This window comes from Nelumbo lutea, chromosome 1 (assembly GCF_056320005.1).
Source record: "Nelumbo lutea isolate HS-2025 chromosome 1, American lotus-T2T, whole genome shotgun sequence".
Lineage (NCBI taxonomy): Eukaryota > Viridiplantae > Streptophyta > Magnoliopsida > Proteales > Nelumbonaceae > Nelumbo > Nelumbo lutea.
The window spans coordinates 166,841,016-166,985,194 of record NC_142684.1 but is presented as its reverse complement, the minus strand read 5'-3'; the positions used below and the strand labels follow the sequence as shown (position 1 = coordinate 166,985,194).

Below are 144,179 nucleotides of genomic sequence, written 5' to 3'. Positions count from 1 at the left end.
CCAAACAACATGGTTTGCTGATATAAGCATGACATGGCAAATTAAATGATGTCCTTCACACACCAATAATAGTGAAAGTACACATACGCTGATACGCATGATCATACATGAATCACGCAATCAATACTCCCTATGAATGAGAGGGAGCCACTTTGTTTTTTTTTTTTTTAATTACTTAACTAACCCTGTGGTTCTAAAATTACTGAGTTGCCTTAAAAGAATACCACCACCACCGGATCACCGGGAGTAATTTTCCATATATCCATGTGTGTTACTATTGTTTTTTTTTTTTATTTTTGGTAAAACATATATCCATATGTGTTAATTCACCCACTGTTGTGTTGTTGTGTGACCTATTTGTTATTTTGTAATCTCAGTCCAGATATCAGAAGTCCAAGTTGATAGACCCAACCTAATTTAAAAAAAAATGTTTATGTATCTATTAGGGTCCATTTCGGAGGACTGAGTTGAAGATTCAGCTAAACTGTTTCAGCTGCTTTTAAGTGTCTCAGACAAATCATTTAAAGAGGCGGAAGCAGATAGCCCACCCATCAAATGACTGATTCACAGGCCGATTTGGGACCTCTGGATTTTTCATCACATATAAACAACCGATAGGCTATCTGTGTAAGACCTGCCTTGGAAAGCCAAAAGCTGCTGCACTTCAGCCCTCCCAAACGGATACTTAATTTATTTCTGTGGGGTGAAGAGGATATGAGAAGGGGTCAAGGAATTATTCACTTGCTTTGACTTGAACTCAGACCTAATGCATTGGGAATGCGTACTGCAAAGGTGGATTGCCGGGCCGAGGGAATTCAACAGTTGAAGTTGAACCCCAAGGCCCAAACAATCCTACAGTCTAGCTCTGGCCCTGGATTTTGAGTGGCATCACATAAACTAGTTAAAATATTTTCAAATTTGGACTACCAAAGTGAGCAACTGAATGTGAACCGTAGCGGGTGTACCCAACTCGGCCCAATGCATGCATCCATTTGTTACTTAGTCCAGCTAAAGCCCAAGACATAAGCTTCACCAACTCCCATCAGTTCCAATAAGCTTTTGGAGGCGTTCTAAATAGTTTTTATTGTTTTGAGGTCCTAAAACAAATCAAAAGCACTCTTGGTTTATATATGTTTATTCCCCTGCCCTTCAAGTCTCCATAGTAAGGCTTACAGTTCAAACAGTTGTCTATGCTGAAGGGCTTAGAGGAATAGACGGATGTTCTCACACACTGACACCACATTCATTTCTTTGAGACCAAATCAAAATCACTATGGTTTTGAGAATTATGTCATTATTTGATTGACTTAATCTGCAATTCTGAGTTTCACCCCCATCTCACAATGGCGAGAAAAGTAGAAAAAATATGTTTGGATGACCTCTGAATTCTCCTGGGTTTGTGCAAGCTATTATAAGATCATTTCCTAAAACATTTGTGTACATATTTTTCATATCACATGCTGTGTAATCTGTATATCTCCATGAACTGTTTTTTGTAATCACTGATATTTCCCTACCTTCTACTTGTGAACTAGAAATGCATATCTGTGTCCAAATATGCTTCCTGGGTGGGTGACATGTACAATTGAATTGGAATAATCTTGATTCTTCTCATGTAAATTACTAAATGTGATTTAAAAGGGACAATATTAGGCTCTCCCACTTTACAAGCTCAAATCCATTGTGCAGATTAGAACTTTTGGAACCGCTTTTTTTTTCTTTCCTCTTCGAGGGGGCCGTTCCTTTTTTTAGATTTTGAGAGGGGTGGAAACTTAGTCAATGAGATTTTGGTTCTCATTGACCAAGATACCCATATTCTTTTTGTAGGTACATAGTGGTCATTAAGACCATTAGAGTACAGAGGGTGTCAAACCAACACCATACGGATGTCTGCAATGAATCCATAACCCATCGCACGTTTGCAATGAGTTCATAAGTCATCGCAAATCTGCATTGAACTCATACTCAAAACAGCTCGCGATGAACCTTAGACATACATAAACTTGCGATAAAGCTTAGACACGTGTGAATCTGCGATGATCCATATGACACACACGGATTTGCGGTGAACTTTGGACGTGTGTAGAGTTGCAATAAACCCGAGATCATTACAGAACCACAGAATCACAAAATACCAGGAATAAATGCCGGTTACACGTCTGCCTTTAAATTATGCGTGTGATAAGACACCACGTGGGTTTAATAAAAGCGCGCCCGTCGAACAATGACATCATACATGCCACGTCAGTATAAAATGGTCACATATAGAGAGAATCCGAAAGGAAAATGATTCTCTAATAATGCTCCCTTAATAGTCAAACAAAAGGAAATATCTCCTTTCCTAACAGAAGATCTTCTTTCCTAATAGGAAAGAACTACTTTCTTTATAACCTTGATTTTCTCTCTATAAAAGGGGAGAGCAATTCTTCCTTACCGGGGGACAACACAATAATAATTTTGGCCTAGGGTTTCTCACAATGAAGCAACTCCCTTCTCTCCTCTCTTCTCCCACTACCCTCAGCAGCCATCATCCTCTCCCTTCCTCTCTCTCTTCTCCCACTATGTACCTACACTTTTTTTTTTTTTTACATTTATGTGTGGTCATTGAAAAATTTGTTTCCCTGTGTATCACTTAGAAAGTTGCTAACACTTGGATGAGACAAAATTGTCCCTTTTAATAATGGATTTTATGGCCAAAACAGTCATTATCTTATTTAACTGGAAAATAAAAGAACATGAATAGATTTACTTACCCAGGTGAAAATACTTACCCGGGTTACTGCATTTACTTGGATAAGTAACTAACTTCCTGAAAAATGAATGAGTCCTAAAGAATTTTGTTGCAACATTTTTTTTCTTCCTAATGAGGTTTTGATTGCTAATGCATCTATCGTGATAAAAAGGAGAGAACCAGAGATGCTGGAATAAATGCAAAGTGAACTTGGAAAAAAAACTATGACATGGATGACTGAACCAGAAAGATCATGACATGGAAGAAGGAAACCTGTTGCCCACAGTTACAGGTGGTATCTCTTCATCCCTAAAAATATTTCATTAATCTGTCTTCTTCTTCATTCATCTTTCACTGGGTTTGATATGGGTGCAGGATGAGTGTGGTGAGGAGGAGCATCTCTAGATGAATTTTATCGAGTGTAACTGATGGGGCTGATTTTTTGAATTCTTCAAATACCATTTCTTGGGAATTTCAACTTCTGCAGAAAAATTTGCAACAATCTGATAAAAGTGCATTCCATATTGAACCAAACAGTTTTCTTCTTCAAGATCATTCTTTATGGTCATCTCTGTATCTTATTAACTTCAGGCTGTGTTTTGATAAAAAAAAATGAGAGAAACAGAAAGTTGAGTTAAGAATTTATTTATTTTTCCTCAACTTTCTGTTTGTCTCTTATTTTCTATCAAACCAAACATAGCCTTCAAGTCTTCCAAGGACTAAGGGTTTAAGGTCATCTCTCTAAACATCCGGCTTCTTTTCTTCGGGAGTAACCATCCAATTAATCTGATTACAATTAATTTAGATAAGTTTCTAGTTTGGATAAGGCTTAGATGACGATGATGATGTTTTCTGTGAGGATGCCAGTTGAATACTTTATTTGAAAAGTTTACACTGCATCAGGCCCAGGCTTTCTGGCCACATCCGTCATTGATACAAGAGAGTAGAATGCTCTCTAATTTGAGCAAACCCAAAAAACACGCACTCAGACCTACCAAACCTCCAAGGCTGCAGACAATTGAATCAAATCGAATGCACCTATATCCAAATTTGATTTGAATCTCATATTCAAGTCTTGTCCATTTGAAATTGATTATAATCAAAGCGGGTTTGAGCATTAGATCTCCAGGCAATGAAGAAAGCATGGTTTTTGAATTGACCTGGATGGTTGGACTGTTCGGCCCGGTAACTGTTTACGCAATTAGTTCTGTTTTACCCAAATCTCAGTTCCTGTCCAAAAACCATTGAATCAGTCAATGACCCATTGATTCTGGCAGTCGATCCATTGATCCGTTCAACGGTTTTTGGTTGTTTTTTATTTTTAATTATTTTTTTTTTTAATTTTTTTGTTAGAACGGGCCATCCATTTGAACCAGACAGTTGAACCATCAACCCAAAAACTGGTGGCCAGAGCGATTCCATTTTCAAATCATTTTTTAAAATCATGAAAGAAAGTCATGTTTATTTGCAATTTTTTCTTGTAATCCTTCATGTTTCAATAGATTACTTGTTTGGGTGCTCAAAGTGCAAGAATACACTGATCTCTTATCAAAACTATCAAGACTTTACCTGTATATCTATTGATTTTCCCAAACAAGAAAAAACATAGAAAAGACCAAAAATTGTAAAAATAATTAATTTTTCGTATATTCCATATGCCATCAATGGCAGGAAAAAACTGCAAATAGGTAGGCTCTCTACATTGTTCTAGTAGGTCTCTTGTGCACCTTTTCACTAACCCCACTTAACTCATTCCTCTAGAAAAAAATGGCAGTTTAAGGCTCAGTTTGATAGGGGTATAAATAGAAATATGTAGAGTATAACACCTTATATTTTGTATTATTTTGTATACGTTTGTATTCGTGCTCTTACCAAATTAAGCCTTAGGCTGCATTTGGAAACGATGCAAATGGAGTGTAAATCCCGATTCAGGGTAAATTTGCACTCTGGTTCACTTTTGTCTGTGTTTGGTTGTTACGAGCCGCTGTAACTGTATGTGTGACTAGTCTCTACAGGAGAGCAGATTGTCTGAAATAGGTTACCGGAGAGTCTACAAGAGGATACTCTCGGTTCGTCTTCCCTATCTTGGCAAGAAGATAAACAATATTTTCTGGGTTAGTTTGAGGCAACTTAGAAAAGCCTCACAAATTAAGATAAGTTAAATGCTGGATAATGATGATGTTCATTCAAAGAAAATAAGGGTATTTAACGAGTTACACCCCACAACTGAAAACAGCTCCACATATAAAAACTAGCTCCTACTAACAAGAGATAATGGCGAGAAAGTCGCCTTAGGCATCTACAATTTGAAAGCTAACGTAAAAAAGATAACAATGGGCCTAACAGCTTTGACTGGCCTTCCCTTGGAGCCGTTAGAATGTTCGTGGGCCCATGCAAGGCTTGCATATTATGCACGTTCATAGTATGCTCGTAACAACTCTCCCCTCCTAAGGATTTCCCTTGTCCTCAAAGGAAAATTCAGGAAATTGTTGCTTCATGTGATCAATTGGTTCCCAAGTAGCCTCAACCGGTGATAATCCACGCCAATGAATAAGAACTTCTTGATTGCCTCGCCTGATCCATCGATAATCATTGTTTGAGGGTATGGATGATATTTCTCTTCCAGGGGTAGATTATGGGGTAATTTCGACTGGGAAGAACTATGGGACCCTAGATGCTTCTTGAGTAGGGACACATGAAATATATTATGGATTCTTGACCCTTCAGGTAGTAGTAATTTGTATGCGACTAGGCCCACTCGGCCTATGATTTGAAAAGGCCCATATAATTTTGATGCCAATTTCATGTTCCTTCTTGTAGTCACTGATTTTTGTCTGTATGGTTGTAACTTCAAGTACACCCACTCTCCCACCTCAAATTGTATACCTCTATGATTACTACCATAGACTTTCTTCATCCTATCATGGGCCTTACGGAGGTGAGTTTTAAGCTCTAGCAACATCTAATCATGTTGGAGCAGGGCCTCTTCAATTGAAGCATGTGCAGTTGTTCCTGGTACATATGGGATCAGTGAGGGAGCCGTCTTACCATATACAACTTCAAATGGTGTGCGCCGATTAGATGAATGATAGCTTGTGTTGTAACAAAACTCAGCCCAAGCTGACCATTTAGCCCATGTGTTAGGTTGAGAGTCTACAAAACACCTTAAGTACATCTCCAAAGTTCTATTGGTTACCTCAGTTTGACCGTCTGACTGGGGACGGTACGCTGAAGTGAAGTTGAAGCTTGTTCCCTACAATTCAAACAACTCCTTCCAGAATGAACTCATGAATGTGGGATCCCGATCACATACTATGGTTTTGGGCATACCGTGAAGTTTGAAAATATGATCAAAATAAAGTCGTGCAACTTTATAAGCTGTGTAAGGATGGCCTAGTGGCACAAAGTGGGCATATTTGGATAAGCGGTCCACTACAACCAGGATAGTACTTTTCCCATTAGACCTGGGTAGACCATCTACAAAGTGCATAGGGACATCGACCCATATATGCTACGAAATTGGTAGGGGTTGGAGAAGCCCCGTTGGTCTGACTTGCTCTTGCTTATTACATTGGTAGATAGTACATTCTCTGATGAACTTTTTCACGTGGGCCTTCATTCCTTTCCAGAAAAAAGTTGTTTTGAGTCTATTAATGGTTTTGAGGTACCTTTCATGAGTAGCATTGTGAAATTGGCCCACTATGAGTGTAATCAGCTCAGAGTCTTCACCCAAGTAAATTCGGCCTTTGAAATATAATACTCCTCCTCTGTAAGCCCGTGGCCCAACAGCTTCATCTTGCTCACATAGCCATATTAGGCATTATGTTTGAGCATGCTCATGCTGGTCGGATTTGACAGCTTCAATCCAATGGGGAATGGGTTGTGTTAGTGCCATTAGAGCAGGCCCATTTAGATTTTTTTTACTGTCGCTTTCATATCTTCTGGATAATGCATATGCCACCTTGTTCTCAGCTCCTTTTTTATATTCAATAGAAAAATCAAACCACGTAAGCTTATATAACCAACGTTGCTGGGCAGGTGTGGTTATATGTTGGTTACACAGGTATTTGATATTCTTCTTATCTGTACGGACAATGAAGCAGTGCCCCAACAAATAATGCCGCCACTTTTGTACAGCTAGTACTAGGGCCAATACCTCATTTTCATAAGTAGAGAGCAAGAGGTTCTTTTCTTGGAGAGCTTGACTAATCTAAGAGATTGGTCATCCATGTTGCATAAGAATTGCTCCTATGCCTACTCCTGAGGTGTCACATTCCACCACAAAGGGTTGAGAAATCTGGGAGGGCCGATACTGAAGAGTGTGCCATTGCTTCTTTGAGTTGACAAAATGCAACCTCAGCTGCTACAGTCCATGTAAAGGAGTTCTTTTTAAGCATCTGAGTCAATGGTCTTGCAATTTTCCCATAGCCTTCCACAAACTTACGGTAGTATCCTGTAAGTCCTAGAAATCCACGAAGGGCTTTTGCATATTTGGACTTGGGCCAGTTTAACATAGCATTCACCTTTTCGGGGTCAACCTCCACTCCTTTGGCGCTAATAATGTGCCTCAAATACTTCACCTGCGTCTGTCCAAACAAACACTTTTCGTTTTTGATAGATAGCTGGTGAGCTCTTAATATAGAGAATACATGCTTCAGATGTCTCATATGTTTACCCCAATCAGAGCTATAAACCAAAATATCATCAAAAAATACAACAAATTTTCGTAAACAATTCTAGAATATTTCGTTCATAAGGGACTAATGTGGAGGGTGCGCTAGTCAGCCAAAGGGCATAACTAAAAATTCATAGTGCCCCTGATGTGTTCTGAAGGCAGTCTTAGCCATATCAGGGGGGTGCATTCTAATTTGATGATATCCAAAGCGAAGGTCTAGCTTAGAAAAATAACATGCACCACGTAACTCATCTAGTAATTCATCAACAGTAGGAATAGGGAATTTATCTTTAATGGTGATCTGATTGAGCGCCCGGTAGTCTACACAGATCCTCTAAGATCCATCATGCTTCTTGACGAGAAGTACAGGAGATGAATATGGGTTGTTGTTGGGCCGAATCATGCTTGTAGCTAGCAGTTCAGTTACTATTTTTTCAATTTCAAATCTTTTACAGTGGGGGTAGTGGTAGGGTCTCATGCGGATTGGCCCCATGCTTGGAAGAAGGCTGATTTTGTGATTGTGGGCTCTAAGTGGGAGCAAGCTTCTGGGCTCTTCAAATAAGTCTCAAAGGTAGCTAGTAGCTCTTGCATCTGAGGAGAGTCGGGCTCAGCTGAAAGGCCTAATGGGCCTTCTAAGGAATGCAGCAAGATGCCTTGATGATTTTTCTTGATAAGTCGATTATGTGTGGCATTTCTAACAAGGGGTGGTATCCTTTGTAACAACACTTCACGTCCATTAACCCAGAATTTCATGCGAAGGTAAAAGAAATCCCACATGATGAGACCAAGAGTAGAGAGCCATTGGGTCCTTAAAATCACCTCATATCCATAGATGGGTAACAAATAAAAGTCAATCTGTAAGGGAACATCTTGTAACATTAAAGAAACAGCAAAACATTTACCCGGGTTGACCAAGGTTTGGCCATTTGCTACTGCAACCTTTGGGTTTTAGGCCCACTCGTTGTGCTAACTTGGTGCTGAGAAAATTATGGGTGCTCCCCGAGTCCACCAACACAGTTACTTCTTCACCTCCCACCTTCCCTTTGACCTTCATGATGCGCCCTGGTGTGTGGCTCATAATAGCATGGAGCGAGACTTCCAGTTCATCATGGGTAGATTCTCTCTCCTCCCCTTCAATTTCCATCTCAATATCACCATCTCCTTGCCATCAACTCTCTATCACAAACTTCTTGCATCTATGACCGGGACTGAATTTCTCATTGCAGTTGAAACAAAGTCCCTTGTCATGCCACTCCTTTAACTCAGCAGGGGTCAATCTTCGGACAGGGAAAGTATAAGGGGTTGATGCTAAACTTTTGGAGGAATGAGATGACTTGGACTCTGGAATCATGGGCCGCCTCCATGAGTTATTTCTAGCTTCATAGAGACGAGCCAAACCAATTGCTTCTAACAGGGTAGTGGGCCTAGCTGCAAGAACATCAAATCTAATAGTCTTTCAATCCACTAATGAAACAACTTACTTGTTGCTCCAGTGTCACTCTCCCCACACCAGTGAGAAGCCTTTCAAATTGTGTTTGGTAATCTCGTACTGAAAACATTTGTCGCAGCTTTGTGAGGTCTCCGAAGAAATCCTGAAATTTGGTTGGACCATATCGTAGATGGAGTTGTTCCTTGAACTGGGGCCATCCCATATCAGCATGATCTTGTTGTAGTAACCGAAACCACAACTGGGCACCACCTTCAAGATGAACTGATGCAGTAAGTACCTTCTCCACTTCGGGTACCCTCTCCCATAAGAAGATTTGTTCAGCCCTACAAAGCCAACTAGTTGGGTCTTCACTACCATTGAACCTTGGGAATTCAAGCTTCAAATTTCAAGCAAGAGGGGCGGGGTTAACCCCCACTCCATTATGCCTATCAGTAACAGATCGGCATGGAGAATTGGAAGCCTCACCAACTTCTGGCGCCTTTGAGTTCTCAAGCTTGTCAAATCTTGTGGCGATTGAAGCAAACATTCCCCGTACCTCCTCCACCATCCGTTCTTGAGTAGCCATCAGGGACCCCATCTCACCTTCAATCTGTGAGAGGCGTCGCTCATGATTAGGATCCATCGTCGGCTCTGATACCACCTTGTTACGAGCCATTGTAACTGAACATGTGACTGGTCTCTGTAGGAGAGCAGACTGTCCGGAATAGGTTACTGGAGAGTCTACAAGAGGATGCTCTCGATTCGTCTTCCCTATCTTGGCAAGAAGATAACCAATATTTTATGGGTTAGTTCGAGGCAACTCAAAAAAACCTCTCAAATTAAGATAAATTAAAAGTTGGATAATTATGATATTCATTCAAAGAAAATAAGGGTATTTAACGAGTTACACCCCCACAACTAAAAACTTCTCCACATAGAAAAACTAGCTCCTACTAACAAACAAGAGATAATGGCGAGAAAGTCACCTTAGGCATCTACAATTTGAAAGTTAACATAAAAAAGATAACAATGGGCCTAACAGCTTTGACTGGCCTTCCCTTTGAGTCGTTAGAATGTTCGTGGGCCCATGCAAGGCTTGCATGTTATCCACATTTATAGTAGGCTCGTAACATTGGCAACATTACATTTATGCATTGATTAAAAAAAAAAAGAACATATGCTTTATTAAAATTCATGTTTGCTTTCATTACAGCTAAAAGCCTGTTTGATAAGAAGGTAAATTTATCACTGCAAAACTAATCCAATTTTATAATCTATATGAACTGTTTTGCACTCTACATATTTATATTCACACTTATTTGCGTTGTTTCCAAACACAACCTTAGGAATAAAAATTTAAAGCTGTTTGGGAGATTTGCAAAAGCATTTTTGCATCCAATCTTTCTTTTGGTGAAAAGGACAAATAAGTCACTTAAGAGAGTAATGTCTGATGGGGATTGGGGAGGAAGCTCCCAGCCCCAGATATCCAATATTGTTTTTCCCAAACAGCCAAAAAGTTTCATCCCGGCCTCCGGTCCCTGTGTGGTCTCTCAAGCGGTTCAAGAATATCAAATATACAGCCCAATACATGTAATAATTTGTGAGAAGTTATTACATTAGTATTATCATCGGGACCAACCACAATGGGACCTTATAAAATATACATTCTTTTGTCCTATAATGCGACTCTAACCCCACAGGCTGGCCCGTTGACAATAACTCAGCGTCCTACAAGATTGACCCCTACAATTATGGTTTTCAAAATCAGATCGGACCGGATGGTTAGATAAAAAAAAATTAAGAATCGGTCATCTGATCTGTTGTATTTTTCTAAAAATCGTTTTTTTTCCCTAAAACTGTTAATTTTGGTGTGCTAAATCGATCAACTAATCGTTTGAATAGTTTTAACCATTTTTCAATTTTTTTATATTTTTATTTTTTTGTTAGAACGGGTCAGTCGTTCAAGTCGAACGGCCTAACCGTTCGAACCGGTAACCAGACCCTGACCAGTTCGGTCACCAGTTTGTTTTGCGACAAAGGCCCCTTGTATAATGATCGTAAGACCAAGAACCCCTTCCATTAGCCTTCTGTTTAAAAACTCCGTTACAATATTTTTTTATCCCCATATTCCTCTTATACATACTGTTCATCTTCCCACACCTTTGTTTCTCTTTTTCCCTCTCTCTGCTCTCTCTCTCCCGATCTCTCTTTTCATCCTTCTCTGCCAATCGGTCGGGGTATCAAGCTGTCGAGCTGCAACAAACATCATAATATAACGATCAGTATCGACTAGATATGTAATCTCTTGTAGAGAGTCAAAGATAACCTTCCCCTCCCCCTTTCAGTTGGGAAGCGAACCATCAACAGTGATTTGAATCACCTTACCATGGAGGAAGGCAGCAAGACTCCCTTTAGACATGAAATCAAAGACGAGAAGCTTAGGTCCCAAATAATATATATGCCCTCAGTGCCAAGAGATCGGGGTGACAAGTCTTGCCCAGGGTGTTAACCTCGACCTCGAACGCCCTCTGAGTCTTGGCAATCTTCTCCCTCAACCTCTTTACGCTACTTGAACGGTGCAAGGAAGTACAGCCCTCGGATTGAAGATGAATAAAAGTGACACCGTTACATGTCTTGTCAATCTTCTACTCCTTAATTCTTATATATTTACAAAGGAAAAGACAAAAAGAAGAAAAATTCATTCAACGTGTCTAATAACAAAGTGTGGGAGATTTCAGATAACCATCTTAAAAAGGGGGGATGGGATGAGGGAGGGGGGAAATACGAAGCTTGCGTTGCACCGACTCTCCACTTTATTCTTCCATTCCATGGCCCCCACCTCAATAGTCTCTGTTTTCATTTTTCCTTGGACTACTCTTCTTCCACTATTTCTAACCCTTCATCTCTTCTTTCTCTCGGAGCATTGTTCCGTTGTTCCGACAACAACTTGTTGATGGCCCTTTCAGAGCTCCAGCTCCCTGCGTAGCAATGGCCACTATTTGTTCGTTCCTTCTTTAGCAAATTCGTCGCTCTGGATCTCCCTTTTGTCCATTTGAGTTGCTTCATTTCACCACCGTAGACGGTCCCTCATCGAAAAAGCGAAAGGGGGAGATTTTCATCACCAGTCGATACTGATCGTTATATTATGATCTCGAGGGCCTGATACCTCCATCGGTTGGCAGACAAGGATGAAAAGCGATATCAAGGGAGAGAGAGAGAGCAGAAAGAAATGTGAAAAAGGTCGGAAAGATGAACAGTATTTATAAGGGTAGAACAACGGTGTTTTTGGATGGAAGGCTAACAGAATAAGATCTTTATCTTACGATCATAATAGAGGGATATCTTTGTCACAAAATAAAGTATAGGGGGTCTTTTCTAGTATCATTAGGAGGGGGGGTGATTTTAACTCTATTAATAACATGGTGACGCTGTCTTCCTCTTTTTGGGCCCGTTAATCATACAAACGTATATAACGGGTTCTACAATGAATTATAGATAAACACATAATACATCAGTGTTTCCTACATATAAAGGTACCTTACAGGCCACGACACTTCCAACAGAAGCCAATTGACAACCCAACACTGTCATTGGCCAAAGTACACATTTAATCTAGTTGGTGCCGGGCTCATCTCAGCCTGGATATTAGATAAGTTAGATGTTTCTACTGTATGGGCCTGTACCACCAACAAGAGCTCGAAACGGGAGAAAGCCCAAGGTTTTGATCCGGAGAGTGGTTGAGGAACGAGGACCAACTCGACTATCATACTTTGTTGGGGCAGAGCCGATCCAACTCGACTGAACTCGGACTCTTATGGAGCAAACAACATTTCAATGCCATTTCTGACTTTTGATTTCTGACAAGGAAAATCAAGTCATGTCTAGCTTTTTATGGCCAGAATCAACCAAAAACATTTACTAATATGTTGCACCAATTCCATAAATACACCAGTTTGGTACTATCGACACTCTGAACGATCTGAACCGTTGGATATTTTCTCTCTCCCTTTGTTGCATCAGATCAAAAGAACGGAGTTGGAATTTCGTTTTCTCTTTCCCTCTCTCAGGAATCAAGCTCTCGCCGATCTTCGCCCCGTGCATAACTACATATGGGTAGTATAGATGTCCATGAGGAGGCGATCATGACATCACATCACATCACATATTTACATCCCCATCCACATACCATCCTGAATCCTCCACCCATTCCGTTTCCATTCCATCCATGCATTTATTCGCTGTGGGGATTACTGACGAGGGTGCGCAATGTGCATACACGAGACGAGACAGTGATCGCACGTGAGTGACTGGACCCACAGAAAGTGATGGTTGGGCAGTGCAACTGTGCAAGTGCTCACAGACGGAAAACGAGATGAGATGAGAGATCAAAGAGAATAGTCGGACGGCCGAAAGTAAAGAAAAAGAAATAAAGAAGGCGCTCTCTTACTTATACTTTACACGTGCAGATTCAACGTGGCTTACCATCGCATGATCTCATCTACAGATCTACTACAAAAACTGACCGCATCTGCTATTGTACGCTTGTAGTATATTATTAAAAGATTAGAGAGAGGAGGAGGAGAGTGTTTGTTCCGACTCCCGAGGCCACTCACCACGTCAACTTCAATGGGGCGTGACCGCCAACCAATCAGGATTCCCACATACTCCGTTGTCGGCAATTTTCCGACGAGTAATTTTCTCGCTATGTCCTTGGGTGGAAATTTCTTGTCAAAATATTTTCCCTTTCTTTTAATTTTTTTAGTTTATAAAAGACTCACTGCACGTACCCTCCCTGCAACTACAACACACACAATGGAGTCCGGACCCAGCAGGTCCGTGGTCCCTGCAACCGAGCTCATACACGTGCATATCCCCTGATCCACAATCTGTACAATCACACTACCATTCAACGGTTGCTATTATTCTATCAGACTGCGTTGGCTCTTGTGGGACCCAACACTTATTTTTTTACATTTACTGGGCAGCATCTAAACCATTGGATGATCTTTGAGATTTGCGAGTGAAAAGACCGAGGAGGAGGATGACGACGACGACGACGACCTCTGATGTAGAACAGAAGGCGTACCTACCGTCGTCGGAAGGCCGCTAGCTCGCACACAGCTCATAATTTGCCTCAGATAAAAATAACTTGAGTATGCTTGTGCTGTTCAGCAGTTCAGGGTTCCAGCTGTAGAGTATCCCCTTCATTATCCCTCGGACTCCAAACCGACCCAAGGTGAAGGCGCTGCTGGTTTGGTTTGGCTCGGTTTGGGTAGACCGAACACCAATCCAGCGGTGGATAGTTTCTGTGGGACCTTCAACACAATCTATAAGCAAATATAAACAAAGTGGGGTTAGCGTGATGGATTGGGCAATTGGACTGGATTCATGTATGCAACCCCACCATAGCTTATCTCTCTCTCTCTTGTTGATTCGGTCCTGTCGTACCAAAATCAGTCAGAGGATCCTTGTCATATTTGCGGCAGCCGGCAGGAGATCGTTTGGGCCGCTTCGCTTTTCCGTTCTTCGTTTGGACTCACAAAAATGAAAGTAGCTTTCTTTTACCCTGTGGATAGATGCAAAAACCAACAATTCAGCCTGCGTCTTAAGGCCCACGAACTAGTATCTAGATGTTAGTCCGGCCCACCTAACCTAAGGGTCTGACCGCAGAACAGCCAGCTAGCCATGTGATCTCTGCATTATATTCGGAGCTTTCTAAAAGTTGTAATTGAACTTGTTTTCCACCCTCCAAATGAATGCGGCAAAAATACACAAATACTTTTCATCATTTCGACTTGATTTTTCTTTCCTCTCCATATTAGGACCCATTTAACAGTGTCTCTGGGCAACCGGATTGTATCTGAAACCGACCCGAGAAGAACTTCCCGCCATGCCACATCCCACGCCATCCCCTGAGCTCACACACGTGTCCATCGTATCTGGCTTGCGTCTTCGCGTCGTGTAAAAATTGAGAAGGGTAAGTAGGGAGACATCAGCAGAGAGAGAGAGAGAGAGAGAGAGAGAGAGAGAGAGAGAGAGAGAGAGAGAGAGGGCGGAGGCGGGGGAGTAAGTAAGACGTTACAGTCAAAGGGTAAACACAAAAAGGAGCGGAGCATCGGCTTTGACCGTGTGGTCTTGGAGGTGGGACCCAAATGCGCCGGTAAAGCAAATGGCCGAAACCCTACGGCTGGTGGGCGCCGCATGTCAGAAACTCACCTCCTCGATTCCTTCTGCCACTTTATGCCGCCACGTTTGGTTCTTTCTCTCACCAACTGTGGGCCCCGCTTTCACCCGGATCTGCAATCACAGTGCGCGCCTCACGCAGACCTCACATGTCCTGGCCGCACATCGGAATCTTCCGTCCCTGAATTTATTATTTATGAGAGATGCTCCCTGATGTGGCTGTGCGGTTGGTGTGAGGCGCGCCTTATAAGGAGCAGATTCCAATTCCCCTCTAATCTTTCTGCTGCCCCACCCTTTCTATTTTTCCGTCCGCGTACGGCGCTTTTGCCGCTCGGCTTTTCTTTTTAGGCACTGGGTTGCCTGCCTGCCTCCCCCTCCCTCCTGCCTCGGATAAGTTTGGCATTTTCTGTCATTCTCGAAAATCTCGGGGCTATTACTGTCATTTGAACCAAACATTCAGATTTAAGAATTAAAGACTGCTCTTGAGACAGTTTCTTTCATGAGCAATTAGTACTCTTAATATTGAACGAAATTAAAATTGATGCTTTGAGATCTTGATAAAGCATGCTAATATTCTAAAGAAAAGAAGCTATTTCGACTCGTCCAATGACCGAACCGACGAGGGATCGTTCAGACCAACCATCAGTGAAGGTACTACTACAATTAGACGCCACTGTACATGACTTTCGTGGACAAACGAGTCAGAGAACATCGATCGAGTGTGGTTAGAGACGTTAGAAAGTAACAAGTAGCAGAAATGCACAACTACAAACGCAAAGATCTTCGGTTAAAATTTTTCTTGCTTCCTCTGATCGCATATCAAGATTCCTTCATCTGTACATAAAAAGGAAATTAGATCCAAATCCCGGAGGGCGAAAGATGAAACAACAAAGGTCAAAAGCTGTAAAAAAGACGGTGCCGGAATCTTCGACGACAATGAGACCTTTCCCGGCGGTAACACGTTAAAATCTCTCCACAGACAATTCAAGCCGTCAGATCAGAAGAGAGGGGGTGGAAGGTTGAGATCGAAGGACAAAGGCTTCTTCTCCCCTTTTATTGCCTTCTTTTCCTGTTCGCTCCTCATCAACACCTCCACAGCCTCAAACTTATAACCGGGAAATTCCGAAACCGACGGCATCCCCGCCGAACCTCCGGCCTGATGAAACACATTCCGTTCACCGGAGGAGACATAGGCACTCCGCCACTGCTGAAGATGCTTCTGGAACGTAGTGGAAGAAGCAGCAGAGGTGGCGACACCTCCGCAGCCAAAGTTAGTCTTAGCCTTCGGCCCTCGGAGATTCCTGGCGGCCTCGTCATAAGCTCTGGCCGCCTCCTCCGCGGTGTCGAAGGTTCCCAGCCATTTCCTAGTCTTCTTCCACGGATCGCGTATCTCCGCAGCGAACCTTCCCCACGGACGCTTACGCACGCCTCTGAAATGAGTCTCCTTAACCGGCACAACTGCCACGGGTTCCTTCTGAACGCCGGCGACGCCCTCCTTACGCAGGTGCAGAGTATCCACCGCCATTCTCCGCCTAAGAAAACGAGGTTTGCCTGAAAGGGAAAAACTACACCCTCGAAGAAGTTGAGAGATAGCGAGAGGGAAAAGAGTGAAAGAGAATGGAGAGAGCCGAGCCGGATGGAGGGTGTGGAAAAGGAGGCAAGTAGGGGATATTTATAGCGGGTTAGATGGTCTTTGTTAAGGCCGACAGGGATTTCTTGTTATTTTGGGTTTTATAAATTTTTTTGAATTTTTATTTTTTAACCGTCGCATGGCAATAAGGGAATGCGTGCATGCATAGGGGCTGCATTAAATCAGGGATGGATTTCGCATGCGGCTTGACGCTTGAGCATCTACATCCCCGTTTTCTCGTGGATTTCTCGGGGCGAACCGGCGATCCCGGTCTTGGTTTTTCTTCTCTTTTTTTATTTGTTCAATGGTAGTGTTGGATGAAATGACATCATAACCCCTGCGGCTGCGGGCACGAGATATCTGAGACTGAGGGATGGGCTCGTCTCGTGGCGGTCCCCGAGTCCCACATAGGAGACCTCTGGGTCCTTGAGGTGGCCGTGATTACTGGTTTGCTTCCTTCAAGGAATGCTAACCTAGTTCCATCTATGTCCTATCACCTATGTTATTGACTCCTACCAAAAGCTATATTAGGCCCAATTTCCCTAGGGTGACGACAAACGGTTTTCTCCTTAATTTTGTGAGATTGATATAAATTATGTTATGGGTACTTTCATAACCTATAATTTTTTTTCAATTTAAATGCTTTTTTTACAACGATTTATCACAATATACTTCACTGTTTCAACCATGTTGTTTCTACATACTCTTTCTTTTGGTGTCAATTTTTTTTTTAACTAATTTAAAATGTGAAATAATCTATTCTCTTTTGGCTGTGTCACAAGTAGATGTGTTTTAGATCATGTTATATCCATTTTACTTGATCCACATTAAAATGGGTGGGTTTGGGTGAGATACAAGTGGGTGAATCGGCTGGGTTTGGATGGATTATAAGTGGGGTGAGTGGGTTTGAGTGTGTCAAGTGAATTGGATCAGAAGTTGCCACCCTACATCTAACTATAAAATAGAAAGAGGTAATCATGATACGTGAGAATTAAAAATGGTCCTACTTGCTTGAGGAGAGAACAGGAAGGAACCACCACTACAATTATTTTACTAAAGCTGTCTTTGGTTGCAATGTAAATAAATTTGCACTGATGTGAAATTATAGTAGTGCAAAGGATTCTTGACCTATTTTTGTTTCGAATGTTAACTTATTTTGTTTGATTGCAATACAAATGAAATAAATTAAGACATGGAGAAGAATAAAGCAAAACCCAAAATAAAATTAAATAAGTATTTGCATTTTTTTCATTTGTACTAATGTAAATAAAATTGCACTGCAACCAAATACAGCCTAAGACTCAATTTGTCTGCAATGTAAACTTCAATTGCACTCGTGTAAATGCATGGAAGTGTAAATAGATATTCTGATTCACTATTTTTGCTTTAGTTTTGGTTTTGTCATATTTGTTTTTGAGAAGTAAAACAGGAAGTAGAATGGTGTAGTCCCCACCATTTGGAAAAGAATAACAAAAGTAGGAAGCAAAATGATGTAGTCCTCATTTTATACAAGAGAATTGAGTTAGAAGGAAGGTGATGCAAGTTTTTCATCAATTTTTGGAATGCAAGATTTGTATTACCAATGGATGCAAATGAAACAATAAATACAGATTTTGAATTAAGCAAGAGTGCAAATCATGATTTCAAAGATGCAAAACTGAATTAAGTGTAATATTTATATCTGATTCAAACTTGCACTACGAACAAATTAATAGAACCTAAGCCTTTTTTTAACTGTTGTCATGCAAATCTCATTTATATTGGTGTAAATGCATAGGTCTGCAAAATGGGTTGAACCTAAGTTCACGTTTACTTTTGCTTCAAGTTTTACTTTGTTTTATTTGCCTATGATGTGTAAAACGGGAAGTAAAATGATAAATGCCCTCTCCATATGAAAGAGAATAAAGATAGGAAGAAGGTTGTTCATTTGAGAATATTGAAACCGTAAGTCAGATCTCAGATAATGTGGTCCCCAGACTCCCCACTCTATAAGAGAGAATTAGGGTAAAAGGAAAGTGGTGAAAATTTAATTTGCATTGATTTTCGTGATGAAAAACTGCTTTATCAATGAATACAAATGAGACAAGAAAAAAAAGTCCAATTTTTCATTAATTAGGAATGCAATTCATAATTACAAATATACAGATGTGCATCTGAAATCCTGAATAAGGTATAAAATTTGTAGTCAATTTGGATTCATGCTGCAAACAAACAGAACCAAGAACCAAAGATAGATGAAAACCAATACGTGAATAGAAAACGATTTTTTTTTTTTGTTGTTAGATTTAAGGATGTCAGTGGTTAGGTTAAAGTGATAAACCCACACAGCCACACTAATTATATCAGCCTTAATTGGATTTACAGCTGAACCTGGCTATAATATTTTTGGCTTAATGTAGGTGTTCTGTACATGGGACGGGTTGGGTTGGGTTCGATGCCCCACAGACCTGATGACATCCTTAGTTAGATGGTTAAATGGACTAAATGATTCAAACATCCGGTCTGATTTAGTTTCAAAAGATTTCATATATCCGTGAACATGTTTACATGTTTATTGTCAATTCATGCACGCTTATTCAAATTGCCCGAAGGAAGATGTGTGCACCATTTTACTTTCTTTCATAAGTTTGGCATTTCTCATTACGGCGAAAAGCTATCATCTGTTTCTCATCTCATAAGTCCATATGAAAATGATTTTGAAATCGCCACGTGGTAAGTTGGGCCACACGCCACTAGAGCTGACTGCTCTGGACCACCACTACCTATAATACTCCAAACCGTTCACTAGCAACTTGGTAGGCCATAGGCCCTACAACGTCCCGTTTCGTAAACTGTTCCGTTCAACCATGCTGCTGAAGATGGCACCAATTTCGAGGTCGATGGTCCACATTGACTCCCTATTCGCACTCTAGCTGAATAATGAGGTTGCCGTAGCTTCAATACGTCCCCTAGTGGAAGTGTTGAACAACGAAATCCTAGGGCTATTATTGTAATTTTACGAATCCCCGATACACTCTCTTCTGTTGCACAACCAATACAAAATCTCGCGATAAATAAAAGCCGCGAGATAATCTTGCAATCTGGTCGGTGGACCCGGAGGATCACAGTAAAACGAAAAACTTTTTTTACTGCGAGTCTTCGACACGTTTTAGCTCTTTGTACTTTTAATTAATTAATAATAAAATAATATAAATTCCAATTTAGAAAACTGATCTTTACATAATAAATGCCGGCTTGTCCGCCTCTTCAATTGTTTATTATTTTTGTTCAATTAAAATAATATTTTAGTTAATATCGTCAGATCAAGTTTTATTCTTTAATCTGGATTCGACGGCGCCGGCAGATCACCGCATGGTTCCATGTCATCATGCATGATGATGATGATGATGTTATGGTGCAGATAAGATGGGAATCATGGGAGGATATATTTCCCTTTCTTTGTTGAGGGAGGGGTGAGTTTGAATGAGAGACATCAAACATGTATCCAGTAGTACAAGCAGGGGTCATGCATACAATTCGGCGTTGGAAATGGTGGTCCCTAACTGTCTCCGTTACTGACACCTGTCCGGGCCCCCTTCCTTTGGAGCTGCTGGTGCTGCTGCCTGCAGACTCGTCCTCTCAACCCGGACGCTGACACCAGCCATACTCCTCCTCGTCTGTACTCTAGACACGTTGAGAAGATAAAGAACAGTTTCTCAATTACTGAAACACCCTCACCTATACCATTTAAATGTCGCTGATAGAGCAGTGGGGCCACGGGTTATTTTGGTAACTTGAGTTTGTCCAACGTTCCAACTTCGTCCTGAAGCGAAATAAGTGTAGAAGAGAAGCGGGAATCACGAGAGGAAAGGAGATAGAAGAGTCGGCTGGGTTCTCGTGGACGATGCGCCGTAATGCGTGGCACGTGACAGAAACAGCTGGAGCAGAGTTCAAGGGCGTAAATGAAGGAACTGGCGCAAACAAACTCGCTGGGGAGGCTGCCCAACCCACTGAGTTGGGCACCCGGGCCAACACGTGCACAGAGCTGGCGGGATTCGAGGACGTGAAATCGCGTGCGTCGGCGGGAAGGGAAAATGCTTTTATGGTCTGGATGTGCTGTTTCACTGTTTGCATACCGGTTTCAATCAGGGCAAATCCATGCCCACACCGTCTAACAGCCTTTTTCAACCTTATATTCGGATTTCGGAATATCTCCCTATGGAATAAAACATTTAAGTATGAAAATATTCTTAAACCAAGGCGGTAAAGACTGTTCCAACAAAATCTGCCCTGACTGAAACCGAACTCATATCAATATGGCAAAATGATAAATTTTATTAAATTAAAATTACATATTAATATTTTTTATAGCCATGCATTGTGACTATTTCTATATTTATATTTTTTTATTCATATAAATATATTCTCAATGTACATTTGTAAGGGGCTTTGAAGACAATATAAGAATGGTTTCGTGATAATGGAAATTGAGATCGTATATGCTATTCATAAGTTGTTCGTACTAAAGATGTCAACGGTATTTGAAAATCTGAATTTAAATTCAAAATACAACATAATTAAATTGGATAATTTGAATATTTAACCATCAAATTCGGATATTCTATTTATATTGAATAGTTAATCGGATTTGAATTCGGATATTCTATTTATATTGAATAGTTAATCGAATTTGAATTCGGATATGACCTGATTCGATTCGATAAATATCCGAATTCAACTAATCGGTTACTTCATTCTTATATATAATATATAAAATTTTTAAATATTTTATATATTAATTAAATTATATAAATAATTTATATCTTTATATAATTTATATAGATAAAATATTTATTTTATATATTTATTAATTACCTAAAATAATTAATTAGTTGAATTCAAATGGAATTGAATATTCGAATATTTAATCGGACTCGAATTCGAATATTGATTTTCAATATCCATCATATATCAAATCGAATTCGAATATCAAAATTTTTTATTCTGATTTGAATTCGATCCGTTTACACCCCCTAGTTCTTACATTTCTAGAAAAACGATTTATATTTGCACATACTAAGTAGATGGTCTAGCATATGGTGGAAAATAGCACTAATAACACTGTTCTGGCTTGGTATCTTTATAGCTACAAGGATTAACAGCTCAATGGAAACAAATGGCAAAGAAGAACAGTAATAGCTCAATGGTTTCAAAGATGGTATTACTAAATATCTAAACCTAAGTCAAAACACCATTCAATAGTAGGGAGAGGAGATAGAGACATCAAATTTTCCTCTTGGTATTTTTGGAGATGAACAAAACAAAAGATTTTGCATAAGCATATGGTACTTGACCTATGGTGCATTGGGGATAAAGGGTTTGATATTCGCATGTTGTAGTTACAAGGATTTGATTTGGTAATGAAAAAGGGAGCAAGAACTTAACTTAAAAAATCATCATAAGATGACCAAAGAGGTAGAACAAGTGGTATGAATGGCAATGGAAAAGGGATTTGGAGGAGAAAGATGAGGTCATTGTTTTCAATTTGCCACTGACTTGGATGATAGGACTGTTTGGCATTGGAACCATCCAAACAATCTGTTTGTTTTACCCCAAACTTTGTCCTTGACCAAAAACCATTGAATTAGTCAGTGATATATTGGTCTCGACAATTGAATTGTTGATCCATTCAACTATTTCTTGTTGTTTTTTAATTTTTTATTTTTTTAGTTGGAATGGACTGTGCATTCAAATTGTATGGTTGAACTATCGACCTAGTAATTGATGACCAAAACGGTTTCATTTTCAGATCGATTTTTAAGACCTTGGTTGAGGGTTAATATTTTTTTTTCACGTTTAATAAAAGAATTTATGAAAGAAATAGTCTTAAAGATCTAACATGTTTGGTACCAAAACTAACCTAGCTTATTGAGATGGCGGGAAATGTCGAGTCATCGTCCAATCAGCAGGTTGCTTCCATGTGTCCGAGTGTTAATAGGTCAGGCCAAATTACCCATCATCAATTGCCCCCCACTCCCCGTGCCAGGAGTCCTGACATGGTGCGGGAGTTCATGACAAGCCTGGGAAAATTTGGCTCGGTCTTCGTCTTGGTCAAGGTCCGGTCTAGAGATTAGACCGTAATGACCCAACCAACTCAACCATAAAGCCAAATCGCGCATCGAGGACGCGTAGACATCACTCAGAATTATAAATTCCGTAGGTGTCAAAATGCACGTTCAACCAATTTCGACCTCGAGAGTCATGTGACCACTCTAATGGGAGTCATTGGATCAAGTTGATCTAAGTCGTTCGTGATCAACTATAGAGACTATAAATACTTAAATAAGGGCCTTGGGGACCCATTCACTTTGTCTTAATCTGAATTCCCGCTTTCCGGTGGTCGCGTGCCAGTTTCAAGGTTAGCGGTTCATCTTTAGGTGGGAGTGCAACTGAAAAAAAAAATGCAAATTTCGGTTTAATTTTGTTTTGGATTTTACTTTATTCTTCTTTAGGTTTTGTTTTACTTCATTTGTACTGCAACCAAACAAACTAAGGTGAAATTTGAAACAAAAATAAATCAAAATTTACACCCAAAACATTTATATTGCCATAGTTTTGCATCAGAGCAAAGAAGTTTGCACTACAACCAAACACAACCTTAGGAAAAAAATAGTTTGTTAGTATTGAATTGCATGTGAAATATAAACAAAAAATTATTTATGCAACCTTTTAATGAGCCCGGGTTTCTTGAAAGAAAAAAAATGTGCAAACACCCTACGAGAATAGGCATTCATCTACACATCGAAAATATTTTCCACCCTTTTTATGTATGTATTTGAAACTGTGGGCGTTTATTCATAACATTTTGTACTTGATTTGTTTGCAAAACCAAGAAAAGTAATAATAGACCCGCTTATTAACACTTAGGAACCATTAGGCACCACATTAGCAAAACAATGAAGTTTTCCCCAATGGTAGGTGTGCACATAAATTAAGGCATGCTTTTGCAATTCTCTATGTGTACGGATCCACATAATGGGGAAATGCTGAAGTGGTGCCTATGTGGCAGTGTTTATTTAATAAACACCCACTGTTCCAAATACTGCCTATATTTAATTTGATGTGGCACAATCCGGCTGCTCCCTACTGGATATGATCTGGTTGCCAGCAATGATGAGAACTGGGTTCCTAAAAGAAATGAGTCAGAGATCCCGGGGTGGCCCACCTAGCGAGGATACTCTGATGGCTAAGTTAGAGCACAGTGATAATAGAGAGCTTGAAGATGATAACAGTGAGAGAGCTATAGAGTGAAGATTACACACACAACAATAATAATCGAATGTCCCTCGCCCCTGGGAGGCGGAGTCTTTATATACTGGGGTCCATGCGGGTTGGTGGAATAGTTACCGGATCCAAACTATGATAGGACTTGCTTGCGTGTTAGGTGGGCGAAACGCCGTCAAATGGTAATATTGTCCCATTCTGTCAAACGGTAATACTATCACATGCCGTCAAACGGTAATATTGTCCCTTCCTATTAGAACCGGGGAGTTGGTGAACTAATGTGACCGTTACGAGGTACGGCCTAGTAGGATACAGAGTATTATGGTGTGCTCCTCGAGGTTGCCATTTCGGAGGTCTGAACGGTAGACAAGTCACCTATAGGATATCGGGTTGTTTGATGGCGAGCTGACTAGTAGCGAGCTCCTCGAGCTTGTGCTCCTTAGGCCTACCCTGACACGAAGGCCGAAGTGCACTTGGACCGAGGTGATCCATCGGTCCGGGTATGATCTGTAACGAACTTGGTTTTGTTGTGTCGCGATCTGGTACCGAGACATTCTTAGCTCGAAGTGACTTTAGTTCGGGGTACTAGCTTACCCGAGCTCGCTTTGTAGCGAACTGATTTATGCTGAGTTGTCACTCGTATTGAGTCACGTCCACGTGCCAATCTGATCACGTCAAGTTGTCGCTTATGCGGGGTCACTTCCACGTGTCTCCCTATCATGAGGTCGGGCCAAATTTTTCTTCATCAATTGCTCCCACTCCTCGAGTTAGGGGTCTTGACCTTGTTCGGGGAGTTCACGATACGCCAAGTGGATTTGGCTCAAAGTCTAGGTGCTCTATTAGATGGATCGCATGCAGTTCACGCGCAGACGCCAAGCGACCTATAGGTTCTTGTGCATGGCCTGCACGTGGTCCATGATGCTCTCTTTCACGATCAGAAGATAACCCTCTGGTGCAATATCCGCTCCCATGGGCGTAGATGAACTTTCTGGCTCCTAGGGGCGAGCTCCCTCGTGATGAACCTCGTCCATGACCGCCTTGGGGGCAGCAAATCGGTCCTCTTCCTGGGGAGGCAAGGTGCAGACTGGCTCCACGATTACAACTTCAGGAGAGAGATCGACCTCCTGGCGCGGTCTCTTCGAAGTCCTCTTCCTTCCCTTCTGGGAGCTCCTCATAAGGCTTTCTGCTTTGACCGGCATGGTAGCTGCAAAAATGAAAAGTAAGATTAGCCACGAACTCATCAGAACCTTAAAAAAACAAAAAACTCAAGGCGACCTACCAGGACTCAAGCCGGCCTGCATAAGCTTGTCTTCAGACGACACCAATTGATGTGGCGTAATCTGGTTGCTCCCTGCTGGATATGATATGGCTGCCAGCAACGATGAGAACTAGATTCCTGAAAGAAATGAGTCAGAGATCCCGGGGTGGCTCACCCGGTGAGGATACTCCGATGGCTAAATTAGAGCACAGTGATAATAGAGAGCTTGAAGACGATAACAATGAGAGAGCTAGAGAATGAAGATTACACACACAACAATAATAATCAAACATACCTCGCCCCTGGGGGGGGGGGGCGGAGTCTTTATATACTGGGGTCCATGTGGGTTGGTGGAATAGTTACCGGATCCCAACTATGATGGGACTTGCTTGCGTGTTATGTGAACGAAATGCCGTCAAACGGTAATACTGTCCCATTCTATCAAACAGTAATACTGTCACACGCCGTCAAATGGTAATATTGTCCATTTCTATCAGAACCGAGGAGTTGGTGAAGTAAAGTGACCGTTATGAGGCACGACCGGGTAGGATACAAAGTATTGTGGTGTGCTCCTCGAGGTTGCCATTTCGGAGGTCTGAACGATAGGCGATTCGCCTGTAGGATATCGGGTTGTTTGATGGTGAGCTGACTGGTAGCGAACTCCTCGAGCTTGTGCTCCTTAGGTATGCCCTGACACGAATGCCGAAGTGCCCTTGAACCGAGGTGATCCATCAGTCCAAGTACGATCTGTAACGAACTTGGTTTCATTTTGTCCCAATCTGGTACCAAGACGATCTTAGCTCGAAGTGACTTATAGTTCGGGGTACCAGCTTACCCGAGCTCGCTTTGTAGCGAGCTAATTTATGTTGAGTTGTCACTCATGTTGAGTCACATCCACGTGCCGATCTGATCATGTTGAGTTGTTGCTTATGCGGGGTCACTTCCACGTGTCTCCCTGTCATGAGGTCAGGCCAAATTCTCCTTCATCATAATTCATGTGATGTTTGCATTTTCACACCGCCTATCTATATATATATATATATATATATATATATATATATATATATATATATATATATGTTGGGGATGTTTGTTTCCACTGGCGTTAGTGCCACATAGGCGTTGGCGTTTATAATAGATGAAGCAAAATGAAACAATTATTTGGTTTCATCGTTTATTAAATAAATGGTAGAAAACTGAAATGCTTTGATTTTTGTGCATATGGTATTTGGGAAAATATCAAATTCTTGTTTCCCCCAATGTCTCAACATTTCTTGAGACCAATTGCTGATGTGACACACTTTAATGAGTATTAATATGAGGTAGAGAGTAAAAACGTTTAAAGTAAAATTCAACCAAACAACAAAAACAAAAATATTAAAAGTGAAAAAGTATAAATAAATGTTTAAAATGAAAACGTACAAATAAACACCCTATCCACAAACGCCCACGGAACCTTATTTATTTGAGTAAAAGATTTAAACCGCCTATGAAGTTTCTCTTAAATACTGAAACATCCCTTTTCTTTTTAAATTGGACTAACATCCCCTATAATGCGATGTCATCAAACAAAAACCTCCCCTCGATCCCTTATGAACATGAGGATATGCATTGGTTAAAATTTTTTGAAACCCATTTTTTCCCTTTACTATTTTACTACTTCTTCACATGCTATAAAAACCAACCTCCTGGAGCTTTCTCTTGGTAGAAGTAAATAATTTGCCCCTCGTTTAATTTTTTTTTTTTAATTAAGACACATGGAAGTAGTATGTTAGAGATTTCCATATATATTATTTAATGGAGATTCTCTTCAATGGCTCAACCCAAAGGTTTTTAAAACCGACCGAATAACGAATTGGTCAGGGGTCCAGTTCTCGGGTTGAACGGTCCAATCATTCGAATCGAACGATTGGCCCATTATGATAAAAAAAAATGGTAAAAACCATCCGAATGATTCAAACAGTTAGCCACTTGAGTCAGCGGCTTGCTAATCAAAACCAATGATTTTTGAAGAAAATTCAGTTTTGGAGAAAAACAAAAACCGATCACCTGACCGGTTTCAGTTTTTCCAGTCCAACCGTCCAATACGATCCAATTTTGAAAACCATGACTCAACCTAAGATCTTCCATACCCATAAGGGGCATACCAATCAAAAACAGGGAGAGTCTTGACTAGCCTCCGCCCCATACACCCTTATACCACTTCCCATAAAGATAATGACAGAAGATTATTCATGACAACAATACCAAACACAACGCATGCTATAGGATTTTCTTAGCGATACCAAAGTCCCAAATACAAACTACGTCATTATAACCTCTCTTCATTGTTTACTGAGACGACAATTTGGAGAGAGTTGGTTGTCATTAAAGGTTTAGGCTCAATTTAGAAAGAGTACAAATATAAATATATACAATATAAATACATACAAAATAATACAAATTACAAGATTTTACGCTCTACATATTTGTATTTATACTCTTTCCAAATCAAAATAGAGTCTTAATATCACAACCATTGGTGGCATGCTTGAGTTCATCGTAGAAAGACGTGGTAACAATGGGAACAAACATGTCAATAAGGTCTTTAGTTTCAGACAGTCAAGTCTCAAAGGAGTCAACAATCATGATATTGGATTCCACTGTTTTGAAAATTTAAAGAATTAACCAGGGTAAAATAGACTTTTTGAGGATTTTGTTAGATATAAATATATAATTTTAAAAGAATAAGTTTTAGTCCAATTTGAAAAGTGAGGGAAGGTCTCAATATCGGTTTCAGCTGCCTGAAAAAAAAAAAGCCGAGAACCATGTGGCTGTACAAATGTGCAAGAAGACAAAAATGTCCCTAATAGGTGACAATTAAAACATTGTCACCTATTGCCATTTTGGGCATTATTGCCTTTTTGGGTATCACTAACACGAGAATAATGCCCACTTATATGTTAGGGGACTTGCCATTCCTAATTCCCCCTCTCACCCTCTCTCTCTCTTTAAGGCCTCAGTTCTAAGTCCAACCTAAGTTTAGATTAAGGCTAAATTTGCTGACCCAGGCCCATTCGGTGCAGGTTGGATGGGCTCAAGTTGGGCTTACTCAAGTTGCATCTCTCTCTTTTTTGATAGATAAGTTGCATCTTTATTTGTGCTCGTCACTTGTCACCTCACAATAAATATGCGTAAACCAACACTTCTAATGAAGTCCCAAGGCTCAGTATGGGAAGAGTGCAAATGCAAATATGTTTGCCAAGCTGAGCAGGAAGAATTTCAACCATTTGGGGAGCGTCTCCCTAATACGGTAATACCTTTCCGGGCCGGGCCTGAACACAAAACTCAGGCCCAAGCCCGGAAAAAGAAGGAAAGCGAGTTTTCTCGTTTTCCCTTCCATCGTGTCGTCATCGAACGGCCGTTTCAGGGCGCTTCTTTCCATCTTCAACCTTCGTCTTCTCAGACAAGCGTTAGCAGAGGACAACTCCAAAGTTTCCTTCTTGTTTCCATGGCTTCCAAGAAGAAGGCGTCCGAAGGTATCGCTCTATTGTCCATGTACAATGACGAAGATGAGGACATGGAGGATCTCGACGAAGAAGAATAAGGAGAAGATGTAGAAAACAAAGAAGACGCGGTTGTTTCTGCATCTGCCCCTGAAGCCGCTGCTACTCCTCAGTATGAAGCTTCCCTTCCCAACGATAATTCGACCCCCCAAAGCGATAGGGCTGCAGCATGGACGCCGCAGCAGCCCCAAACGTCACTTCCACCCTCATCGTTGCATCAGGTTCCACCTCCACAGCATGCCAATCTCTCGGATGGTCAGGGAATAAAAAAGGGTCTTTGGCAATCGTCGATTACGCCCAAGACGAAACCACTATGTCTCCCGAAGCTGAGGTATTTGGTTCCTCAACATTTATAACCACAGATAACTTTTAACTTGATTATTTGTTTAATTGAGAACTGAATCATTGGTAAAGAGATCGTTGAGAAATTTAATTTGTAGAGTAGCGCTGGTGAACAGTGAACTTAGTCCCCGAGATTTTATCTTGTCTCTCTTTAATGTTCATATGATGGAAAGATTTGTCATTGCATCTTTGTTTTCAAATTGCAGGAAGGAGAAATAGTGAGTTCTGGTCGTGTCACGTTAGCGCTAGAGCTTCAAACTGTAAATGGTATGTAACAAAATAGTTGTCAAGGCGACGCCTAGGTGACAAGGCGCCCTTGGAGTCTTGCCTCGCCCAGTCGCCAAGTTTTGTGCACTATCTTATAAAATGCTTTTATATTTTTACTTTTTCGACATTATAATTATAAAATAGGCATTATTAAATTAGAATACTCATTTTATGTGTTTATGTATTAATTTCCTTTTATTATTCTCTTATTTATTAGGGTTTAATCAACACAAACATTGCTAACTGCTGTATTGGACCCATGGTTCAAAGTATCGATACCCCTCTGTATCAGCACTTGTAACGATACTCTCCCTATTTTTTATTTCTTTGATTTTTAATTTCATTTACATATATAATTTTTAAAAAATGGGTTACTAAATACACCTGTAAACATGTGTATTGGGGCGCCAAAGATACAATACAATACACCTGATACGGGGCGTATTGTATCGAAGTTTTGATCCTTGATTGAATTCTCAAAGAATTCAGAACCTAAACCAATAAGCAAGGGAAGAACTTAAAATTTTGTCTAATCAACACATTTTCTTCCTACAGATCTTCTTCTTCTTCTTCTTCCACCTTTTTTTCTTCTTTTCCTATAATAAAAGTAGGGGTTCAGCCCCTATATTTTTTGAATTTTCTTTCCTTTGTTCCTTTTCTTCTCATAAAATGTTGATTTTCTAAACTTAAAACATGAAATTTATACTTCTCTTATGAAAATTATGGATAATTATTAAGGAAAGATAGTTATAGAACTTAGGGAACTATATTTTGTTTTACTTAAAAAAAATCAATCGCCTAGGCGACTAGGCGACAAGGCGCCGCCTGTCGCCTAGCCTTGCCTTGGCGCCTTAAAAACTATTTGGACACATAGCTTGTTTCCTATGATGACTTGTTCTGTTATATTCCCAAATTCCAATATCCTTTCAATTTAAGTGTTGTGTTACCCCACCCTTTTCTTTGGATTAATAACAGAAGTTTTATTAAATTATGAGCTAGGAGTAGGTTTTCTTTTCCTTTGTAGCTTAGTTTTCTTTTTCTTTTTGCTAGAAGGAGAAATTTATAATTACTAAATAGGAAAAGCAGAAGATACTGACATAACCCTTTTTTCACTGGTAAGGTACTGAGATAACCATGTCTCTACCACTCCCTATTACATCCTCCAAGCACAATAACTGAACTTCTAAAGGGACACGGTGCCACTCCATATCCTGTTTACATTAGTCCTTGAGGCCAATTTAGGGGGTTTTGGTACCAACGAAAGCAAGGGTGTTTTGGAAAGTTGGTTTGTTTCATTTGACAAAGTCTTTAATTTTTACACACCATGCTTTGAAAAATGGGAGGAAACTACAAATCTTTATAGAAATATGGGGAAATGGTAGAGCAATTCCTACTACTGCTTACAGGAGTGATTTAATGTTCATCAATTACTTTCTAATTGTTGCTGCAAACACCTCAACAAAGGAAAATAGGATTGTCATTAAACAGAATGGACCGGCAAAATAGGATTCATGTAGCCAACCCCATATAGTTGGGATAAGGCTTGATTGATGGTGATAATGAAGATAAGGAAAGTCTGTGTCTCAACACCCCCAATACATGCATGCACAAAGAGCCTAAAAGTGGGAAGAGAGTATCCATCAAACAAAACTTGATAGGTTGAAGTTGTAATCATCCATAACTAGGTTAACCCATTGAACCACCCCCGTCATTTTTTATAAAACTGTGCCTTACTTTGGCATAGGCCCTATGCCCTAGGAAGGTCAACCTTCAAAGCCTTCCATCTCAGTTATCCTTTCTTTTTTCTTAAAAGAGTGAGTAGCCTCATTAGAACCACCCCCAAAACATTATTCATTCCTTAAATTATACAGTTCTACTATAATTGTATACAATTATACAGTTCTACTGTAATTGTATACATGAGTTCAATAAACGTGATTTACTTGTCTAGGAAGATGAATGGAAGAGAGCACCTGTGAACCCATCAGAACCAGGGACCTTGTCAGAGCAAGCCCCAAAATAGTAGATTTGATTTCTTCCTTAGAGAAAGTCTGTATTAAAGTCTTAAAGGCAAGTTATCTTCATCTGTTAAAAGCAGACTGGATGCAGCTCATCATTCAGAGACAAATAAAAGAGAGATTCTCAGTTTCTCACAAATATGAACTGAGTTAAATGATGAAGTTATGGTTAATTTAGTTAGTTTCCAATATTTCTGTGCTTTTATGATGTGAAGCTTAATATTCTCTCAGAAATGGGTACATGGCTGTGTTTTGATTGCCCTGATGTATCATAGTTCATAGACTGCATAGTTGCTGCAGCAAGACCGAACTCAAGAAGCAAACTTTACACCACCAAGTTCCAGAATAAGGATATCTACATATTGATGTAGTCAAGATTGTTCTACAAATGGCCATAAGAGGGTTTAATCTCGTACTTGCACCAAGCCACTCTTCATTTGGTGCTTTCGTTGGTGTTTGTGCACATGGATAAACCATCTCAGTTGACTCTCCCTCATCTAGTCACTAATTGAAGCTACTCCTAAATCCTCTGGTGCATTTGTTTCTGATTCTGTCTTTTCTAGTCTTGCCACCCACTCATCCATCTTAACATCCTCATCTCAGCCACACTCAATTTTTGAAGACAGTGTTTCTTCACTACATTGCACTATGTCTGAAATAGCAATGCCGGTCTTATAAGTGTCTTATAAAATTTCCTTTTGGTTTGAATCACCTCTGGGCAACACCCTCTTTATTTTCTCCCTCATCATGGATGATTGATCCAAGGTACTAGAAATGATTAGTTTGGGGTCAATAGTTTTTGAAGTTTAACACTATTACCCCCATATTTTCGATGATGAATCGTTGGTTCATCTTCTTGGAAGTGACTTCAACGTTTATGAAACCTTTGATGTCTAGATGAATCTTTTGAATGAACTTATTTAGAGATCTCTTGTTTTTTCCCTATTTTCTTTCATTTTCAATTTTTATTTGCATGTACAGGTAGCTTCCAGGAAAAATCACCTTCTGGAGCAATTCAAATCAAATCACCTCCAGGAACAGTTCAAATTTTAACACCAGGTATTCAAACAGCTCTCCCCCAAACATCAGAACAGCCAGAAACATTACAGTCAGATGATAGTGGCACAATGAATCCTACTATAATGGAGATTGAAGCTGCATCGGTTGAGGAAGCTGTTAGGGTTTCTGTAGAAGTACAGAAAGAAGTTGATCCGTTGGACAAGTTTCTTCCACCACCTCCAAAATCCAAATGCTCTGAGGAGCTGCAAGTCAGTCTTTGTTATCAATGAATATGTTTCATAGTAGCATTTGCTTTGGTAACTGGATGCATCAACCACACTATATATATATATATATATATATATATATATATATATATATATATATATATATATATATATATATATTTGAGAGGAGCTTAATTTTTCACAGGGTTGGAGATTTGAGTGCATGTTTTAGATAAACAGGGGGTACCCTTTATTCATAATGAAGGCTCTTTCAGAAAATAAAAGGCCTAAGGTAATGCATTTTTGTTGTTGTTTTGGGGAGGCTCCACTTTTAAGTATGTTCTTCTAAAAAGGCATGCCTAAATGACTGCTCTTTTCACAAAATAACCATTTTTATTTCAAACCATTCTTGAATTTATGCTGCCATATTAGATTATTGTGATTACCTGATGTGAGTCTGTTAATGTCAAAGTCTACAAAAACATATAGGAACACAAAATTAAGGTCTTTATTATGAGTATACAAAGTTATTCATTAATGGTTAAAATATAGTGAAGGTTTATTAGTTGCTATATGAATATAACATGTCACTTATTGGTTTTGAAGCTAATACCCAACTCCCTTGGCATGCCAATTTTAATATCTAGGTTTTAGCAATTCCCAGGATGTAATTAGAAAATAAAACTTGTTGAAACTGTGGCTGAGAGTGGCTATGTTGGATCTTTTGTTAGGGCAAATATCTTACTTTTCTTCTTCTTCTCAAAGTGGTAGTCAAGATGCAAGGGGTAATTTTTCTAGCTTTTTGATCTTTTAAAACTCCCTGTATTTCTTCTTACTGGCTGCAGGAAAAAATAAACCAATTCCTTGATATAAGAGAGATGGGAAAAGCTTCAATGCAGAAGTTCGCAATAGGAAGGACTATCGTAATCCTGACTTCTTGCTGCATGCAGTGAGGTATCAAGATATAGATCAGATAGGATCTTGCTTCAGTAAAGATGTGTTTGACCCTCATGGATATGACAAAAGCGACTACTATGATGAAATAGGTCATTAACAATTTCTCCTACACTTTTCTTTTCATGTTTATTTTTTCAGACATATCCTACATCTTTTATGCATTTCTTTAGTATTTCTCAGGTGGGCTTTTGACTTAAGTTAACATGTTATTGTCACCAAATAGTGCAAGCTCTCAAACTAAATTCATTAAGGCAAGTGATTTCATCTTAAATAGGTTGTCAATATATCCATGAAATCAAAAAGTGGTATATGTGAGGATCTGGGGGTAGAAGCACTAAGTAGGTGCTTTACAATTATCCCCTGCAGTTGAAATTTCTTAAGAAACCTTACAGTTTTGGATACATCTAAGAAAACCCAATAAATAGTATAGAATGGAATGGGTATATCATGGGTTTAAAGTGTGACTTTTTCTGGGATTATTTTAGTCTTTGGGAGTAGTTTTATTGATATTAGGGATTCTCTTCTAAGTGTACAAATAGGCCTGTCATATTTAGAAAAGAATAGAGTGGATACAGTGATTTAAAAAGCATGCCTAGGTGCATAGGCAAGGTGCATTTTAGGGTATGTGCCTCACCTAGGTCGCAGGCGCAGCACTTTCAAAAGGTATGCGCCTTGCACTTCAGCCTAGGCACGCACCTTTTGAAAATTTGCATGTTTTTCTATTTTTTTATGCCTATCAGCTGGGACTGGAGCGGAGAGAACCCCATCTTTGCTAATATTGTTCATTCATTCATCCTAATAAAAGATATTTTTAAAAGACAATTAAAATTATAAAATTATTTTTATAGGTATAAGAATGTAAGACCCTAATATGGACCTGTTTGGGTTTGCCTATGGGGTTTGGTACAAATGTGGCTTGTAAAATCAGGAATGCATAATGTTTAACATCATATTAGCTATTTGAAGTATTGCAATTGGAGGGAAAATAAAGAGATTGAGAGTTCTACATGCTTGAATATGTTTTATATGCTGTGCTTGATTTTTTTGAATTTTCATTTTAAATATGTTTTACATGTTATGTTTATGTATTTCAATTTGAGATAAAAGGCACATGCCTCTTGCCTCAGGCACAGAATGCCCCTTGTGCTTAATGGATATCTTCTCATAGTAAAGTCAATTGAATTATAAAAGAAAAGCGAAAGTATCAAGAGGTATGGAGGCTCTGTAACCCAGCAAAGCAATAGAAAGTAAGGAAGGGGGAAATCAACAAAGGGAAAATAATGACAGAAAACTATTCACCCATTGGCAGTTGTTTCTGCACATTCTAGCCCCTTCTTGCTAATACAGTCCCAGTGTAACTGTGTATCCTAACCCTGTATAATTCATCTTTTATCAGCTAGAGATTAGAGCACCATATTGACCTGGTATTCGGGTGTTTCTCGATCACATTCCATCTTTGCAATCAGGTTCCAACAGAAGTCCAAAAAATGGAAGGACAATTAGAGAGCTTGGTTTGGTGCCTTTAACCTCATGCTCTGAAACCATTCGAAGTGGCATTTCACATGATTTAGCATCAACTTATGCATAGAGCTTATTCTTATTGATGAGACATCTCACAAAATGAGTTCCACTTGACTTTATATTTGTCTTTCATAAACAGAAGCTGATATGAAATGTGAAATGGAGAGGAAGGAGCAAGAAAGGAAGAGGAGTCAAAAAATTGAATTTGTTGCTGGAGGTACACAACCTGGAACAGTTTCTGTAGCACCAAAAGTTAATATGATTCCAGGTCCTCTCTCCCTCCCCATCCCCCTTTTGTTAGTGTCCTTTTTTCCTCTTTTTGATGTTTATCAATTGTAATTTCTTGAAACCATGGAGCCACAAGTCACTCCTTGGCAAATTGTCATCATTTGCAGGTGTTTCAACTATTGCCTCTAGTGGATTGCATTCACTTCAACCTGCTTCAGATGCCATGACAAAGGACAGCAGGCCTAATAAAAATTCAAAATGGGACAAGGTCTTATATGAAAAAGTACCTAGTTTTTTCCCTAATAAAACCAAAATGGAAATCAATATATCCACACATTCTAATTGGTTTACTTGTGTTTTAGGTTGATGGTGATAGAAGACCAGATCCTGTATCTACAGCTGGGACTCATGCAGCACTGTTATCTGCTGCTAATGTGGGTGCTGGATATACTGCTTTTGCATGAGTTTCTCCTCTTACTATGTCATTCCTAAACCTTCTTTATTTGCTATTCAGAATATATGCATGTATAAAATACTCAAGTCTACGTGATAAATGGTGGTATCTTCACCCTAAACCATGTTAGGGATATAGTTGCTATGTGAGGTGTCTCTGATTTCTGCTTTTAACATGTCTCCTTATCCTTCTTATGGGATTGATCTAAACTCTAGTTTTTGAAGAGAGAATTACAAGTTTTCTCGAGGTTGAATCAATTTTGTAGTCAGGTCTCTTTAGTTTGCTAGAATTGCAGTGTCACCACCAACCTGCATAATTGAGCATTACTAGTATTACTTTTAAGTTCTGCCGGTTGCTGAAAATGAACAAGAGAAAGGGGGAATTTCTACAAATGCCATTTTCCAGTGTTGGTTTTGCAGCAGGGGAGGGGAAATGCTATGATTTCAAATCCCAAAATGAGAGATGCGGGCCCTTACTAAATTAGTCTGAACTCAATGAGAATTAAAAACAAGCAGTTAAGCGAGAGAAAGTATTTTTCTCATTCACATGACCAATGTTTTCAACCCTTTTTCGCTCTGCCAGTCAGACTGGTGACCTGATGATCCAGTTATAACTCTGCATCTGGTTAACATATAACCTGCAAGATTGCAAAAAACTGTTGATTTGGTTAATGACCCATTTACCCAGACGGTTGAACTATTGACTGACCTGTTGGACCTGTTTACTAGGTCATTGGTAGGCATTACCATCAGAGTGGCCAAGCTTTTGGGCCTATGACTTTAAGTATAAAATATTAAATTATATAATATTTTATAGTATATGACATAATAAAAAGACCATTGCCCAATGTTTGGTGCCAGCAATATAGGGTCATGGGAGGGGTATACTGGATACAGACCTAACCTTTGGCTTTTTTTTTTTTTTTTTTTTTGCACAAAGTGGCCAATTTCAGACTTGGACCCACATTCTCATGGACCCTATATCATGTCACATATGATATATCTATAAAATTAATGTTATTCTTTATAATAATATAAAATATCATATACAGTATGTACTACATGTTTCATATTATAATGTTCATATATAAATAATATGGTGTAGTGGCGGAGCCAGGAAATTTTTCTTTTCTAGTGAAGTCACACTTAAAAATGACACTAGAGAGGGAAAACATGAGTTGGGGTTTTTTCTTCTTTCTTTGTCTTCTTTTAGTTATCATTTAATTACCAAAATACCTCTACTCCTTTTATTTATTTGGCATTTCAAAATGTAGAAAAGTTTCTTTTTTTTTTCTTTTTTTTTTTTACATTTTCAACTGCCCAAATCATAGCTTAATTAGTCTAATAGTCTAAGGGTCCATTTGGTTCTCGGGAATAGGGGTCTGGAATCGGAATCAGAATGGTCCATTCCGATTGCAATTGTTTTGGTTTCGGAATCGGGATCTCATTCCCATTCCTGGTGGAATAGCATTCCCCCATTTGAGGAAATGGCCATTCCTTCCCCCTCTGGGAATGAGAATCCATTCCAGTCGATTCTGATTCTGATTCTAATTCCAGCCTGAACCAAACAAGCGGCAGGAATAGACCATTCTTATTCCGATTTCGATTCCAAAGGACTTCAATTCCAATTCCGATTCTGATTGTGAACCAAACAGGCCCTAAATAAAATGTCCAAATTGACACCCCCACCCTCTTATATTTTCTAACCTTACCGGGGTCAATATGGGAAAATGGGCTGAAATCATACATATAGTTCATGCCTTTTGAACTTCAATGGGGTCTGTTGACCCCACTGAAATACACGCAGCTCTGCCCCTGACACAGTATATATGTATATAATATAAATATATTGCAGGTTGGATCAGGCGAGGCCTCTGGGATAGGTTATAAATGATCACCCCTAGTCACCAGGTTTTATATTAATTTTATAAGTACCCTGTACTTTAGGGGTAGTGACACTTAAGGGCCTGAACTTTTAAGTGTAACACTTTAGTATCCTGAACTTTAGCACAGTTAAGAAATGTTTATGTGAGTGCTAAAATTACCAAAATGCTCACCATCTTTCAATTTATTTAAGATCAGTGCCACAGTTTTGGGAAAAAAAAATATATAAACAGATTGGTTAAACAATTTAGGAGGGTGTAATGATTGTACTGAGATTGGAAACACAACTCTAAAGACAATAAAACAGGCTGGCTAATATCAGTTTTCAATAATCTGATTGGATTTGGATGTAACTGGAATTTGGATCAGATCTGAACCGACTCAATTATAGCCCTAGGCATCATGGACTAACCTATTAACTCTAAAGACTGAACCAGTGACCTGTCTACCTAAAGAGAAAGCCGGTTTAACCTCTGGGTTAGTTTTTGAAACATCACACATGACCAAGGCAAAATTGACATGACAGATGACACACGGCTCCTCAATTCTGCCACAGCAGCTGTTTGAAGGGTGCAACTGCCATCTATATGTTATTCAACATACCAATTGATGAATAAAATGTGGGCCAAGTTATATTCCCGATGTAATTTTTTAAGCAACCAAATACCGGAAAATGAAACTTTTCATATATTTATTCTCAGAAACCAAACACAAGAAGGAAAAATGAAAAAAATAATAATAATAAATAAATAAATAAATTTCTCATCCGTTCCTTTCCTGGACCAACCAAGCTGACCCTATTACTTGAGTCAAAAGCAACCAAATACTGGAAAATGAAACTTTTCATATATTTATTCTCAGAAACCAAACACAAGAAGGAAAAATGAAAAAAATAATAATAATAAATAAATAAATTTCTCATCCGTTCCTTTCCTGGACCAACCAAGCTGACCCTATTACTTAAGTCAAAAGCAATAGGTATTTCTAATCATTATCAAAGCCTCATCCCATCTATATGGATACATTAACCCTGTTTTTCCAGTCTGTTCTGTTTAATGCCATGTCCATTGTTAAATAATTGGTGCTTAAAACATTTGTTACTACTTTCACTCATGTCCTTTTTGGTCTACCCCTTACCCTTTGAGTTCATCTCATAACAAATCATTTCTTCTTACAGGTACTGTTGATGATCTTCTATCTACATGACCAGGGGTGGAGCCAAATATATTGGTACTGCTTAAAACCATGATTACTTAGTGGAGGCTGGATTAAAAACATGATCAAGTGGGTTCTTCCCCCCTCCAAAATTTGAACTAAAATTGTGGAGGATCACTTGCTAAGGCTTCTCAAACTCTCAAAATTGAAATAAATATTATTTATTTTTTTTTTTAAAAAATCTGTAATAAACCCAAACCTTCTTAAGCCATTCTTCCTACTTCTTCTCCTCCCTATCTCAATCTCTTGTTTAACTCCCCCCCCCCCCCCCAAAAAAAAAAAAAGAAAAGAAAATTCCTGGCTCCGCCACTGTACATGACCAAACCATTTTAGTCTACTTTCTTTCATTTTATCACCTATTGGAGCTACTCCTAATCTCCTATGAATGAGCTTATTTCTAATCATATCCCTTCTATTTTTTCCACTCATTCATCTCAGCATACGCATTCCTGCTAGTCATTTTTTGGACATGTTGTTTCTTGATTGCCCAACATGGCTGGCCTTACAACTGCTTTATAGAATTTTACTTTTAATCTAAGTGGTATTTGCCTATAGATAAAACTCCATATGCACCTTTGCATTTTGCTCATCCTGCTCTAATTCAACTGGTGACATCCTCCTCAATCTTACTCTTGTTATGAATTATTGAACCATGATACTGAAAAATGTCACATTATGGTATTTCTGATCTTATATAACATTGTTGCCACTGCAGAACAGTTTGTCGACCATCCCTATATACCAAACAAAAAAGTTTTTTGCATTGATACTAACCTTTAGAGTGTTCACTTGGTTGAACTAAGCTGTTGGTTTGAATCTGCAACATTTAATACTTTGAAGATCTTGCTAATGGTTTATCTGTAAAACAGTTGAAAATAGAACTTCAGTTATCCGTTAAAAAAATCCAAAATGCATGTCTATTCAAAACTTCCGGATAGTCAAGAGATGAAATTTGATGTTGCTAATGCGAGAGTAACTGAAGGAGTAAAGAAAATGTAATATAATTATATAGGAGATTAATAGTAACAGTTGCTCTCCATGGCTCTCCTTTATGTAGCTCCCATCCTGTTATTTCTACCAAGGTAACTAGTTCTGCAATTGTAATAATTTTATTAAACTAAATATGTACAATTACAGAAATGCTCTTCATATAAAAGATAATTAATTTACACTAATTCTCTGGAACTCCACCTCAAAACTATCGGTGTAACATCTTTCAGTTAGGGAACAATAACTGGTGCTTTTGCATTGTGAAGGTTTCTGCCATTTGATCACCTGTCTAAAGGAAAATTGGCGGGGAGAAATAAAGCACATGAACATCACTAAGCAATGTTCTTAGGTATAGTGATAATTTCAATTTGCTCCATCAAGTATCAAGCATGAAACATATGATGAGAGTTATATAAGTGGCACAAATGTCATTAGGGGAGTTCTGGAGATAGTGGAAGGAGTGTCAGGCCTGAAGGTTAATTTGGCAGAATGTAGCTTGGTAGGGTTACAAATAGGAGAAAGAGAGCTGGACTGCTGGAGGAGTGTGCTATAGTGTTGGGCTGTGCAATTAGGTGGCCTTTGAAGTACCTTGGTCTCCCCATAGGAGGCAATCCTTGTGATGATTTTTTTTGGGAAGTAATAATTGAGAGATTCTTAAGAAAATTAGATAATTGAAAAAAGAATTACCTCTCAATAGGTGGGAAATTGACGTTGATAAAATCTACTTTACCCAACTTACCTATTTACATCTTGTCAGTTTTTAAACTCCCCATGAAAGTTGTGCAGAAAATTGAAGAATTTATTAGGGATTTTCTTTGGGACCTGGGAAATGAGTAGAGAGATCTCCTCTTAAATTGGGAACAAGTTTGCAAAATTAAAGAGAAGGGAGGCCTAGGTATAGGGAAGTTGAAGGAAAAACCGTAGCAGGAGCAAACTCAACTCAGCCTTAATCCCAACTATTTGGGCAGAAGCAGTGGCATTCGGCATTTGATACCTTATACTTGAGTAAGATTTTTTTTCCATTGTCCAAAAATTGAAATAGGGGTCCAAGTAGATAGACCTGCTGATAGATCACTGACTATCCAGGCAGTAACGTTCATAGTGGAACTGCTAGTACAGGAAAGCCAAGGACCAAGAATGCTTGTTACGCAGTCCACTTTCTGATTACTAGTTTAAGTACCCAGTAGTTGCCCTAGACATAGTGAATTGATGGAATCAATCCACTATGTTGAATTGCAATTCACTGTATTAGCTATATATCAATCCACTATGTTGAATTGCAATTCACTGTATTAGCATATGTAGTTTAGTAATATCAAGGAATTGAAGTGTCCCAAGCTATAGATAAAATAGTTGGATCAAGACACTACTCACCTTGACAAGTGGTTATGGAATCTAGAGTATTAAGAGTGAAGTTTGACAGCTTCAAATGAGTACTTCATTTATGTAATTGAAGAGAATTGGTGTCCTAAACGATGGCAATATACAAACTTGAAATACTCACCGTGGGATTAAATTCATTAGCCGTAGGACAAAACTTTGGGAGTGATTGAGTAAAGGTTACCATATGAAACAAGTATATCAAAAAACCAATTCTATTCACCTGAGAAGTCAATAATGGAATTTTTTTATTGAGACAATTGATAGAAAAAGTTTGGGGGAAGAGAAAAAAGATCTTCACATGGTATTCATTGATTTAAGAAAGCATATAATATGGTGATTTTGGGAAAAAAGAAGGTATTACCAAATAGGTATGTGGACATTAACATTCCTAAGAGCTAGATTTCTTTAGCAGCTATCCCATTCACAAAAGGAGTGGTAATCCGAGTACAATTAGGATTGGGAGGCCCAACTCAAAGTTTTACTTTGGGTCTATTTTTTCTTGGAGGGGAGGAATTTGCAAGGAAACCATTTAGGGAGTTGGAAGAAAAATTCTGTGGGATGACACAGAGTAGGGAAGAAGTTAGAGCAAAGCCAGAACAGGGGAGCTCCACAAGAAAGTTGATGGAAAAACAAGAAGGATTGAGGAGTTCCGTCGATGAAGTAGGTGCCTCTGAAGAAGTTGGAGAGCAGGAGGGAGCTCAAATTTTCAAGAAAAATGTGGTTTTCAAATTAGAAAAATTAAATGATTTCTCCAAGGATGCAGGGATAAGTGAGCAGATGCCTATTGCAGTGAGAAGGTTTAAAAACAAGAAACAACTTTGGGCTGTCCAAGTTTCAAGAGTTTTCAGCAGATTAAGGATGGAACTTCTGGGGTTTGTTCCTTCCAAGAAAATAAAGAAATCTGGGAAACAAAGGCTGCATTATCACAATCAAGAAGGGGGCTTTTGAGTGGGTTCTTGTAGGGGTTTGGGTTGAGTATTGGAGTGTTTTTGTTGGTTGGATCTTAAAGGGTTAGGGGTTGTTTTTTGTTTCATGGGCGTGCTCTGTTGGGGTCTTTTGTTTTGAATGGGATAGTTGTTTTTTCTGCTGAAGGGGATTGTAATAGTTTTGAGTGGGTTTTGGATTTTTGGGTACTGATTTTGGGTGTGATTGGAAAGGCTAATGGTTGACAGAATGTTGGGGTCTGCTTTCTTTCTTTTTGTTGGGTAATGTCTTGTCACCATCTTTAGGGGTGTCAACGGTATTCAAAAATCCGATTTCGATATCAATATTCGACATAATCGAATCGAATTTGGATAATTCGAATATATAATCGGTCGAATTCGGATATCCTATTCTTATCGAATAGTTAATCGGATTCGAATTCAGGTATGACCTGATTCGATTCGATAAAATATATATATATATTTATTTATTTATTTATTTATTTATTTATTTATTTATTTATCTAAAATAATTAATTAATTAATCGAATATTCAAATATTTAGTCCGTTTACACCCCTAACCATCTTTGCTCTCTCTCTCTTTTTTCTTAATATAATTCCTTTTTTATTTATTTTCAAAAAAAAATGGAGGGGATGCAAATAGAATCCAATTTAGGGGTGCAACTTAGGCAGCCCTAATACGAGCTTGAACCAACCTAACCCAAAAATTTACATGGCCTAAACCTGGACTTTTTATCCTTGGGCTGGGCCTAGGCCCAAATCTCAAGTCTTTTTTCATATTTTTAGGCTGGCCCAGGAGTAGCCCTTGGGTAGCCCAGCCCAAACTGGACCCAGCATTCAAAGAGGTTTAGGTTCACTTTTAATGCGTTGGGCCCACTAGGCCTAACTTATCAACCTGAACCCAACCCAAGTGTGTAAAATTCTAGTTTCATCTTGGCCCTGGATTGGGAATATAGGGCTCAGTCTAGGTATGAGCGTTAGGCCCATGTTTCAAGGTTGGGCGTCGATTGACCTTAAAACCAACCTACCACCCAAGTTGCACTTAAGTCGTATGTGATAGGAGGATACCCCTTGGGATAAAAGGAAAATTTAATAAAATGGTTGTAAGGACAGCAGAAATGCAATTGTAGATATGGATGAGTGGGAAAGATAGTAATGGTAGGATCAGAAATAAACATGTATATAATATGTAGGAACTAGGAGTAGCCTCAATAGTCAATGGGTGTATGAGTACTAAGATGGTTTGGTCATTTACAAAGAGGTCATCTATGGCACCTGTGCACCTGTGTGAAGAAGTGAACTATAAGTTGAAGGTCTAAAAATGCGCAGGCCAAAAAGGACATGAATTGAAGTAGTGAGAAATGATTTGAAGGCCTATAATTTGACGATTGATACGTCACTAAACACCATGGAAGGGCGGAACTTGTTTTATGTAGCTTAGTTGAGTTGAGTTGAGGGCCAATTTTTTTTTTTCCTCTTCTCTTTTTTTTTTATTTTTGATCAGCGAGTTGAGGACCAATGTTATCCAACTAGATACCCACCAGCTGCATAAACTTCTGCTAGGATCTCTGTAGTCTTTGCTGTGAGATATAGAATCATAACTTCTTGAATGTTTTTATTGATGTACTTTTTTTTTTTTGATAGAAGTATAGAACTAAACCAGTTGGACTGGCTAGTGATTTATCCACCAAAAAAGACTGGCCAGGGATTAGGAATTGGTCGTTCTCTGACATGGGCTATTATTAATTTATTACTATTATTATGGTTAAATTCATGTACATTTAAACTGGTCTGTATTTAATTTGCAGGCAACAAAAGCGAAGAGAGGCGGAGGAGAAAAGACCCAGTGAACGGAAATTGGAAAAGAAGTCATGAATAGCTCTGTAACTATAGGAAGTTCAGAAGTTTGTGTGCCCTCTTGGTCATTGAGAGGTACATTCACACATCACTAACTTTTATTTGTACAAGTAATCGGAAAATTGGCCATGTTAGTGAAGTTTGGTGTTTCAATGTTAAAGAAAATTGGCCACGTGATGGATCCAGAGAAACTTTTTTTCCTTGTAACTGATACTGGATGAAGCATTGTATGCAGCACAAGAAAATTCATTTCCTCTTCACTTTGACGGTGAGGATTGACCACCTGATTTAAATATCAGAGACCTTAAATGATTAAAATGCAATTCCGTTTTCTTGCGCTTTTTCAGCCTCAAATCTACCTTATTGAGTACGTAAGTTCTACCAGCTACGCTGATAAAAGATATATAAAAACAAGTGTTCTACTCTACCGGTCACTGTTGTACCATTGATGGAGATGCAGTCATGCATCGAGTCTGTGGTACTTTTTCATGCCCATATATTTGGTTCAGCAACCCCAGCCTAGTTTCCTTTTTGGGTCCCATCCTGAGCAATCTTGTATTTGTTCTGCAATAGCAGGCAAATTTATCTTAGGTTCATTCTCGCACTGGCTTGTGGGAACAGTTCGATTCATGTTCTTTCGGGGGCTGGATAACATGGGTTATCATCATCTTCAAGCCTTTCCCCAATTATACTGGACGACATGGGTGATAATATTAATATATACCAATTGTTAATTTGTTACCCGTTAACGTTTCGTGATAAAAGGGGTTCAGTATGGCTGCACCTGTAGAGGTAATCGCTTTATAAACATACGAATGATACAATGTTTAGCCCATTCTCAATTACAGACAACCCGTATGTTGTAAATGTATTTCATGACAAGTGTAACGCAGGAGAGATTCAGATTATCTTCAAAAGAATGAAAAGAATCAACCGATGTTAAGAGAAACTGAACATCTTGAATATTTATTAGGGAAATAGAAGAGATTCAGATTATCTTCAAAAGAATGAAAAGAATCAACCGATGTTAAGAGAAACTGAACATCTTGAATATTTATTAGGGAAATATGATATCAAAGATTGATCCCGAGTAATTTTTCTCCGGGAACCTTGCACAAAATTATTCACTTGCAACTTACCACTCAAGCTTCTACAGCATTTTTCACCTTCATTAGTTATTTAATTCGTTCATTACAAGTATTATGAGACTTAAAAAACGCATCGTTGGATAATATGTGTAGATCATAGACTGAGCTTTATTCAAACAAAAGTCTAAAACCATCCTTTATGCAAGAATACCAAGCTGAAAGAGTAAAAGAAGAAAGGTTAGAATTTGCGATCAAAATCAGAATCGAAATCCATCGAAATAATCGCGCAATCAAAAGGTCCATTCATCCGAGAACCAACGGACCCTAAATCGCTGGAGGTGGCAAAAAACAACCAAAACTTCACCGGGTAACCAATAGACTTCTTACAACGTGAGCAATTTTAAGCCAGAAAACGAAAATGAAACCACCTTTTGAGCAATTTTAATACTAAACACCACGTTCTTCCAGTTGAGGGTTACTGAAAGCTCTGTAATTAGCACCCCAGTACCCACCCAACAATCCTCGGTCACCACAGAAGAGATGCAATAACCAAGGTTAAAAGTATTAACACGTATGGCCGATACATATCATTCAGGGACCCCTATAGCTGGTGTATCAGGAGTCTGACCGATTCAGGGTGTGGAGACCTAAACCGGCCACCCTGAACCTGTTTCAAAAAAAATAATTAAATAAAACATTAAAAAAAGGTATCCATTCACCCAACACACAGGCCCAGTACCCACCCAATAAACAAGGTTCAAAGTATCGACACGTATCGGCCAATACATAATATTCCAAGACTCCTATAGTGGGTGTATCGGGGTCTGACCGGTTCATGGTGTGGAAGAGACCTAAACCACCCCCCCCCCCGAACCTGTTTCAAAATTAAATAAATAAATAATACATAAAAAAGGGTATCGGTTCATACGCCATCGCTATTTTGAACCTTGGCAATAACATTGGGTTAACGACAGCAAATATATTCCGATACTTAAGACTTCATCTTAGGCTGTGTTTGGTTTTAAGGAAAAAGTACGGAAAGGTAGGGAAACCTTTCGGTTTTCCCTTCCTTAACCTACCTTTTCCTTCATACCAAACATAGCCTATGGAAAGAATGCAGGAGATACCGAGATACTCAATATAATAGTGCACAACAGCAAAATGTATATTAGCAATTCACTTCTGATTCATTTCTTTAAGTAATCCAAAATCTAACAGAATGAAGTTGAACTAACATAACCAAAAAAAACCAATATTAATCCAAATAAAGTCCACTCAAAATTCAATCGACAAACAGCAGTCACTGCACCAGTAAGCCCAGAACCACTCTTGCCAGTGCAACTATAAGGAGGATCTCACTTAAGAGGAATGAACCTTGAGGAATGTGTGGCACCAATACCTGGTCTACCATGCTTAACAGGCTTGTAAGAAATGGAGAACTCGGCAAGATAATGGCCAATCATTTCAGGCTTGATTTCAACCTGGTTAAACGTCTTGCCGTTGTATACTCCAATAATGCTTCCAATCATTTCAGGTACTATGATCATGTTACGAAGGTGAGTCCTAACTGGCTCTGGCTTCTCACCAGGTGGAGCTTCCCTTTTCTGTTTCAAAGTTAGAAACATATAACAAATAATCAGAGGATCACATGTTTTTCTTTCTTTATAATTAATAATAATAACCAATAGTTTACATAATACATAACCCAAGACAAACTCCAGAAGGTGTAGAAAACGCTTCTTCCAAAGCTCAACCAACCATGAGTTTCATAGATTTTGAACAGTCTTATGATGATATAAGACTGAAACGATCCATTATAGTTTTTTAAATCATTTCAGATTAGAAACTCTTCTGTTCCGGTTAAAGATCTAGAATAGAATACAATCAGTTTGTGTAATCACTAGCACATCAACAGAGGCATTTTTAAGCATTTTATTAAACATAATCTCTAGACGTACAACAGAGAGAACAAGCCCACCAGTTCAGTTGGCAAGGCATCTGGCTGGTTGTAGGCATGTATGTAGCGAAGACTTGGGATCAAATCCCAACTTCACTAAGGTTGGGGAATCAAGGGTTTGCAAGATGGACTACCCCCCCCCGGTTCTATAGCCCCATAAATAAAAATAGTATAATGGGGGACAAAATATCAAGAAATTTCCTGGTGAAATCAAGAGAGAAGACTATTTTCAAGTATTATAATGTAGACGTACAATGGAGAGAATGTGCCCACTGGTTCAGTTGGTAAGGCATCTGGCTGGTTGTAGGCATGCATGTAGCAAAGACATAAGATCAAATCCCAACTTCAACAAGGTTGGGGAATCAAGGGTTTACAAGATGGACTACCACCCACCCCCCACCCCATGAATAAAAATAGTAAAATAGGGGAAAATATATCAAGAAATTAACTTTCTAAATACAGGGCCTTTCTACCAAAAACTATAATGATCTTTCAACAGGACTATTTGATTTAGCCACTGGGGATCGTTACTTCTATCACATGGACCAACAAAAGAGCAACTGAATGACTTTGCAGATCTCATTGTTGACACCACCCTATTAGATACAGAGAATTAGATTTATCTTGATATTTCATCCTCTTTATAATCGCATCTTTCCTTATTAATATGATTTGCTCAAAGAATGACTTCATTGGTGTTAAAATTTTTTCTAAATGCAGTCAGAGATTTTTAATTAAATTTTTAGGCATAAATGCAACCAAGTTTATCACCATATTTCATCTGTCAGACCTCATATTCTCAAACAGCCAACCCTTCTCTCTTGTCTTCCCCATTTTTCATTGACAGCCAATACCCTCTCTCACATTGTTTGAGTTATATTTAAAACTCCCTTCTCTTCCTCTTCTCTACTGATTTTGACAATTCTTCATTTCTTTCTTATTCAAAAAATAAATATCCACATAAGTCTGCAGCAGAGAATCAAGAATGCTATAACCAATCAAAGAATCCTTTAATTAAAATATTTTTTTTAAAAAAAGCTTTCTAGTTGCTTAGCTTCTTTACCGGATTGTTCTACTATCTTTTCTAAAGGATCAGGAGGCAGGGTTCCAGTTTGGTTTTTCTAAGAGTTTTACAATAGAAGCTTCTCCTGTTGATTGATTTCATTTGGGCTAGATCTGTCTTGACTGTATTCCATTTTACATTTTATATTCATATGAGGCTGACACACCATGTGATTTTGTTTTATAAGACTTGCCAGTTATGGTGAAATTTTTGTGTTGTGATAATTTACAGAACTTTGACACCTTACTCCATTATTATTGGTATTCACAAGGACCCTTTTGATGTTATACAGAAGTTGTTTCAATTAAGATGATGATGTTATAACTAGACCATGAAAACAATATGTAGAAGGATGTGGTTCCATTTATCTTCGACATGAAGAGCTTTGTCCAATATATATAATAGGGACAGCTATAAGATTACAGAAACGAAGAGGATCCATAGGTGTCATCGCTGAAAGATATTGTTGCACATGACTATTTCAAGGTCGGGTCGGGGGTCAAATACATCAGGCATTATACATGTCATTTATACAGAATTTATATGTGTGTGTGTTAAATGTTATTTAATTTTATACTATATTGTATATAATGCCTATATCTGATTTCATACACATTGCATGCCATATAACATATAAAACATCGTATACATTTAGCAATTATGCATAAAAGATATAGGACAATAATCAGGCCCAGCCCAGTCTGGGCCACTGTATACCCAGGCCTAGGTTAAGTGTCTGGCTTGAAACCTGGGCCGGTCTGGTCCAGGGCCTAGGATCATTATCACCCTTTGGGAGACTACCCAGCTGACTAACACAATTATTACATTTCAATAACCACTTACCATTACTTTATTTTTTATAATCACTTTAATATTTTTGATCAACTTCTGTAATGTATTTTCATTTTTTAATAACTTGAAATATTTTTATTACTATCAAAATTTCCAAAACTTTCTATGCCTTTCATTGATTTTTTAACTTTTAAGTATATTATTTACTTTTTTGTAACTTACAATTATTTAACATTTTTAGTAAAATAGATAAACAAATATTAAAATTATTTACTAGTTCATTACCCAAATGATTTATTTGTTATTAATTCTTACATATTCCGACATTTTTAATGAATTTAGTTAAAAGTGCATTAATAAGTATGTGATAAACAAAATATATAATCTCCAGTTGTATCAACATTCAGAAATACTGAATAAACATATTTGGTGGGGTAAAACTATAAAGAATAAAAATGGATCTAACACTCAGATTACTGAACAGCTTGACTTCATTCAGATATCTAAAAAAAGTAACGCAAACTTTCAATTATCAAAACTCAAAGCTTTTGAAATCCTCAGATATAAAAGTTCAGATCCACTGAAGACCAACTTAGGCTTTTACTGAAGAACAAAAGAAAATAATCCTAGGAGCCTACAAATTACAAACAGAATCACTAATCAGTGCCAAAATTAAGAACCTATTTGTTTCGGTGCAGTAAACTATCTAAATGAGGCTTCCAACTTAATAATATTTATGTAATCCAACATAAGTTGAACTTCCACATCAAGAAACAAAGTAACAAACACCATATAGAACTCAATTATATGAAGTTACAAACCAATAAAAAACTAGACAAACATGAACCCTACCTCTTTTATGTTTGAACAAGATTTTGTCCAAAATCATTGAGAACTGAACCTAACCAAAATTAGTTAAACTTCATACAAGCATAACAAAGAACTGCACATTTCACACCCTCCCCCCATAGCTCTCAGCGTAAAACCCCTTAATCATTAACCAACCCTGAGATTTTGCATCCAGAGAATCCTCTCCCATCAATTTTTCATGGAATTTCAATTCTAATGAACTAACTTTAAATAAAATAGGAAGATATAACAATGAAAACTTCTCCAATGTCTTAATGATGTTTCTTTCACGTATGTTGTTAATTATAATTAGAATCACGAAGATACAATTGAATCATTGATAGTTCTTCATTGTCTCAATACTGTACATATTTCTTCACCAACTTCGTAGTGGATTTTCTTTATTGTCTTGATATTTATTCACTGATTGATCTCTCTTTAACTGGTCACAACAAGTGACCAGTGGCATCTCTCTATGGTCCGTTAACAATTAACCAACCAAACCAGGGGACCATTAACTTCCACCAAGAGGTAAAACCTTGTTCCACACTATTTACACTAAGAATGAGTATCAGAAAGCGAATACAAAATTCTAAATAAAATAAGAAGCTATCATTTATCACTTGGACCCCATAAGAATTTCAGTTACAAAATAAAAGCAATGGATAACCAATTATCGTAATCCAACTAGGATTCTGGAATGTATTAACAAACTAGATAGCACAATTGCTCCCTGCGGTATTGGCAAAAAACTATCAAGTGAACTACAACATTTAAAAAAAAAAAAAAAACATTCTAGACTAAATGCCAAGCGACTAAGCCAAGTAATGCTCTTTAATGATAACAAGGTAAATAAAACCAATGGAAAAGGATGTAAGATACATTTCGCTGCCAAATAAAGTATATCACCAAAATACTTCGGCATAACCAAACAGATCCTCGCGATTATGTTTAGGGAAAGGTGCAAACGTGTATATTTTAACGATCAGTGCTCTAAATTATGCAACACGATAGAGAGAACCAGATGCGGTGAGCCATTGACAAAAGAAAAAAAATGTTTTACCGCCTTGCGCAGCTTCTTAATCAAAGCCATGGGCTTCCTCTTCAGACCTCGTTGGAACCTACGAAGTGAAGCAACAAAGATGTGTGAGGGAGAGGGAGAGAGAGAGAGAGAGAGAGAGAACCAATGAAAGCTAATTCAGACAAATAGATACCAAACATGTTACAGATCTCTAACCCCGGTGCCTCACCTTCTGCGAGCCCTAGCATGGAAGAGCTTCACAAGTTCATCGGTGGACATGTCGAGGAGAGCATCCAAATCAACTCCTCTGAAACTGAACTTCTTAAAGGTCCTCTTCTTCGGCTGCCCTGGAGCGACATCTGCTTCGATATCCGCCTGAGAAAACGAATTAAGCGATGTTAATGAACAAATCAAGGTGTTTGTACATGTATGAATGGCTCTGAATAGTAAAGAAGATGCAGAATGAGCTTCGAACTCACCATGACTACAAACGACGAGAAGGAAGCTGTAAGCGGCAAATGTGTATCACGGCTAGGGTTGCAGAGAACTTAGTCCGTAAGCGTGTGTGTATATATATATATATATATATATATATATATGGTATCGCACCGGATTAGGGCAGTGGGTGATCATGGGTCGGATCAGGCTTTAAACCTATGATAGATTTATTTACGGACCGGACCGGGTTTGGGCCGAATTTTGCCGCTTTATTAAAAAAAAGAAAAAAAAAAAAAAGGCTCCAGTCAAGCCCGAGACTGGCCCTTATGTGGAAATCGAAGCGCAGGCCCGCGCGGAAAACTCCGTTTGGACATAAAAACCCATACCTATGTTGTAATTTAATAAATTTAGCATAGGCCATGATCTAACATCAACAATCCTAATCAGTGAATAAAACCACACCAGGAGGAAATGTTTATCGCTTTAAAATAAATTATCTAACATCAACAAAAGCATGATACAACACAGTAGAGAGAAGAAAAAGAATGGTAATGATCATTTGAAATTAGTAGGAAATAATGATGAGCAAAAATAAACATGTAAAAAAATAATAAAAAACAGCTACAAAACCATCACCAAATACTAAAATACTAAAAATTATCACCAAATCATAAAATGGTTGGAAAATAGGTAGGACTAGACCCTTAACAGCATCCTTTACATTAACAAGCAACTAAGCACAAAATGCTAAATCTGTGAAGATGTGGATTATTATAAATCATAATATGTAATTAAGTAAAACTAAATGACAAATTTCAGTCAGCAGAATTTTCCACTTGCTAATATTCTCATTATTCTAAGAAAAAAAAAAAACACCATCAACAACAACACAACAGTCTCAAGTTATACATTGCTGGACTTCTTTCAAAAGAAACATATGTTGATATGATAGTGAAGCAGACCCGTGACATCAGTAAGTTATGAGTTATGACTTGTTAAAGTACGTCTCTTATTTAGAATCAATTCTTATATATTAGCCCATCATTAACTTTCTTTGAACCGACCAACTCCAACAATATTATTTATCAAGAGAAGTGAATGGATTTTGTTAGCATTTTTTTCTCAGTTGGCATGCATATTTTTTCACAATGTGACAAGTGAAAAAACCAAACTTGACAATCCTAATCAGTGAATAAAACCACAGCGAGAGGAAATGCTTATCATTTTTATAGTAGATGATCTAACATCAACAAAAGCATGATACAATACATTAGAGAGAAGAGAGAGAGAAAGCTAAAGATCATTTGAAATTAGTAGCAAATAATGATGAGCAAAAATAAAAAAGACCCCAAACAACATACTGAGATAAAAAGGATAAAGTAGTTATTGTTTGTAGGTTGGAGTCTGAGAGAGGCTACTTGGTGCTAAAATGCCTGAAGCTAGGATGTATCCAGTAATCCCTCCCGATACCCTGAATAGTTGGGAAGGATGCACGATGGAATCCAATAGAATTCAGCATTTAGGTATACAACTATTTTCTGAGAGAGTCCAACTATGATATCGAAAAGGCATGATACTTAAAAACCAGTACCAATCATAAAATGGTTGAAAAATAGGTTGACCACTGGTACCTAATTTTCAGGTTGTTTAACAGGCCTTCTTAGTATAGAGAAATAGGCATGCAATACCACAATCCAAAGGAACAACTAATGTTTAAGGAAACAGTAGCATACAAAACCAAAAATTGACATAAAAAGATAACTTTGTAGAATAGAAAGAGTTTTTTTTTTTTTTTAAATAACAAAAAGAGCACTTGTAACTTCATATTTTCATATAAATACTAAATCAGATGGTTATTAATAGAGCATGAAAATTAGGAGAGGTATGTCTTGGTCCAGCTATCATTAGTAATGGAAAGCTTATAAGAGTAAATTGACCACCGATACCTCATTTCATATGGTTTAACAGGTCTTCTTAGTACAAAGAAATAGACATGCATACCACAAGCCAAGGGAACGACTAATTTTTAAGGAAACAATAGCATAGAAAAACAAAAAATAGACATAAAAAATATAACTTTGTAGAACATAAAGAGCTTTTTGTTTTGAAAATAACAAAAAGAGCATTAGTAACTTCATATTTTCATATAAATACTAAAATCAGATGATGGTTATTCATAAAGCATGAAATTTATGAGAGGTATGTCTTGGTCTAGTTGTCATTGGTAATGGAAACTCCTATTGGCTTCTCCAGTGGAAAAGAGCATTAAGATAAGGAGATCTATCATTTCACTATTTTCTATTAGTATCAAGACAGTAAAATTCCTGAAAAACCAATAGGATAAAGAATAAATGAGATTTAAGTGTGCTAGTCATCCTTGAAATAACCCATTTCTTATTTGTTTACAACATTCTAATTGCTTGCTTGTAGAAAATATATTGGAAGCAAGAGAATGACATGATAAAATTCATCAGTTTGGGACATTATCTGTAGATGTTGGAAAGGAGTATTTAGCAACAGTCTGCCAAATCAATTCCAATGAACGAATAGAAAAATGGAAATTCTAAATGCTCTTTGAAGAGCAAGTACATGGAAACACTTTTAAATACGCTAGGAAAGGAGAAACCAAGAGTGGGGGCATTGCCAATAAGACACTAGTTGGTAGAAAAATGCTAATAAAGATCTATTTAAAAAAAAAAAGGTAATATAAATTTTATTTAAAATGGTAAGAGTTAGATCATCTAAATACATAGAACACCAATACAGTGATTAATCCATAACCTTACATACTATCTTATTATAATGCATCATTCCATGCTGTAAAAGAAAGCTTATAAGAGTAAATTGACCACAAGTACCTCATTCCATGTGGTTTAAGAGGCCTTCTTAGTATAGAGAAATAGACATGCATACCATAAGCCAAGGGAATATATAGGCAAGGGACAAACATAGCTAGACTACCAAGAGTGGGGACTAAGCAGGTGCAGATTGGTTACAACCAATACAACAAATACAACTAAGAAAAAAACATTAACATAAATAATATAATGGAAATGCACATCAAAAGATTCCTTATTCAAAACCAAAGTATCAATTATGAACACCACTCCTTTTCATATTTCATACCTACATTTTCCTTTATCAAAAAGTCTTCTATTTATTTCCTCCTAAACAAAATTCCTTGTAGGGAGTATAGCTAAAACCAATAAAACATGCAATGATGAATAAAGAAGAAGAGGAAGATGAATAGAAAATAAAGAAATATGAGATTTGTTACTTGAAAAGATGAAGAGGAGGAAGCAAGCAAGGAGATGAGGAAGGAGGTGAGCAATTAGAAAATAAATTTGTGTTAGGAATGAGAAGTGAGGGGGTATATGTAGATGGGAAGAAAAAAGAAACAAAAGCAATGATTAGTCATTGCACGGGGGTTCAAAGCCTCTAAATCATGGATTGGGCAATTTTTATTAAAAAAAAAGTCCAAAATCCATCCAAATTTATTTGCAAATCGAAATAGTTTCAACTTAATTGTTGAGTGGTCAGCTAAGATATGTTAGCTGCAAGACTCAACAAAATGACTGCAGTAATTGCCTCTTCAGTTCTCGAGAACGCTCGAAGGAGTGAACTCTCTCGAACAAAACAGTACAATGAACCTTGAGCAGCCACTTGGATTAACACAAATGCCATGTGGATCAAGAACCTCAAACAGCTAGAAAGACAATTACAAAACATGTTAGTGAATCTCATGCATGCCTGAAGGAAAAATTGAAAGGAACTAGAAGAAGAACCAAGAGAGAAACTGAATAGATATCTATAATCAGTAAACTTGTTAGTGAATCTCATGCATGCTAGAAGGAGAAATTGAAAGAAACAAGAAGAGGAAATCATTAACAACCAAAATGGGATCTATAAAATGTTTTCCAGACATTGAGAGAGAAACTGAACAGACATCTATAATCGGTAATATGATCAAGTGATTTCTACGAATTAATTAAACACAAACCCATTTACCTCATCGGACCCATTTAGCATAAGTATTTTTTTAAGTGAACCCTAACTTAGAAATGAGAGCAGTGGACAAAAACATAAAAAAGTTGTTCCATTTCAACAAATCTCTAAAAAAAATAAACACAAACCCTTAAAACAAATATACCTCACCGAACCCATTTAGCATGAGTGATTTTTAAAGCGAATCCTAATTTAGAAAAGAGAATAGTGGACAAAAACATAAAAAATGCGTTCCATTTCAACAAATCTATACAAATACCTTTGCATCAGAAAATAAATGCATCTGTCATGAGCGTAGAAATAAAAAAAAAAAAAAAAACACATGTGGTAGAATCAAGAAGCCACTCAAAACCATAATGGGTTCGGTGAGGTACAAATATGTATCCGTTGTGTTGATCCAACCCTAAGTAGCCACTCCAAACCATAATGAAGAAGGAGAAGATGATGGAGAAGACGGGGGTTTCAGAGCTTCTTGATGGCACATGTGTGGTATTCTCAGTGATACGTGTGAGCTTCTTGATGGCACGTATTCTCAGCTACAATAAGATTCCATTTTGCGAAAGGGGGAAGCACCCCTTTTGCTTTAATGCATACATACATACATACATACATATATATAAAAGATTATGTCGATTTGATGATAATTTAACAAATATAATTATATATATTATGTAATATTATAGGTTGGGGTTAAGCTCAAGTAAGGCTTATTTGAGAAGACAAACTATGCCATAAAATTGAATTTAGATCACATACTCACATGACACTACAACTTCACATTGAGAACATCTCCCCATGAATGGTAACATGCAAATACGGAGATGTTCTCAATCTACAACTGGAATGAGGTGTGAGTAGGTGTGGGTAGGGTTCTTTACACTAATGGTAAGGACTATAGGCTAGGCTTGTCTCTAAGTGGGAAATCCTTTTAGAGTGCTTCATGAGTATGGTTGCCTATATTGCATTATGAAACACTTGATTGGCCAACCCATTATAGCCTTGAACAATGTGTGCCATCAAATCTCTCGTTCTACACATCTCATTAAAACATAGGGATTTTTACTGTTTAGTCCACCCCCATAAATCTTATCACCACTGTATAGTTAGGGTAGGTGCTAGCTCAAAATTGATGCCAATACAAGGGCAGGCATTAGTGTTTAGGTGGAGGTGTTTGAAATTTTGAATTGTTTGGTCTATAGTGGAATTTAGAATTTTGAGGTGGAGTGTAGTCTACTTATCCTTAAAAGAGATATTATTTTCATCAAATCCCAAGCACTCCTGCAATCAAAACAATATTCTTTTTTAACCTTCTTCATTGCACAATGCCTAAAACCTTACATTTGCCTCTTGAAAACCATTCTAAATTATTTAGACATCACCACTAAATTCCAAACACTTGAACATATCAACCATTAAATATCATTAAAAAAAGTTAACCCTTGATAAGCCTATGGGTGTTCACATGTTAGGTTGGGTTGATTTCATGGATTTTTTTCAACCAACCTGACTTGGTCAGGTTGCTTATTCAGCAAGTTAAAACCGACCAACACTTAATTAAAACCAATCCAAACATGAAGGGTTGGTTTGTTGGTTTAGTTGGTCAATATGGGGAATCTACCTAAGAGATTTTAGATGTGTCAGGTGACTCATACCCAAACATTTAGCAAGCAAGAGGTTGTATAGTGTGTGCAACTGTGCATGACATAAATTTCTCCCCAAGTTTGGCAAGTTTAAGCATTAGGGATCATTCTTACAAGTCTTATCGATCCTAAAAAGGCAATAGATAAAAGTGTGGGTCTTATTTCAATTAAACTTTTGAAATTGACTCAAACTATGACCTAAAATTAAACTTTCCCATATCCCATGTTTCATTTTATGTGTAAACATTACAACTCAAAAAACAAAGTAAAAAAAGAGGTAGAAAGAAATATTAGAAAAAAAGAAATAGCGATCTCAAGACCCAAGACAAAAGCAATTCCCTATTTGAGTATTGTTACTTGAACTTCAAGCAATTAACTAAGATAGAAAATGACCAAGGCCTAAGGAATAATAGCCAATGATGGGAAGTTGGAAACACACATTATATTACATATTAGGTTCAGATTTGGTTTTCACACATAAAAACCGAAATTGACCTGATTTATCAGTTGATTACTTACTAGAACCAAAATTGATCGATGATCTTAAAAAACCAACCAAATTATGTTGGGTCAGATTGGTATTGTCAGTTTGATTCAAATTACAAACACCCCTAATAAAGCCAATGTTTTGTTTTAACTTTCTCCATTGGTTGAAACACTCAAACTTTAAATGTGGTAACTTTGCATACTTGTGTTATACCATTTATGCACCTTAGCAACATCCATAATTCCTCTTGATCCCCCACTTGGAATCTCAAGGATTCTCCATTGATAGGGAAAGGGGGAATCTCCTACAATTGTCCCTTCCAAACAAACTACCCTAAGGCCATGTTGCTTCCCGGGTTTTGAAGGGGAGAGGGAGTTAGTCAATGGGACTATGATTCCCATTGATTGCTTTTCCCATATTTATTTATTGGATTCATGTGGGATCCATGGGAAAATCATATTTTCTAAGGCCGTGTTCGTTTTCCAAAAGGTCACTTACCCAGGTAAAATGTTTATTAGGAAACAATTAACCAAGTAAGTTCAATTACCCATGTTCTTTTGATTCCCGGATAAGTAATATAATGACTTTTTTGCCCATAAAAAAACAATGTTAAAATGGGTAAACTTGTTCCATTATATTGTATGAACTTTATCCCAATTGGGAAAGTTATCCACATGGGAGATGGGCATCCGTTACCCTAGGGCACAGTACTTGCTAAAAAAAAAAGAACACTAACAAATTGGTTAATGGGAATCACTTTCCCATTGGCCAATTTTCCCTTATTATTTAACAGAAAAATGAGTAGGGCCTAAGTATCACTCATTCCCTTATCCATTTCCCACATGGATAAGTAACTTTCACACCTATGGGGAATTTACCCACATGAGGGGGAAGTTGACAAAACATGATGGGGCAATTTTACCCATTCTAATGTCTTTTTTTTTATGAATAAAAGAGTCATTGTGTCATTTACCTATGAATCAAGAAGCTTTTGGAAAAAAATGAACCCTAGGTACCTTTATACTCTCAACTCAAAACCCCAAAATGCCCATACTAACCCTATAAATGGATAAAAATTACCTTTGCCCTTTCCCAAAACTATATCTTCCTACCTTTAAATTTTTAAAACAACAATTAAAAACAATCATTTACTAAATCTATATGGTTTCTTGGATTTACCAAAACCTACCCTATAGTTTGCATTTACTAAAATACCCATATAGTTTGCAATTGTTTTACATAATCAAATTCCCATTTGATGATAGTGGGAAATGATAAATTTGTCCCTTATGTCCATTTGGATAATTTAATCAAAATAAAATAAAATAATATCATCTATCGCTCTTAGTAAGACACAGGCAATCACACTATTCAACTCTATTTGGTCAATTTTGTTTTTCATACAAAGAAGTGTTAGGGGGTACTTTTGGAATAAAGAAACATGGGCAATGCCCTTGATCATCTCCCACCCAACTTAGGTGATCATGTTACATTTTATTTTTGGTAAAACAAAACTTTTGTTATTGAAAGGCCGATTAAGTAAAGAGGTTGCAAACTGTAGGGGTGTTTTAGTAAAATGAAAGCCATGTGGTAGGTTACATGTGAAACTACGGAACATTCTAGTAAATGAACAAAAAAAAAAAAACAATACTACCCAAAAAGCAACTCTCTACCAAATATGCTTTTCCTAGTCCTAAGACTTTTCTAACCCTATACTTTATAAAATGCCCAAACTACTCTTCATTAAAAAATATATAGATAGAGACATAACCCCACCCATTTGGACACCAAGTTAGGCCCATTTACTTCCATTGGTCCACCTTACAACAAGGTTTAAAATTTCGATATGATACACCAACATATCTTTAAAAAATTGATACAAGATACGCATGCAAATCGAACGTTTCGTCTTTTTTATGTGTATCGGACCCATATCAGGGGCGTATCGGGGCATATTGGAAGCATATCAACGAAAAAGATACGTTTAAAAACTAAAAGAAAATTAAAGGGGGAAAGCAAGCATATTTTCCCCGAAATAAGGCTTCTTTCACCCCCCAAATGGCTCTAAAACTCCAAACTTCATTCCTAAAGTGTTAGATTTGCAAAAGTTTGCAAAAAACAAGTGTAAATAGTTAATTTTTTTAAAGATTTTTCAAATTAAAAAAATATGACAAAAATAGGTAAATTTTTTCAATCTTTTGTAATATATTGTGATTTCTTTTTTTTTTCTTGAATATTTAAATTTATGTTGATCTATATTTCTTACATTCAAAATCACATTTTTTTTTTTGTGTTATCAATCAATTTATGGAAGCTTTATGAAGATATTCAGGTAAAATATAAAATTAATAATAAATTCAAAAATATAATTTTTTCTCTGCCTATAAAGACTAAATATGTTTTAGATTTATGGATTTATCTATCATATCCATAGAGCAATTGAAATTTCTTCTTTAATATATATATATTTTTATAATTAAAAAATAAATAATAATTAATTATATTTTATCATTTGATCACGACAACTGAATATATTATAATTCTATGGATGATCTATCATATCCACAAACCAATTGAAATTTATTTTTTAATAATTATTTTTTTATTTTCATATTTTTAGAATTAAAATTAATTATATTTTATCATTTGATCACAATGATTGAATATATTATAATTCTATGGATGATCTAACATATCCACAAAGCAATTAAAATTTGTCCTTTAATAACTATTTTTTGAATATATTACATAATGTTTGTTTATTTTTTAAAATGAATAATAAATAATAATTATTTAAATAATAAATCATTATTAATAATATTTTCACATAAAAATTGTGCCAATGCATGTTTTATGGTTAGATAGGAGAGTTGGGTTTTTCCCATCCAATAAAACGTTAAAACTTATGAATTATAATTTATAAATTATAGTTAAGCATATGATTTTTAATGAAATTATAATTAGCTACAACATATTTCTTCATAAAATCACTAAAATATATTAATTTAATTTACATACACCTCATTGAGGTCTTATATTTAATGTTCCCGATATATTTGTATGATTTACTAAAGCATTTATAGTTGATTTATTAAAGTGTTTATAGTGTTTTCAAGCGTATCTTAGTTTTTCTCCGATACACATGCGTATCCAAGGCATATCTCGATATGTCTCTTAAAATCGTATTTCCGATACACTTGGAATTTCTGATACTTTGGACCTTGCTTTACAGGTCTCACACAATCACACTACAACATTCACTACGCAATTTTTCCCCTTACTAAGATAAAAAAGGAAAAATTGGTCATTTTTTGTTGGATGCTTATTTCAAAGTCTAATAATGGACTAACACGAGCTTCATTTGTGCCTCTTCTCCCTCGCTCATTTCTCCATATCTTTCTCTTCCTTCTCTTCTTCCATATTTTGTCCCCCTCCCGCATTTTCATCAAGAAATATTATTGCATGTTCATTTTTAAAAAAAATTATGGCATGTTTCACCTCCCATGAATGTCACCTTATTTTAAAACATAATCCCTTAGCTGGTCAACTCCCCTATAAAGGCATGAAAATGCTATTCTAGTACCAAATGATGCCTCATCATTTTTAAAGGCAATATTTGAGTGCTTCCCAAGACTTATTCCTTATCTCCTTTGCCTATTCTACCTTAGTTTCATTTTATGTACATTAGAAGACATGGATTGAGCACATAAGATTGCTTTTGAATCTTTCTAATGCCATTTCCTAACTATAATTTGGATCTAAGAGAGGTGGAGAAAGGGGATTTGAGTACCATCACCCATATTCGACTCAAAAATAAAATTTGGAAATGAGGAGTCTAGCAGTCTAGCAATAAAGCAAACCATGTCCTTTCATCATCTAATTTGTTTTTGTTCATTTTCTTTTTATATTAAATTATAATTTATTTACTTTTTTCATGTTTTGTCTTATTCCTGATGCATAATGAATTTTGTTAGATCCATTGCCTAAACTAATATGATGAGATGACATAAACGTTGGCCCTATGCATTTTTATGATAACAAACACATTGAGAGAACTAATGATGTGTTAAATGTGCAACTAACTTAAGTAAAGCTTTTGTACGCTTAGTTTATCGAGTAATATTGTTATAATGAAGAATATATATGAAAGAATTGATTACTTAAGCTGTATGATATTCATAATCTTTACACTAACATATATTTCTTAAATGATGATACTATGAGGAAATTCAATCATACAAAGGCTACAAAAGCGTCAAAAGCTTTGGAGCTATTTAAAATTTATTTATGCTACAACAACTCATTGAGGAGGAGGGCTACTTTAAGCCATGATCCAAAGTATCATATTTTTATATTTTTTATGTAATCAATTGCTTATATTTATTATTCATGATTTTTAAGGCCTAACTCAATTTAGTCAACCTTATAGACCAATGGTTATAATAGGTTTGACTCATAGGCTTTTTTGGACTTAAAAAGGGTTACATACTTGAAAGTCATAATAAAAAACCATATAAAAAACCTTAAACTTTTACACAAATAATTATGAAGTTTCTAAGTGTTTGGTGTCATTAGTTAACTAAACTTAACAATAGGGGTTAAAAATGGCAAACCGTGAAACAATAAACTATTCATGATAGTCAATGTACGAAAATGCTAGCTTGTGCGATATAGTCAATTATCTCAAAATGTACAGTTGACTACTTGTGATATCCATTGCATAAAACTAGCTACATTGTGAAAAATAGTCAATAATTCGAAATAGTAAAATCAACGAACTATTATAAGCCAAGTCAAAACACATATCAATTGTATGATCAGGATAATTTAATTGAGTTGAAGGAAAAATATACATCATTTTCATTTAATAAACAACTACTAAAATTTAATAGTCAACTACTTGGAATAATTTAATCATTTAAAGGCTTAAACGACTACTACTATGTTTAGTAAGACTTCTATCATGTTCAAAACAATTCGAGTGTCTATTAAGTATGAAAAAAAATCCCTCTAATGACTATAAAACAACCACTTGTTCTCAAAATTTCTATAAATTGGAGTGTTTAACTAGATTCAAAGACAAACAAAGAGAAAAATGACATCAACTAATACTTTATATAGTGTATAATTATTTTTGACAATAAGTTTCAGAGGTGATAAAAGATCAAGAGCCTTTGAGCTCATATAGTCACACTCATTTTTTTAGTCTCTATTTTAGAGTTGAACATGTTGAGTAACACTTATGCAACTAAAATTATTTAAAATTGAGTGCATGTAGGTGTTATAGTTTAAACACCATTTAAGGTTTACTAAGCACTTGTAAGTTGTACAATACGTGAATCTTAAGTTAATTATTCTTGTAGCATATGCATTTTCGAGCAACTTATTTGTGTCTATTCTTAATCTTCAACAACAATTTTGTTTATTTTTATTTAATTATAAATCTACTAGCAATACTCAACAATTATTTTACTTTATTATCTCATTTATATTAACTGTTATTTGTTTTTAATAATTACATTTTAACATTGTTCTATCTATTATTTAATTGTTAATCCCTATAACTTTTGAATATATTTTGTTTATTTGTTTGAAGTTGAAGGTAATACTTCAACATTGATCATTCACTTATTTCCAATAATGAATAATTTGATTTAGCCTTTATTTTATTGCTATTTGTATTAAATGATTAACTTTAGGTTTTGAGAGAAATGTACTTAAGCTTTTACTATTCAAAATTTTAAGAATACCTAATTTACCCCATCATGGGTAAGGCCATTGGTCCCAATAATAACAAATAAACTAAATTTTGAAAAAAAAAAACATGCAAACTTGAAATGTGTAAAACATGCCAAAAATAAAGGTATGGTTAGGCTATTTGATTATTAAAGCATTAACATCATTTAGATCAATTTCCACTTCTACGTTTTAAAATACTATTATTAGTGCTTTTTCAACTTAGTTAGGGTTGAAAAATATGAGTAAAATATCACCCAAAAGCTCATGTTTAATCATTTCTCAAATATATAGGTTTTAAGTTATTAATATATTGACTTCAACATTTTAAATTTTGGAGTATTATCTACATTTCCTCTTCCAATTTTTATTTTAATGATTTAAAAAAAAATCATAATACTAATTGAAAAAAATGGTGTTTGGTATGCCTTTAATGCATCCATCTACTAAATTGCAAAAAAAAAGAAAAATCCAAGATAGCTTATAGGACTGCTAATGACTACTGATAGGCTATTTGAATGTCTTATTTTTTTATTTTTTTTATTGGTATCTAATTTTATCATATACCTCTTTCTTTTACACCCTCGTTAATTAATCAATAAATTAAGATTATAAGAAGTTATTAAATAATCAATTAAAACCACTAAAATATCTTATTAATTTATAAAATTAAATAAATGAATGTTTCATTTCCTATTTGGTTATATTGTTGTTGTTATTATTATTTGGGAAAATTCCTCATCAATACCCTAAACTCCGGGGGTTGTATCAAGTTAATGCCCAAACTTCAAAATGTGTCTTTGTAGTACCCTGAACTTTCAAATTGAGTCTAATAGGTCTCAACCGTTAATTGATCGTCAACACCTAAGTGAAATGAACGAAATACCCATCTTGTGTCATTTAATTTTCTATATATGCCACTTCCTCATAAACTAATTTAAACAAGACTCCTTCCATTTAAATCTTGATTCTAATAAACTATGTTGTCATTTTACCTTGATTCCCAGCAATATTATTTTCTGGCTTGTAGAATGATAGATTACTAGTTACTGATGATGAATCTATGGACGAACAACAGCACATCAATGATGAAAACATTTATGGCTTCTAATCTCTCTCAGTTTTCATTAGTGCTTTCGGCTTATGCTTTGATGACTACTAATTGTAAGAGAAACTCCGCCAGAAAGTAGACAAACACCAACCAATAATAAATTAATATTCCTCATAAACTTGAAGTGTAAATTAATAAAAGAAACTTCATCATCTTTCATATTACGCTTAACAACGAGATTCTCTCACACGTCCAATGAAAAAAAACAAATAAAGAAATATAATTAAGTTAAATGTGTCTGATAGTGAGAGAACATGAGGGGAAATGGGGAGGTGGGGGGGACTATATTTAGTTTGGCAAAAATACAAAACAATGAAGTAAAAAAAGTTTATTAGAGGCTTGTGGAAATTGCTCACCAAAACAAAACCTCGTCTTATTTCATAATTTGGAATCTAGATCAAGTTTCCCTAATCTTCTTGTTGTTTTGGATTTACACCCCGTTAGTATCAGAGGTCGAGTTGGGCCTCCTATCATTTTCAATATTTAATCTCTGCTCTTAGCGGTGGTTTTATTTCTTTCACTACTTGAATGTTCCAATCCTTCATAAAAACCCAACTTTTCTTCAATTTATGGATCTATTATTGTTTATGCAATTGAACATTCTTTGCCGAGTCTAGGTTATCATCATCGTCATTGTCGTCGTCTTCTTCTTCTTCAACAGTGTCCCTTCCTTCCTAATCTGTTTTTACATCTACATCTTCAGTTGTAGAGGGCAAGTTGATTTGTATCTGTTGAGAGTTAAGATTGTCCAACTCTCTCTCTCTCTCATATTCCAACCAATTCAACTACAACCATTACAATACACAGAGAATCAACTTAGTCCTTGGTGAACAATGCCAATGGATCAAGGCAAGAATGATCAATCGTCACTTTAGATCTCGAATTTGACATCAATGCTCAACATTAAAGAGTCTGTTAATGCAACTCTAATTGCTTCAACTATTACTCATAACAAAATTACCCAACAAACCCAAATTGCAATCTCTTACCCATATAACATAGTAACCAAAAGTTGTCTTGGACCTCATTGTGCACCACTGACTTTCAAAATAAGAATGTCGGAGTAGAAAATTGCAGCAACAACTGGTTTAATCTAAAAATAGAAGACAATGAATAGTATCTTCTTTTAAAGAGTAGTTATGGCATTTAAAAGAGTCCTAAACAACACATGTCATTATATGATAAGATAATTGACAGATTGTTAACGGTATTAACCAATTAAACACAACTTTAAAGTTTAGGGTATTAATAAGGAATTTTCCTTATTATTTTATTAATAATATATCCAACTTATTACCTTTTAATTAAGTACTTAATAGTTTTTCATTTTATTAATTATTAAACATAAAAATTTATCCATTTGATAAAATTGTAAAATAACAATTTCTTAGAACCCAACATTAAATTTCAAAACAACATTCTCTAAATTAATGTATATTATAACAACAACAACAACAACAATAATAATAGTAATAATAATAATACTTTTCAAATAATTGTTTTTAGTGTTTATAGCTTTTTAGATGGCAAATGTTACTGTTATAGACCAATGTTTTAATTTAAAAAGCATGCTTAATAAAAAAAGTGTCTTTGTTAATAGTGAAGAGCAATTAAACTATCATTATTTAGCTATATTGCTACTTTTTATTGACAAATTTTATATGTCAAGTTATATTTAGAAATCGAATAGTTACATATGCTTGAGTCTGTGTTTGTTTTATCCTATGTCCAACAAAAGTTAGTTAATCATGTCTTGATCAATGTTTTGACAATCGACCAGGAGACTGAACTGTTTTTGCATATGTTTTGTATGTCACTAGTTCAACTGTATTGATTAAATGGGCTAGAACAAGGCAAGACAATCTTAAATTCTTTGAATGCATAGATATAAAAAAGTTATCTATAATAATAATAAAAAAAGATAAATCCAATTGGACATTCATACACAAAGTTATAGTCTCCAAAAGTTTCCACATACATTTAGTATGCAATCTGTGACCTAGTGACCATAAATGGGTTAGAACAAGGCAAGGCAACCTTAAATCATTTGAATGCATAGACATAAAAAGTTACCTATAATAAAAAAATATATATATCAATCAAATTGGACATTCATACACAAAGTTATGATTTCCAAAAGTTTCCACATACATTTAGTATGCAATCTGTGACCTAGTGACCATATTGAATATGTCAATGATTACCACATGGGTTTGATGGTTTTTACATAGTTAATGATTTTTTTACCAACTTATCAGTTTTAGGGGAAACATACCCAAATCAGGGCCACGTAACATTGTGAACAATTTAACTATAAGTTAATGGTATATCAAGAACCTAGTCTTGATTATTTCGTTTTTGTTTTTCATCTCTTGTTGGGGAAAAGTCTTTAGATGTTATATTGCAAATTTATGCATTATAATAAGAAGTGATATTTTCATGCCTCTTCCCTTATTCATTATGCCCACATACAAAAAGCTTTTAGTTGTCGAGATAATATAATGCCTTGGTGATCATGTAATATTAACATTTTATGATTAACTAACTTCCCTCTCCCCCCCCCCCCCCACTTACGGAGTGGTGTTTGTCCATGATGTATTTAACCCTTAAAGATTTTTGAAACTTGCATCTTCATATTGCAATGAATTAGAATGCTAGATTGACACACAACTAATTTCAACCACACTTGGGGATATAACTCTCCTCTAACCCCTCATGTTTACTGAACTTCCCCCACCAATAAGTACTATCAATGTAAATTTTGATGGAGATAATCTATAGTCCAACTTGCTTTACATGGTCTTTTGTTCTAATCCAATTGAAATAATGTGTTGTTGCTTCAAGTTTAATATAATTTAGTTATTTTTGTTGGCTTAAAAAAATATATCTCTTTCTATCTACACCATATCTTTTTTTCATATAATTTTCCTTGGGTTGCAAGGTTATTGTAATATAAACTTAACAAACATTAACACTTATAATTAAATGAGGGTAAAACTAGGTGATTTAAAAATATTAAACCACTCAAAGTTTGGCGATACTTAAATGAAGGAAGATGAAGCCTCAAGACTACAATAAATTTATAACCATAGAATTTCTATTGACAAATTAGTTTGAAATTATGATTACTTGTATGGTATAATGCATTGTTAAGTTTTCACAAATTGAATGTAATTGGAGTTTGATTTTTTTCAATCCTATTTGTTTCATATGGATGAAGTGTGTATGTATCAATGCTTTATATTGAAAATCCAAGCCATTATATTCATACTAAGTAATTATGTATTCACTATTACTATATAATGCTAACAATTGCCTTGGTTTCATGTCCATTCCAAAAATGTCAAATGAAAATGTTTTAATATCTTCATATAATGTAAATGATTGCAAATTGTAGTTCTCCAAATATTTTAATCTTTTAATTTAAACAATGAATTGAGACATTTAATGAAACACAATTAAAAACCATTTGGAATCTTGTCATTTCATTATGTTATCCCCCTTTATTTTAGTTTGGCTTTTATTAGGGCATGGTGCATATGCGTATCGTTCGCGCAAAAGGAGGACATTTCGTACATTTTTTATTTCGTGTATTAGCTCAAAGCATGCGAAGCGAAGAAAATATTGTTGATGGGAGATGCCAGTAGACTCCATTCGAAAACCTTCTCTTTCCCGCCACTCACCGAATCCTTGTTCACTCTCACTCTCTCCCTTTCCAATCGGCGGCAACCAGCAACCAACAACCATCATCGGCATTTGTTAACACTGACAACCAGAGGAAAAGCTCAGTTATTGATTATTATTTTTTTTTTCATTTTTTTCTTCTTAGACATTGCACCAGGTATTGAAAAATATAATCCTAACCGATTTAAATGCAATCGTACTCATTGTCTCAGCATAATCTGTGACTATTTCACCAAATATTGGCCATCGGCAACAATCAAGTATGTACATATTCTTTCCAAATGTAAAGTAAATTAATTAGTTCTCAAACAAAAACCCTTGTATAATAAGAGACTGTACAAAAGGAAGCATACTATATTCATTACCATTAGAGACAATCAATGCAGTGTTAGCATTATATACCATTGCAGTTTATAAAAAGATTTTCATATACAAAATATGTATTATGACTCCTTCCTTTGAAAGATTTATGAATGGCCAACATATTTTGGAAAACATTATGTACTGTAACTAGGAGTGGATGGAGTAGAGAAGATGAAATTATGATTTAGGTTTTGGGGAAAACAAAATGAAGGAAATGCAATACCTGATGTAATGTTTGGGAAAGAAAAAGAATGAAAAAAATTCAATACTTTTGTTTTTTCCTCCAATCGTTGGTGTTAGCATGATTGTTGTTGGTCACCGCTGGTTGGAGAGGAAGAGAATAAGAGTGAACAAGGTTTGGTGTGAGGCGGAAAAGAACAAGTCCCCCTCCCCCGAATTGAGTTAAACGACATCTCCTATCAATGTCGTTTCCTTTGCCTCACACACTTTAAGTGGGCATACAGAATAAAAGATGCATGGCGCGTCCTCCTTTTGCACAAATGGTGCACATATGCACCGTACCTTGATAGAAGTCGGGCTCCTTTTATTTATTTGCACACAAGCATGGTACTTGCCCTTTTGCTATTAAAGATTTACATGATGTTATTGGTTTGACTCCCCACAATTCTTATAATGCTATTACATATAATATTATTTATTTATTTTATATTTAAATAATAACTTGAACTTAAATAACCACAAAGCTATGTTTAAAACTGTTTGGTTGGATGTAATTGGAATCCCATTACCATTCTTGTTGAGATGGCATTTCCCAATTTGAGGGAATGGCCATTCCCTGCCACTCCCTTATGAATGAAATCCAATTCTTGTTGATTTCAATTTTCATTCTCATTCATGTTTGAATCTAACAAACTACAAGAGTAGACCATTTTGATTACGATTCTTAAGGATTTTGATTCAAATTTTGGCTATAGACCAAATAGACCATCAATTGATGCTTTATTTTTTTTATTACATTGTAAGATTGTAAGTGGGATGCCTGTAATCAAGAGTATAAACATGAATTGTGTCCTTTTGTTGTGAATGAGGGATACTCATGGATTAAATTGCTTTAATTTATTTAAACAATGACATCCTTGATAAAAGTATTAACCATTGAATATGGCCATTTGCCATAAATCGTTGTTTTTGACATATTGGTGATATTGGAAGCTGATATGTATTATATGATATGGTGTGGTATATATCAATACGTTGACCCTTGATTGAATGAGATGCACTTAATTTTATATTACGAAGTTGGTGCCCTTGCAATCTAGCATGTTACAATGGAAACGTATTTAGCTTGGTAAGAATAGCCATTAGACCAAGGTGTAAAAGTGTATTGATCAATTAATTTGGTCATACTTCTTCAACATGGTTACTTGATTTTACCAATTTCCAAGGAGGGTGGGAATAAATTGATTTCACTTGATTTTACCCACAAATGCATTTACATTGATTTCCTTGAAACCTCTTTTTAAGAATATTGTATTAGCTAATGTATCACGGTCCTTGCACTCATACCATTTGTCCACACAAGATGAAATAGGTCATCATCAATTCATGTATAGATGGCTATGACGCCAAAAAAATATGTATGGTAGCTTTGACAAATCACACCCCTTGTGAATTTTGATGAGTGCCATTTGATTGGTTGCCACTTTTATATTAACATTTGATAGGTTATTACTTTTCCCCCAAGTATGATGCCTTTCCGGTATCATGGTTAGACTACAACATTACATGTTAATAACTAACATGCATGAAGAAATTAACCTCATGTTAACATGAATGCATTTCCATTGTTTATCAATATAGATTTGGGTGACAAGTTTGTTTAAATTTCTTGTACGGGCAAATTATTGATTGATTGCCTTTCAACAGTTACAAACAATATAAATCAAATTCATCATAACAATGTAGTGCAAATCTTGTATCATGGGAAGAAAGTAATGAATAAACATGTTTTTAATAGTTTAGAGTGTGTAAAAAGCACCACTGCAAGTCATGCTTTTGTGTGGAACAATGGAATAGTGATATTTGATAAAAATCCAAATCATGTACTATGCTTTAACAATGACATGCACCTTACATGAATATGCAACAACACCAGATTTATTCTTAAGTATATAAACGATTTTCAAATGATCTATATGATATTTGTTCTCCTCAAGTTCCATACATGATGTCACAATTTATAGCATATAATAGTAGAACTTGTTCACCCTCACCTATTTTTTTTTTTTTTTTTATCAAGAATCTCATATCCAATTTTGTTCAGATTTGTGCAAATCTTTGAAATGGTAGTTTCATTTACCAAGTTATGCCTACACTGGATCATAAAAAACTTATACCAGTGTCTACAATCTTCTTCAAGTTCCATGGAATTATGATGGGTTTTATGAAGCCCTAAGACCCAATTAGTGTAATTTAGGAGATGAATTTCTCCATGACGACTCAGTTTCATAATTCTTGGTAATACTAATTTGGAAGCTTAGTTCCTAACCTACTAAGTAAGAAAAACTATACAACAAACCATTTCTTATAGATCAAATTAGGCCCAAAGAAATTGAGGCTTGAAGAACACCAAATTCATCAAATCCCAAATACACATATACATCCTATCGCAACCTGTTCAACTTTGTTGACCTTATAGCTCAAACCTCATGACCATTTCTGATCCGATTTTCACAATTCTTGAATCTATGTGTTTATTTGCTAAATTAGAATCCATTAAAACAAAAAAAAACCAATTTTAGTGCCCAACATTCTCTTAAAATGCCCTTAAACTGCAATCAAGTCATGCTAAACCCTATTCCAGACCAATGCAGGTTTGGAAGTAAATTTCTCCTAGATTCCTCAGCATCTCAAAAAGATTAAATAGTCATTGGAAAGCTGAGCTCCCAAGATACAAATCAAGCCAAACCCCACTAAATTTCGTTCAGTAAAACTCGAGTTACACTCAAAGAAATCGAGGTGAAAAGCACAACCAAACCCACCCCAAACCTCCATTTCCTTTAGAATCCATCCAAACCTCATCGATATAGACCGTGTGAACCGTCGATAAAGATTAATCCAAAGGTCCACATTTAAACTTTCAAAGTTGGAGATCCGAGTGAAAGGACTGTGGACCAATCAGCTTTCGCCTTCTTGGCTATCGCCTCGATCCGGTGCGTATTTAAACCGTCCTCCATTCTCCGTTGCTTATCAACGAAAAATCCAGCACAACCGCCGATCTCTCATTTATTATCATCTATCTTCTCCTTCGCTGATCTCCCATTTCTCCCTCAAATCCCTAATCTTAATTCCTATTCCTCAATCATCTGCTTCTCACACCAGCCATGGCGCCCACCGAAGAGCCTACTGTCGCCGCGGAAGCTACCACCGATCCCGCCTTGACCGAGCCGGCTGAAGAGAAACCGGCAGCTAAAGCTTCGAAGCCGAAGAAGGCCAAGGCGCCGAAGGAGCCTAAAGCTAAGAAGGGGACCGGTCCAAAGAAACCCAGGAACCCTCCCGCTCATCCTCCTTACATTGAGGTAAGATACCAAACTCAATAATTTCATCTGTTCACTTCATTTCGTCTTCAATCCATATAGCCTTCTATATTACTTTCTTTGGATCTGATCTGTGTTCGTTTATTTGAAACCCTAGATGATCAAGGAGGCGATCGTATCGTTGAAAGAGAGGACTGGTTCGAGTCAGTATGCCATCACCAAGTTCATCGAGGACAAGCAGAAATCCCACCTCCCACCCAACTTCAAGAAGCTTTTGCTCTTCCACTTGAAGAAACTTGTTGCTGCTGGGAAGCTCGTCAAGGTCAAGAATTCTTACAAGCTCCCGCCAGCTCGACCTGCAGCCGCTCCCGCCGCTAAGAAGCCAGCAGCCGCTCCCGCTGCCAAGAAGTCGGCAGGTGCAAAGTCTAAGGCACCAGCCAAACCAAAGGCGGCAGCTAAGCCTAAGACTGCGGCTAAGCCAAAGGGCGCTGCGAAACCTAAAGCTGCCCCTGCTAAGCCGAAGGCTGCCGCCAAACCAAAGCCAGCTGCTAAACCGAAGCCAGCGGCTAAGCCGAAGCCTAAAGCCGCCAGACCTGCCAAGGCTGCCAAGACATCGGCAAAAGCTACTCCAGGGAAGAAGGCACCGGCTGCAAAGCCAGCCGCGACGAAGAAGACTACCGCCAAGATCGTGAAGAAGCCCAAGAGTGTGAAGTCGCCGGCCAAGAAAGCTCCGGCGAGAAAGGCCAAGAAGTGATAAGGAATGTCGCGTTCAGTCAAGGGTAGTTTTGTAAATGCGTGGATGAGTTTGGGGGGTGTTTTCATGCCCGAAAGAAAAAAAAAGTAACAGGATTTGTACAACAATGCATCTCTTCCTCTTCTTTTTCTCTTCTTTTTTTTTGTTAATTTTAAATTTCTTTTCTGGCCTCCATTTATTCTGTTAGCGAGTTAGAGAAATTTAGATGTAATTTGAGTTAGGGAAATGGACGACTCTGATCGTTTCCCTGCTTTGTATTCACCGCGATGCAGAGATATGTTGATGAATTAGAATCAATTGACTCTCTTTTATTTTTCTCCAAATGATCAGCTGCTGAGGTGTCTTGGGTTTCTTCGATGGTTCTCTTGGTTCACGTTAGCATTTTCTTTACTGTTGCTTGTTCGTCGTTACAGATTTTGAACATTTTTGGCAAATACCAGTTCAACTTGCCCACATTATACTTGGCTCGTGCTTGCAAATACCAGTATAAACAATAATTTATTCGTGATCTGTTTTTTTGTGTTGACTAAAGAATCCTCGGCGCGGGCGTGGATCCGCTCACCACAAAAAGTTGTTCCACACGATCCAACTTCATCCCCGTTTCACAGTGGGTCCATTCTCACGGTGAGATGTGTCCATTCGCCCTTGGGGTTGCCATGTTTGATTGGTGGGTCCGGGTTGCGAGTGGTAACGCGCCGTTGGACAGTGAATTGATGGTTTCGACACTTGGACTTTAGCCACCAGTGTACGTTATGAAAGGGCGTCTTTAACACGTAGCGTATTCTGTATTTTGAATATAATCTACGTAATTTTTCTGGATTCAATATTTCAGTATTTCAATAAAATCAAGGGAGAATGACAGTTCAGCCCAGTAATTGTTTCGCCAAAGTACAGTTGGGGTGAGCCCCGCTTTGAAGGCTTAAAAAATGGGAAAATTCCTGTGTAGTACGTTGTAGTTTGGTTAAAAAATTCCTGTTTAGTACGTTGTACTTTGGTTTAGTGCCACTGGTCTGGTCCTCAAAATGTGACAATTCAGTATTTAAATTGTGATAATTCAGTATTTAAATTTTCAAATGTGATGGTCCCTAACTTTAAAATGTGACAATTCAGTATTTAAATTTTTAAATGTGATAATTCATTAGGTATTTATTAACTAGTTGTTAATAAGTTATTAAGTGACATTTTAAAAAGACATGATATTTCGAGTGTTATCAACCATTTAAATATTGACAAAAATTAATAACCTCAAATGTTTCCCTCTTCTATATAAGAAAATTGGGATCATGAGAATATCCAATCAAATATAACTAACTTTAATTTTCTTGAATGAAAGCAATAAGGGTTTGAGACTGTTAATTTGTCGTCAATGCTAAGATAGTTGATAAAAAAACTTAGATGACATTTTAAGGATATTTGTATTTTTTTAAATATTACTTAAAATTCAGATACTGAATTATCATATTTTAAAGTTGGAGACTAAAGTGGCATTGACATGGACTACAAATACTAAAAAAAAATTTTCCTTAAAAAAATCTATGGGTCTTTTGGATCTTTTGCCCACAAGAATCCTCTATACATTTGCCCATACATTGAAAACATTTTCCTATGATGTAATGAGTCAAATCAGTCCCCCCATAATATCCCACAACACATTATATCATCATTTCTCGTATTATCATTGAAAAATGTTTTCAATATGCGAGGACATTGTGAGGGGCTGGTTTTATCTAAATACTGAAAGATGTTAGTGTTTTGTGGGTACGTGTAGAGGATTTTTGTAGTGTTATGTGAATAGACGTGTATAGGATTTTTGTGGGCAGGAGATTGGAAATCGTTTGCTTCACCACGGTTGAATTATGATACGGGGAGAACTTATAACCAATCAACAAGCATCCATAAGTGGCAACCTATTGGGTGGTATTATTCATAAAAAAGCACCAGGGTTTTGAGTGTGGCGGTATCATAATTTTAGGACATCATAGATTTACCATATTCAACTAATGGTAATGACAATTTTAGGACATCCTCTGTTGAAGCGAATTCCCGCGTATGTTTTTTGTTTTTGGTAGGGTTTCTATTTTCAAACCCAAGTTGTCGTTTCGAGCGTTTTTTTTTCTTTTGCAGAATTTTGCTTCTCTCTCTCTCTTTCTCGTCTTTTAGAGTGGTGTGTTTGTTTTAACAGGTTTGGAGTACTACAATGTGATGAACACTCAAGAGCCGGTAATGTCCAACCCACTTACGCTTTAAGTATTACAGTTAGTTAAGCTGGCGAATGAACCATCGGAGTCTTTGAAAAGTGAAACGAGAAATAGGTTGCGATGAAAATAATCCTAGGTTGAAGTTGGTTGAGCATTGCCCATCATTGCTGGTATTAGCTTTTAGAGTACTATCGCCTTCTTCCCTTGTTCTATCTGTTAATTAGTGGGTTGAATTTTCATTAAGGAGATTTGTTGAATCAATGTGAAATATGAAGTGGAATATTTTACTACAGGTGTAACTTTTGTGTGTGTGGATCTTCATTAGGAAAATTGATTGAGCAGGAGCCATGCATTGTCAAGCTCTTTATTAAGTTCCTCGTTGCTAGTGCTTATTGATGTTGAAATATGGTTGTGAATGCATCATTTTCCTGTTGTTTTTTTCCCTGTGCACCGTTATTAGCTTGGTAATCAGATGCAAACGGTCTGTGTCTCTGCTTTTAAAACTGCATGACTTTGTTATTGCTTAGATTGGTCATTGTTTAAATTAATACTCACTTGTCACTTGGTAGATATTATATACGTCAATAGTTTTAATACATCAAAAATATATCCTTATTGTTCCACAGGTGGCATATTGGAACGCAAGACATTGTTATCATATCTATCGCTTAACTATTTTGGAAGGTTCATTAACTCTTTGTTGTTTTTGCCAAATGTTTGTGTACTTGGCTTTAAGTTCTGTTGCTCTCTCAAATTATATATCTATTTCCTCTATCCTTTCAAAAGGCAAAGTGGGAAAATGATGATAAGGCCTGAATCATTGACCATTCCAGCCAGGAGAGAAGAATTATGACACTGATCAATGAGAATCCCAATAGAGAAACCATAAACAATTAGTTTAACTTGCAATGAACCTAAACTGGTAAAATGCAAATTGCCAATACTTACTTTTTTTTTTTTGATCAATATCAATACTGACTTTTATCACGAAAGGTCTTTGACTTAATGCTGGGAAGGACTTTAATGGTTACCAGAAGACGTGGCTTAATAAAGATTTAAGAACATTGTGATACAATGTTGTTTGTAGGCTGACCAAGTGAACCAAAAAATGGGTTATTGTTCAAGTGGCAATTAGAGTCTTGAATAGGAACCAATGATAATTGGAGATAGGTTTGAAGGAGAATGATACTTACGAAAATTAAACTACCATTAAAGGCCTGAAGCTTTGTCATAATGTTGAAGAAACATCATTAAGGCAAGTACCAACTTTACTGCCAGTGAAAGTTTCCCAGAGAGAAGAAACTCTAAATCTCCAACATTATGTTGAATTCAAAGCAGACATGTGTGGAAACCAAAGAAGAGGCCGTTTGCAGCTTTGATTTGTGGATCGGCATTTTTTAGACTCTCAATTGTGATCTTGATGTGTAAATGTATTCGATAACTTTTATATCCAAAAGGTTGGGCTGTTGTAGGTGCAAATCAAGACTTACACTTCAGATTGTTCTAGCGGATAAATTTCATCTTTGGTTCCAGAAGATTCTTTGTCGAATTTGAAGAGGATTTGTACCATGAAAAGATTCATGAGTTCTAAGAATTCCTGTTTGGTCCATATCACTAAAGTTTTTTTCTTGCTGGGAAATTGGTTTATGGGGAAGCTGGTCCTTGTAACCATGCCAGAAGGGTTTTTAAGAGGAAAGGTTGCAAAGGTAGTGGTTTGGTCTTTGAGCTATCCTCTGGAAATCTATTTCCTAATCATATTTCATCTAGCCAGGTAGGGAAAGTGGGAAGACTGGCATGGAGATAGTTCTAATGCTTTTTTTTTTTTTTTTTTTTATCAATAACAGAATTTCATTAAAAGTAATATAGAACAGTTACAAGAATAGGGGGCGTAAACTATCCCATTTGCAGTTCTTTTTACCCAATTAAACTTCACATCCATATTTTGTGTCAACCTCTTAAACCTTTTATTTTCATTATTAAAAACCCAAAAACCTTGTCCTTCCTATGCAGCTACTCCACTACCAGCTTGGAATCACCTTCTATAATCAGTTTTATTATATTCATGTCCTTTGCCTTTTGCAATCCCTCCATGACAGCTAACACCTCGGCCCTTAAAGAATCACCTACTCCAATTGGACCTGAAAATAGGCCAACAATTTTGCCTTCCCAGTCTCTAAAAACCCCTCCAATACCAGAGGGGCCTGGATTACCTGCACTGCTTCAATCAAAGTTTAATTTTATATAGCCATTCAGCGGTGGAGACCAAATAAGGCTTGTAGTGAACTTATGGTACTTGGAATTAGCCACTTCCTTCCAACTATTTAGGAGATCACTAGTTGAACAGGCATTAAATATCTCCAAAGATTTTACATAATGTATCACTCTCACCATGATTGTTTTTCTAACAATCGCTCTAGTTCTTTCCTTACCTTAAAATAGTCTTGTGTTCCTTTCTTCCCAAATGGACCAGCTAACTGCCGCCCTCACACATCTCCATAACACTCTTCCTCTTTTTGTTGGCCACCTAAAGAAGTTAGAAGCAAACAAGATTTGCACATTCGTTGGAGGAGACCACTTACACCCGGACAATGAGACAAACCATTCCCAAATAAAAGATGCAAACAGGCAAGAGACTAAAAAATGAAAGCAAGATTCTGCATTAGCTTTACACATAAAATACCAATGAGGAGATAAACACCAATTGGTTCTTTCCTTTGGATTAAATGCAGGTATTGATTCTTTCCAGAAAGACTTCCCAACCAAAACCCCCAACTCTTGGAGGGATGGGCTTACCCCACACCTCCTTAACAGGACAAGGTGGCCCCAACAAGTCAGCATGTTGAGTAATAGCTTTGAAAAAGGAAGCACATGAGTAGACACCAGAAGGGGAAAGGGTCAAGTTCGTCTATCAGGTTTTGAGAAGTCGAAGTAGATCCTGTCAAGGATATTAAGCAGATCCTTCTGGGGGCATTTTTGGGCTTATTACCTATAGAATTCTGGAGTTCCATCCATCCAATTTGCCTGTCTCCATAGTGGTTTAATATATTTCTGAAAACTGATAGAACCATACAAGCACAACAGATTCAATAGTTAAATTACAATTTATAACTAACAAGTTAAACTAACAGACTGCCTATTATCCATGTGGTGGCATTATTTTTTCACCTGCTTCTAAAATGTAAACTAGTATATACTCTCATTTCTCTCTACTGTTTAACCTGTCATGGTGTTTTCTTGGAAGCTTTACAGACCACCTACACCATACACTCTTGGAAGTTAAGGGGCTTTCATAGTTTCATGTGAAAGGTAGGAAGCTGTGGAATGCCATCACAGCAGCAATCACTTGGTGCATATGGAAGGAGTGAAACCAAAGAATATTCCAGAATCAAAGTAACACACCGGGGGGGGGGCACTACACAGAAAGATCATGGCCACCATACACTCCTGACTGGAAGCAACAGATCAATTCAGTAACACTTCCTGTCATAGTTATTTTGATCCTGCTACCTTGCTTTTGTTGTTATTGGTGGGAGAGTCACAAAGGATATACACTGTTTGTATAGTGTCTCGCTGTACAGGAATATACTTGTACACAGTGAGTCAAATTGAATGAAAGAATAAATGCATTAACTTTTTCTCAAAAAAATGTTAATTAGAAAATATCCAATAAACAGTCGGTTATAAGGTATGCAGAAATTGGGAATGTACAGATACCAGAGTTTCCTATTGGAGTTTAAATGGTTTGATCAATGTTGGATAGAAGCATTTAAAGTGAGGATTTGTAATTTTAGAGAGTTGGTGTAGTCGGCATTTTGGTAAATCTGCTTGATTCTCTCCATAGCTGAGTCTGATAAATGTTGGACAGTTGGACACAAGCCAAATTGTGGACACATGTTGACTCATGAATCCCCCTCCAAAAGTGGGGTCTCCATGCAATATTTCTTTCAACTTGTAAATTTGGTTTTCATGAAGTTTAGAATGCTTGATGGAGTTCTATCATTGTTGTCATGAACATCATCATCATCATTATTGTAATTATTTAAGTGGATTTGAGGCTGCTCACTATCAACTTGCCAGTTTGGTTTTGATATTTACATGGAAAGAGAATGGGTTAAAAAAGAACCTAATTGTGCATGATCTTTTTCTTTCTTTCTTTCTTCTTTTGGTAAGTGTTTTCCAAGAAGAAGAGAAGCAGAGAAGAGAGAAAAGATGTGAGAGAAGAAAAAAGTTTGCAGGCGGCACCAACCATTATAAAAGAAAGGAAAAAGACAAGAATACCCCTGCGAGTACAAGCTTAACATATTACATCACTCCTCCTCAAGTTGGGGCATAGATGTCAATCATCCCCAACTTGTCACAAAGATCATAATGCTGCAAGGAATTCAATTCTTTGGTGAAAACATTTGCAAATTGTTCTTTAGTACTGACATAAGGAGTGCACACTTTTCCTTTCTCTAGTTTCTCCTTGATAAATGTTTATCTACCTCAATATGCTTGGTTTTATCGTGGAGCATTGGATTGGTTGCAATATTGATGGTAGCCTTATTGTCACAATAGAGTGACATAGGACCATCAAGAGGAAAGCCCAACTTACCTAGCAGATTTTTAATCCACAGGAGTTCAACAACACCATGAGCCATGGCTCTATACTCTGCTTCTACACTAATCTGGCCACTACACTTCCTTTCTTACTTCTTTAACTAACAAGGTTTCCACCTACAAAGGTATAATACCCATTGGTAGACTTCCTGTCATCCATTGAGCCAACCCAATTAGCATCAGTATAAACTTCAACTTTCATATGCCCATGCTTCTTAAAGAAGAGATCGGTCCCAGGGATTTTTTTAGGTACCTGAGAACTATGTTTGCTGCCTCAAGGTGTGTAGTCTTGGGAGCATGCATAAGCTAAGGACTCCCAAAGCATATGCAATGTCAGTCCTAGTCATAAACAAGTAGAGGAGTCTTCCAACTGGTTTTTTAAAAGGCATGGGAGGCGTACGCCTAAAGGTGCCCCCAAAACGCCTTGAGGCATATGCCAGAGGCACTGATACCTCTGTGGCGTACGCCTTAGGTGCTATGCGTTTTTCATGAGGTGTGCCAGAGGGGTACGCCTCATGCACATTTCATATAAAAAATAGAAAAAAAGAAAAAAAGAAAAAAAGAAAAAAAGGAAAGGAAGGGATAGGAAAAGAAAGGGAAGGGAAAGTAAAAGAAAGAGAAGAAAAAAAGAGAAAATGAAAGAAAGAAAAGGGAAGGGAAGGGAAGGGAAGAGAAGAAAAGATAATGGAAAGGAAAGTGGGCATCTTCATTCTTTAATATAAAAGATTTTTATTAAAAATAATCTTAAGTGAGATCCTCCTTCCTTTAATATAAAAGATTTTTATTAAAAATAATCTTAAATGAGATCCTCCTTCCTTTAATATAAAAGATTTTTATTAAAAATAATCTTAAATGAGATCTTCCTTCATTTTATATAAAAGATTTTTATTAAAAATAATAGTAGGAATTTGCTGAATTAAAAAACATGAAAGAAAGTAGTTTCTTGAAGAGAGAAGGAGAAGAAGAGAAGAAGAGAAGTTGAAAAGAAAAGAGAGCAATAATCTGGCCGCTCCCTTCACTTATTGTTTATACTAAAATAATAGAACAATACAAAGACAACTATGCCCTTATAGGGCAACAAAACATAAAACAACATATATAACACTCAGAAACATAATAAAATTTGGATTCACATAACTACTGTGGTCCCCACCTCCTATCTAACAAGTAACATAAAACATCTACTTAGAAAAACAACATAAAACTAATTAATCTTCAACACTCCCCCTCATGTTGGGAGTAAATGTCACACATTCCCAATTTGCGTAGATCATGTTCAAGCTTGTTCCTTGCCACCCCTTTAGTGAGAACATCGGCCAGCTGCAACTCTGAAGAGACATAAGGCAAACAAACTTCTCCAGTTGTTACCCTTTCTCTTATAAAGAGTCTATTAACTTCAATGTGTTTTGTTCTATCATGCTGAATTGGATTGTGGGCAATATTGATTGCAGCCTGATTATCACAGTATAACATCATAGGTTCCTTTGCTTTCACCCCAATCTCACTCAAAAGAGATCTAATCCAAAGAAGTTCTGAGACACCATGATCCATGGATCTATACTCAGCCTTTGCACTTGACCTTGCCACAACCGCTTGCTTCTTACTCTTCCAGGAGATCAAGTTTCCACCTACAAAGGTACACACTCCTGATGTAGACGTCCTGTCATCTAAGCATCTTGCCCAGTCTGCATCTGTATAGGATTATAGCTTTAGGTTCTCATGATTTGAGAAAAGAATGCCTCTGCTAGGGTGTTTTTTTAGATATGCAAGTATTCTCTCAATAGCTTCCCAGTGCTGAACCCAAGGTGCATGAATGTATTGACTTACAACACTGACAACATAAGAAATATCTGGTCGTGACATATACAAATATAGTAGTCGGCCCACCATTCTTTGATATCTCTCCACATCTTTTACCAATTCACCATCCACACCATTAATTCTGTGATTTGGATCAATAGGAGTATCTGCTGGTTTGGTCCCCAACTTTCCAGTCTCCCGCAATAGGTCAAGTACATACTTCCTCTATGAAATGAAGATCTCATGCTTGGATCTTGCAACTTCAATTCCCAAGAAGTATTTGAGCTCATCAAGATCTTTGATCTCAAATTCTTGCTGCAATGATTTTTTGAGATCATCAGTCTCCTCCAGATCATTTCCTGTTACCACTATATCATCCACATACACAATCAGAATTGACACCAAAGCATCTCTCATCTTCATAAAGAGGGTGTGATCCGACTGTGTCTGCGTGTATCCAAAACAGATGAGTGCCCCTCTGAACCTGTCAAACCAAGTCCTAAGTGACTGTTTCAGTCCATACAGAGATTTTTTGAGTCTGCACACCTTAACTTTACCAACATTTTCATAAAAGCCTGCTGGAATGTCCATATATACCTCCTCCTGTAAGTCACCATTGAGGAAAACATTTTTGACATCAAGCTGGAACAAGGGCCATGAATAGGTGGCTGCTAGAGATAAAAGGATACGAACTGAACTCATCTTAGCTACTGGTAGACCTGTTCATGGGCCGGGCCGGGCTCGGGCCGGGCTTTGACTCTTTGTTAACAGAAAAATGTTAGGCCCGAGCCTAAGCCCGGCTCGACCAATGGGCCTACAACTTGGGCCTGAGCCCGGCCCTGATAAAAAGCCTGAAGCCCGAGCCCGAGCCCGAAGCCCGACCTAATAAAAGAAATTCAAAATTTTCCCTATTCAAATAGACATTATCTATTTTAATTCAGATGCTTTTTTCCCCTATTTAAATAAACAATGGGCCTACAAGTGAATCAACAACCTTCTCAAATCAAAAAATTTATTCAAATGGACATCACATAGGGTTTTTACTTAGGTTTAATTATAGGTCGGGCCGGGCTATTTTGGCAAAGCTCGAGCCCGGCTCGAATTTTATGCGGGCTGGGATTTTTGGCCTGAGGTTAAGCTCGTGGGCCAAAAAGCTTGTTCAAGCTCGTCCGGGGGTCGGGCCGGGCTGGGCCGGCCCATCGGGCCACCTGGCCCATGAACAGGTCTAGCTATTGGTGCAAAGTTTTCCAAATAATCAACACCATAGGTCTGAGTATACCCTTTTGCTACCAACCTTGCCTTGTACCTCTCTATCTTGCCATCGGCCTTATACTTAACTGTGAATACCCATTGACATCCGACTGTTTCCATGTCTGGGGGGAGATCAACTATTTCCCAAATTTGGTTTTCGACCAAAGCATCCATCTCATCTTGCATGGCTGTTTTCCACTCAGGTTTGGAGAGAGCCTCAGTAACATTCCTGGGTATAGACACAGAATCCAGGGAAAAAAGAAAAGCATGGTAGGAGGGTGATAAGGCACTGTAGGAAAGATGGTGTGAAATGCAGTGGGCTGTACACTTTCTCTTCCCCTTACGAACTGCAATGGGAAGATCAAGGTCGGTGGGATTAGATGCAACAATGGTGTTAGGGACAAAAACATTATCATCAGAAAACATAACAGGTTCAAGAGGAATACCTGGAACTATATCTGCTGAGTCAGGAGTTTCAGAAGGACTGACAAAGAGTGGTGTGGGTCAAGGATGTGTGGATTCAACCATCATCTGCCAGCACTGATGTTGCCGTGAGGCTGCCCGTAGTGGCTCAGGTAATGAAAATGGAGGTTCAGGTGTTGGCTGAATTGATGTAGATGTTGGCTGAACTGATGGAGGCACCACAGAAATTGGCAGAGGAACAGATTGTGAGTTCTCCTCCTCAAAACTCTCCCCCTGAGGAGAACCACTCGAGAAGAAGAATGTGGATTCGAAAAATGTAACATCCATAGTGACAAATCTGCTCCTTGACATTGGGTCATAACAGCAATACCCCTTTTGGTTCTGAGCATACCCAAGAAAAACACATTTCTTGGCCTTAGGATCCAATTTCTTGCGATTAGGGCCAAGAATGTGAACAAAAGAAACACAACCAAAAACCCTCAAAGGTATATGAAATATCTCTCCATCTGGAAAAAGAAGGCTAAATGGCACCTTAAACCCCAAAGTCCGTGAAGGAACACGGTTAATCACATGTACGGCTGTAAGAACTGCATCTCCCCAGAACTGCACAGGAACTGAAGCACACACCATAAGACTCCTTGCCACCTCCACAATGTGTCTGCTTTTCCTATCAGCAACTCCATTCTGTTGTGGTGTATATGCACAACTGCTCTGATGAACTACACCATGTTCTAAGAGATACGTGGTTAGGTCCTTTTCAAAGTACTCTCTAGCATTATCTGATCTAAAAGCCTTAGTTCTCACTCCAAATTGTGTGAGAACCATCTGGTGGAATTGTCGTACTAAGTTAGGAACCTCATCACGTGATCTCATCAAATATATCCAAGAATATCGTGTATAATCATCCACAAACAAGAGAAAGTAACGGAATCCTTCCATGGAAGGGATTTGATATGGCCCCCATACATCAATGTGAATAATATTAAAAGCAAAAGTACTTTTATTACTTGGTTTAAAAGACTGTCTACAATGCTTTCCTAACTGACAACTCTCACACTCCAAAGTAGATAATTGAACAGACTCAAACAACTTTGGGAAAAGACATTTCAAAGAACTAAAAAAAAATGTCCCAAGCGATTGTGCCAAAGCATAATCTGGTTCATTAACTCTGACCCACTACTACTGTTGCTGCTAACATGATGACCCTGATGTCTCGGAAGAAAGGTCACCTCATGACCACTCCCAATCATCTTCTTTGACTCTAGATCTTGCAAAACACAATTACTAGGAAGAAAGGTCACAGAACAATTCAAATTTTTTGTCAAAGAACTAACATACAATAGGTTGGTATGAAGTCTAGGGACATGTAAAACAGAAGACAAAATTATATCATTGGTCACTCTAACTGTCCCCTTCCCAGCAATGGGCATATGTGAACCATCTGCTGTAGAGACTCTATCTCTACTAGAGCACAACTGATAGGAACTGAAAATGGTAGGGGCATTAGTCATATGCTCAGTTGCTCCTGAGTCTATAATTCAGGGAGGTCCCTCTTTACCTGAAGTGGATGCAAGATTTGCAGTTGCATATGAACTACCTGTATGTGAAAAGGAAGTGGTGTAGTTGGCTCCTGCATTCTGCTGTTCATCTGGAAAGCTAGAGCTGGGTGAACCTTTCTTACTCATAAGCTGTACAAACCTCTCAAATTCTGTTCTCACTGCTGCTACTGCAATGGATTCCCAATCAGTTTGGGAGAGAGGGGCTGAAGAGTCTCCTGTAGTGACTACATTTGCATTTCCCTTCTTGTTTCTTATCTGATCAGGCATAAGATTTGGATGAAGCTTCCAACAAGTGTCCCTGGTATGCTTAGGCTTCTTGCAATAATCACACACCAAGCCCTTCTTATCTTCCCTTCTAGTCTCACTACTCCCCCTGTCTCCATTCGGCTTAGGTTTTGTTGTACCAACCATAGCCGACTGGTCAATCCCAGGTTGTCTCAGCATTACATTCCTCCTATTCTCCTCTCCTCTCCAGAGACAAAAGCATAGGCCTGAGAGAGTGTCACACCCTCCCTAGAAAGAATATGCTGCCTAGCAATGTCAAATTCAGGGTTCAGCCCTGCCAAGAACTCAAAAGCCCTATTCCTCTCTATCAGTTTGTGATAAGTTGCTGTACCATTTACACTTTCCTATACCACAATTTCTAAGTGATCTATTTCCTGCCAAAGGGTTTTCAGCATGGAGAAATACATAACAAGAGGTTTTTCTCCCTGTTTCATACTTATCACCTGATTTCTTAATTGATAGGCTTTGGTTTCATTTTGCTTCTAAGAGTAGGTTTCAGTCACTTCATCCCAAATCTCCTTAGTAGTATTAGCCCATAGGAATTTTTTTGCAATATGAGGTAACATAGAATTACACAGTCAGGACATTACCATGTAATTCTCTTGCACCCATCGGGAAGAGTCAGTATCAGGTTTCTTCTCCTCCCTAGTGAAATACCCTAATTTTCCACGGGCACCAATAGCCATCTTAGCTGATTGTGCCCACTCCAAATAATTTGTACCATCAAGTTTTACTGTAATAATGATCCCAGACCCAAAAATATCACTACTACCTCCGACACTCAGTCCCATAGTACCGGTAGATTTCATCTCGGTATTCCAACTCTCCATTTTACTTCAAACAATTCAACAGTAAGAAAAAAATAGATTGGAGACCTTCAAAAAATAATTTAATACCACACACACAGAAACCAACCCTTCCGGAAGAAGAAAACCCTAGCTGGAGGGAAATCTCTCTCCTCCCCATGTCTCCCAACAGAGAGAAAAGTGAATCGATCACTCCAGGAGGCCTAGAAAATTTCAAAACCCAAACCGCCCTCTTCAGAAAAGCAAAAGAAAACTAACAATACCTGGGCGCCCAAGATCAGATAAAAAACAAAGAGTCCAACTTTTCTGGGACTCTTCCCCATACTCCAGTTCTTCATGATTTTGATGTCGAACAGTAGATCACCTTCCTGATGTCTAGATCCCACAAAAAACTCCAAGAATTGGGCAATCTGTAGTAGATCGATCAGCCCTTTACTACTTCATGCAGTCGGCTGATTTAGGGCTGCATGAGAATGCTTCAAGAAACCCTAGCCGATGCTCTGATACCAAGTAGGAATCTGCTGAATTAAAAAATATGAAAGAAAGTAGTTTCTTGAAGAGAGAAGGAGAAGAAGAGAAGAAGAGAAGTTGAAAAGAAAAGAGAGCAATAATCTGGCCGCCCCCTTCACTTATTGGAATAGTACAAAGACAACTATGCCCTTATAGGGCAGCAAAACATAAAACAACATATATAACACTCAAAAACATAATAAAATTTGGACTCACATAACTACTATGGTCCCCACCTCCTATATAACAACTAACGTAAAACATCTACTCAGAAAAACAACATAAAACTAATTAATCTTCAACAATAATCTTAAATAAGGTCCTCCTTCCTTTAATATAAAGATTTTTATTAAAAATAATATTAAATGGGATCCTCCTTCCATCTCATCCCCCTCCTCTTAAGGAGGCATTAAGGAGGTTTATGCCTCCTTGTGTTTAGGAGGCTTATGCTTCTTACGTTTTGAACTACGCTTTATGCCTCTAGGTAGTGGAGTGCCTCGCGCCACGTCTCCGCGTTTTAAAGCATTGCTTCCAACAAGCCTTTGGTGCTGTTTCACATCCTTTATGGGCTCATCATTGCAGTTCTTAAGTTTGTGATTCACACCAATAGGAGTGTCAATTGGTTTGGCACCAAGTTTTCTAGTGTCCTTCAGAAGGTCAAGAGTATACTTCCTTTGAGAGATGAAGATGCCCTATTGAGAGCGGGCAACCTCAATTCCAAGGAAGTAACATAATGGCCCCAAATCCTTCACTTCAAACTGTGTGGCTAAGAACTTCAACCTCTGTATTTCTGAGACCCAATTACCAGTGATAACAATGTCATCCACATAAACAATTAAGGTTGCTATTTTCCCTTGTTCTTTCTTCACAAATAGTGTATGGTTAGTTTGGCATTGTCTGAAGCCCATATGTTGAACAACATGGTGAAATATGCTAAACCAGGCCCTAGGGGACTGTTGTAACCCATACAAAGACTTCAACTTGCAAACTTTCTACTCACTACCTTTTGCACAGAAACTAGGAGGTTGGTCCATGTACCCTTTCAACTCTAAATCACCATTAAAGAAGTTATTTTTAATGCCTAATTGATGGAGTTCCCAATCTAGATTTGCTGCAAGTGAGAGAAGGACTCGAATAGAGTTCATCTTTGCTACAAGAGCAAAGCTTTTAGCATAATCAATCCCTTATATTGAGTAAAGCTCCTTAACTCCCATGTGCCATTTTTATGTAGGGCATCAATTTCCTCTTTCATAGCATTTGTCCATTTAGGAAGTGATAAAGCCTTTGCAACACTCTTAGGAGTGGGGACACTATCAATGGCTGAAAGGAAGGCATGAAAAGAAGGTGAAATATTCTCATAGGACAAAAATTTATCCATATGGTGGTGAGTGGTACATGATCTGACACCTTTCCTTTTTGCAATAGGAAGATCCAGATCATAAATTGAAGTATCAATATTAAGAGGTTCAGGAGAATCAATTGGAATAATTGTACATGGATGAGGTGAGGGATCTAACTCCTAGGAGTGCGATGGCATTGGTTGCACAGCTTAAGGTTGCTCCACATGGGTAGGGGGGAGATCATGAACAAAACACTTGCAGCTAAAGACACACATGGGTATGGGAAACAGAGGAGACATTGGGAAAAGAAACTTGTGAGGAGTCCTATATTCCAACAAGCGAGAAGGCATGCAATTGATACATAGTCCGAGGTCAGAACAACATCCATCCAAATTTTTGTTGGAACATTCATTTGTAAGTGTAATCCTCGGGCAACTTCTTGGAGGCGTCAATTCTTTCTCTCTACAACCCCATTTTGTTGAGGGTTTTGGCACAGGAGCTTCAGTGAAGGGAGCCACACAAGGCAAAAGAGCCAGTTAGATAACCATGGAAGTACTCCTTCACATTGTCTGATTGGAAAACTCATTTCTCAGTCTGAAAATGAGTATAAATCATACCTTGAAAATCTTTCATCAGTTTTGGAACTTCTTCTCGAGAGTGCATAGGATAAACCCAAGTGTATAGAGAGAAATCATCTATAAATGAGATAAAGTACTTATTGAAAGAATGGTAGGATCCATCTAATGGACGCCATAAAGATTGCGGAATGGGTGGGCGAATTTCAAAAATTTTCCTACCTTCTTCCAACTGGGAATCGTATTCCCTAATTTAAGAATACAATATTCAAGGATCCTACTTGAACCAAAATCGAACCAGATTTAAACCAAAGACAAGGGAGGGATTATACTTGATCCAGAGAAGCAGTATCTCCCAAAGTTGGTGTTCACGCCCAAAGAGGACACCAAGAACCGCTCCTGCTGAAGATGACACAACAATGAATGGAACGAAACCAGCAGAGTGCGTCCTACACACTGAATCCTTCGCAAGAACCCTCTGGAAACTCTGAGCACCAAATCTTTTCAATATTTTCTGCAAAAACTGATATCAAGAAATGATTTTTGATTTCTTTCTTCTTCAAAGATCGAATCTTGTCAGAAAGAATGGCGGCGGCTGGAGGAGAACTCCTGATTAAGCAACCTCCTCAGGAGGAGTTATCCCAATCCAAATCTAATTATTTTTCTTAGGTTTCTCCTCTTTTCTTCTTGATTAAGCAACCTCCTCAGGAGGAGTTATCCCAATCCAAATCAGTATTTGGATAGGGGATGATCTTAATCCTATATGCAGATTAGGTTAGCTTACTCCTGATCTTATCAGGAGGTTATCAGATTCAAATCTAATTTGAATTTGGTCTCCCAGAGTGGATAAGGTTAAAGGCCCAATCCTTTTGCTAACTTTAATCCCAGATTCGCCATAAATGGGTGATCAAATCAGCCCAGCTCGAAATGGGCTTTTGGCCCATTAAGTGTTCAGTGCTTAACTAGTTTCCAATCTGCTGCCCAGTTGGGCTTCTTTGTATGGCGTGGGACCCAAGCATTGATCTACACACCAGCCACATGGGTTCGGCCCAACCTTTATTATAAGGCCCAGCTGAATTCACTGAAAAACTCAGTGAACCCCTAAGCCCATCACATGGACCCTATGGGCCCAACACTTGCATTAAGTGGTCCTTGGGCCAAGCCATCTTATAAAAACCAGGGACTGTGAGTAGGTGCAAGATTAGCCCATCAGGTACTATCCCAAATGGCCTTACACTCAATCTCTCAGCCCTTAATGATCAAGCACTGCCCGGCAAGAGAGGACCTCTCCCTTGGTTGCAAGGAACAATGCTGCACTCTCCACCCACATGGATCCCATGAATTAAAACCATTTGCAAACATTTTGAAACCGTATATACATATATATATATATATATTAATTTTGCAAAACAAAATTCCAACGATTGAAATCAACTGCCGGCAGTTTGGTTTCCATCAGAGAGAGTGCATTCCCGATCATTACCTTTGTCCGACAAAGAGGCTGATCCTGTCACTATGATCACCCACTCAGATGAATTCTTAGACTGCCCCAACATGCTCAAGTTTTGACCCCCGCTAAGGATCTCACTGATTGGCATATCAAAGACAACCCGATCCGACACGCAGTGAAGTATCATAATCGAGTCTAGGAGTCAGGTGAAACTTCCCAGTTTTGCCCATTTGTCTCCAAGGTCCAGGGCAATACTGGAAATCTGGTCCGGTTCAAGGATTTGAGTAATCCCACACTACATGTGCCTCGGGTCTCACCCTGGTGGCCGAGACAGGCCATCCCAACATTTGGTGGCACACCAGCATCAGCCTTGGCGGGATGAATCTCCCTAGACTCATCCAATGGCTGTGAACATTTAAAACTAACACGAGTCTCAATAAGCGTCCAGTTTTAGGGTCTTACACAGAATTACACCAAACAACATGAATCAAACATGCACTTTATTTATTTACACTAAATATCAAAAGTACATCAAATCAATTTGAAGCTAAGGGCATACAAAACTGTCCAACACTTATAGCCATTCTTAGTTGGAATATTAACATGGCTCTACACATCAGAGTACACAAGATAAAAGGGAAATTCTGATTTTTTATTTCGTAAAGGAAATGAAGTTCTACAATGCTTACTAAACTAGCACACTTTGGCACCGAAAATCACTGACCGACACAAACTTGAACAGTTCTGGAAACAAATGCTTCAAAGACTCAAAAGACATGGCCCAAACAATGGTGGCATAACATAACTTGGCTCTTGATTGATTCAAGGACTCTGAAACTGCAAGACCAACTTTGTTCTCCAGCATGTAAAGGCCATCAACCATGTTTCCTCTACCAATTGTCTTCCCGGAGGTCAAATCTTAAAAAACACAAGAATGTGGGAGAAAGGTTACTGAACAATTCAAAGCATGTGTAATAGTACTAACAACCAATATTCATAAAAAATACTACTAACAAACAACAAATTAATAGGTAACCTTGGAACATGCAAGACATCTGATAGGGAAGGGCCAAGGGTATATGGATGGAAATGGGTTGACTTACTAGTCGTATGATTTGAGGCTCTGGAACTAATTATCCATGGGGATTCCGGAGTCCCAGAGGCAACATGGAAGGTAGAGGTGGAGTTACCTGAGGAGGATGCAAAATAAGTTGAAGGAGTTGTTCTAGTTTCTGCATGTCTAAGAGCCCTACCATATTGCTCTAGATGGTCATGGAAGGAGTTAATAATATCCTCCTTGAGATCAGAACTGGGGGGCAATCTTGAGATGAAGTCATGGCTGAATTTCCATACTGTGAATCATGAGCTGCTAAGTTGGCAGAGGTAAGCTTCTTCTGATTTGGTTTGCTATTCCGATCCTGTGTTGTCTTGCTCTATTCTTGTGCCCACTTTGGCTTCCCATGCAACTCCTAGCAAGTTTCTCGGGTGTGCCTGGATTTCTGACAATGAGTGCACCATAGTTTGTCTTTATCATCTGTTCTTTTTTGACCATCTCTTTTCTTCCTTGAGTTCATGTTTCCCCTTACTGCTAAAGCAATAGGCTCCCCCTCAGGAGCATTAGTAGCTGATTTCCGACTTTCCTTTGATTGAACAAGGGCATAGACTTCTTGAACAGATGAAAGATCTTTGCTGCCCAGAATCTGCACTCTAATGGGCTCATACATAGACCCAACAAGAAAGCAAATACATGTTGCTGAGATACAAGTTGTTTATAAATCTTGGCATCTTTTTCACTTTGCCACTCAATACTCTAGTAATAATCCAGCTCTTTCCAGGCTGAAGTTAGGGCTGAATTGTAGGCAGATTAGCTTTTCTCCCCCTGCTTACATGTTGAGGATTCAGCCTGTAATTGGTAAATCCTGGTATAGTGCCTTTTGCTGTTTCAGCCCACATAGAATTCTGATTAACTGAAGATAACATGGATGTCAAAAGCCACAACATAATCATACAGTTTTCTTGGTCCCATTTTTCATATTTGGCAGTTCTTGATTTTGGTTCCTTTGCCTTCCCATTGATATACTCTGCATTTCCCCTAGCTGTAATGTACAGCCGCATCTCTTTGGACCAAGCCATATAGTTCCTACCATCCAAAGGAGTGATAGTCATAGGGAAATTTAAAGTGTCTGGACCACCATTCAGTCCACCCTGATTGGATGTGGTTCTAGATGTTGATGAATCTTCAGTAGCCATAAAAAATGTTTTTTTCTAGGTGAACAATAATCTACCATCTTTCAGTCCGCACACACGGATGACAACCACCCCCACTCTTTAGAGACTTTCACACAAGTAGCAAACATACAACAGCTGCTGTCACACACGTACAGGTCTATCTGACCTTTTCAAAGGGCAATACAAGTCCAAGACCATCAACTACTACCACTGCAGTACTCTGTCAGTCGATTCAGGTCACTCGTGACCAACAAAGGTTTCAAAACCTTACAGATTTGAATCTACAGATCCACACAAAGGGTCAAACATACCCTTACACCATTCTGCCACTGTAAACACAGCCTGTCCTTGGACTTTTTGCCAAGAACCAAGGCTACAAACAACCTAGTTCTTTAGATTCTGATCAGTCCGAGCCGATTTTGAAGGTTTTCATTTCAACCTAGAAATACCAACAGCACAGAAAAAAGTAACCAATCTCGATGGAGAGCTTCAGTCGACCATCCACTTAATTGTGAAGTTATTTTCTTGAAAAAAAAAGGAAGAGTCACGATCAGAGAGGAGCAGATTTAGAGAGCAACGTCCTGCTCTGATACCATGTTTTCCAAGAAGAGAAGAGAAGAAGAGGAGAGAAAAGCTGTGAGAGAAGCAAAAAGTTTGCTGGTGGCGCCAGCCATTCTATTTATATATTAGGGTGACCGTACAAAATATAAAAGAAAAGGAAAAAGACAAGAATACCCCTGCAGGTACAAGCTTAACATATTACATCAGTAAGCAAGTTGGTAAATTGTTAGTTGTTAGGTAGTGAAGAGGGCTTGAGCTGGTTTACATTGTACAAACAATGATCTTAAAATAACATAATTTTCGACTATTTTGGTTTCCAAGACTAAAATGAAAAAACTGAAACTTTCTTATCTTGGCCAAATTAAAAATGACATGCACCTTTTTTTCTTTTTTTTTGATACAAAAATGGTATGCCATCTTTGAATAAGATGCATGGCTTTACTTTCTTAGGCAACTGGAACTCTTGACATTTTTGGCCTTGAGTAAGAGAATATAAGCTGTGCTATATTGCTGAGGTGCACTGGATGACTTTTCTATGCTTTTCTTTTTGCAAGTCAAACTCTTCAGATGGGGAGATCTTGAAGGTGGAATTTAATCTCAGTCCAGTGGGAACTACATCCACTGACTTTACCAGCTGGCATCTTCCTATACTTGCTTTGCAGAAGTAAGATATGCTTTTCTGTGAGTAAATTATATGTAGGAGGATATGAGGTTTAAATCTTGATGTTATGGATTATATACTTAGGTGGTTGGTTTGAAATAAAAGAAGGGAAAGGAAAAGATAAGAAGGGAAGGGAAGAGAAACAGAATAGGTATCCCTATCCGTTGTTTGGTTAACCTATAGAAAAGGTAGGAAAAATTAATTTTCCCTCGTTTTGTTAGGCAAGGAAAACATATGGAAAAATTTCTTTGTTTTTTATTTTTAAATATTCGGTTGTTTGTGCTGCTGCTGCCTGCTGACCTGTCACATGGAACCTATATTCATGCAAAAGAGGCATCTATGGCATAATTCCAATTCCTGCACCTGGGGTTCTCATTCAAATTATAAGACACGTATATATAAAATGCTCAATGACATGTACATAAAAGAAATATATGGGGCCCATACCAGCAAAGCCAAAATTAACAATGTGGGCTAAAACAAGTAGGCAATATAGACAGAAGTGGATCAAATATGACAGCCAATATACATCAAAATGATTAATGTGAAACCAAAATGTAATTCATATACTAGTGGTCACTAGCATAGCTATAATTCATTTGATAGAGAAAAGAAATGGGCCAAGAAAAAGATCCATCCATGAGACCATGGGTTGGCAGCCCATATTTGGTGGCCCACATTCAAGGCAGTCCATGCATTAGCCCATTCTGGCAATGATGGCCAGCTCAAGTGGGGCCCATACAAATTATCTCAATCAAAGATTTGAAGCACATGCAGTTCAATGAAATATTTGATTTAGTATCATATCAATCAAAGATTGAGAACATATTTCTTTTCTTGTTTAGTTTTGATGGGGATTGAGAGAATAATTCTAGATTTTATTTCTTTCCTTGTTTGGTTATACTTGATTAGAAAGGTAATTATATTGTACATCTCAAAGGGGATTGAGTGCTCATCTTTATATACCATTGTAATTTTCAATTTGAGATGATGAATGAATGAATTTTAAATTACTCTTGCATGCTTTCTGGTTTAGTGTTGACTCCATCTCTAGGTGCTGATTCCAAGCTTATATAGGTGCTGACTCCTAGAGGAACCTAATGATGCTAACTCCATTTGGAACTATCTATTATTTCCTGCCAATTATCCTAGTTCTCTGCTGAATATATATTTTTTTCTATTAAACCTCAGCTTTAATATTCCTGGTTTGCTATTGTTATTGTTCCTGTTTTTGTTTTGCATTTAGGTTATTTCCTTGTTTTTTTATGTTAATAAATAAATTTCTGTAATCCTCAAGTGGTGTAACAGCCGCTCTACCAGCTCTTTATTTTCTTTTAATCCTATAATCATCAATTTTGAGCTTATTTTCACCCTATTTTTCAGTTTTAGCTTTACTTGTTTAGTGATTACTCAAACTCTTAAGTTCTGTCTAGCTTGCCTTGTTAAACAATACAAAGTTAAACTTCAACCTACAAGTTGAGGGCTTTGTGGGCTCCAGCTTGTTTAAAGGTCCACAGCCACCTAACTAGCGTCTGTTTCACTGTTTGTTGCATCACCATTCTATAAAGTTCCTTTATATGTCCAGGGAACATAATTAATATAATTCAAACAATCAAACAAGGTATACCAAATTTATCATGTGAAACTATAAGAAAAGAGTATGTTAAGTTTAGAGAAAAAGGGCCTTCCTATTGTTTGCTGAAGTGCAGAAGTAGAAGAAGAAGAGAAGAGAAGAGGAGAGATCAGTGAATGGGTGGCAATCTTCACTCAGCCGACCCTAGAAGCTAATATTTGTATTAACATTAAGATATTACAGCAAAAGACTAGAATGCCCTTGATTAGTGATGGGACATCTAGGCAGTACAAAATAAAACAAGCTTAGGCCCAACAACTAAAGGCCCATAGTAGACCATAGAGTTAGGACATAGAATGATAAATAAGCCCACCAATACTTAATCACTCGACCCAACACTCCCCCTCAAGGTAAGCATGGATGTCAGTGACGCTTAGCTTGCCAAGTAAGCCTAAGAACTTCTTAGAGGGTGTATAAGGAATGCAAAGTTCGCTCGAGACAATTCTCTCTCTTACAAAGTGTCGGTCAATCTCAATATGCTTAGTCCTATCATGTTGTACTGGGTTATTTGCAATGTTGATAGCAGCATTGTTATCATAATACAGGTAGAGGAGACCATCGACTTTCACCCCAAGCTCACTTAGGAGGGTCCTAAGCCACAACAGTTCTGCAACACCATGTGCCATAGCCCTATATTCAGCTTTTGCACTTGATCTCGCAACCACATTTTGCTTTTTACTTCTCTAAGTAACCAAATTCCCCCAAACAAATGTGCAATATTCGGAAGTAGACTTCCTATCTCCAATCGATCCATCTCAATCAACATCAGTATATGCCTCTGTTTCAAGTTTATTGTGCCTCTTGAACAAAATTCCTTTCCTTGGACATGTCTTCAAATACCTAAGGATCCTTTCAACTGCTTTTATATGAAAAATCTTTGGAGAATGCATGAACTGACTGACAACATGCACTACATTAGCTATATCAGGTTGGGTAAGAGATAGGTATATCAATTTTCCCACCAGCTTTTGGTATCTTTTTTTATCAGAATAGTCCTCACCAACCGATTCATGGAGGTAATGATTCTGCTCTATTGGAGTATTTTCTAGTCTACTCCCCATTATACCTATCTCCTCTAGAAGATCAAGAACATACTTCCTTATCTATATATATATATATATGCCTTCTTGTGACCTCATCCACATAGATTATGAGAGCTGTAAGCATATTACCCTGTTTCCTTATAAATAAGGTATGGTTTGCACCACTCTGAGTGTATCCCACTTTCTTCATGGCCCTACAAAGGCTTTCAAACCAAGCTTGAGGAGATTGCTTAAGCCCATATAATACTTTCCTTAGCCTACATACATTCCTATGAAAATCATAGCCAGGTGGAGGATTTATAAATACCTCATCATGTAGATCACCAATCAAGAAAGCGTTCTTTACAGTCAACTGATGTAGCTTCCAAGAAAAATTTGCAGCTAATGACAATAGAACCCGAATTGGAGCAAAAGTCTTGAGTCAATTCCCTCCTCTTGAGTAAATCATTTTGCCACTAGTCTGACCTTATATCTTTCAATGGAACCATCCTCCTTGTGCTTCATAGTGAACACCCACTTCTCCACAGTACTCTTCCCTTTTGGTAGATCCACTAATTGCCAAGTCTTGGTCTTCATTTCCTCATTCATTGCCTCTCTCCATCTTGGGTCAAACACTGCCTCTGAGTACTTAGTAGGAACATGAATAGAAGAAAGAGCAGGCCTAAAGGAATAGTAATGAGGAGATAAACAGGAATAAGAAACATATTTAGCAATGGGATGTTGAGTAGTATAAGAACTGACAGGCTTACGAAGAGTAAGGGGAAGATCTAAGTAAAAAGTAGGAGTGATAGCATCAATGATAGGGTTATCTGGATCCACTGAGACAGATTGATCCGAGTCCTGTTGGTTGTTGCCACAAGTTGGAGGATCTCTTTTTCTTCTCATGTGGACAATTCTCATATCTCTCTGTTGTCTATTAATGGCATCAATCGCATCTTCAATATCAGGAGTAGTAACAGGTTCAACAGGATTCTCACTAGATTCACTTGGATAGTTGAAACTAGGAGGATCGAGAGGAGAAGATGGAAGTTTCGAAGCTGAAAGTGGCACAAAGAAAGAAGGATCCTCTTCCATCCTACTAGTCTCCCCTTGAAGAGGATTCCTGGAGGACTGAAAATAAGGCTGAGACTCAAAAAACACCACATCCTTGGTGACATACTTTTTCTTGTAATTGGATCATAGCACTTGCAACCTTTTTGTGTGGGAGAGTACCCTAGGAAGACCCCCTTTATAGCCCTAGGGCCCAACTTTGTCTTCTTAGGATCATTGACATGGATGAAGCACAGACAACCAAAGACTTTGGGAGGAAGAGGGAAATCTGAGAAGTTAAGACAAAGGACAAAAAATGGAATTCTCATTCCCAACATCCTAGATGGCATTCTATGAAGGGATGAGAGATCCATCGTATGGTCGCCCAAAGATTGCGGAATAAGGGGGCGAATTTCAAAATTTTTTCTCTCCCTTCAACTGGGAATCGCATTCCCTATTTAGAAAATCATATTTTCAAGGATCATTCTTGAACCATAAATTGAACCAGATCTGAACCAAAAAAGAGTAGGAGAGGATTATACCTGATACGAAGAAATAATATCCCCCAACGAAGGTGTTCACGCCCAAGGAAGGATCCAAAGACTGCTCCCACTGAAGATGGCGCAGTGCAGGATGGAGCAAAATCAACAGTATTCTTCTCCAAGAACTCTGTCATTCGCAAGAATCAGCAGGATGGTACGTGAGCACAACTTCTTATCAATTCTTTCTCAAAGAACTGATGTCAAGATCGAATCTTGACTTCTCCCACAACTGGAGATCGAACTGGCAAACAGGACGGCAATAACAGGGAGGCAGCAAGAGAATTCTGCAGGGATGCTTAATTCTTCCTTTTGTGATTTCACCACTCAAGAGGATGTGAATATCTCATTCTTCTAAAGGCTGCCGCCCCCTCCTTTTGTTAACCTAAAAGATCAGTTCTTAATCCAATTAGGAGTTGCTTATCCAAATCATATTTGGATCATCCTTCTCTTTAGGTGATAAGGATAAACCCTTATCTTATCTGCAGACTAGATTAGTTTTCTCCTAATCTCATTAGGAGGTTTCTAGATCTGAATCACATTCAAATCTGGACTCTCTGAGTGGATAGGGTTTTGGATAGGGTCAAGACCCTATCCTATCAGCTAATCCATCTCAGAATTCGCCCCATAATTAACTAATTAAATAGCCCAGTTCGAAATGGGCTTTAAGCCCATTAACCTTATGTGCTCACTTAACCTTCCTAACTGCTGCCCAATTGGGCTTCCTTGTATGGCGTGGGACCCAAGCATTGATCTACACATCAGCCACATGGGTTCGGCCCAGCCTTTGTTACAAGGCCTGGCCGAATACACTGTTATGGATAGTGCACCCCTTGAAACCCATCAAATGGGCTCTATGGGCCCAACATTTACCCTAAGTGGTCCCTGGGCCAAGCTACCTTGTAACACTCAGGGACTGTGGGCAGATGCAAGATTAGCCCATTAGGTATTACCCTCAATGGTCTTACACATAACCTCTCAGCCCATAATGATCATACACTGCCCGACAAAAGAGGACCTCTCCCTCGGTTGCAAGGAACAGTGTTGCACTCTCTGCTTATATGGATCCTGGGAATTAAAACATTCTTGCAAACATTTTAGAAACCATAATATATATACTTTTATATCTCATATAAAATATATTTTGCAAAATAGATCTCAACGATTGAAATCGGCTGCCGGCAGTCTTGGTTTCCATTAGTGAGAGTGCATCCCCGATTATTACCTTTGTCTGACAAAGGGGTTGATCCTGTCACTATGATCACCCACTCAGATGAATTCTTAGACTGTCCCAACATACCCAGGTTTTGACCCCCGCTAAGGATCTCACTGATTGGTACATCAAAGACAGCCCAATCCGACACCCAGTGCAGTATCATAATCGAGTCTAGGGGTCGGGTGTAACTTTCCAATTTTGCCCATCAATTTCTAAGGTCCAGGGCAATACTAGAAATCTGGTCCAATTCATAGATTCAGTTAATCCTACACTGTATGTGCCTAGGGTCCCACCCTGACAGCTGAGACAGGCCACCCCAACCGACTTGGTGGCACCACAGTGTCAGCTTTGTCAGGATAGGCCTCCCCAGACTGACCCACTGGCTGTGAATATTCTAAACTAACATAAGTCTCATTAAGTGTCCAGTTTAAGGGTATTACACAGAAACATACCAAGGGAACATGAATCAAATATGCACTTTTATTCATTTACAATAAGCTCATAAAGTACATCATTCTGATTGAAGCTAAGGGCATACAAAACTATCTAACATTCTATTTATCAGATATGCTACCGTAAGGACTGCTTGAGACCAATAGTTCTTGGGAACCTTGTGTTGAAACAGTAGGGCTCGAGTTGTCTCTAATAAGTGTCTACTCTTGCACTCAACAACCTCGTTCTATTGAGAGGTATTAGTGCAAGATGATTGATGCAAAATACATGCATCATCCATGAACAGATTCAAGGAGCTTTCAAAATACTCAGCAACATTATCTGAGCGAAACTGCTTAACTTTCTTGCAAAATTGAGTTTCAATCATTTTACAAAATGCCATGGTTTCTCGTGGAATTTCATCATGCCCATTTAGTAAGTAAATCCATGTGCATCGTGAATAGTGATCAATAAAGCTGATAAAATAAGGAAAACCATCTGTAGAAACAAGAGGTAAAGGGCCCCACACATCAGAATGAACTAAATCAAAAGGAGTTTGAATTTCATTACTAGAAATTGGATAAAGAGTTCTACAATGTTTTGATAATTGACACACTTCATAGACCCAACTTTGACTTGAAACACATTTGAAAAACTAAGGAGATAATCCTTGCATCAAAGAAAAAGATAATTGACCTAGTCTAGCATGCCACAAATGTTACCTAGCTTAGATATGACAATTTTCCTCACACCTGACGGGACCCAACTTCCCCGACTCGATGGGGTCGGGGATGGGGATTGTTTTGGTGGGGTGGGGACGGGGATGAGGGTTAATAGGAATCCCCGATCGGAGTCGGGGTTAGGGATGGGGATTGAGGTCCCTGCCCTGGCCTGACCCCGGTTATATATATTAAATGCTATTTTATATTAAATATACTATTATATTATATACATATTAAAACATTATTTATAATTACAATTTTTATTTATTTTAACTAAATTTACTTTTCAAAAAAGTATTGTTATCTTAAAACATTTTGGGGATTTAGGTCCCTGCGATGAACCCATCCCCATTGAGGATCGGGGGTGAAGGGCAAATTTTACCCCTGACGGGGATCGGGGACGGGGATGGGGAATGTGATCCCTGCCCCGAACCCGCCCTGTTGCCATTCCTAACCTAACTATTGACCCATTATCCCGTCTACTGAAAGCATACTGTAAGGCTGAACTAATGTTTGCATCAAAATAATAGACTTGTAGACTCATGACCACTCCCAATTGTTCTTTTCGTCAATCTGTCTTGAAAGACACAATGAGTAGGAAAGAATGTTGTGCTACAATTTAAGTTTTTTGTAAGCTTAGAAACAGATAATAAGTTTGAAATAAAATTGAGAACATGCAGAACAAATTTAAGAAAGAGATACTTGCCTAGGTTAATCTTCCCCTTTGTAGAGATGGTGGAGAGGGAACAACAACTCTCATCTTATCTTGGCCAGACATCAAGTGATAAGAAGAAAATGAAGAAGACATGTGTGTCATATGATCAGTAGCATTGGAATCAATAATCCAAGAGTTAGATACTATAGAACTAGTCACACTGTGAGTAGAGACAGTACTTGATTTGGTAAGAGAGGTGGATGCAAGGGGATTGTTCCTTAGTTGAGCCATGGCTTGGCTAAGGATTTCTACCTCATCAGCTGTGAAATAAAAAAAAGACCCTGATGTGTGGGAACTAGTGGTCTGTTCCATTGGAGGAGGTGCAATTGTATGTGTGTTCTTTGGGTTTCAACACTATTACTTATGACAACATTTTCCACTTGTTGTTTGGCTTCTTTTGAGGCTTCTTGTACTACCTTAATGCAGCTGGTTTCAGGTGAGGATAAAGAATCTAGCAAGTTTCTTTTAGATGTTTGTCTCCTCCACAATGAGAGCACTTGAGGTGCCTCTTGTCTGAATGCTTGCCCCCCTTTTGGCTTGAATAAATTAAGGCTGAATGCTCAATAGGCTGCACTTGGGTGTCTACTTGCATCTCTTTCCTTCTAACCTCCTCATTCCTTACAAGATAGTAAACATAATATAAATCTGGAAGCTCATCCCTTCCCAAAATTTGGGATCTTAAGCTTTCGTATATCGGGTCTAGGCCAGCCAAGAGCTTAAAAGCTCTGCCTTCTATTTGTTTATTGTAAAGATACTGGGCCGAATGGGCCCTAACATCCTCTAATACTTCTCAAAATCCAGCTTCATTGCAGCCATCTACTCAATAGTTGATTTTTCTTCGCTTTCCTTACTTCCCCCTTCAAGCACTATAGCAGCATTAGCAGTCTTGGATTTTCCCACTTGACTGCCCTTCTTAGGGTTATTAATGTTCTTAAATCTATCAGGATGAAGCTTCCAGCAGGTGTCCTTTGTATGCCGTGATTTCTTGCAATATTCACACAACTGCTCTCTTTTCTTAGTAGGGCCCTTCAGTTTCATTCCCGCATGTGCAAAATGTTCTGTAGATGGACTCTGCAATTGCACTTGCCGCCTACTCTCCTCACTACTTATCATGGCATATGCCTGTAAAAGAGTAACCTCATCCCTGGCCAAAATGTTCTGTCTGATAATATCAAACTCAGGGTTGAGTTTAGTGAGAAACTCAAACACCCTATTTCTCTTCACTAGCTTTCTATACATTTCAGCATCCTTTTTACTCTCCCATACCACTGTTTCCATAACATCAATTTCCTGCCATAGGGACTTTAGTATAGAGTAGTAGATTGCCACACTCTTCTCCCCTGTCTCAGGTTCTTCACATCACTTTTCAATTTGTATGCTCTGGCTACATTCAGTTTCTGTGAATAGGTCTCAGTTACACTGTCCCATATCTCCTTAGCTGAAAAGAAGATCTCTATCAAGTGGTCAATATCCACCTTTAACTACTTTTGCATGATTTCCCAAGTTTTTTTGCAACCTCTTTAAGTTTTTTCCTTAATTGTTGTTTTCTTCTTCTCTTTTCCTTTTGATGATGATGGTGGTTGATGTATTGATCCTATTTATAGCAAGGAATTTGCAGTTTCATCATCAATGTCATTTAAGAGTGTAGGAGAGTGACTCTTAGTAATAGTACTGTGCATCACAGAGGCTAAAGCTGCTTCACATCTATTTAATTCCCTTATAGTAAACACATTGTTTCCATTAACTTGACCGCCACCACAAATAAGTGAAGATCATTGTAGTTGTGAAATCTTTTCCTATGATATTGTCTTGCCACTGGATGTGCCTATGAAAAAGAAATCCATTTACCACACAAGATAATGATAACGAAAGAGGAATGTAAATTAAGTATTATATAAAAATCATATACTTCAATATAGGCATTCCACACTTCAGGCTTAACGTCTACAGTGTATGTTTGACAATTCCAACTAAAGCCACTTTGACAAATAAGATTTATATTTTTTTGGATTGGTAACATCTGCTCAGTGGGTGAGCGGATGCATAACATCTTGCCAATTTTTAGTTCTAGTTAATGGAGGGGTCAAGGATTTCTTCCCAGCATGTAGAGGGCTTAGGCAAGGAGATCCTCTTTCCCCCTTTTGTTCACACTTGTGGCAGATGTGCTCAGTAGAATGATTTCTAAAGCAGATAGGGAAGGGCTAACACGGTGACTCATCTTCAATTTGTTGATGATATCATCATCTATTGTGAAGGAGGAGACTTAGGGAGAGTGAGGAACCTAAAAGATCTTATTAAATCCTTTGAATCTGTTTCAAACCTAACGATTAACTTTGACAAAAGTTGTGGTTGGAATCAATTTGGAAGATTGGGAGGTAGAGGCTATAGCAGGTTGTCTAGAGTGTTCCATGTCTGATTGGCCTTTAACCTACTTGGGTCTTCCATTAGGAGCTAACCCAAAAGAAAGTCGGTTCTGGAATCCAATTGTGGAAAAGTTTGAAAAGAGGTTGGCTTCTTGGAAAAAAAGTTACATTTAGATAGGGGGTAGAGTGACCTTGATTAGGGTGACACTTTTTAGTCTTCTGGTTTATTTTCTTTCTGTATTCAAGATACCCTCAAGGGAAGTCAAGAAGATAGAAAAGGTGATGAGAGATTTCTTGTTGGAGCCAAGGGAAGAGAAGAAGGATTATTTGATTAGGTGGGAGATAGTTAGCAGGAGTAAGCAAGAAGGGAGATTAGAATTGGGAAATTTAGTTCTTAAGAATGAAGCTTTACTAGGGAAGTGGCTTTGGAGATTCTGAGATGGCCGTTAGAGAGAGAGAGAGGTTGTGGCACAAGGTGGTAAATAGTATTCATGGTTGTTTGTAGAACGGTTAGGATGAAGGGATGAAAGATCCATTATATGGATGGTCGAACCCTGCAGGTAGGTTGGGCGAAATTTCAAAAATTTCTCTCTCCCATTTGGGAATCACATTCCCTGTTTTAGAAAATCTGCATTTTCAAGGATCAATTTTGAACCAAGAACCGGACCAGATCTGAAACCAAAAGGTAGGAGAGGGATATACTTGATACAGAGTAGCAGTAACTCTCAATGAAGGTGTTCACGCTCAAAGATATCTCCAAAGACTGCTCCCACTAAAGATGACACAGTGTAGGGTGGAGCAGAATCAACAGTGTTCTTCCCAATAACCGAACCCTTTAGCAAGAATTCGATGGAGGCTGTGAGCACGACTTCAGATCAGCCTTTCTCCAAAGTCTGATATCAAGAACTATTCTTGATCGCTCTACAAGAATGGAGATCGAACTGGCAATTGGCGGCAACTGGAGAACGCAGGGAGAAGATGGCACAGTCACATTGTTGCTGTCTTCTCTCTATGTGATCTAAGATCTGATGTTTGGGGTTTTGAGATATGTAGAATGGTTCACCCCCTCCTCCTTTTATAGACTTAAAGAGATATGCTCCTAATCCCATTAGGAGTTTCCTGATTCAAATCCTTATTTGAATCTAGACTCTCTTTAAGTGATAAGGATAGATCCTTATCTTATCCGCAGATTAGATCAACTCTCCTAATCTCATTAGGAGGTTTCCAGATCCAAATCTCTATTTGGATCTAGATTCTCTGAGTGGATAGGAATAACTCCCTATCCTATCCACTAATCCAAATCCCAGATCTGCCCTTGCTTTAACTAATCAAATTAGACCAATTCGAAATGGGCTTTAGGTCCAATAAGTCCTTGTGCTCAGTAACCTTTCGGACTGCTGCCCAGTTGGGCTTCTTTGTATGGCGTGGGACTCAAACATTGATCTACACATTAGCCATATGGGTTCAGCCCAACCTTTGTTACAAGGCCTGGCCGAATACACTGTTATGGACAGTGAACCCCTGAGCCCATCACCATGGGCTCTTAATGGGTCCAACACTTACACTAAGTGGTCCCTGGGCCAAGCCACCTTATAAAAACCCAGGGACTGTGGGCAGATGCAAGATTAGCCTATCAGGTATTACCCTCAATGGTCTTACACTTAACCTCTCAGCCCATAATGATCAAACACTGCCCGACAAGAGAGGACATCTCCCTCGGCTGCAAGGAACAGTGCTGCACTCTCTACTCACATGGATCCCGAGAATTAAAACGTTTTGCAAACATTTTGAAACCGTAATATATATATGTATATCCGTATATAAATATATTTTGCAAAACAAATTTCAACGATTGAAATCGGCTGCCGACAGCTTTGGTTTCCATCAAAGAGAGTGCATCCTCGGTCATTACCTTTGTCCGACAAAGGGGTTGATCCTGTCACTATGATCACCCACTCAGATGAATTCTCGGACTGCCCCAACATACCCAGGTTTTGACCCCTATTAAGGATCTCACTGATTGGCATATCAAAGACAACCCAATCCGACACTTAGTGCCGTATCATAATCGAGTCTAGGGGTTAGGTGTAACTTTCCAGTTTTGCCCATCAATCTCCAAGGTCCAGGGCAATACTGGAAATCTGGTTTGGTTCAGGGTTTCAAGAAAACCTACATTGCATGTACCTCGGGTCTCACCCTGGCAGCTGAGACAGTCTACCACAACCAACTTGGCGGTACATCAGTGTCAGCCTTGGTAGGATAAATCTCCTCAGACTTATCCAACGGCTGTGAACATTCTAAACTAACACGAGTCTCATAAGTGTCCTATTTAAGGGTATTATAGAGAAACACACCACAATAACATGAATCAAATATGTACTTTATTCATTTATAATAAATGTCATAAGGTACATCATTCTGATTGGAGCTAAGGGCATACACTGTCTAACATAGGATGCCGGGGTATCTCGACGGGCGACTCTTGCAACACCCTAGAAGGCCATTCACGGAATTCTAACCCATTTTCTCAATCTGGTCAGGTATGATGTTAATTCTGGAAACAATGTTCTTTTTTGGGAAGACATTTGGGTGGGCAACCAACTTCTTAAAGACCTTTTTCCCTCTCTTTACTCTCTTTCCCTTTATAAGGAAGAGCCGATTTCTAGTTTTATTTCTTCCTCAACTTCTTCTGTGGCCCTAAACAGGGATTTTGGTTTCCATAGAGGGTTACGTGATGATGAAAGTGCTTGTGTTTCGAACTATTGTTTTCACTTGAGTCTATTTGTTTAGATCCCCTCAAACTTGACACAAGAATTTGGTCCCCTAACTCGAAAGGTTTTTTCATTTGCTCTTTCTTCAAGTCCCTTTGCTCCACTTTTGCACCTTAGAACTTCCTAGTTAAAAGAATTTTGGACTAGGTCCATTCCCCCAAAGATTGTTGTTTTTTGTTGGGAAGTTTATTATGGTAAGATTAATACCTTTGAAAACCTACAAAAGAGGAGACCAAATTGGTGCTTATCCCCTAATTGGTGTGTTCTTTGTAAATCTCAGAATGATGACTATCACCACTTACTGATCTCTTGCTCCTTTGCTATAGCTTTATGGAATTGGATTCTTATGTTGTTTGAGTGTAGGTGGAACTTGCCATCTGATATTAGCTTGTTGTTTAGTTTGTCTATTTTTGAATAGCACACAAAAAGAGGGAGAATTATGTGGAAGTGCATAAGGGCAGCTTTGTTGTGGACAGTTCGGGAAGAAAGGAACACCAGAATCTTTTGTGAAAAAGACGCGAGCTTCTCGGAAGTTAAAGAATGTACTCTGAGAAGGGCAATTCACTGGCTGAAAACTCCAAAGCTCTTTGATGCATACTCTTTTAATGACCTACGGAGAAGCTGGTTAGCAGTGGCTAATACTTCTACCAGGAAGGACAAACATGGGGTTGAATGGATGCCACCAGGGGAGGAGTTTATCAAGCTGAACTTTGATGGAAGTAGCTGAGGAAATCTAGGGCCTTCAGGCATAGGAGGAGTGCTGAGAAACAAAGATAGTAGCATTATATCTTTGTACTCAGGTCCTATGAGTGTGGGAGACTCTTTAAGGTCCGAATTACTTGCTGCTGTACAAGGAATCCAGCTTGCAAATCAGCTAGGCATAGAGCATCTGATTATTGAAAGGGATTCCCAGGTGATAGTGGGTTGGCTGAAGGATCTGGACACTGTGATTTGGAGTTTTAGAGATCTTCTCAAAAAGGTTAAATGGTTAACAAGGAATATGACAATCGGAGTTCAGTGGGTAGGCAAATCAGCAAACTCAATGGCTGATTCACTTATGTACATTAGGAAGAAAAACTATGCAACACATTACATGGATCACAATATCCCCCATTCAATAATACCATGTAGCCCCCAAAAGAGAAGATCTTTCTACTCCTTGCTTTTTCAATTTGTTGATCTTTGTACCCAATTAATCTTTTGTTGCATTTCTTTTGTGCAACACTTGAACAAAAAGAAAAGGAACTTTTTGATTTCTTTTTTGTGAGTCAAAGAACCTTATCATGCTTTAACAATAAACTAATTTTAGTTTTTGAGCCTCCCTTAATTTCAAGTTTCTCCATCCCCAATTCCTTTTCCTTTTGTCCCCTACACAGTAGAACCACTAGTTCTGCCCTTAAGGAGTTCCCTTGGAGAATCTTAACGTATTGTTTATTTTTATTATTTTATTATTGTTTCTTCTCTTTCAGCCCTGTAAGGAATGTATATGACTCTTTGGAGGTGGGGGTCGATCAATACATTGACACCCCTGAAATCTTGTGTCTTTTCTCTCATTCGTACTAGTAGAATAACATGGTATTAGAGCAGGTTGATTCCACCAGCTGTTGATTCTGTTTGAGTTTTTGGATGTATAAGAACTGTTTGGGGGAGTTTTTGGACTATCATCAAGTCCTGTTTGAAGGTTGTCTTGATCAGCCAAAAGTGGTAAAGTTTTCCTAGAGAAGGCACCTAACGGAGAGATAAGAAGATATAGGAATAATATGCCAGTTTCTTTGACTTGTGGGCAGAATATGAACTTGTTCATTTGATCCTTCAGACTCTTCCGGATGTGCTAAATATCTCTAGCATCACTTTGAAAAGAGAAAGGTGAACCAATTTCTTATGAGACTTAGACCAAAAAATGAGATAATCAAATATAATATTTTGAGTAGAGGAACTCTTCTAGATTTTGGTTCAGTGATGGGCGAACTACTAAGGGAGGAGACTAGACTCCTGATTGATGCATGTATTGATGGAAAGTTAATGGATTTTAGGGTTGACACTACTTTTTTAGTTCAAGTAAAGTCAGGTGCTAAGGACATTTCTAAAACTCAATGTTATGAATGTAAGGGGTTTGGACACATTGCTTCACTTTGCAAAAAAATGAATGTTTGCACCTATTGTAAGCAACATGGTCATATCATTCCAGATTGCCCAGTTAGATTATCCAAGGGTGCTTTGAAGAAGAACCAGCCATGTGCATATTAGGTGACTGAAGGATAGATCACTGACATTTCCTTTACCATGGGTTATTTCCTTTGTTAAGGGTGAATCTTTTGCATCAATTGATGAAGAAAAAATTTGACAACTGGTATCCTTTGCTATTTCCTCTACCTTTTCTGCTATCAGTTTGTCTGATGAGTTTTCTGGTTATTGTTCCTCTCAGTTTCATGTTTAGATCATTGATTTTGGGGCAATTAATCATATTACAAGAGCTTACCTTGGACCCCCAAATTGTTTTTCTGAAACCTATTATAGACATAGTATTACTGCCAATGGTGAAAAATTAAATTCCATTGGTAGTAATGACTTGTCTGTTAAACTTTCATCTACTGCCTCCTCTCAGCAGAATAGAGTGGCTGAGTGTAAGAATGAAATGTGCTCATTGTTACCCTACTACAAGAGTCTCATGCTCCGTCTTCATTTTGGGTAGAGGTTGCTAATACAATTGTTTCATTGATTAATTGTGTTCTCTCTTCTATTCTTGCTAATACGTCTTCCTTTCAGAAACTATTTGTCATCCTTTGGACTTATGTAGTTTTCATATTTTTTAATGTCTTCGCTTTGTTCACCTTCATTTTCGTGAACGTTCCAAGTTATCTTCACAGTTTGTTATCATCCTTCTGCTCGTTGCATTCGTGTTTATGAGAATGTTGTTTTTATGAGCATATTTCCCTTTTTGTTGGGGGTGCTAGATTGTCCGCACCATCTGTTTCTCTTTTGCAAAACTTTGATTCCCAGGATGCCTCACCTTCAGCTGGTGTGAAAGATTTTCTCATATTCTTTTGCAAACTGTTACGTGCCCCGGATCCTATGCCTACAACCACTTACTCCTGGTACCCTTCCTTTAGATTCTAGTTATGTTCCTACTACATCTCTTTCTTCATTCTACTCGTATTTCTAGACCCCTTAGCCACTAGTTCCTTGTTTGCTGTGTGATCTTCCATAAATATTCCTTCTCATTGTTAGAGTGAGCCGAATTGGGGTAGTTTAGTAATCTCATGTCAGCTAAGTACTTTGCTTATGTGGCTGTTTTATTAGAATACTTTGCCCCACACTTAAGTGAGGGCAGTTTAGTCTTTGTAAGTGTAATTAGAACCTAATAAACATTAGGGGGTCGACTGAATGGGAAACTAATCAGTTTCGACTAAACCCTCCTGTTCTCTCTTTCTCTCGTCTTCTTCCTCATCTTCTTCTTCCTTCTTCACTGGTTCGGGTTACTGTAGCTGCTCCAAAACATGGTATCAGAGCGAGGTTTCTGACCTGCTTCTGCTTGTAAAGCATCTCAGCTGTGTTCGTAACACCTTCTTCTTCGCTTCTGGTTAGTTAATGGAGAAAGCTGGTTCGCCCTAGGTCTGAGACATCACAGCTCGTTGCTCACTGCTGCACACAGTTTTCTTCATCAAGGAAGGTGATTTCAGCAGTGAATGGTTGGCTGATACTCTCAAAGGAAGGTTGGTTATTTAGTCCTTTTGTGTTGCTGGTATTTCTGGGTAGGAGCCCTTCAAGAATCAGTTAGTACTGATTAGAACCTAGAGAACTAGGTTCATTGTTGCCCTAGGAAGGGCTGTGTGTGCAGTAGCCGAATGGTGTAGGGCTGCTGTGAGTTGTTGAGTGGTGTTAGGGTTGCTATAGGTGGCCGAGTGGTGTAAGGTGGAATGTAGTGACCTTGCCAAGCTCCTTGTGGTTGTGTGATGCCCTCTTAAGTGTGTTAAACAAGTCTGAATTGGGTGTAGCAGTTTGACTGTGTTGTGGTGCTTGTGATGCACAATTTTTTTTTTATTGAGTGGTTGTAAGAGGGCCTACTGTTGTGTTGTGGTGCTTGTGATGCTTATGTGGGTCATAGGTGTGTGAAGTCAGCAGTAGTGTGAAGAAGAACAAGTGTGTGCTCTCACTGTTGTGTTTAGGGGCTGCAATAGGTGCTGAAGTATCAAACAGTAACAACATCAATCAGCTTGTAGCTGAGAAGTAAGGTTAGAGGCAACTGTGAAAGAATACAGTGGCAGCAATAGGAGATGGCTACAATGATCAGAAACCTAGTGTGGTAATTTCTTTCGACTACCTAGGGGTACAAATGACCTCAATTAAGCTGAGTGGGGAGAACTATGTTCCATGGGCTAAATCAGTGGAAGTGTTTCTCAAGGCAAAGAAGAAAGTAAAGCATGTAAGAGATGAGAAGCCACCGGAGGACTCTCCAGGGTTTGATGATTGGGAACAAGAAGATGCTCAAATCATGACTTGGCTGTGGAATAGTATGGAACCCAAAATTAGTGCCAACTTCATGTTCCTTGATACGGCTAAGGATATATGGGAGCATGCTAAGAAGCTATATTCTGGACAAGATAACACACCAAGAGTGTATCAGCTTTATCAGGAGTATTTTTGATTTACAACAAGGAACCAAAACACTAGAAGAGTACTATGCCTGCATGAAGAATATAAGGAATGAACTCAATGTCTATCACCCCCTTACTCCAGATATTAAAGTTCAGCAACAGCAAATGGAGCAACTAGATGTTATAAGATTTTTAATGGGGCTGAAGTCGGAATATGAACTAGTTAGAGCCCAAATATTGAGGGGCTCTACTCTTCCTACACTTGAGGAAGTATTCTCAAGGAGGCCATAGTACAATAGGGGGAGGTCATGCACTTGTGACAGCTAGAGGGGTTGGACATAGTACAATAGGGGTTGGACAGACAGAGAACTCCACACAGTCTGATAGATCAGCACTTGTGACAGCTAGAGGGGTTGGACATAGTACAATAGGGGGAGGTCATGCTCCCCAAGGAGGCCGTGGCAGTTCCATGATTAGTCGGGGTGGTCATGACTCAGGGGGAGGCCGTGGTAGAGGGAAGAATAACTCTACAAGGAAATGTACTCATTGTGGTAGAGAGGGACACACAGTGAATTTCTGTTATGATCTACATGGCCCTCCCTTTAAATGGGCTAATCATGCTGTAGCAGGTGAGGTTGATATCAGTGACAGTAAACCGGCAGACCGGACTCCTCTCACATCTACATCTACCTCTGGGAGGGAGATGGTGAGCGTATCGCGTGATGAGTATGAACGGTTCCTTCAAACTACTTCACAGTATACCACTGCCACACTTACCCAATCAGGTATTGCTTGCATGTCACCTAAAACCTCTCCCTAGATTATTGACTCTGGAGCCTCAGATCATATGATCGGGACTCCAGGTGTGTTCTCTTCTCTTTCTGAAACCTCCACATCACAAACTGTTACATTTGCCAATGGATCCTCATCCCCCATATGTGGTGTTGGTAATATTGACATGGTTTCTGTGCGCTTATCATCTGTTTTATATGTCCCCAAGTTTCCATTCAATCTTATGTCTGTTAGTAAAATAACCAAAGCTCTTAACTGTTCTGTTACCTTATTTCCTTCCACTTGTGTTTTTCAGGATCTCAAGACGTGGAAGAAGATTGGTGGGGGGCATGAAGCTGGTGGATTGTATTATCTTGACGGTGGTGTATTTTCAATTGCTCTTCAGACTTCACTTACTCCTTTACAATGGCATTACCGACTAGGACATTCATCTCTCAAGGCTCTCACGATTTTGGTTCCATCATTGAGTCATTTGTCAGTTTTGCAATGTGAGTCATGTCAGTTTGGGAAACATTGTCGTGCGTCATTCAGTCCAAGAGTTGAGAGTCGTATGTTGAGTCCTTTTTCTTTGGTTCATTCAGATGTTTGGAGTCCAATCAAAATAGAGTCTTATAATGGATACAAGTATTTTGTCTCCTTTATTGATAATTGTTCAAGAATGACATGGATTTACTTAATGAAAGAAAGAAGTGAATTGTTTTCCATTTTTCAAAAATTCCATGCTGAAATATGCACACAATTTAGTGTTTCAATCAAAATTCTCCGTTCAGATAATGGTCGTGAATACTTTCTTACTTCATTTCAACAGTATTTAGAACATCATGGCATTATTCATCAGACATCATGTGCATTCACCCCTCAACAAAATGGGGTAGCTGAACGGAAGAACCGTCAACTTCTTGAAACTGCTCCGTCTATTCTTCACCACATGAATGTTCCTAAACGGTTTTGGAGTGATGCTGTATTTACTCCATGTTTTCTCATTAATCGGATGCCCTCCTTCATCCTTCATGGTCGGTCCCCCTTCTCTATTTTGTTTCCCACTTTATCTCCATTCCCATTAATTCCTCGTGTCTTTGGTTGTGTGTGCTTTGTCCACAATCTGAGCCCTAGAATAGACAAGCTAGATGCACGCTCAATTAAATGTGTCTTCCTTAGCTAATCAGGGACTCAAAAAGGGTACAAGTGTTATAATTCCATTACCCGGAAGTGCTATGTCTGCCCTGATGTCACCTTTTTTGAGTCAGTCTCCTTCTCAAGTCCTGAAGCGCCTTCGTCTCCACCCGTCCTTCCTCTTCCTCTTCTTGTCAGTGATCCAGTTCTAGATGCTGTTGTTGGAGTAGACTCATCAGTTCATCCCGTGCAGATCACCACCGAACGTCCACCAATCCAGCAAGTGTATACACGTCGAACAACACGGGCCCCTCCTCCAGCTTCTACCTCATCTGCGGATCCTCTCATGGCTCCTATTGTTGAACCTTCAGACCTTGACCTACCCATTGCCTTACGGAAAGGTAAACGTAGTTCTACCCTCCATCACATTTCCAATTTTGTTTCATTATCTCGTCTTTCTACCTCACATTGCCAGTTTGTTTCCCTTTTATCCTCTATTTCCATACCTAACAATGTTCAAGAAGCTCTCAGTTCACCTGATTGGCGGCGGGCAATGGAGGAGGAACTTACTACTCTCCCACCTAGTAAGCATGCTGTGGGCTGTAAATGGGTGTATACTGTGAAATACTTGCCAGATGGTTGTCTGGAGCGTCTGAAGGCCAGACTTGTTGCTAAAGGTTACTCACAGTTGTATGGAGTGGATTACATGGAGACATTCTCTCCGGTGGCTAAGATTGGTTCTGTTCGTGTACTAATTTCCCTAGCAGTTATGAATGGTTGGCCTCTGTTTCAGGTTGATATAAAGAATGCCTTTCTCCATGGTGATCTTGTGAAGGAGGTATATATGGAGCAGCCACCTGGGTTTGTTGCTCAGGGGGAGGATGGTAAGGTATGCAGATTGAAGAAGGCAATTTGTGGGTTGAAACAATCGCCGCATGCTTGGTTTGGGAAGTTCAGTGAAGTAGTGAGGAGTTTTGGAATGAAGCAGTGCCAAAGGTCTATGTGGATGATATTGTCATTATTGGTAGTGATAAATTAGGGATTGGCAAATTAAAGATATTTCTGCAAAATCATTTCCAAACAAAAGATCTTGGAACATTGAAGTATTTCTTGGGAATAGAGGTTGCTAGGTCAAAAGAAGGTGTAAATCTGTGCCAAAGAAAATATGTTCTTGATCTATTGGAAGAAACATGACTGTTAGGTGCAAAACTGGCTGAGACCCCTATGGAACCAAATGTTAAGTTGAGTAGTGATACAGGAGAAGTATTTGAAGATCATGGAAAGTATAGACGACTAGTGGGGAAGCTGAACTATCTGACTATCACGAGATCCGGCATATCCTTTGCAGTCAGTGTGGTGAGCCAATTCATGCAGAACCCTCGTATACCTCACTGGGATGCAATTCTTAGAATTGTGAGGTATCTGAAAGGAGCTCCAGGCCGTGGACTATTGTATAAACCAGGAGGAAAACTTGAAGTAGTGGGGTATACAGAAGCAGATTGGGCAGGCTCAGTGAATGATAGAAGATCTACTACGGGCTATTGCACATTTCTTGGAGGAAATCTTGTGACGTAGAAGAGTAAAAAGCAGACGGTTGTGGCCAGAAGTAGTGCTGAAGCTGAGTATAGGGCCATGGCACATACTACCTGTGAGTTAGTGTGGTTGAGGAATCTTCTACAAGAAATTGGGTTTCACGTGGATAAACCTATGAGACTGTATTGTGACAACTAAGCTGCACTCCATATCTCATCCAATCTTATATTTCATGAGAGAACAAAGCACATAGAGGTTGATTGCCACTTTGTGAGGGAGAAGTTCCTTGCTGGAGAGATAAACACAGAACATGTGGGTTCGAATGATCAATGGGCAGATTTGTTTACAAAAGCTCTAAACTCGGGGAAAGTGAACTATCAATGTAACAAGTTGGGATTATATGACATATATTCTCCAGTTTGAGGGGGAGTGTTAGAGTGAGCCGAATTGGGGTAGTTTAGTAATCTCATGTCAGTTAAGTACTTTGCTTATGTGGCTGTTTTATTAGAGTACTCTGCCCCACACTTAAGTGAGGGCAGTTTAGTCTTTGTAAGTGTAATTAGAACCTAATAAACATTAGGGGGTCGACTGAATGGGAAACTAATTAGTTTCGACTAAACCCTCCTGTTCTCTCTTTCTCTTGTCTTCTTCCTCATCTTCTTCTTCCTTCTTCACTGGTTCAGGTTACTGTAGCTTCTCCAAAACACTCATATTAGTAGGCTATTACCGGTCCACATTGGAAAGAAGTCATGTATGTAGAAATTCATTCTTTACATGAGAATAACGATTGGGATTTGGTGGCTACACCCTCAAATGCTTCTATCATTAGAAGTTGTTGGGTTTATATGATCAAATTGAAGTCCGATGCTTCATTAGATTGTTACAAAGCCCATCTTATTACTTAGGGGTACACCCAAGAATATAGCATCGACTATGAAGAGACATTTGCTCTAGTTGCCAAGATTACTATAGCCATATTCTCTTTGCTCTTTTTGTTGTTACACTCATGGACCATTTACCAACTAGATGTGTAAAATGCTTTCCTTCATGGTCAGCTAAAGGAGACAGTATATATGAAGCAACCTCCTCCTGGATACAATAGTGATCCCTCCCTTGTCTACTAGTTAAAGAAATCCTTATATGGCCTAAAACAGGCTCCCTAGGCCATTTTTGAGAAATTTTGGGAGGTTGTTGTTGCTGTTGGATATAGTCAGAATTCTTTTAATCTCTCTCTTTGTCTATTGAAGATCTCAAGGGATAACGACCCTTTTGTCGTATATTGATGATATGTTTTTGATTGGGAATGATGAGTAAGGAATTCAGGAAAGGCTCTTTTCCACAACTCTTTTCATATGAAAGACTTGGGTTTTCTTATTCTGTGTTTTGAAAGGCATGGGAGGAGTACGCCTGGAGGCGTGCCTCTAGGGGAGGCGTCCCCAAAACACCTTGAGGCATATGCTAGAGGCGCTGACACCTCTGAGGCGTACGTCTCAAGTGCAAGTGGCATACACCTCATACGCTTTTTTCGTGAGGCGTGCTAGAGGTGTACGCCTCATGTGCCTCATGCACACCTTATGTAAAAAGATAGAAAAAAAACAAAAAAAGAAAGAAAAAAAAAAGAAAAAACAAAAGGAAAGGAAAGGAAAATAAAAGAAAAGAAAGGGAAGGGAAAGAAAAGGAAAGAGAAGAAAAAAAAAGAGAAAATGAAAGGAAATAAAAGGAAAGGGAAGGAAAGAAAAGATAAGGGGAAAGAAAGTGGGCCGGGGGCTATACATGCATCTTCGTTCTTCTTAATATAAAGGTTTTTATTAAAAATAAAGAAAAATGAGATCCTCCTTCCTCCTCCTAATCCCCCCTCCTCTTAAGTAGGTTTACACCTCCTTGTGTTAGGGAGGCTTACGCCTCTTATGTTCTGAACTACGCCTCACACCTCTAGGCAGTGGAACGCCTCGCGTCACGCCTCCGTGTTTTAAAACATTGCTCTTACTTATTTCTTAGGGTTGACAGTACAACATAGTGATTGAGGTTACTTTGTTAGCACAAATAGACCTCTGATCCTGTTGAACTTGCTGTCCTTACTGATAACAAATAAGTTGATACTCCTCTAGAGTTGAATGTCAAGTTGTCTCAGTTTGATGGCCCCTTGCTTCTTGATGCTACTTTATATCGACAAGTCGTTGGGTCATTTATCTTACCATGACTCATCCTAATATCTCTCATGCAGTTTAGGTAGTTAGTCAAATTGTTTCTGCCCCCTGTCAGCCTCACATGACTGTTGCCCACCAGATTATTCGCCATGTTGTGGCACTTTATCACAGGGACTATTCTTTTCTCCCTCCTTTCCTATTTAGTTGAGGTCCTATGCTGATGCAGATTGGGCAACTAGACAGTCTACTATGGGGTGGTTTGTCTTTACGAGTGATTCTCATCTCTTGGAAATGCAAGAAACAACAAACGATTTCTAAGTTGTTTACAAAAGCCGAGTATTATGTGATCTGTGTGCAATGAAATAGGTTGGCTTCAATCTCTTCTTGTCGATCTTGGTGTTTATCTCCTACACCTATTCCTCTTTATGCTGATAACATTGGTGCTATCAAGATTGCATCTAATCCAGTTTTCCATGAGAGGACTAAGCATATTGAGGTGGATTGTCACCTTATTAGGGGCTTGTTTCTTTTTGGTTCCATCTCTCTTCCACATGTGGCTTCAAATCTATAGATTGCTGATATATTTACTAAGACTGTGACAAGATCCAAACATCTCTTTCTTGTGGGCAAACTAATGCTTATGTCTCTTCATCAGTTTGAGGGGGAGTTCGAAGAATCTTCATGTACTGTAGTATTATGTAAGTATGTAGATACATACATATATATAACTCTTTGGGGGTGGGGGTCAATCAATCCTATGTCTTTTCTCTCATTCGTACCAGTAGAATAACATCATTCCCTTTGCCAGTTGGCCTTGCATATAAAGCATAAATTTCTCCTTTCATTTTTTAAAATCCCACCTATTCCAGATCGAACCGGGTTATCGGAAGTGCTCCCATCGAAATTTTAGTTTTACAAATCCATTTTTTGGTGGTTGTCATCTCTTTACCATCTTTTGCTTCCTTGAGGAGGATCCTACCAAAAATCCCCACTTCCTCATCATATCATTGGTAGTGAAATTTGCAAATAGCTCCAAAGTCTTAATATAATGTGGTACCTTCAGCATAATGTTTTCAACAATGGCCTCCTTTCTCTCCCATCTTTCCTAAAAAATACATGCATTTCTTTCCTCACAAATTGTCCAAATCAGAGCAGCTAGTGTGCATCTCTACATTATCCTTCCCCTTCTTTTCAACCATATGAAAGTTGACTAATAATATCTGTTAATGTGGCATTTTTTTTGTAGCCTTGAGGTGATTCTTAATGTGGGTAACATTACAATCAACCCCAAATTTGGAACTGATTGTCCTACTTGTAGTTGTGTAGGTCGAGGCCTTGAAACCAAGGTACGAAATTTTGATACGTATTGGGCCGTATTGGCCGATACATATTGTATTGGGAGCTTCCCGATATGCCTCTCCAAGGGGTGTTTTGGGGTCTAACCCGGTTCAAGGGGCAGACGGGCCTTAAACCAACCCCTCTGAACTAGGTTGAAAAAAACTAAAGAAAGGGGGAGCGACACACGATACAATCCAATACACCCCTATCGGCGTATTGGACTATATCAATATTTTGAACCTTGCTTGATACTCTTGTCTACCTTATTTCTAATATTTACTTGCTGGATAAGTGTCTCAATCAGGCAATTATCCAACTGTAATATTCAACACATTATAAGCATGTATCAAATCTAATATAATAGAAATTACGCATAAACAACGAGATGCAATTCCAGAAAATGTGAGCTCCTTGTCTCATTGCCTTGTTCCTACTTAAACAACATGAAGGTATACTTGGCTGCTTCTCCTCATCCTCTTCCTTGGGTTCAACACTGATTTCATCACTTTCCTTTGATTCCATATTATCTGCTTCCCAATTATACTGCTTCTTTAACACTCCAAATATACATTCAATCACATTTATTTCTTAATGCAAAATATGAAAGATTAAATAGTTTCTTGGTAGTTTCAAGTTGATGTGAACCCCACTCTTTTAATTGGTACCAATTGTTCCAATATGGTGTAATAAAGCCAACTTTCATTGTGAACCAAACATCCACAAAGTAGAATTTACTTATTGATAAAAAAATATATTAATAACATTGCTCATAACAAAAATGGTGAAAACTAATTGTTTTAGGTTAGTACCTATTGAAAAAGTTTAGGTAAGGGTGTTTTTAGTTTTTACCTCTTCTCTTTGTACTCTTTTTGTATTTGGGTGCCCAAGTAGGGACCTCTTTGTAATTTCTTGTTTCAAAATATAAAATGCTTTTTGAGGGTGTGAACGGTAACAAGAGCACACCATTCGACACATTCCTCTCTTCTTCTCCTTTCTCTCTTTCTTTCTTCCTTTCTCATACAAGCCCTAGATTTACAATACTAGTTGACAACTTGGTATCAGAGCAAGGTTAAGGCACTTGGGAATACCTTTCTTGCTGACTCTCTTGCACGAGATGAACTGCTGACGTCAGACCGCTGCTAGATGATGTCAGCAGTCCGTACAGGTGTCAGCGGCACTACATGACTCATATATGGTTTGATTCACCCTGATTTTAGAAGATTTTTGGTATGGCTCGTCTTCGTTCGAAGCTTCTATGATTTTTAATAGTTTTTTCCAGCAGAAAATTTCAAAAAATCCAGATCTGATATCGAGCCTTATACACTTTGTTTAATCAGTTTTTTTGCTGCAAAACCTAGACCATTTAGGTCGTTTTTTACCTTGGGAGCAACGGGAAGTGGTCCCGTATTTTTCTAAGCCCTAGACAATTTTTGGGAGATTTTCTTCTCCCTCTATTTTGGCGCCAACTTAGTTTTTTGGCCCTTTTTTGCTTCTTAACCGTGTGGTAGCCTAGTTTCTTGGGTCCTTAGCTGTGTGGTTAAGTATTTGGGGTCCCTTTTGGTTGACGTGAAAGTGTTTTGATAGATTATGGAATCATCTAAGGATGTACAAATGGTTTCCAGTGTGTTCCCGGGAAGTGCAGACATTTCCAGTGGTATGGTAACCACTGTTAAACTTGATGGAACCAACTTTTTAGAGTGGTCCCAATCTGCTAAACTTACCATCACTGGGAGAGGTAAATTGGGATTCATCACAAGAAAGGAGGTGAAGCCAAATCTGGAAGATCCAAAATATGCGAAGTGGGAACAGGATAACTCCCTTGTAATGTCATTGTTGATTTTCTCAATGCAACCTCATATTGCCTGAAACTACATGTTTCTTCCAATGGCCAAAGATATTTGGGATATAGTTGTTGCCACTTATTCCCAAGTTAACAATACTTCTAGAGTATACCAGCTTCAGAGGGAAGCTTGCAGTATGCGTTAGGGGGAGAGATCTGTGGCTATGTATTTCTCTTCTCTGCAGTCTATCTAGGAAGAAATGGATCACCTGAAGACTCTTGTATGGAAGGACCCTGAAGATGGTGAGCAATATCAACAGTATATAGAGGAGAATAGTCTTTGATTTCTTGGCTGGCTTGAATCCAGAGTTTGATTTTACTAGGCAACATATTCTTAGTGCCAGCATTGTCACTCTTGCTTCCGCGTACTCCCTTGTACAAGGGGAAGAGAGTAGAAGGACAGCCATGATGCAACCTCCTATGATTGATCACTCTGCCTTTATGTCATCTCGATCCAAGCAAAATACTAGTAAGCACCATGTTATTGAGAAGGCTAAGGATGTGGTTTGTGATTATTGCAAGAAGCCAAGACATATTAAGGAAAAGTGTTGGAAGCTCAATCCTCACTTAAAACCAGAAAAGTACAAAACCGGGAGGAAGGGAAATGCCCACTTGGCTATAGTCGGTAATGATGTTCAAACTTCTAATGTTCATGACTCCTCTGATATAATGGACAAACTCAGGAATTTACTGTTGCAGTTGGAAAAGGGTGGTACATTCTCCTCGTCTGGTTTTGGACTTAGTAATCCATCTAGTTCATATTCCAAGATAGATACTGCACTTGCTTATTCCACATCTTTTAGTCATTGGATTGTTGACTCCGGGGCCAGTGCCCATATGATTGGTATGCCTTCACATTTTACCTCATTTAAGTTAACCCCAGGGAAGGGCAAGATTACTGTTGTTGAAGGATCTCAAACCCCTATTTCGGGTTAGGGTGAAGTCAAACTCACTCATAATCTTTCTCTTGAATCGGTTCTTCATGTGCCCCAATTACATAAAAGTTTGTTGGCTATTAGTTCTCTTACAAAATTTCATAATTGCTCGGTGACCTTTTTTCCTATCCATTGTGTTTTTCAGGACCTGAGCACGGGAAAGATGATTGAAAGTAGGCATGAAGTTGATGGAGTCTACCTCTTTAATAGACCTTCAGAGCATGGATTATCAAGTCAAACTGAGTCTTGTTCAAATGAGAAAATGAGTCTTTTGAAATTATGGCATTGTCGTCTTGGTTATATGTCTTTTCATTCTGTAAAACTTTTGTTTCCAAACTTATTTGACTCAGTGTCAAAATTGAACTTTGAATGTGAAGTTTGTCATCTATCAAAACAGTGTAGAACCACATATTTTGTAAGTAGTAAAAGAAGTAATGTTGCTTTTCATTTGATTCATACTGATGTTTGGGGCCCATATGCTGTCCCTTGCATGGGTGGGTATAATTACTTCATCTTCTTCATTGATGACTACAGTCGGTATACATGGCTCTACTTGATGAAAAGTCGAGATGAAGTTCCTATGGTGGTTCAAAACTTCATGAATATGGTAGAGACAGTTTGAGAAAAGAGTTAAGATAATAAGATCTGACTATGCCAATGAATACTTTGAACATCATTTGTATTGATTTCTTGAAGATCGGGGCATTATTCACCAGATTTCATGTAATCATATTCTACAACAAAATGGGGTAGCTGAAAGGAAGAATAGGCATGTGGTTGAAGTTGCTTGAGGTTTACTGTTTCAAACTCATGTTCCCACCTGTTTCTGGGGTGATGCTGTTGAGACATCTGTGTATCTCATCAACAGACTTCTTTCAAGGACCCTTAATCTTCAGTCTCCTCATCACTTCTCTTTCCTGATGAACCTCTTTTCAATCTCCCCCTTAAAATCTTTGGTTGTGTTTGTTTTGTTCATGATATGAGTCCTTCCTGGTGTAAGTTTGATCCTAAGTCAGTTAAATGTGTCTTCCTTGGTTACTCTTCTGTCTAGAAAGGCAATAGATGCTTTGATGCTCTCTCTGGCAAGAGGTATGTCTCTAAGGATGTTACCTTTTTGGAGTCCTCCTTTTTCCAGTCATCCCGTCCTTCTCTTTAGGGAAAGAATGCAAGTGAAGATCGAACTCCCTTTTGCTTTCCTGTCCCTGTCTCTTCTGTTCCTCCTTCTCTTCCCTCTCTTCCCTGTAACGATGGTATTCTTCCTTCTCCTCCTCCTCCTGTGTATCGGCCTCGGTACTGGCAGTAATTTTTCATCAGGCGCAGTAAGAGGGTGGCTCCTGAAGTAGAATGATGTCCCTATTGCTATCAGGAAAGGTAAACGGAAGTGTACTACACATTGCATTCCAAACATCTTTCCTATGGTCTGCTTTCTCCTTCATATTATGCCTTTCTTTCTTTTGTTGCTTCTAACGCTATACCCAGGTCTATATCAGAAGCTCTTACTTTTCCAGAATGAAGGGATGCTATGAGAATTGAAATAGATGCTCTACATAGGAGTGACACATGGGAAGTGGTTGATTTGTTTGAAGGGAAGGAGCCAATGGGCTGTAAGTGTGTTTACACCATTAAATACCATGTTGATGACTCCATTGAGAGGTACAAAGCTAGGCCAGTTGCAAAAGGCTATACACAAACCTATGGGATTGACTATCTGGAGACCTTTGATCTTGTTGCAAAAATGACATCTATGTAGGTTCTACTATCAATTTGATGTGAAAATTGGATTCTTGAATGGAGAATTACATGAGGAAGTTTATATTCTTTCCCACCAGGGATATATGGCACAAATATGGAGGGAAAAGTGTGCAAACTGAAGAAGTCTCTCTAGGGCTGCCCTTGTTAACTTTGGTTACATACAAACTCAGTCCAATCATACTCTCTTTGTGAAGAGGAGAGATTCATTGGTGGTATATCTTATAGTCTATGTTGATGATATAGTAGTGATTAGTACTGATGTGACAGGGATTGATGATCTTAAATCTTTCCTTCATACAGAGTTTGAGATCAAAGATCTGGTGGAGCTAAGGTATTTCCTTGGCATAGAAGTGACTCGGTCTAAAGGTGGAATTTTCATCTCTCAACGAAAGTATGTGCTAAACTTGCTCATTGAAACAAGCAAGATGGGTGCAAGACCAGTGGCTACTTCTATTGATATGAGTTACAAACTTTCTGCCTTTGATGGAGAACTATTGAAGGATAAGGGAGTGTTTCAAAGGTTATTGGGGAAATTGCTATATCTTTGCATGACTCGGCCTGACATTGCATATGCTGTCAGCTACATTAGCTAGTTCTTGCATGCTCCTAGGGACATTCATATGGCAGCAGTAGAATGAATTTTATGTTATTTGAAGAGTACAACTAGGAAGGGAATTCTTTTTGCTAAGCATGACCATATGTAACTGGAGGCTTACATAAATGCTGACTGGGCAGGAAACATTGATGATAGGAGGTCGACTTCTGGACACTGTAGCATGGTGGCAGGTAATATTGTTTCTTGGAGAAGCAAGAAACAATCAGTTGTTGCCAAATGTTCAGCTGAGGCCAAGTACAGAGCTATGGCTCATGGAGTTTCTGAGTTACTTTGACTTTGATCCTTGATGGAGGAACTGGGTGTTGAGTAAAGTCATTGGTGCTGTATTGTGATAATCAAGCCGCCATCAATATTGTTCACAATCTGATGCAACATGATAGGACTGAACATATTGAATTTGACAGACAATTTATCAGAGATAGAGTGGTTTTTGGAGAAGTTTGTCTACCATTCATTACATCTGAAGAACAATTAGCTAACATTCTTACCAAGGGAATCTCCAAGGCCAAACTACAACATGACACTAGCAAGCTAGGCATGATTGACATCTATGCTCAGCTTGAGGGGAAGTGTAGAGAGAATGGGCCGAATGGCCCATATGATGCTTTTATTTGTTTATGTTTCTGTTTATTTTGTTAATGGGCCTTCTAACTAATGGGCCTTTTTATACTTCTTTATGTTATGCTTAATTAAGTTAATCGCCCAATTAAGGGCCTCTCCGTAAATACCAAAACTTTGTAAATTATGTTTTAATGAAAAGGATTAGGAAAGAGAGAAAACATTCGATTGACTTCTCTATAAACCCTATTTCTGCCAATTTCTTCTTCTTCTTCTCTCCTCTCCTTTTCTCTTTACTGTTGATATCTAACACATTTTCACAACGTTTAAATCAGTCCTTTCATTCCTTAGGACTGTTTTTCTTTTGTTTTATCATGTTGAACTGGGTTATGAGCAATGTTAATAGCAACCTGGTTATCACATTATAACATCAGTGGCTTGTTACACGAGACGTCCATCTCATCAAGTTGAGATCTAAGCCATAACAACTTAAACACCTTGAGCCATAGCAATCACTGACTGCTTTTTACTCCTCTAGAAACAATATTCCTAGCTACCATAGCACAGTAGCCTGATGTGGACCTCTTATCATCAACATTACCTGCCCAATTAACATCCATATATGCTTCTACTTTCATATGACCATGTTTAGCAAATAGTATACATTTCTTGGGAGTTCCCTTAAGATAGCATAGTACCTTTTTTGTAGTAGCCATATGTCTTTGGGAGCATGCCCTTGTCAAGTAAAAGTTCTCTAGCACTAGTTGAGACTTTATGATTCACATCAATAGGGATGGAGGCAGGTTTAACACCAAGTTTCCCATTCTCAATAAAATCTAGCACATACTTCCATTGAGAAATAAAGATACCTTCTTTAGACCTAGCAACCTCAACGCCTAGAAAATACAACTCCCCTAAGTCTTTGGTCTCAAATTCAGAATTGAGGAACTTCTTGAGATCATTAATTTCTTGTGTGTCATTGCCAGTAACAACAATATTATCTACATAAACAATAAGAAATGTGACCAGATTATTTCTCCTCTTAACAAAGAGGGTATGATTTGATCGAGTTTGAGTGTATCCGAATTGAACAAGAGCAGTCCTAAACCTGTCAAACCAAGCACATGGAGATTGTTTGATGCCATAAAGTGACTTCTTCAATCTCCACTTTGGCTTGGCTAAGGCTTTAGTTATTGACTTTGGGATGGGTTGAGAGGAAATGGAGGCTAGAAAAGAATTGTAGGATGGGGATAATAAGTTATAAGAAAGATGTTTGGAAATGCAATGAGTTGTACATTTTCTCTTACCCTTTCTTAGAGCAATGGGAAGGTTAAGGTCTAGAAATGAGGGTGCTGGTGGTGGAGATGTTAGACCTGTCATCTTTTTGGTGTTTGGAAGCAATTGAGACTCAACTGGAGATGTGGGATCAACCTGTGTCTGCCTTAGTTTTTGCCGTTGGTAACCCCTCTAGAGAATAGGATGAGTGGTAAAAACTAGAGGACTAGCTGGAGGAGGGTAAGAAGTAAGAATGGGAGACCTCGAAGGAGAGGATCCCTTCATGGAAGTGGAAGTAATTGTGGAGGGCTCAACACAAGACTCAATTGGAGCTAGCAAAGGAAGGGATGAAGAAAATAGTTCATGAGAACTCTTCCCCTCAGAAGGATGACTATAAAAAGGAACAAACTCTACAAAGGTGACATCCATGAAAACGAATCAGGTGTCACTAGTGGGATTAAAACAACAATACCCTTTCTGTGTGGAGGCATAACCAATAAAGATACACTTTTTAGCCTTGGGCTCAAGTGCAACCAAAGGAGTCTTCAACACCAAGACTTGGGAAGGCATACGGTTAATAAGTGGTTGTTAAAACTGCATCACCCACATAGGAACATGGGTATCAAAAAGAATACTCCTTGCAACTTCCACATGTTTATTTTTTCTCCCCGCTACTCCATTTTGTTGTGGAGTACGAGCACAAGAACTCTAATGAACAACCCCAAAATTTTCAAAGTAGGAGGTAAGATCCTATTCAAAATATTCCTTAGCGTTGTCTGATTGGAATATTTTGATGCAGGTATCAAACTAAGCGAGTATATTCATGGAACTATTGCACAATTTTAGAGCGCATAAGGTAGATCCAGGTATATCGTGAAAAGTCATCAATAAATAGGATGAAATATCTATAGCCACCATAGTTTTCAAGGTTCCAAGGCGAGGCTAGGCAACCATGGGGCGCCCAAGCGCCTAGGTGAGGGCTAGGCGCCCACCTAGGCGATGTGCCGATGGATTTCTACCCCTTTTGAACTAGGTTTATTTTTTTATGTATTCTACACTTACTTTTGTGCTTGTATTTCTTGCAGTGTTGCTTCAAGTAGGCAAAACAATATATTAGAGTTGCAACTTATAAGTTAGAAGTTAGAACTTGAAAGAACTAAAAGGGGCGGAGCCCCTATTTTAGATCAACAATACATAGGGAACAAATACTAAAATAAAAGAAGAAAATGAAAAAGAAAAGTACGGGGAGGAGCCCTTGTTCTAGACCCAGAAAAGCTGGTGAAAAAATATTAAAATAAAAGAAGAAATATGAAAAAGAAAAGAAGGGGCGGAGCCCCTGTTTCAGAAACCAATGATGAGAACAATAAAAAGCTGAAAAAATGCAAGAAATTAAGAACAAAAGAAGGGGGAAAAGCCCCTATTCTAGACCTAGAAAATCCGATGCAAAAAATACTAAAATAAAAGAAGAATAAAAGAAGGGGCGGAGCCCCTGTTCTGCAAAACAAGTCCAATAAAATGATTAAAAAAACTTGGAGAAAAGATACAAAAAGGAAGAGGAGAAAAATGGGGTGTAACCATTGTTTTAAACCAGGAAACAAAGGACTGTGTGGGAACGATGGAGGGCTGTTGTTCTCTCCCTTTTCTCAGTTCGATTCTATTGCCAAAGTGAAACCCTCGAAGATTAATTTTTTTTTTTTACTTTCCTTAAACAAAAGCATGATAACATGCAATAGGTTCTATTATAAAAACTAAAACAACCAATAATAGGTGTCGCCTTGACAACTATGATAGCCACCCATACAAGGTACATGGTATTGCCCCCCCCCCCCCCCAAGAATCACAATGTAGACTCGATCGACTTATTCCTTTCAATAGTTCTGGAAACAATTGACTCAATGAAGAGAAAGACAAATGACTATGACATAACATAATACAACTAGTGGATTCTGAAACCAAAACAGTACTCTATGGTTGTGCTATGCTATGCTCATGCATGTTTAACATATATATCCCATTCGCCTCATGGTCACTCCCAATCACCTTCTGAGATTTCATAACCTAAAAACACAATATGAAGGGAAAAAAGCCACACCGCAATTCAGGGATTTAGTTAAATTGCTAACTGAAAGTAAATTGGTATTAGGTTTAGGTACATGAAGAACAAATGATAAGGTCAGGGCATGTGAGGTCTTGATGTCTTCCTTTCCTGTGATAGGAGTAAGAGAACTATAAGGGATATTTTGTCCTAGCCAAAAAGGAGTTGGTAAGAGGTGAATAAATGTGAAACATTGGTCATATGGTTAGAGGCACCAAAACCAATTATCCAAGGGATTTTATGAGTACCTGAAATAGTAGCATGATTTGTAGTGACACAAATACCTGAGTGTGTATATGTAGAGGAAGGAACTATCTTTGATGAAATCGATGTTGTAGCAGTAGACTCCAAATGATTGATCATTCGGCCATACTTCTCATACCCAGCCCTCACGGCTACAAGTTGCTCTCCCACTGACTTCTCACCACTTTGCCCCTATTCATTTTGTGAAGAGGTGGTTACATTTGCATTTCCACCTTTTCCATTCTCAATCCTTTTTCCACTATTTCCATTATTGATTCTGGTAGGAATGAGCTTTGGGTGCAGCTTCCAATAAGTGTCTTTAGTATGTTTAGGCTTCTTGCAGTACTCACAGACAACATCTTTCTTCCTAGTGTTAATCTTCACTTTATCCCGGCATTAGCACAGTGATCAACCTGCAACTCTACAAATTGAACTTGTCTTTTGCTCTCCTCACTACTCACCATAGCATAAGCTTGAGACAAAGTCACCTCATCCTTTGCCAAAGATTCTACCTCACAATATCATACTCCGGGTTGAGTCCAGTGAGGAACTCAAAGACCAAATTTCTCTCCACCAATTTCCTATGTGTTTTTGCATCCTTTGTACACCCCCAACAACAATTTCCATCAAATCAATCTCCTACCAAAGAGATTTCAGCATGGAGAAGTAGATGGCTAAGGGCTTCTCCCCCTGTCTTAGATTATTCACATCATTCTTTAATTTATAGGCTCGGGCAACATTTAGCTTTTGGGAATAGGTCTTCGTGACACTATCCACACTTTGCAGTTTCCATCCACAGGTAGTGCTGACTAATATGTGGTTGCATAGAATTCACTAACCAATGCACTACTATGTAGTTTTCTTGCATCCACTTTTCATAGGTAAGGTTATCCTCCATCGGTTTCCCTCTACTACACATCTTTTTTAATGATTGAGACCAAGCTAAATAATTGGTTTCATCCAACTTCACAGTGGTCATTGCCCCTAATAGAGTTTCCACTAGCCCCTCATGTCCAAACCCGGAATGTGGGATATTTGGCTTCTCTAGTTTGCTCCATTGAGTGAATAGATGCAAACGAAAATCAAATTAGGGCTTTACTAAGCTAGATTTGCTCTTCCAAGCAAAGTAATACTCTTTGTAATCATTCATGGAGAGAGAGAGACGAGAGAGAGAAAGAGAAGAAGAAGAAGATACGATTGAGAGAAAAAGAAAAAACCTACTTCTGGTTGCCGCTAGTTCATTATTTATATTAACTTAATATAAAAAGAATAGAAATTACAAGTATGCACCTGGTGGCACTCCCTAGAAACAAACTAATAAGAAAGAAAGAAAATAACTAACTGACAGCATCTTAAGAGGACAACCCACTAACAACAACTATAAAATAACAATTAAATAATCCTCACAACACTCCCCCTCAAGTTGGGCTGAATATGTCTATCATGCCCAGCTTATCGCATAACTCATTGTGCCGCGAGTATGAAAGTCCTTTTGTGAGGACATCAGCGAGTTGTTCCTTGGAGTTGACATAAGGGATGCAAATTTCCCTTTTTTCCAATTTCTCCCTTATGAAGTGTTTGCCCACCTCAATGTGCTTGGTCCTCTCATGCAGGACAAGGTTGCTGGTGATGTTTATGGCTACCTTGTTGTCACAGTTAAGAGACATAGGATTATGTACAACAACCTGTTCCTGACATCTCTTCACATAGAGTGTATGATCATGCTAACATTGTTTGAAGCCCATCTGCTGGACTGCCATGTGAAACTTACTGAACCAAGCTCTGGGAGATTGTTTTAAACCATAAAGAGACTTTCTCACCTTGCACACCTTATTTTCACTTCCCTTGGCACAAAATCCAGGGGGTCGAACCATGTATACTTCCTCCTCTAAGTCACCATTCAAAAAAGCATTCTTTATGTCCAGTTGATGCAATTCCTAGTCAAAATTAGCAGCTAATGACAGGAGAACCTTAATTGAGTTCATCTTAGCTATTGGAGCAAAAGTCTCATCATAGTCAACCCCGTACACTTGAGTGTACCCTTTGGCTACTAATCTTGCTTTGTACCTTTTAATCGTTCCGTCTGCCTTGTGTTTAACACCCACTTACACCCCATGGGGTCTTTCCCCTTCGGAAGATCCACCAATTCCGAAGTTTGATTTTTAAGGCTTCTGCAACATTTTTGGGAACAAGAATGCAATCAACTACAGATAGAAAGGCTCGGTATGAGGGGGAAATGTGATCATAGGAGACAAACTGGGTGATGGGGTGTTTGGTAGTGCATGACTTGACTCCCTTTCTTTGAGCAATAGGAATGTCAAGGTCATCCACAGTAGGAGTAGGGGTATCAATAGGTGCAATAGGCATTGGACTTACCTCCTGGGAGTCTAATGGCATCGGTTGCTCAATGTTTGGTTGCTCCACATTGCTGATCTCTACGACGTGTACGTTGGAAGACACGAAAGGGAGCAGGGTCCGGAATAGAAGGAAGAGAGACTTTGCGGACCTGAACCTGCTTCTCCTCTTCCACACTACTACTCTCCCCTTGAGGAGAAGCAAGGAAGAATGGCTTAGACTCAAAGAAGGACACATCCATAGACACAAAGAACTTATGACTAACGGGATCAAAGCACTGATACCCTTTTTGAGAGGAGGGATACCCTAAAAAGATACAAGGAATGGACTGAGGGTCTATCTTACCTCGAGATGAAGACAAATCATAGACAAAGGCACAACAAACAAAAACTCTCATGGGAATGGAAAATAAAGGGGATTGAGGAAACAACAACTTATGAGGGGCCATGTAGTTCAACACTTTGGAGGGCATGCAATTGATGACATAAGTAGCTGCAAGTATAGCATCCATCCAAAACCTTTTTGGAACATTCATGTGTAACATCATCCCGCGAGCTACCTCAAGGAGGCGTCTGTTTTTTCTTTTTGCAACACCATTTTGTTGTGGTGTTCTGGCGCATGAGCTCCTATGAATAGATCCGTGGGAGGCAAAGAACTCATTGAGTTCACCATGGAAGTATTCTTTTGCATTGTCGGATTGAAAGATCTATATTTCAACATGGAACTACATAAATACCATCCTCTGGAAGTCTTTCACAATCTTTGGAACTTCATCTCTACTATGCATAGGGAATACCCATGTATAGTGAGAGTAGTCATTGATCAATGTGATAAAGTACTTATTATCCGCCCTCAGAGATTACAGTAGTAGGCCCCCATACATTAGAATACACAGCATGAAAAGGAGCACTTGATCTTTTATTATTTGAGTGAAAAATTCTACATTGGTTGTTCAACTGACACGTTTGACACTGGAACTCTGACACTAAACATGACTTAAATAAAACCGGAAACAAAGACTTTACTATTTCAAAAGAAACATGACCTAACCGACTATGCCACAAAAAAATTTGACTGACTATGTGAATCTGAGAATGACACTAAGAGACCAGCTTTGTTATCGAGAATGTAGAGACCATCCACTAGGCTCCCTCTACCAATTGTCCTCCTAGAAGTTAGGTCCTAAAAAACATATGAGCCAGGAAAAAAGGTTATATTGCAGTTTAAAGAGCTTGTGATACTACTAATTGAAAGCAAATTTATAGGAAGTTGAGGGACATGCAATACATAATTCAGGTTAAGGCCATCGGGAAGAGATATTGATCCTTGGCCTGCAATGGAGGAGAATGATCCATCTGCAAGCCTCACTTTATCCTTCCTGACAAAAGGCTATAGGTCTGAAACAAGTTCGGCTTACAGGTCATGTGGTTAGAGGCCCCTGAGTCAATGATCCAAGGGGAACCAGTGGTAGTAGTGACATCAAAGCTCTACCATATGACTCCAAGTGGTCTTTGAAGGAATTCATTATATCTTCCCTGGGGTTAGAATTAGTAAGGTGGTCACCAGCAACCTGAGTATCTTGGGTTGCCACATGTGCCGCATTATGTGTTGTGTTCGTCTTCTTCTGACCTTGCCCTTTACCCTGTTCTTGGTTCTTCACTGCCCACTTGGGTTTCCCGTGAATGTCTCAACATGTGTCATGTGTATGCCGTGAGAGTCGACAGTGGGTACAAAACAACTTGTCTTTATCATCAGCCTTCTTGGTGTCACTTTTCTTCCCCATGTTGTTATTACTCATCGCAGCCAAAGCAACTTGTTGCTCCCCCTCAGCTGTAACCATCACACTCCGCCTACTTTCTTCTGATTGAACAAGGGAGTATACCTCATGAACCAACGACAACTCTTTGCTTCCTAGGATCTGAACTCTCAAAGATTCCTAGGCAGGGTTCAGTCCCAACAAGAAGGCAAACACACTGAAAAATAGGAGGACAAACTACGATTTCCCTGTTTACAGGTTGAGGATTCAGCTTGCAACTGGTAAACCTTGGCATAATGCCTTTGCTCAGAATAGGTAGTTTTGGCCTGTTCCCAGATCTCACTAGAGGTTTCTGCCCACATAATGTTCTTCTTCACATCAGGTTCTATGGCTGCAAGGAGCCAAGACATCACCATACTGTTTTCTTGATCCCACCTATCATGTTCAGCTGTCTCACTCTTGGGTTCTTTCACCCTTCCATTTATGTAACCAGCTTTTCCCCTTGCCGTTACATAAAGTTTTACACCTTTAGCCCACTCTAGGTAGTTTAGACCATTTAGAGGGGTAATGGGCATGGGAAACATCATGTTTTCACCTCCCATTCCAGCTGTGCTGCGGGCCGGTGTAACCCCTGGTGAGGTTGAATTATTGTTTGCCATAGATTACTGTTGAAATCAATCCAAATCCCACACAACTACACAACAGCCACAAACAGAATACCAACCCTCAAGAAATTTACTTCTGGGATGTGGAAAAGACAACAAAAACTTGCTGAAATCAACTATGTGATGGTTCAGTCATTGGACCAGCCCGGTAAACAGTCCAACACCAACCAAGGCAGACATTAGAATAGTATACTATCAGTCCGACTACAGCCCATACAGTCTAACAATCCAGCATCCAAATGAATGTATAGAACCAAGGAATAAGGCCTTCACACCATTGGTCAAAAACAAAAAAACAAGAACACATACTTTGTCCAACACCTATACGAAGGTGCCAACCAGAAACTGACTTCACAGCATTGAACAGAAAAGAAGGGGAGTCTCTTTCTGCATCGCCCTTCTTCGACTAGGGTTTCCTTGATATTATGACCAAGGAAGAACCCAAAGGAAGAGCCGCAAGTAGTCTGCTAGGGTTTCTCTGTCTTCCACGTCCAAGAAATCAAAAAGAAAAGAGGACGAAGCAGGTTCAAATAGGAGAGACCGAAATTATTTTATACCCCAGAACATTGCTCTGATACCATGTAATCATTCATGGAGAGAGAGAGAGAGACGAGAGAGAGAAAGAGAAGAAGAGGAAGATACGATTGAGAGAAAAAGAAAAAACCTACTTCTGGCTGTCGCTATTTCATTATTTATATCAACTTAATATAAAAAGAATGGAAATTACAAGTATGCCCCTGGAGGCACTCCCTAGAAACAAACTAATAACAAAGAAAGAAAATAACTAACTAACAGCATCTTAAGAGGACAACCCACTAACAACAACTATAAAATAACAATTAAATAATCCTCACAACACTCTTCAACAACCCAAAACTAGGGTTTAACAAGACCCGGCAGAAGGAGAGGAGAGAAAGTTCAACCACTCCCACTAGAGGTTCTAGAACTGTCCAACACAAATCAACCTTAATAAAAATCAAAGAGCTTCTCTTTGATCCCCAAGCGCCAGCTTCAAAGTGTCTCTAGGACCTGTAACAAAGTTTCTCCAATTATCCAGGGTTTTCGGGAAAAAAATTCCAAGAACCTGCCTTGGGCTACCAGAGGTTCTAGAGCTGACCAAATACAAATTGACCTTAATAAAATTCAGAGAGTTTCTCTTTGATCTCCAAGCGCTAGCTTCAAAGTGTCTTTGGGACCTGTAACAAAGTTTCTCTAGTTATCTAGGGTTTTTGGGAAATATTCTCCAAGAACCTGCCTTGGGATTCAATCATTCAACCAAGGATGAAAGTCTCCACAAAACCTCTCCAAAAATCCTCCTAACTGGGCTACATAAGCTGCTAATTGATTAGTCAATCAGTTCTCCATAAACACTATGTATGGGCTAAGAAAGGATAGAGATGTTGAAGGTGAGAACCTACTCTGGAAGAGTCTGATCTTCTCTCTAGCCCCACTCCCCCCCCCCCCCAAAAAAAAAGATATATTTTATTTTTATGAATTCTAAACCGAGTATGTTAAATAACATAAAATAGCTCTGATGCCCTGTCAACTAACATGAAATAGAATAGCAAATCAAGGAGAAAATAAGAAGAAATAGAGAGAACACCAATATTTAACATGGTTCGGCTTGTAGCCTACATCCACGGGAGGAGATGAAAACATCCACTATGAGAACAAGAGATTCTCTCTCTCTCACTCTTCCTCATACCCTAATCTCACACAACTTGCTTAAATAAGCTCTTGAAAGTATGGCCGGCTAGAAATAAGAGGAAGAGAAGAGAAGAGAAGAAGAAGAGAGAAGGGAGAAGAGAAGAGAAGGGATTTTGCAATGTAACAGTACTGGTGGCGCCAGCTTTATTATAATTATATATAGGGCGGCAGAAATAAGAAGGGAAAAGACCCTTGTGCCCCTGCTATAACTGAGTACAATAACAGACATAACAAAAGTGAAAAAATAGAAATAAAAAACACTTTAACTAGCCAAACAAATCCTAACACCAACAACTAAATTATTTCAACTCTCCCCCTCAAGTTGGAGCATAGATGTCAATCATGCCCAACTTGTCACACAAATCTTTGTGCCGCACATGATGAAGACCTTTGGTGAAGATATCTGCAACTTGTTCTTCTGAGCTGACATATGGAGTGCACACTTCTCCATTTTCAAGTTTCTCTCTAATAAAATGCTTGTCCACTTCAATGTGTTTCGTCCTATCATGCAGGACTGGATTAGCAACAATATTAATGGCAGCTTTATTGTCACAGTAGAGTGTCATAGGATTGCTCACTGCAAAACCCAGTTCACCTAACGGATTTTCTTATCCACATGATTTCAGCAACCCCATGAGCCATCTTTTTATACTTTGCTTCAACACTAGATCTACCCACCACATTTGTTTTTTACTTCTCCATGTGACCAAGTTTCCTCCTACAAAGGCATAATACCCATTGGTAGACTTTCGGTCATTGACTGCTCTTGCCAAATCCGCATCAGTATATACTTCCACCTTTAAGCGACCATGTTTTTGGAACAACAAACCAACTCCGGGAAACTTCTTGAGGTATTTCAAGATCCTCTCTGCAGCTTCAAAGTGAGTTGTCCTAGGGTTGTGCATGAATTGACTAAGGATACCCATTGCATAGGCAATATCAGGCCTGGTCATAAACAAATACAAAAGCCTCCCCACGAGTCTCTAGAACTTCTTCACATCTTTCAAAAGCTCTCCCTGACTGTCTCCCAGATGATGATTAGATTCAATTGGTTTTACCCCCAACTTAGTTGTATCTTCTAGTAGATCTAGTACATATTTCCGTTGGGAAATAAAGATGCCCTTGTAAGAGTGGGTAATTTCAATTCCAAGGAAATAACGTAAGGGGCCTAGATCTTTCACCTCAAATTGAGTGGCTAAGAATTTTTTTAGTCTCCGTATTTCAGCCTCCCAATATCCTGTGATCACTATGTCATCCACATACACAATAAGAGATGCAATTTTACCTTCACCTCTTTTCACAAACAGAGTATGATCTGACTGGCATTGTTTGAACCCCATCTGTTGAACTGCTAAATGGAACTTACTAAACCAAGCCCGAGGTGATTGTTTCAACCCATATAAAGATTTTTTTAACCTGCACACCTTTTGTTCACTGCCTTTGGCACAGAACCCTGGTGGTTGGGTCATGTACACTTCCTCTTCCAAGTCACCATTCAAAAAAGCATTTTTTATGTCCAATTGGTGAAGTTCCCAGTCAAGATTTGCTGCCAATGAAAGAAGAATCCTGATAGAGTTCATCTTGGCTACTGGAGCAAAAGTCTCTGCATAGTCCACTCCATATACCTGTGTAAAGCCTCTTGCTACCAGTCTAGCCTTGTACCTTTCAACAGTTCCATCAGCCTTGTGTTTCACTGTGAACACCCACTTGCAACCCACCGGTTCCTTCCCTTCAGGAAGGTATACCAACTCCCAAGTGCCATTTTTGTGTAAAGTATCAATTTTTTCCTACATTGCATCTATCCATTCAGGCTTAGACAAAGCTTCTGCCACATTCTAAGGAATGGGGACATTGTCCACAGAAGAGAGGAATGCACGGTATGAAAGTGAAACATGATCATAGGACACAAAATTAGAGATAGGATGATTAGTGGTACAAGACCTAACACCCTTTCTCTGCTGGCTTTTATGGCGACGATGAAAAACCCGGAATGGAGGATGATTGATTAAAGGAGGTAGTTGAGTTTGAGTCGCCTGTTTCTCCTCAACCCTACTCTCCCCCTGAGGAGAAACCGAGAAAAAAAGGTTGATTCTCAAAGAAGGATACATCAATGGAGACAGTACTTGTGAGAGGTAGGATCATAGCAGTAATACCCCTTTTGAGATAAAGGGTAACCAAGAAAATACAAGGAATAGCCTGAGGATCAAGCTTACCTCGAGTATGGGACAGGTTATGGACAAAGCAACGACACCCAAAAAAATGCATCGGAAAGGTGGACAACTGGGCTGTAGGAAACAAAAGCTGATGTGGGCCCTTATATTCTAGTAGCCGAGAGGGCATGTGATTGATGATATATGTAGCACACAAGACTACATCCATCCAAAAACGTTTTGGCACATTCATATGAATTAATAAGCCACGAGCTACTTCGAGAAAGTGGCGGTTCTTCCATTCATCCACACCATTTTGTTGGGGTGTCGTGGCACAAGAGCTTCGCCGAAGTGGTCCACTCGAAGCAAAAAACTCCGTGAGATCACTATGGAAGTATTCCTTCGCATTGTCCGACTAGAAGATATGGATTTCCGTTTAGAACTGAGTGAACACCATGCGTTGAAAATCTTTCACAATTTTTTGCACTTCATCTCGAGATCGCATAGGGTAAACCCAGGTGTATCTAGAATAATCATCAATCAAGGTAATGAAGTACTTATAGCCAGCCTCAGTAAGTAGAGTAACAGGGCCCCAAACATCAGAATAAACAATATGAAATGTGTTACGAAATTATAGGTTGTAAATATGTAGTATTAGCCCAATTAGGAATAGCTTGATTATAGGAATTATTCTTTCTATGATTTTATTCATATTTTAGTATCTAAAAGGCTGTATGATTTTCTTCATTTTTTTGTATCTGCAAGGTTGTATGATTTTCTTCCTTTTTTGTATCTGCAAGGCTGTATGATTTTCTTCCTTTTTAGTATATACATGGCTGTATATATATGTACTACTTTCTCAATAGAAAGACATCAATTTCTTCAAATTCTTGTCCTACCACATGGTATCAGAGCTAGAGACACCAATTCCAGTCTGAAACTAATTTATGGTTTTCTTCCCTCTGCTGCCCAAGTGAGCAGCTTTGAATTCTTTACGTTGCCCAAGTGAGCAACAACTTCGATCTCTAGGTCACCCATTCCGAGTGACATTTGCATCTCACCGCCCCTACCAGTGGAAGCGGAATCCCAGATCGGCCTACCCACCTTCACCCATCTCTTCTTCACTTCAATCGGGAGAGGGCTTTCAAGTCTGCAACAGGTCGGAGAGTAGCACAGCAGCCTCGGTGTTACTCCTGTGGTGTTTGTTTGCCCATCAGGAAAGTCTTTTTTCTCTATTCTTTTTATACAGTTGATATTTCAGTGCTGCCAGTTGTGGTTTCTTGCTATTTGGGTGTTGCATCTGCTGTCGATTCTGTTTAAGTGTGTTTTATTGGCTTTGTTGGTTGTTAAAAGTTTATTTTCCTGTGTTTATGATGGCGGTTGAACAAAAGAACTTGGCTATGCCTAGTGTTATTTAGACTAAAAGGAACTAATTATTTAGACTGGAGTAAGACTGTTCGTTTGTATTTACTGAACAAAAACTAAACGGAACTAATTATTTAGACTGGAGTAAGACTGTTCGTTTGTATTTACTGAGTGTCTCTAAGGACAACCATCTGACTAAGGACCCTCCTACTGATGAGACCCGCACTGAATGGCTAAGGATTGACGCTCAATTGTTTTTGTAAACCCGCAATTCTATTGAGAATGAGTACGTCGGTCATGTCTTTCACTGTGAGTTTGTAAAAGAACTAATGGAATATTTGGCCTTTCTGTTCTCTGGTAAAGAAAATATTTCCCATATTTTTTATGTTTGCAAGACATTTTATCGAGCTGAACAACAGGATTAGTCTCTTCAGACCTATTTCAAGAATTTCAAACACACTTATGAAGAATTGAACGCCTTGTTACCTTTCAGTATTGATATCAAAGTTCAGTAGACTCAACGTGAACAGATGGCTATTATGAGTTTTCTGGCTGGCCTTAATTCTCAATTTGATGGTGCTAAGTCACAGATTCTGTCTAATCCTGAGATTACCTCTTTAAAAGAGGTCTTTACTAGGGTTCTTCGTACAAATACCGGTTCCCATACTTCACTTGTAGAACAACCTAGTGCACTTGTCAGTTAGAATAGTGGATCAACTGGCCGGTCTCATTCTCAGAATAGTAGCAGAGGTGGCAGTAATAATGGTTGGAATGTTGGAACTCAGGCCACAGGGGGAGTAGTTTGCTACTATTGTCATGAACCAGGACACACTAAAAGGACTTGCCATAAATTGCTAAAGAAAAATCAGAAGTCTTCTGGGCCTCAGTCAGCTCATGTTGTAACTACGAGTGATGCTCCTCATCCGTCGTCAAATCAGACCATTACAATTTCTGTAGATGAGTATGCGAAATTTACCTAGTATCAAGAGGCATTAAAGAACTCCTCTCAGTCCATCACTGCCCTTGCTGAGTTAGGTAAAACCAATACATGTCTTCTTTCTTCTCCCTCTCAGTGGGTCATTGATTCTGGTGCAACAAATCATATGACAGGTAATCCTAGTCTATTTTCCACTTCCCAATCACACACTTTTCCTTCTTCAGTCACCTTAGCAGATGGTTCTATTTCTTCTGTCCTTGGTTCTGGCACTATCAATCCCACACCAACACTTTCTTTTTCATTCGTATTGAGTTTACCAAAATTTTCTTTTAATTTGGTATCTGTTAGCAAACTCACTCGTACTCTTAACTGTTGTATCTCATTCTTTTCTGATCATTGGTTGTTTCAGGATCTTATGACGAAGAGGATTATTGGTAAAGGACGAGAATCAGGAGGTCTGTACATTTTGGATACCCAGGAACCTCAGACCATTGCCTGTTCCAATACTTTATCTCCTTTTGAAGCTCATTGTCGGTTGGGGCATCCATCTTTACCTTTGTTAAAAAAGTTATCTCCTCAGTTTCATGATGTATCTTGTTTAGATTGTGAGTCTTGTCAGTTTACAAAACATCATTGTCTATCGTCTGTTTCTCGAGTTAATAAAAGGGCTAGTCATGCTTTTGAGTTAGTACATTTAGATGTTTGGGGACCTTGTCCTATTATGTTTAAGACTGGATTTCGATATTTTGTTACCTTTGTAGATGATTTTTCTCGTATGATTTGGCATTATTTAATGAAATCTCGTTTTGAGTTGCTTTCACATTTTAAAACTTTTTGTGCTGAAATAAAAACCCAGTTTGATGTGTCTGTACAAACATTGCGAAGTGATAATGCCAAAGAATATTTCTCTGATTCCTTCCAGACTTACATGGCTCAGAATGGAATTCTCCATCAATCATCATGTGTTGATACTCCATCTCAAAATGGAGTGGCTGAGAGAAAAAATAGACATCTTGAAACTGCCATGGCTCTTTTATTTCAAACACATGTTCCTAAATAGTTTTGGGTTGATGCTGTTTCTACAACGTGTTTTTTGATTAATCGCATGCCTTCCACTGTTCTAAATGATCAGATTCCTTATAAGATTATGTTTCCTAATAAATCTGTGTTTCCTGTTGAACCTCGTATCTTTGGATGTTCTTGTTTTGTTTGTGATGTTCGTCCGTAGGTTTCCAAATTGGACTCCAAGTCATTAAAATGTGTCTTCCTGGGATACTCCCGTCTCCAAAAAATAGACATCGTGATGTACTACTTTCTCAATAGAAAGACATCAATTTCTTCCAATTCTTGTTCTATCACAAAATGGAAATTCAGATCTTTTATTTCGCAAAGGTAAAAAACTTCTACAATGCTTACTCAATTGACATGTCTGACACTGTAACTGACTCATTGACAATGACTCAAACAACTTTGGAAACATAACTTTTAATGACTCAAAAGAAAGATGACCTAGCCAACTGACTATGCCATAAATAGGCTTGACTCTCACTTCACGAACTCATGGACTCTGTAGCCACAAGACCAGCTTTATTCTCTAACACGTAGAGACCATCCACCATGCTTCCTCTATCAATCGTCTTCCCCGAGGCCAAATCTTGAAACACACATAAAGACGGAAAAAAAGTGACTGAGCGGTTCAAGGAGTGAGTTAGATTACTAATGGACAGCAAATTAATAGGTAATTTTGGAACATGCAGTACATTAGGAAGGACAAGGCCAAGTGGGAGAGGTATGGTACCTCGGCCAACTATGGTAGAAAAAGAACCATCAGCTAGTCTTACCTTATCTCACCCAGAGAAAAGGTTATATGTCTGAAACAAATTTGACTTACTAATCATGTGGTTTGAGGCTCCGGAGTCAATAGTTCAAGGAGAATCAGTGGTATGAGATGACACATGGAAGGTTGTGGCAGCATTACCTGATGTAGACACAAACGAGGTAGAGGGAGTAGGACCAGAATTCATCTGGCGGAGAGTCCTACCATACAATTCCAAATGTTCACGAAAGAAGTTGATAATATCTTCCTTAGGGTCAGAACAGGGATGTCTCTCCTGAGTTACCAAATGACTAGTCTCTATCGACACCATATTAGCTGAGTTATACTTTTTCTGATTTTGCTGGCCTGGTTTTTGCCCTGATCAGTTGACATCTTACCCAAATCCTGTGCCCATTTAGGTTTTCCATGGAGATCCCAACATGTATCTCTCGTGTGTCGTGTCTTTTGGTAGTGAGTGCACCAAAGTTTGCTCTTATCATCTGTTTTTTTTCTGAGAGTCATTTTTTTTTAAAACCACCTCTGACATTTGTATATGAATTTCCCCAGACAGCTAGGGCAACTGACTCCCCATCTACACCATTCATCACACTTCTTCTACTCTCTTCTGACTGCACCAAGGCATACACCTCTTGAACTGATGGCAAGTCTTTACTACCCAAGATCTGCACCCTGATGGACTCATACGAAGGAGTCAGCCCTAGGAGGAAGGCAAAGACTCGTTGTTGAGATACAAGTGACTTATATGCCTTTGCATCTTCATCACACTTCCAATTCACATTCTGATAGTGATCAAGTTCTTTCCATATCGATGTCAAATCAGAATAGTACATCGAGAGACTCCTCTCCCCCTGCTTGCAAGTAGAGGATTCAGCTTGCAGTTGATATATCTTGGCATAGTGTCTCTGCTCTAAATAGGTGGACTTCGCTTGTTCCCATATCTCACAAGCAGTTTCAGCCCACATAAAAGTCTTCCTTACTTGTGGCAGCATGGAAACCAAGAGCCAAGACATTACCATACTATTCTCTTGGTTCCACCTATCATATTCAGCACTTCCGTACTTCTGTTCCTTCACTCTCCCATTGATGTATCCTATTTTCCCCCTAGCAGTGATGTAGAGTTTTATTCCCCTATACCACTCAAGATAGTTTAGACCATCAAAGGGAATAACAGCCATGGGAAAACTCATATCCATTCCCCCACTCACTCCATTGTGGCTCCCTGAAATCTCTGAAGTAGCAGAATTCTCAGACATTGTCAAAACAGATAATCAGTCCTAAACTCCGGACTTGGGACCCCTCCTTACTCCACAAAAAATGCTTCACTCAGTCCACACCCACACACTTGGGTTTGAAAACAGGCTGAGCACAAACAGTACCAATTTCAGGATAAAACAGAGGCAATATTCGGCAGATTTCAGACCTGTACAGTTTTAACAGTCCCAACCTACCAGCCTTCCAGAATGTCTAAAACCATTAATCAGTAGGAGAGATCCTTATCACTTATAATCAAGTCAAATTATTGAGATGACAGGTCATCCTTGACCTACAGTCTCGTCTTAACACATGAACAGAGGATCACGATCCAAAAAAAAAAAGGTATACAGATCCGACAGCATTCAGTAGCCCATATTCATTTGGTTTTTTACTTGGTACACGATCAAGGAAGGTAAAGAAGAGAAAACGGAAGAACTGTACCAGTTGTAGAGCTGTTTTCCTCAGTCCAGATTCAGATCTCTGTTCCGCCCAGATTCAGCAAGTCTGTTTGATCTGTTCTCTCGGTGAAGTTTGTTTGATCTGCTCTCTTTAGTCAATATTCCTGCTCTGATACCATCTTGACACTATGGCCGGCCAGAAATAAGAGGAAGAGAAGAGAAGAGAAGAAGAAGAGAGAAGAGAGAAGAGAGAAGAGAAGAGAAGGGATTTTGCAGTGTAACAGTACTGGCAGTGCCAGCTTTATTATAACATATATATAGGGCGGAAGAAATAAGAAGGGAAAAGACCCTTGTGCCCCGGCTATAAGTGAGTACACTAACAGACATAACAGAAGTGAAAAAATAGAAATAAAAAACACTTTAACTAGCCAAACAAACCCCAACACCAACAACTAAATTATTTCAACATAAGCAAAAGACCGAAATGCATCAGAATTACACAGAAGCCCCTTTCTTCTCTCACAAATACATATAGGTCCCCACAATATTACAAGTATACCCAAATACAATATAATTCTCAACACGCCCCCTCAAACTCAAGGTGGGAAAGTTAGCTTGAATTTGCAAGTAAGGATGTTGAAGCAACCTCTATGGAAATAGGTTTACTATTGAAGTAGCAGCCATGAACCTTGAGATGTTGAAGGGACCTATGAAGCAACGATTCACCAATACACCAAGGGAGCTTCACACGTTCACCAATAATAGCAGACACAACTTGAGGCATCAAAGTCCCTTTTCCACCAACTTACAAACAACCACAACTTGAGGCATCAAAGCTCCTGTTTCAACCAACTCACAACCAACCACAACTTGAGGCATCAAAGCCCCTTTTTCAACTCACCACTCACAAACAACCATTACTTAGGCATCAAGGCCCCTTTTTCAACTCACAAATCCACAAGCAACCACAACTTAGGCATCAAAGCCCCTTTTTCAACTCATGAAACCCCCACCAACTCACAAACGACTGCATCCTAAGGCTAGTAGTCGATTACTACATGAAGAGATTTTGTAGTAGTCGACTACTATCAGTATCTTGTTCTTAGTAGTCGACTACTACATGAAGAGATTTTGTATTAGTCGACTACTACCTCAACTGAACATGAAATAGCAGCAACCAGGACACCTTCACAACTCATAAAATCACTTATCACACCACTATTAAACTCTTCACAACAACCAAAACACCTTCAAAGCAACTGAAACACCTTCACAGCAACCAAAACACCTTCACAACAATCGAAAAACTTTCACAACAACTGGAATCTGGAACACCCGCTTGATACCATGTTAAACAACATAAAATAGCTCTGATACCATGTCAACTAACATAAAATAGAATAGCAAATCAAGGAAGAAATAGAGAGAACACCAAGATTTAGCGTGGTTCAGCTTGGTAGCCTACATCCACGAGAGGAGAAGACAAACATCCACTATGAGAACAAGAGATACAATTCTCTCTCACTTACTCACCCTTCCTCAAACCCTGATCTCACACAACAACTTTCTTAAATAAGCAAAAGACCGAAATACATTAGAATTACACAGAAGCCCCTTTTTTCTCTCACAATATTACAAATATACCCAAATACAATATAACTCTCAACAGAGTACAATTCCCTGGATGCCTTTAATAGGGCGGCCAGCACTAAAGAATTAATAAAACAAAACAAAAGAAGCCCATAACTAAGTCCCATGACTAAAAGAACATGAACATAAACATAAAACATAACTTAAAAGAAATTAAGAAACTAAGGCCCAATCGGCCCATTTTCACTACATACATTGGGTTCGAAATTCATTCAACTCAATTAAGCCATGTTCTAATTTGTGAAAATTAGTAGCTGTGGCAACAGTTACAGCCTTCACCAAGAGAGAGATTGCCCCTTAAATTATTCAGATAGATCAAATGAGGAACGAGGAAGAGGATGGGGAAGGAAAAAGATTAGAGGATCCAAACAAGGTTATTTCTATTTGCTACAAGGAACCTCCTTTGAATATGGCTTTTTCCTAGGTCATGGATGGAAGGACTGGAGTAGTTGAAATTGGGTTGAAAAAGAAGCAAGAAAATGGGGACTTAAAAATGCTGTAGAGTTGAATCAGTTGGAAATGAACTAAGCTACAATATTAGTCCAGAAAAGAACTCTGTAGGTGTTGGCGAGGAGCATGTGTGTAGACATCCTTGGATGATGGATAGTGAGGGGAGTGAAATTCCAAGGTCTACTAAACATTTCTTCAAGTGCAGAAATGCTTTGCTTTATGGTGATGGATCATTTTGAATAGCAACCACATGGTTAGAACAATTTAGAGCACTGTATTCATATCCTTCTTCAAGCTTATATTAACATACAAAAGCCATAATTTGGAGTTTTAACCAAAAATTATTCAGTTTCATAAACTTTCACCCTTATTTTGAATTTCAAATTTCACTTACAATGTAAAACCAACCTGTACAGAATTGCCACATTTCACATTGTTGCCAAAAACAAATGATACCAATTTTTAATTTGTTTTCATTTATATGCTTATTGAATTATTTCACATGTTAATTTCATAGTGAAGCAACAAATTCCTAGAACAAATAACCAAAAGTGCGGTTGGAAAAAGGAAAAAAAAAATACTTGCTTAAAACACTCCAACCATAACCATGGTGATCCATTGATTGACTTGCAAGTAGACAATTAATGAAGTTTAATATCAGAAAATAAAGTTAAAACTTATACTAGACCACTGTCCCAAAAGTCTTCAGGCCAAGACTGGTTTGGGTTAGAGATGTTGTCAGGAAGTACAATTAATACTTAAATAGCCTGATGAACCTTAGAGGCAATAGGTATTGGTCTATTGGCATATTAGTATCTTCTTACGGTGCAGTTCTGCTAATTGTTTGTGGTCTCAAGTTCCTTTTCATGTACTCCTGTGTTTTTCTTTTCTTTTAAAATAAGCCATCTGAAACAAAAGATATAAAACAGTAAGTAAAGATGATTCCCTCATATTGACATCAACTTTTCATGTAAGTAATGTGGATGTTTGATATAACAACATGGAGCAGTAAAGATTAAAATGAGGAAATATGATTCGTGATGGTTTTTTTTTTTTTACAATTGAATATAAAGAAATGGTTTGAAACAGAATTTTATCAGTTATGTTTTTATCCCTTGGAACATCCACCAACAGCGCAAGACCTATTGAAGCCAATTCACAAGAAAAAAATTGTATGCATTATAGTAGATTAAAAAAATTGAAGTCATATGCACAATTATATAGCAAAACAGTTTTGAGAGAATACTTCAGACAGAGTCCCTCCTTAGCCCTATCAGAGTTTAGTAATTTGGTCTTGATGACTTAATTAAGTACCAGATTGATTGATTCTAGGGCATCTTCATATTGTAGATTGACTGAAGTAACATTTGTCATTTGATGCATTACTCTTCATGAGAAGAAAGGTGAGGGGTTATGTGAAGTGGGGTCAACAAGGAATGAAGCTTAGGGTCTAGAGTTTTCTGAATGAAGAAAAACCAAATAAGAACAACTTGAAGAAAGTATCCTTGGTTATCACGATAGAGTCTGCATACATTGTCCCTCAGATCCCACATTGGCGAGAGCCTCGTGCACTGGGCTACCCAATATCTTTTAGGTTAAGGTGTGAATGAAATCATATCCTCACTATA

At 38.3% G+C, this 144,179-nt stretch overlaps 3 protein-coding genes, 2 long non-coding RNA genes and 1 pseudogene across 6 annotated transcripts; 3 read left to right on the top strand and 3 right to left on the bottom strand.

Moving 5' to 3' along the window:
• Window positions 1-10,884: 10,884 nt before the first annotated feature.
• LOC148878989 (uncharacterized) lies at window positions 10,885-12,319 on the bottom strand. Its single transcript, XR_016105418.1, has 2 exons — window positions 11,221-12,319; window positions 10,885-11,088 (listed from the first exon to the last, which is right to left on the bottom strand). It is a non-coding gene; the product is annotated as an uncharacterized LOC148878989 (long non-coding RNA).
• A 3,481-nt stretch (window positions 12,320-15,800) lies between these two features.
• On the bottom strand, window positions 15,801-16,679 carry LOC148878988 (ethylene-responsive transcription factor 11-like). Its single transcript, XM_088960347.1, has one exon. The coding sequence runs from the start codon at window positions 16,541-16,543 to the stop codon at window positions 16,016-16,018; it is 528 nt and encodes a 175-aa protein (XP_088816473.1). The 5' UTR covers window positions 16,544-16,679; the 3' UTR covers window positions 15,801-16,015.
• Window positions 16,680-28,361: 11,682 nt separating this feature from the next.
• LOC148878987 (uncharacterized) lies at window positions 28,362-35,984 on the top strand (annotated as a pseudogene). The gene is made up of 7 exons (XR_016104088.1): window positions 28,362-29,045; window positions 29,263-29,323; window positions 32,323-32,609; window positions 33,413-33,613; window positions 35,185-35,313; window positions 35,441-35,541; window positions 35,636-35,984. The product of XR_016104088.1 is annotated as an uncharacterized LOC148878987 (transcript).
• Window positions 35,985-46,252: 10,268 nt separating this feature from the next.
• On the bottom strand, window positions 46,253-51,390 carry LOC148878986 (small ribosomal subunit protein uS19-like). The gene is made up of 4 exons (XM_088960348.1): window positions 51,250-51,390; window positions 51,000-51,145; window positions 50,813-50,870; window positions 46,253-46,692 (listed from the first exon to the last, which is right to left on the bottom strand). The coding sequence occupies exons 1-4, from the start codon at window positions 51,250-51,252 to the stop codon at window positions 46,444-46,446; spliced, it is 456 nt and encodes a 151-aa protein (XP_088816474.1). The 5' UTR covers window positions 51,253-51,390; the 3' UTR covers window positions 46,253-46,443.
• A 20,046-nt stretch (window positions 51,391-71,436) lies between these two features.
• LOC148878985 (uncharacterized) lies at window positions 71,437-72,808 on the top strand. The gene is made up of 2 exons (XM_088960346.1): window positions 71,437-71,773; window positions 71,889-72,808. The coding sequence occupies exons 1-2, from the start codon at window positions 71,579-71,581 to the stop codon at window positions 72,483-72,485; spliced, it is 792 nt and encodes a 263-aa protein (XP_088816472.1). The 5' UTR covers window positions 71,437-71,578; the 3' UTR covers window positions 72,486-72,808.
• Window positions 72,809-74,412: 1,604 nt separating this feature from the next.
• LOC148878984 (uncharacterized) lies at window positions 74,413-136,111 on the top strand. The gene is made up of 4 exons (XR_016104087.1): window positions 74,413-74,550; window positions 74,668-74,853; window positions 92,626-92,735; window positions 135,635-136,111. It is a non-coding gene; the product is annotated as an uncharacterized LOC148878984 (long non-coding RNA).
• The last annotated feature ends 8,068 nt before the right edge of the window (window positions 136,112-144,179 follow it).

Coding starts and splice junctions, on each gene's coding strand:
- LOC148878988 (XM_088960347.1), bottom strand. CDS start 16,543: ATGGCGGTGGATACTCTGCACCTGCGTAAGGAGGGCGTCGCCGGCGTT.
- LOC148878986 (XM_088960348.1), bottom strand. Junction 50,871..50,999: donor CATGCTAGGGCTCGCAGAAG/GTGAGGCACCGG, acceptor TTCACTTCGTAG/GTTCCAACGAGGTCTGAAGA. Junction 46,693..50,812: donor TTAAGAAGCTGCGCAAGGCG/GTAAAACATTTT, acceptor ACTTTGAAACAG/AAAAGGGAAGCTCCACCTGG.
- LOC148878985 (XM_088960346.1), top strand. CDS start 71,579: ATGGCGCCCACCGAAGAGCCTACTGTCGCCGCGGAAGCTACCACCGAT. Junction 71,774..71,888: donor CTCATCCTCCTTACATTGAG/GTAAGATACCAA, acceptor TTGAAACCCTAG/ATGATCAAGGAGGCGATCGT.